The 122,918-nt window shown below is 36.1% G+C and overlaps 6 protein-coding genes across 6 annotated transcripts in view; 5 read left to right on the top strand and 1 right to left on the bottom strand.

The window, feature by feature from the left end:
* The first annotated feature begins 24,911 nt into the window (after positions 1-24,911).
* LOC136814355 (dynein axonemal heavy chain 6-like) lies at positions 24,912-88,636 on the top strand. Its single transcript, XM_067070878.1, has 53 exons — positions 24,912-25,220; positions 25,496-25,579; positions 25,882-26,292; positions 26,571-26,674; positions 26,831-26,893; positions 27,264-27,507; positions 27,791-27,911; positions 28,043-28,390; positions 28,529-28,581; positions 29,998-30,270; positions 30,507-30,626; positions 30,923-31,096; positions 31,319-31,537; positions 31,912-32,198; positions 32,452-32,678; positions 33,456-33,886; positions 34,181-34,302; positions 34,982-35,153; positions 35,707-35,930; positions 36,503-36,931; positions 37,164-37,851; positions 38,578-38,654; positions 38,856-39,015; positions 39,435-39,641; positions 59,857-60,079; positions 60,318-60,442; positions 60,684-60,806; positions 62,396-63,538; positions 63,756-63,973; positions 64,204-64,423; positions 64,705-64,912; positions 65,235-65,329; positions 65,490-65,816; positions 66,335-66,979; positions 67,286-67,481; positions 67,857-68,410; positions 68,614-68,784; positions 69,079-69,360; positions 69,625-70,293; positions 70,452-70,776; positions 73,625-73,882; positions 74,564-74,788; positions 75,026-75,236; positions 75,701-75,803; positions 76,069-76,293; positions 77,142-77,339; positions 77,558-77,751; positions 78,130-78,326; positions 78,508-78,716; positions 80,102-80,264; positions 83,202-83,332; positions 87,672-87,818; positions 88,300-88,636. The coding sequence occupies exons 1-53, from the start codon at positions 24,948-24,950 to the stop codon at positions 88,510-88,512; spliced, it is 13,509 nt and encodes a 4,502-aa protein (XP_066926979.1). The 5' UTR covers positions 24,912-24,947; the 3' UTR covers positions 88,513-88,636.
* LOC136814356 (cytochrome P450 6B7-like) lies at positions 45,970-48,148 on the top strand. Its single transcript, XM_067070879.1, has one exon. It carries the CDS (start codon positions 46,238-46,240, stop codon positions 47,795-47,797), a length of 1,560 nt encoding a protein of 519 aa, XP_066926980.1. The 5' UTR covers positions 45,970-46,237; the 3' UTR covers positions 47,798-48,148.
* On the top strand, positions 53,513-55,273 carry LOC136814357 (cytochrome P450 6B7-like). The gene has a single exon (XM_067070881.1). The coding sequence runs from the start codon at positions 53,530-53,532 to the stop codon at positions 55,087-55,089; it is 1,560 nt and encodes a 519-aa protein (XP_066926982.1). The 5' UTR covers positions 53,513-53,529; the 3' UTR covers positions 55,090-55,273.
* On the bottom strand, positions 70,984-72,405 carry LOC136814358 (ankyrin repeat domain-containing protein 50-like). The gene has a single exon (XM_067070882.1). The coding sequence runs from the start codon at positions 72,168-72,170 to the stop codon at positions 71,046-71,048; it is 1,125 nt and encodes a 374-aa protein (XP_066926983.1). The 5' UTR covers positions 72,171-72,405; the 3' UTR covers positions 70,984-71,045.
* A 12,210-nt stretch (positions 88,637-100,846) lies between the features above and the next one.
* On the top strand, positions 100,847-103,712 carry LOC136814354 (uncharacterized). The gene is made up of 4 exons (XM_067070877.1): positions 100,847-100,989; positions 102,113-102,384; positions 102,566-102,784; positions 103,056-103,712. Exons 1-4 carry the CDS (start codon positions 100,962-100,964, stop codon positions 103,302-103,304), a joined length of 768 nt encoding a protein of 255 aa, XP_066926978.1. The 5' UTR covers positions 100,847-100,961; the 3' UTR covers positions 103,305-103,712.
* A 17,391-nt stretch (positions 103,713-121,103) lies between these two features.
* LOC136814431 (uncharacterized) overlaps positions 121,104-122,918 on the top strand; it is a 2,982-nt gene continuing 1,167 nt past the window's right edge. Inside the window, exons 1-5 of the mRNA XM_067070978.1 lie at positions 121,104-121,212; positions 121,485-121,711; positions 121,899-122,186; positions 122,470-122,616; positions 122,820-122,918. The exon at positions 122,820-122,918 is cut by the window's right edge and continues 130 nt beyond it. Coding sequence (XP_066927079.1) covers positions 121,146-121,212; positions 121,485-121,711; positions 121,899-122,186; positions 122,470-122,616; positions 122,820-122,918 — 828 coding nt within the window. The 5' untranslated portion in view covers positions 121,104-121,145. The remainder of the gene's footprint in view (positions 121,213-121,484; positions 121,712-121,898; positions 122,187-122,469; positions 122,617-122,819) is intronic.

Below are 122,918 nucleotides of genomic sequence, written 5' to 3'. Positions count from 1 at the left end.
GTGGCTGTGCTAGATTCTACCGCCGCCGACACGGTGATACCTCATTTCGACCGAATTTTGGCAACTCATGGCATTCCAGAGAAGGTCAAGACGGACAATGGTCCGCCTTTTAACTCGCACGACTTTACAAATTACGCAAAGAAGCGAGGTTTTAAACACCAGCCGATTACACCAGAACAACCTTCGTCGAATGGGCTGGCAGAAAACTTCATGAAGATGCTTCAGAAGGTAGCCCACACCGCCTATGTCGAACACAAGGACCCAAAAGAAGCGGTTCACAGATATCTTCTTTCGTACCGGGCGACTCCTCATTCGGCCACTGGAAAGTCACCAGCGGAGATGTTGTTCAATCGACAAATTGCAACCTCTGTTCCAATGATGAAAAAGAAGGAACAAGATCGATCCGTTCTCGAGAAAGATACAAGTTACAAGGCCGCCATGGCCAAATACCATGACCAACGACGACACGCGAAGCCCATTGACATCGACCTAGGGGACAAAGTCCTTCGCCCTCAAAAGAAGTCTACCGTCAAGACTCCTTTCGACCCATCACCATTGACTGTGGTGAAAAAGAAAGGTTTTATGCTCACCGCCGAAACATCGAAAGGCAAATTTGTTACCCGTGCAGCAAACAAGTTCAAGAAAGTCCATGAGCGTGATCCGTTTTTCAGACGCGCACCAACACGAAATTACGTCGACGCCGACTCGGATGATGATTTTCCGTTTCGTCATCGTCGCTATGATAACGATATTAATCCACCATTGCCCGACGACAGCCCCGTCGACGACACATCTTCGGGGAGCGAAAGTGACACGATTCCGTATCGAGAAGGAGAGAGTGAGATGGAAGACGTTGAGGACGTTGACCGTAAAAATTCAGGACTGAAAAGACGACGAAAAGCGCCACGTTATCTTGATGACTACGAGTTATAAAGTAGTCATTAATGTATATAAAATCTATGCCTTGGACTGAGAACCGCCAATAGCGAAGGCACTGTACATATGTAAATACCCGAAGGAAAGGAGAGGTGTAGTGACCTACCTTGATAGGTTTATGTTGAGCGAGGCAAAAGCCTCTTAGTTGCAAGCTTGGCAGAGAGTGCAGACGTCTTTCATGAAGAAGAAGAAATAGTTGTAAGAACTGAACTTTACCTTGTCAATTATTTGTGTCACTCCCTGTTTGTTGACCCCCAAGCACTTCGACTAAGTGGGTACTACACTATGGAGAAAATGAGCAAGCAGTACATATAATCGAAACCCCAACAACAACCAGGAGGTTGACCATCAGGAGATTTCTTTTGATAGTTGCTCACTTAGCTTTGTTTTGGTTTTGGTCTTGGCTTTGTTGAACACTTTACTGACAGCTCGATGTTTAATAGCAAATAGGATACACGAAGGGTACAAACACATCAAAGGTCATGCTTCAAGGATGAGGTTGCAGAAGACATTATTTATGTGCTGGCTTGAAAATTAATGCCAATAATGGATGTTTTTATAGAACTGAATTCTGAAGTTCATAAAAAAATTACATATACAAACAATATGAGGGTCCTCAAGATTATTGCAGTCAATCGGTCAATCACGGTATGAATTCTCCACCCCTAGTTTTGAATTCAGGATGTGTATTATATTATTTTCATTTGCGTAGTCGTAAAACTTTGCATACAATTCAATCCCACTGTGGACTGAGACAGCGAGATTGAGCCTTTGGACACTGATCAAATTACAACATGGGATTTACAGTTAAATGACATTTTTTTGTATGGAACTCTTGGAATTCAAGATTGCAAAATAAATTTAAAAACCGGTTAGTGTAAAACACAGGTCACAGGTCACGGGTCACGGGTCACGGGTCACAGGTCACGGGTCACAGGTCATACAAATTACAGACCGGAAAACTGTAACGCACTCGTAACATACAACCCATAACATACAACTCATAACAAAAGTTCCTGAAAATATTATATGAAATGGAAATGTAATATCGAAATATGGTATTTAGAGGACTTAAACGACAAAATTGACAACAAATGACACTTAAATTATGTAAATAATGTTGTTATCTCAAAGTATGAGGTTTTGTACACCAATTAACAATAAAATATTGATCATGCGTAATAGGATGCCGACGCTGCACATATAGATTGACAGGTTTTGAAAACAATAAATACTCCAAGAGAGCTGTTTTAGAGAGATGAAAATAGTAACGTCATTTTATCAAAAATACGAAGCAGGGGATAAAAATATTAAAACATTTATAAGATATAATCCTATTGACGCTATTTTCATCAATTCTTGTCATCATACCCAGGGTGATGCAGGAGATAAAATGAGATATGACATTAGTGATTGTGAAATAGCTATTTTCCTGTTAGGGGCTGTTTAAGGCAAAGGTGAGATCGATATTCGAATATTTCTTTATTCTTTGTATATAACATTCTTAACATGCGTATAACATTGAAAAGATAACTTTTTTGTATGTGTGATATAAATGTAATTAATGTAATGTATTTAATTAATGTCTATTGGTGCTCCATATCCAAAGGAAATTACGGATGAAAGTATGATTCATCATCGAAGCTTGTTGGCTATCCAAAACTTGAGACGTCGTAAAATGGACATTACTATATCTGAACTTTCAGCTGAACGCAACATCACCAGACTTGAAATCTTAAACAATCAAACTTTTAAAACTTTATCTACGAGACTCAAGGACAAAATATCGTTTTTGAGAAACAAACATTTACCGAAACCTAACCGTAGCCAGAACGTGAATCGAACGAAAGAAAGAAATCGTAAATCAAGAGAACGTTTTAAAATGAGGAAATTTAAAAAGTATTTTGTGAATGATGGACTGAATTCTGTCATAAACCTTTCGAGCACAGACATAACGTATCATCAAAAGGTTTTGTTATCCTTAGGATCAGGTTTTATTCCTTCATCAACTAATAACATCAAAGAGGAGGAAATCCTTATCTTAGAAGGTTTTCGTGCTATGGATCGAATAGGCGACCTTGACGAGAGATTGACAGAAACGCAGGATGAAAGTAACAACAACGATACCAATACAGTGAATGAGCAAGAAATAAATGATACACATGATAATTTTACCAGGGATAAACGTATACCACGTAATTTGAAGTATTCACAACCTCGAGAGAGAGACCTGCATAACGGTGTCACAAAGCAGCTTCATAAAGAACTTGATGAACTGAATCAAAAATGTATAAATCTTGCTCGTTCAAAAAAGAAAGCAAGAAATGATAATCTACCGAAAGTGCTCCGCAACGCACTCTCAGAACTGAAATTATTAGTCAAACAAAAGACTATTGATATCAGAAAGGTTGATAAAGGAAATCTGATACTCATCATTGATTTTGAGCAGCGTAAGATAATTGAAGAAACGAACATAACAAAAATAGCAGAATTATGCCCCAACCAATCATCCAACTGGGAAGAAAATAGAAGATTTGTTGACCAAAAAATGACAGAACTTTATAAAGTTGATTTTATTACGAGAAATGAATTAACAGCAGTAACCGGTATCCTTCCTGGGGGTGCCAAGGGCAATTTGAAAAAAGGATGGTACTAGAAAAGATACTCGTGCAATTGATTCCAATGAATGTTTTGTTCAACAGCCTACACCATATATCTACCCCCTACTTAAAGCTCATAAGTTAGATATCGAAGAATTGCGGAACATCAAACCGAATGAAGTTAGCCTCAGAATTCCTGCCCGTCTTGTCGTAGGTATGTCATCATGTCAGATGTCTCGTGCCCAATCCTGGCTAGAGGCATTTCTCACACCTCTATCGAAAGTGTATGGTAAATTTGAATACACAAAAGACTCGACCACTATCTTGATTGACTTTGATGAATTGAACAACGTTGCTAGAAATGAGTCATGGGATTTTACAGATTTGATTTTGTTTGGAATTGACGTCCAAGCATTGTACCCCTCAGTAAAATTTGAATATCTGAGAATCGCCTTAATGGACTGTTTTGATAAATGTACGACTTGGTCCTTTGAAATTAAATCAAGCTTATTAGATTTGATCATTTACACCCTTGAAAATCAACAAATCATTTGGGACAATAAATTTTACATTTTGAATAAAGGTATCCCTACCGGTGGTAAGCATTGTGTCCCACTGGCAAATATCTTTCTGAGCTATATCATGAGAGACTTACTGAATTCCAACCCAGACTTTAAGCAACGTTTGATCAAAATTTGAAATTGTGGAAAAGATTCATTGATGACTGTGGAGGAGTTTTTCTTGGGAAAGAAGATTTTCGTGAATTCTTTGAACTCTTGAATAGACAATTCAACAATTTGCTCTTTTTCTTACCCATGAAATATCTTCAAAATCTATCCACCTACTCGACATTGAATTTTCATCGAAAACGGCCAGTTCCATACCGTGAATTTCGCAAACAAACGCATCCAACTCCTTTGTTAAGTTCGGATCAGCGCACCCTAGCCACTGCTTTAAAGGTATTGTAAAAAGTCAGCTACTCAGACTCCGCCGCCTATGCTCTAGAGACTGTGATTTCCTTCAAGCCGTTGAAAAATTGAGAGAAAGATGTATCAATTCTGGATATTGTCCGCAAATGGTGGATAACATCTTACAACAAGCTCATACCCTCCAGAGAAACCTTAACCCTACTGGACGTTCAGAAACCGAAGTTAATGCTGTTAGATGGGTCATTCTCTCAGGTACATTATATGAAAAAACAGTTGAACGCTTTGCTAGTCGTATCAACAAACCCTCAGTCATCATCAAAATTAAACTTGATATTGTAAAATGTAACGGTTCTTCAATCGGTAGTCTCTTGTTTCAAAACCATATCAAAAGTAACTTTCCACAAGCTTGTTCTCGGCGTTGTGTTTTTTGCTCCAACGATATTCGTAACGAAAATAGTCATATTGAATCACCAACCAATGGTCGTAGTTATCCTGTTGACAGTTCCTTATCGTGTTCAAACTGTGGTATCTATTGTATTTCGTGCTCGTGCTTATCACTCTATGTTGGTAAAACTACCACAAAATTTGGTCAAAGGTTTAAGGAACATTTCCAAAAATCACGAACCTCGGCAGTTTTGGAACACTCGAAAACTTGTAGTGTTGGTAAAGAGAAAACTGACTTCTCAGTTCAGTACCTTGAAAACATGTACTCTGTACTCTTTGTCTGAAAGGGAGTACTTATGGAATGAACGTTTAAGAGGTGTCCTGAATATCCAGAAAACGTTGAAAAGTTAATCGGCAAGTACAAAACGCCTACTACCTACTACTTAATACTTACTACCTACTACTTACTACTTACTACCTACTCAGTTTGTATACTTTACAGACCAGAACTCTCCTTCGCTTGCTCGAAATCTCTATTCTAAAAAAATTGGTTTTGTAATATCTGAATGCTAACACACAAGTCTTTGCTTTATATTTACTTGAAAAAAGTGTTATCTAAAAAAATATTTAGCATATTTACGTAGTGAGTAAATATTCTCTTCGCCTCATATAAGTATACTGAAGTATAAAACAAAAGGCCATTATCTTGATTTTTTCTTTTTCCTAAACCTACTCTCTTGTGTTATGACTCTTATTATAAGAACTTTCCTTTTTTCCTAAACATACTCCCTCTTATGACACTCATTATAAGACGATAAGAATACACGTAAATGTCTAAAAAAGGCTCTGTAATATAAATAGGGGGTCAATCTATCTCTACCCTATTGTATGATCTGCATCATATCAAATGGTGCCAAAATATTTCTTGGAATTGGTTTGCGAAGCTTTGTCAATATTTTTATCAAAAATTTAATTTCGTCAATACTTTGACATGGTGAAATTGACACCTAAAACAGCTCTTTGTAGTATTTTCCTACTGAAAATTTCTACCTTGCGATAGAGTCTGCTAAATCGCGTGCCACGCGTGCCAGCGTGCCATCGGTTTTTAAGCGTGCCAGCGTGCCATGCGTGCCATGCGTGCCTTCGTGCCAACTGTCTTGGCGTGCCAGCGTGCCAGCGTGCCAACTGTCTTGGCGTGCCAACGTGCTAGCGTGCCAACGTGTCTTGGCGTGCCAACGTGCCAGCGTGCCTACGTGCCATCCAAATTTCGGCGTGCCATCCAAATTGTGGCGTGCCATCCAAATTTCGGCGTGCCATCCAAATTTTGGCGTGCCAACCAAGTTTTGGCGTGCCATCCAAGTTTTGGCGTGCCATCCAAATTTCGGCGTGCCATCCAAATTTTGGCGTGCCAACCAAGTTTTGGCGTGCCATCCAAGTTTTGGCGTGCCATCCAAATTTCGGCGTGCCATCCAAATTTTGGCGTGCCAACCAAGTTTTGGCGTGCCATCCAAGTTTTGGCGTGCCATCCAAGTTTTGGCGTGCCATCCAAGTTTTGGCGTGCCATGCATATTTTGGCGTGCCAACCAAATTTTGGCGTGCCATCCAAGTTTTGGCGTGCCAACCAAATTCCGGCGTGCCATCCAAGTTTTGGCGTGACAACCAAATTTTGCGTACTTTTTTAAATTTCCAGAGTCTTTATTTTCCATGAAACATTAATTGTTAGGCGATATTTTGAAATATACACTAACTACGGTCTCTTACACGGGTTAAAGTACGGCAAGTGAGGGGAGTAAGAAAAAGAAAAAGTCAAGAATAATGATGACTTCTGAAAATTACTTTAGCCCTTGGACAACCATTTAACTAAGCTCCTTATTTTTGGCTGCAGCTCCTGACCACTTGATTTAAAAAGGCAAAAACGGTAACCGTAAACTCATGAGCTTTTTGGCTATTTTGAAGTTTTAGGTTTTCATAAAAAAAAATTCCAGAAAAGCGTAGACAGGGGTGAGAGAGTATGAGAGTAGATTTTAACGACAAAGCACTTACCTATTCGTGGCATAAAAACATCATTACTATGTCGTTAAATCTACTTTCAGATACCTAATAGCCTGGGCGCTATAATTAATTTTTCGAAAATTTTATTACATCCAGGATATTTTTATTCCACCCCCCCCCCCCTCGCATATTAAGTTTTAACATCTTTTCCAACCCCCGGTAGGTACCTGAAAGTAAGCCAATGTTGCTTCATGCATCCTTGTTTACTCTAACTGTACAAGACTCCAAACTGCTCAAAACGACTGAAAATGACATAACATCTGGAGGTAGTTTAACGTTGTTTGGATCATTTAAGATAAACGCTTTTTTATATAAGAATATCTTCTATAAGAATATCAGGGTGAAACTCAAAAGTCCAAAACTCTCAATATGATTATTTCTCATGTTTGTAAAATAGCCAAGTCCAAAAAAGTAAGAACATGTTAAGAATAATTCACCCTCAATTTTCTTAAGAATACTTGACCGTCATCCAAAGTACAGTACACGTTTTTGGACCTACCCCGGTGGGGTAGAGGTCCTTTAAATTAACCGATGTCCGTCCGTTCGTTCGTTCGTCTGTTCGTTCGTCCGTCTGTTACCAGCTTTTCTCAGGATTGGCTCATTAGTTTTTTTTGATTTTTGGCACAATGATGCAAAATGGTAATGCCCAAAATGTGACGGAGCCTGATTTTCGAAAAAAAATTATTTCCGGCCGAAAATGCCGGAAATATGCCGGAAAAACCGGTTTTTTGACATTTTCTCGAGATTTTGTTATTAGTTTTTTCTGATTTTTTGCTTAAAGATGCCTAATAACAATGCCCAAAATATGGCCGAGTCCGATTTTTGAGAAAAAATTTTTTCCGGCCGAATATGCCGGAAAAACTGTTTTTTCGGCATTTTATCATTAGCTTTTGCTGATTTTTTGCTCAAAGATGCGTATTAACAATGCCCAAATCATTGCCGAGTCCGACTTTTGAGAAAAAGATTTTTCCGGCCGAAAATGCCGGAAATATGCCGGAAATCGCCGTTTTTGCAGATTTGAATTGGGCTTTTTCCATACATTTCTTTGTTTTTTCACTTAAAAAAATTATTGATAATTCAATGCCATCATCAAGCATGATTCAATTGTCAATAAAACTTTTACAATTTTACAACCGGAACTTTCTATTTCTTTTTTCCCTAAACCCCTCCCCCCCATCAACAATCAATGATGACATTTAATGCATTTTCGCTAAGCGCTATATTTTCGCTAAGAGCTATATTTTCTTAATGATTGTTTTTCTCCTTATTGCTATCTAAGTTTCATCATCAGGTAGGTCCATTCAGCATGTTGCTTGTTTTATTTATAAGCACAACGCGTATAAGCATAACAAAGCTGGGATTCTGGCTCGAATACAATGGATTTATTGTTTTAGAACAATAGAAATTTAAGCATATTAAGCATATGTCCAGCCTCAGCTTAAATTACCATATGCTCAAGAAAAAAAGCATAACGCTAAGTATCTAAACATATATTATATATAAAGCTGAAAATGAGATTTTGCTTTGTCAAGAAAATGACAGGTAGACTACTGCCTTTTGCGTGGAAGAATCACGTGTATCTTCTTTAAAACTTTTAAAGTTATGTAATGCTGTTCACATAAAAATGAAAATAATAAAATAATAATAAAAGTACTACTATTTTCATATCTCTAAAACAGCTCTCTTGGAGCATTTAATGTTTTCATTGCATGACAATCTATATCCCTTTGCACCGCCAGCATCATATTGAGCATGAGAAAACATCTTGTTGTAAATTGGTGTATACACCTCATATTTTGTGATAACGCCATTATTTACATAATTTAAGTGTCATTACATAAAATAACCTTGAAAATGCTTTCCCACTAATTTTGAGGGAGTCCATATTGGGGTCCACAATGGGGTCCATATTGGGGGGGGTCCAAGTTGTGTCATCGTCTCCCCCAAGCTTTACCGAAATTTCGGTAAAAATTCGGACGAGCACGCCAAAATTTGGATGGCACGCCAAAATTCGGATGGCACGCCAAAATTCGGATGGCACGCCGAAATTCGGATGGCACGCCAAAATTTGGATGGCACGCCAAAATTCGGATGGCACGCCAAAATTCGGATGGCACGCCAAAATTAGGATAGCACGCCGAAGTTTTAATGGCACGCCAAATTTGGATGGCACGCCGAAATTCGGATGGCACGCCAAAATTCGGATGGCACGCCAAAATTTGGATGGCACGCCAAAATTCGGATGGCACGCCGAAATTAGGATGGCACGCCAAAATTAGGATGGCACGCCGAAGTTTTAATGGCACGCCAAATTTGGATGGCACGCTGGCACGTTGGCACGCAATGACACGTTGGCACGCTGGCACGTTGGCACACCATGGCACGTTGGCACGCTGGCACGTTGGCACGCCAAGGCACGTTGGCACGCAGGCACGCATGGCACGTAGGCACGCTGGCACGCATAGCACGCTAGCACGCGTGGCACGCGATTTAGCAGACTCCTTGCGATACTGAAAGCATCTTATTGAGCGAGGGGTAAATCACTGAAAAAAATCACGTACACCTTTTTGAAAAATCAAAAAGAAATCAAAAAGAAATCAAAAATCAAAAAGAAATCAAAAAGAAATCAAAAATCAAAAAGAAATCAGAAATCAAAAAGAAATCACAAAGAAATCAAAAATCAAAAAGAAATCAAAAATCAAAAAGAAATCAAAAAAAAATCAAAAATCAAAAAGAAATCAAAAAGAAATCAAAAATCAAAAAGAAATCAAAATCTCGTACACCTAATTTTTAGTGATTTACCCCTCGTTATTGAGCACAATAAGAATTTTTGCTACATAAAATGAAGTCTACAAAGGTCATATTTTATGACCCTGTCAATAGTTTGGTTCAAAAGGGTCATTTTGTCAATAAATGTCAAAGACATGTCAAAGGATTTTCAGCAAGTACCCAGTGAAACATAGGGCTCTACTTACATGGTTTTTTTTATAAGCATAACGCTATATTTTTCAAGTAGTCAATCTCTTTCTATTCAAAAAGGTTTGCAAGTGGTCAAGTAAAAAAAGACATTTCACGGCTAGCCACATTCCACTGCTCAAAAATTTAAATGCTTTTTGAATCGAATATTAACAAAATTTTAACAAAGATTTTATTAAAAAATTTGGTTGGGTGAATCAAAAGCATAATAATTCTTAAGCATATAAAAAGCATATTCTATGTCTGGATGCTTTGAAAGCTTAAGCATACTCGAGCCTGACCAAGGGGCATACACTTGCTTATAAAAAAAAACATGTACTTAAAGTATTTTAACTTTTTAGATTGATCGATTCTTATAAATAAAACTGACCTACTACGAAGAAGTGCGTCTGTAAACTTTATAGAAAAAGCGCGAGAAAAAGTCATAAACAAAATAAAAGAGAGAAAATTTTTTGAAGTCTTCAAAGTACGATAAAAGAAGAAGTTTTAACTTTTTTGCCACCAAAGTTTCAGATTTTGCTAATTTTAACATGCTGAATATTTTAAAGGTAATTTCGAGCCGTTTTGAGCTATTTTACAGTAGGTAGTAAGTAGTAGGTAGTAAGTATTAAGTAGTAGGTAGTAGGCGTTTTGTACTTGCCGAAAAGTTAATTTGATAGTTTGATTATTTTGATTTTGTCCTTATACTTCGTCTCATTTTATCATTTTACTTGCACTTTTAATAACCTAATTTTTATTTATTTTTAGAACACTAAATAATTACTGATGATGATATTAATATATCGAAACATGTTTAAAAATAAAAATTAACATTACTCCTGTCAAGTTCGTTCGACTATGTCTTGCTATTGACTTATAAATGTAATTAATATATAATACAAGTATTACAGGTCCGTGTTATACACGGCATAAAACGCGAAATCACGTGGTAAACACGTGGGTAGATTTTTAGCTTCAAAATAGTTCTAGATCAATAAAATACCTTTGAAATTATATCATTGACATTAACAACTGTTTTTCAAACATTTTCTTTGTGTTTTACAGTAATCAAAGCTGACCTGTCAACACTGACCTGTGACCTGTGACCCGTGACCTGTGACCTGTGACCTGCGTTTTACACTAACCGTTTAAAAACAGACAAAATATTTTTTTGTATCAACAAGAATTTCTATTTGGTGGGATTGTTTGTAATATATTTGTAGGTATATATGTAATATCTTTAAAATGTAATTCATGGAAAATATTTTATGACTTCAAATATTAAAAAAAACAACTTTGAAAGACAGAAAGAAGATCTTTCTCACTCTATACTGCCCTCTTTACGCACTTTTCTTGTTATACAAAGTACAGTAATAGATAAAACTCTCAATTTTTTTTGCTCTTTTGCTGTTTGCTTTTAATTAAATATTTATATGGTTTCTCTTTTATTTGGTCTTGTTATTATTATACAGAGAAAAGAACGATTTTGTTTAAATTACTGTACTGAAAATTAATGGTTTTTATGAGAGAAAGCAAAGGACACACTTTTCATACTAATTCCGACTAAAATTTTAATGTAAAGCTGATAAAAAGGTTTAGTTTTTGCATGGTACCCTCAAAATCCTAGATCCGCCCCTGATTCCTCAGCTCCTTCTTTGCTAAATCTGTTTATTTTTCTTATAGTGCTCAGATTTGCTCAGATCCATAAGCCGCCTAACTGAAAACGAAAGTGAAATCTACCATTTTGAAAAATTTATCCCTACACGCCAATTAGACCGCGTCCGTGGAATGTGGCTAATGCAATAAACAAAAAAGTTACATGTAATAATTGGGGACTCGGGGACTCACAAGCAGTACTGCTCCCAAGCTCACAAGCTACCTGATCACACCATCACTATATCTTACTATACTAAATGAGTTTATGAAAAATGTCTGTAACGCTAGCCCAGTAACATATGTTAAGGTTTCTAAAATTTGAACGCCGCGGCTGGAAAACCTATCCACCTTCGATACAAAAAGTCTCGCGCTAAGTTTGACAAGCGTAGAAAACTCGGATTAGAGAAGACTCTACACTGCTATTTGTAAACGAAAAAAGTTCTGACGTCAATTTCATGAAAAAGTACTGCGACGTCACAAAGTTTCAAATAAAAAGGTGTGGCATTTTTGTTGCACGATTTCGAATTATTTTATATCAACACACGCAACAAAATCCAACATTGTTGTTTGATGATTAAACTTCGTCTAACATTATTTAAAAAGGTTTCAATGTTGGTTGCATTGCATATGCGCCGGTCTTAAGCTGTCCGCATGTGAAGCTAACAAACGGGAAAACCTTCAGTGCTCAATCGCAAAGTGCGAGCCTCTCCTTCACAACTAAGGCTTTTTCTTTCCTAGAAGCAACCCTCTCACCACCTCAGACACCTTTGGGCGTCGGCAACGACGGGTACCCTCGATAATCTTGACAGGGTCACTATGGCATTTTGTATTCGGCATTTTAAGCCAAAACGATGTCAGGAATTAACCCACATACCCACATTATAGTATCTTAAAGACTTTTGGTGTGCAAGCAAAACCGTTAACCGGCGTTTGCGACGACGGGAACCGTCTAGTAAATACTATATAAATTTCAATCATGAAGAATGTCACATACATAGAAATAGGGTTGCAAAAAGAAGGTGAAAAAATTGGACCAGCAGTACTGGATTTTGCAAAATTTTTAACCATTTTAAAAACAACCGAAATCAAGTACCATCTAAAATTTAGTACCCGCGAAAATGCTTGCTAACCGTAACATGATAAATGAAACATAGTTTTACAATATGACTTATCGTTAAAATAAAATACGACAGGTTATAAATGATATGACATAACCAATGAGGCACGATACCCTACATTAGAGTATTAGGACCGTCCTTATATTTTCCCTCGGAAAACACCAGATATTTATATTTCTCCTCTAGATCGTTTTTTTTCGATCTAGTAGATTAAATGAAGATCAGTGGGAAAAATGTTCCTTAAAATATAGGGTATCATGCCGTACTGATAACGGTGCTTCGGCAAAAAGACAAAGTCAGAGATACCTTATCGGCCAAAACTAAGTCGGCCCTAAGTGACTAAATTTTGGCTTGGTGACTAAAATTCCTAAAATTAGGGCCGACTAAAAATTTGGGCCGACTAAAATTTGGGCCGACTAAAAATTTGGGCCAAATTAAAACTTTTATAATTAAGCTTTCCTTAATCCACTTTTCATATCGGTATTACCTTGGAGCAAATTTAGAAATGGCTCACATTTTTAGTCGGTCTTAATTATTAGTCGGCCCTTAGTGACTAAATTTTGACGAAGTGACTAAAATTAGGGCCAACTAATAATTAAGGCCGATACTAAAATTAAGTTATTATTAAATTATCATAAATTATTTTTTTTTCCCCGATGAACTTAAATAAAGCACAATCCGCGTGCAGTCACAGATCATATCGAAATCGGCATCGGCATCGGCCACAAACTGAATTTTAGTTATGTCGCAGTTGGACTTTTTGCGATGCATCTACCACAACGAACCTAATGAATAAGCCTGTTTAGTGTTAGACGAAAACCGCTTATTTCTAATTCTAATTTTACTCGCACGGAGGCAGTCCTTATCTGTACACAGGCCCAGTAAACAAAGGAAAATTTTGGGAATTTTACGACCCTTAGCGGGACAAATTTGGCCAATTTTGACCAAATTTCTATCTTTCAGGGAGTAAAAAGTTGAAATTTTCCTATTTTTCCGACCCTTAAGTGCGGGACTGAAATTTGATTTTCTGATTTTTCCGATTCCTTGAATGAAGAAACGCGCGGTGTGTTGTGCTGCGATTTCTCCTTCTCTAATGTAAACAAATCTCAAAATGGTACCATTTCTGCGATTGAAGAACGGAAAAGGATAATTACAAGGTCTCAAAAGAAGGTTGTCTATTGCTCATTCCGACATCGACTTATAACCTGACTGAAATTCGAGCCGTTACTAGCAACCCTGCGGGGCCCAAGGCGCCGAGTATGCACCCGGCACAGTGACAAGCCGTTACTAGCAACCCTGACCCTACCTAACTGTTAGTTAATCAATTCCAAACAACAAAACCCCTGGAAAATTTAAAATGTCGGAATGAGCAATAGACAACCTTCTTTTGAGACCTTGTAATTATCCTCTCCCTTGAAGAACATGGCAGCAAGAAAAGTAACATGTGCAAAGAACTGTTAAACTTGGTAAGGTTTTCATACATATGCTCCACATTGATTACAATGGTTGTTACGTGTGGAAGATGTGTTGACATAATATCTGAATATAAGGGATATGGAGTAATCAGTTCATTGGGTTTACATAGTTTGCAGAGGGGTATGAACCCCCCTAGGTTTATTTCATCCCCCCCTATATACCCATCCCCCCTTTTGTAATGAAATCTTATCCCCCCCTTTTTTTTTACAGAAAATCCGTTTCAAAGGAAACTCGCTTTCCCACCTACCAGCAAAATTATCAACAAGAAAGAGTATGAAGTATTATAGTCACAAGCCAACAATGACAGAATATAACTAGCGTTTTTCATTAATCTTGATCATTTTAAAATCTAATCTAAAATGTGTGTGTTCTGTTGAAACCCCCCCTTTTTTATTTGATCCCCCCCCTACATTCCCATCCCCCCTAGTTTTTTCGGCAGATCTCGGTACCCCCCCTACAAAGGCCCTCCAGAAAGTTGGCATCCCCCCTATTAAAAAGGGGGGGGTGCAAACTATGGGTTAGTCACACTAGGAATCAAGCTTTCAGAAAAAACAACATCAGTGTCATCTACAGGATGTATTTGAAACAACAAGGATGAGAGTTACCTGAATCAAGTTCAAGTTCCCAAGACAATTAAAACTTATAAACTTTATTTAAAATGAGACAAAATGACCGATTGCAAACGTGCAGTAGAGTCCCCTGCCCAGTTGGCGACCGGTATAGTTGGCGACCGAATGTCTTTGAACCCAGAAAAATCATACAATAACAAACCTCTGGAGAATTTCTTTTGGTAGTTATCTGCCTTGACCTATTTCCCGTACTGTGTAAAAAAAATTCTAGAAAAGAACGAGTAGATTCCGAAAGATCCAACTTTGCACGGAAGCACACGAAAAAACCGGATTTTTCGAAGAAAATAAAAAATGGCTACCTGTGGACAAAAAAGCTTCGTAAGAAAAAACGCTTCAACTATGCCACTCCAAAAAATACTTGTCCAAAACGATGAGTATGTTAGAAAGCATATAAAAATTTCCTTCGTCTGAAATATTGATAAAAAAGTTGATGCAATCAGTTTCGAAATTAGACGCCCAGTCTGCGACCGACAAAATCGAAAGTAAGAAAAAGAAGACTCTACATTGCGATCAAAACATTCCAGACGCAGAGAAGAAAAAGAAGACTTTACATTGCAATCAAAACATTCAAGGGACATGCCCGTGGTCTTTAACTTGACAGCTCCAATGCGAGGTTTCTGGCTCCGGATTGAAATAACAAAGGAAACCGGTATACTGAATCTCCGGGTAGACATAAAAAATTCTCGCATTTTTATCAAATGAAGACTCTCCATAGACCGCCACTTTCAAAACAAAACAAAAACAAACTTTAGAAAAAAATGGCGACTTGAAGAAAAATTCTAAAAAAACATGCTGAAGGGAAATGTAAGTGAGCTATTTTAAAACAAAAGAACTAATGCAAATAAATTTAATACGGGAAAGCTTATGAGTTTTTTTATCATCCTGATCAATTAATATGACCTTACCTGCAAGTAGAGCACTGATTTTCTCTTTTTAGCGATCGGTCGCAGACTGGTACGTCGGTCGGGAACTGGGCACTAGTACCGCTCGCTTCGAAAGTTTTTTATTCTAAGAAGATCGCCTCAAATAAAAAATCAAAACAAACACGAAGAGCATGTTAAAAGTTGTCTAACCGTTGGTCGAAAAGGATTTTTAAAAAAGTAAAAAGTTAGTGAAAAATTTGAATCAAAAAATTTTGGTCGCCAACTGGGCAGGGTACTCTAACCAGAATATCAACAAACCAAATTTTGTCATTCAATTCCCGAGACAGCGCTTTGATTTTTAAGGCCTTATAAACGCTAAAGTAAAAAAAATTCCGCACATGTAAATGGGTCAGTGTTTGAGGTCCGGCTGGGTCCGGCAAAATTTCCGGGAAGTAGCCTATCCGGCGGTGCGCGGATCTAGGTGGGTTCCGTCTCCCCCGTAGATCTTTTTCTTGGGAAGTTGATCTTAAAATTAGTTCTCAAGGTTGGCTTGGCTCAAATTTTTTCATCTATGGCTCAAATTTTAGGCAATTTATCATAGTTTTTTGAATGTTAATTTCATTAAAAAGCGCCTGGTTATTTTTTCATAAATCCCTTTAGAAGTTTTGCGACGCATTTTTTTGCTTGCGAGTCAAGTAAACGATATAGCACTTTCGCAGCATCAATCTTTGATACGCATTTTGGCGAGACGCTAGTGTGACTAACTGTACAAAAGTGTTGTCTTTTTGATTTCCCAAACATTCGTCAATTGAGCATTCTTCCACAATAATTTATATAATTTCTTTTGATCAGTCAGGTTCTTCATATACGCGTGTTTGAAAAAAAAAAGTTAAACAATTGTGCGCTTCATTTTTTACGCAATTTTTTGTGCGGAGTGGTTATGGTTACGGCAGTCGGAACTCAAATCCGAAATGATACGGTTCCGGCAGTCGGAACTCAAATCCGAAATGATATGGTTCCGGCAGCAGTCGGAACTCAAATCCAAAATGATACGGTTCCGGCCAGTCGGAACAGGATTAATTGCACTCTAGATAATCTTGACGAGGGACGAAAAAATGTAATAAGCTAGTGAAAATAAGAAATTTGATTGGTTGAGATTCACTATAGCCTGTTACATTTTGTCCGTCGTTGTGACTATACCAATTAACTTAACCTCACTAATAACAACTTCTGTCAGATTCATCGTGACCACGCATGAAACAGCCTGTGCGCTCTCTGTTCCCAGCGTGTACCTCAAGTTTATCATTTCGTAGTTTACGTCAATGAATTTTGAAATTAGCTGTAGATATCGGGTCTGTGTACAGACAAATAACTGACAAGTCACGCCGAATGGCTGACTGCCGGAACCAAAATCATTAATTTTCAAAGTTCCAGCAGCCAGGACCGCGCATGAATGAAACAGCTTGCGTGCACGGCTGACTGACTGCCGGAACCAAATCTTTCAAGGTTAAAGTTCCGGCAGTTGGAACTTTGACTATGGTAAAGTTCTGGCACTTCACTTATGCACTACTGCCAGGGAACTGAATAATCTCAAGTCGAAGTTCCAGCAACTGAATCAGGGAAAGATTCGATAGTGTAAGTGCGCATGTGCAATGCTGACTGCCGGAACTGTATCATTTCGAATATAAGTTCTGACTGCCGGAACCGTAACCACTCCGTTTTTTGTGTCATAACAAACTTTCTTGGTCGTTCGTGGTGTAATGATTATTGTATTGTCAAATTTGGTTTTCCATTGTTCTTACTGTCAATTCAGGATTGATGGTGATTTCACCTAAGAATAAAAAAGAAAGAATTTCATCAGTTTTATGCATAATAGTCATCTGGGGTAATTACGGGCAGTTAGTTAATAAAGTACTTCGATTTTCGAAGCGTCTTTATGTCACACAGAACAAAAGAAAATAGCAAAAGAACAAAGGAAATACCAATAGCTACCATTTCGCAACCATGGGGAATCGCGATTTTACGGATATGGGAATCCTCATATCGAATTAAGCATCTTCTGAAAATTTCATTCTTCCCCATGAATGCAAAAATGAAAAACGAAGAAACTTTCGTTTTCTAATTGTCTTTTTAATCTGCCATAAAGTGTTATAAAATTCCTTATTGAATGATACGTTCTCCCTACTAAGAGGTTTAAAAAATGATGTAGAAACTAGAAACTTTGAAAATCGATTACAAAACCTACATCACAACCACGGAGTGCTGACTTTTAGTTTTAATGACTTGTTCTCACTTGTCAGTCCGTCACAAAGAGCGATATTTCGATCGCAGGGAAGCGCTTCAAAACACTAGCTTTTTTCAAGTTTTGTCTCGTTTACCCAAACGCTTCAATCTCGCGTAGGCTTAGGGGTCAAGACTAGAACCCCCAATACGAGACATTTCCAAACCAACAATTCCAACCAACAAAAGTCCAGCCCTAGCATATATTACCTCCGCTCTCTGTCTAAGGTTTAGATAAGCTATGATAGCATCACTTAATAAGAAATTTTTTAATTTTTTGTTTCTTTTTTTGCCACAAGTGATTATTCAAGGCTGAGATATAGAAGAATGGGTATAGGCGTTTGCGCCTGCATTTGCTGACTGACTTTTTCAGTTTGACTTTCACTTTCAGCCAGCAAGTGAGCGAGTGATTCTTTGTAAGAGAATCGTCAAATAACTTCTTTAAGAATCATTGAACTTCTCGTTTTGTACTTTAAAGGCAGAATAATAATTGATTTCCGGGTCAAAATGTTTGGCACTTGATCCAATCGTTTGCTTATCTTTCTTGCGTGGTCGTTATTTGAATTTCAGTATTCAATGCTTATAAAATACGGTTGTTATAAGAGTATTTAAACTCCTCACTAGGAGGGAACAGATCATAGATTCGAATTGAACGCGTAATTACTAATAGCAATTAACATTACATAACGCGTCAATATCTCTTCACTCTAATGAAAATGTGATACAAAATTAAAGTGATGAGAGAATCACAAAAAAAAATCAAGAATTGAAAAAATTGGACATCCATTGGAATCAAACTCGGAGCCCCATGCATATGAGACAGACGATCTAGCCGCTTGAGCTAACCACGCTTTGAAAGTAGTGAGAGAAAGCGTGAACTGATAAGAAAGAAAAAGGAAAGAAAGAAACGAGAAGAAAATTAATTCCCGCTTTGATGTTATTATCGAAACAATAGGATCAGTCATGTCGAAATTCCTTTCCACACGTCAGCAATCTACTTTTTATAAATACAAAAACTAGATTGTAAGGAAGATTCTAAAAAAAAATAGCTGTTTTCTTAGACGACTACGTTTTATGTAATATTAATTAATTTTTTTACTTTTTCGCGAATTGCAAAATGAATTTTTGATTTTTGAATTAAGGAAATATAATGTAATATATTATATTTGATTGTCAATGCCAAGAGATATTTCTTTACTTTACGAGTAATCTGCTATGTTGCTTTGCCGCTTATCCCCGGATTGTTTTGATTTAGTGTCAGGAAGAGCTGCAATCACTTTGATTATATTTTGACTGAATTCTGAGATCAAGATACTATGGTTTGAAATCACAATACTCTCATTATCAAAAAAGGCACCTTAATCTCTAAAAAGTGTGTCCCATATTTATATACACTGAAAGTTTTAGCGGTTCATTTTATTACCTTTAAAGGTTTATTTTAGCGATACCGCAAAACGACCCTTTAAAGGTACAAATTAAAAAAAAACCTTCAAGGTATTTTTTCATTGATACCCTACAGGTACTTTTAGGTACCTTTTGAGGTATGAAAAAATACTTCCATCCAAAATAATTCTTTTGTCCCCGAAAAGGTATTTTTAAGTCACAAAAAAGGTAGTTTTCAAACGATACCGCAAAACGACCCTTTTAGGGTAAAATTAGTCTGATATACCATTAATGTGCTTTAAAAACACCACCAAAAGGATTCAAAAGTGCCGAAAAAGCGGTTTTAGTTTTTACCCACGGGGTTGTTTTTCATCACTTACATTGATGGTGTGAAGAAGGTATTTTTCTTTTACCTCCTAGGTATTTTGAATTTCCTATCATTTCTTCACTAGAATAGGCGAATACTAATTGAACGAATAACTCATAAAGTTAATACGGGAGATCAAAGCTCCTATCTTTATTTTTGTAGATTGAATTAAATGAAATTTACAATATTGATAAATATAGAAGAAAGCCAAATGATTCAATAAATAGAATGATGTATCATAAATTAAATAAAAGTTACAATTGACAAAAACTAGTAGGCCTATTCTATATCACCTTATAATCATACACTATTTCCTACTATTCAGTAAGATTATTCAATCTTTCTAATTTATTCACTGCCGTCATTTTTTCTGTATAAGACAGCAATTTCATAGGGCAACGCCGTTAGAGGATCTCCTGACTTTCCAATGGTGATGCCATTCAGGTGAATGAAGAAATCTTGATCCTCAAAAGTGTCAGGGTTAGCATGGCCGATTCAAGGAGTGAGCGCGTTCTCGATTCCATAGTAATTTTTGGTATCTTCTCGAAATAGTACCGGTAGATGAATATCTGGGGGTGTTTTTTTTATTTTTTGAAAATTTTGATTTTTGGGGCCTAGGGGCGAGTTTTTCGTCAAAACGAGGCTAAAACTTTGGGGCAGCCTGGAGACTTCAAAAATGGTCGGATTTGGCTGAAATTTGGCACACTTGTTCCTTGGGTGAATATCTGGAAACATTTTTTCATTTTTTGAAAATTTTGATTTTTGGGGCCTGGGGACGAGTTTTTCGCCAAAACGGGGCCAAAACTTTGGGGCAGCCTGGAGACTTCAAAAATTGTTCGATTTGGCTGAAATTTTGCACACTTGTTCCTTGGGTGATTATCTGAGGACGTGTTTCTTTTATTTTTCAAAAATTTTGATTTTTGGGGCCCGGGGACGAGATTTCGCCAAAACGAGGCTAAAACTTTAGGGCAGCCTGGAGACTTCAAAAATTGTTCGATTTGGCTGAAATATTGCACACTTGTTCCTTGGGTGAATATCTGGGGTTCTACAATTGGGCCTATGAATAGTTTGAAGGCACTGAAGTTGAGCCCAGTGCGTTGCGCACGTTCGACTATTCTTACTTTCAATGATATTTCAATGATTCTATACGCATGTTGCAAAGTAACATATTAGATGCCCGGGGCACTGACCTCGACGGTCGACGGGGACGTGCCGCTGTAGTTTGAGAAGTTGACCCTGTCAGATATGAATTTTTGATAAAATTGGGACCCTATCAGAATGAAAAATTGAAATTTTTCTTATTTCCAGTTAATTTGGGACCCTGTAAGATATCTTAAGAGTCTTAAAAAGGGACTCTGACCAATGACACGTCCCCAATTTTGCCTAATTGACCCACTCCCCTGATTCAATTAGCCGAATTATGCTTACCTGTTCACCATTTGCAAGGTTTGGGTATATTTCAATCAGAATTTTGACGGATATGTGATCCTTGATCAGTTTTGCTCGTCGATCGTGCAGGATAAGCCCCAAACGAGTCGTTCTTTTTGCTTAGAGTAATAGGTTTGTGATTTGAGAGTTGCAATATGCTTTTGAACCGAATGTTGATCTTCTCCAGGAATATTTGGGAGAAAGTTGACCAATCCCAAAAGTTTTTTGGATTTCTTCAACATCGCAAAATAATAGTTAATAAAGAATCTAGCGAGCGACTAAAATTCAGACTTTAACTAATTTGCGACTGAGAGCTTCGACCTGTCAGATTGACAGACAAAGCGCAAATGAGCGGCACAATCAAAAAGTTTATTTTTGAAAGAGGCAGGAGTTTGGGTTTCTCTCAGACTTTAAGGAGAATTTACTCTTTGTAGTGCTGGAACTATACCGCGAAATATGATTGTTGTCATTTTCTCACAACGTCCCGTCGTTCTCTCCATCCCAGGACTCTTTGGGATGATACCTCAAAGAGCATCGATTTTATCAGAAAGGGTACGAATTTGTATCTCTAAGGTATCAAAGGTAGCGAAGCTCCATAGACACGATTAGGCAAGAATCATAGACGCGATTAAAAATGCCTCTAAAGGTAATTTTTTGCCGCCTGTTTTCCCACAAGAAAATATTCAAAAATACCTCGAAGGGTACGAATTTGTATCTCTAAGGATTCAAAGGTAGCGAAGCTGCATAGACACGATTAGGCAAGAATCATAGACGCGATTAAAAATGCCTCTAAAGGTATTTTTTTGCCGCCTGTTTTCCCGCAAGAAAACATTCAAAAATACCTCAAAGGGTACGAATTTGTATCTCTAGGTTATCAAAAGTAGCGAAACTCCATAGACACGATTAGGCAAGAATCATAGACGCGATTAAAAATACCTCTAAAGGTATTTTTTGTCGCCTTTTCCCCGAGGCTTCAAAGGTAGCATAACTCCAACCCATGATAACATCTATGGAACAACCTTAGGCTAAAGGATAGCTTTTATTAAAAGTGAAATTAATTGAGCTTTAAAGGGTTTCAAGCGGAAATACGGTTAGAATAATAACTTTCAGAGTCTTGGATTATAACAGTTCCCTAACACAGAGCATAAAATGTTCAATTAAAGACCTTTCATCATGACCTGTCTTGCGTGCTCGTTCATGCCAAGCTAGACTCCTCAAGGTCTTGCCTTTCAATCTTAAGTTTTTTCAAACGACATCCCAAGGTCTTTCTACTGAGTGAATGAGAATCTTGACACTTGACACACTTTATACCTTCAAATGAATAAATTTTATCATACTTTATTGTTTATGAGATACCTAAGAGGTACATAATGATCCCTTTAGCGTTGAGGGGATCTTCAGAATTCTTTCGAAGAATTCTTTTTTTCCTGCCCCTACGGTTACTATATTATACCTTGTTAACTTTCGAATTTTTGGAAATCCCGAAAATCACTCAAAAGGTACAAAATAATTCCTACGGGGTGTTTTAAAATTACCTTAACGGTGTTTTTTAAAATCGTACCACAGAAGGTATCATTTTAATCCTTAAAGGAATATATCTATTCCCGAAAAGGGACAAATTTGTTATCTAAAGGTAAACGTGATTATTAGAACCTCTAAAGGTACTAAAATGAACCGCTAAAACTTTCAGTGTACCTCGTAGTTTAATCTTAATCTTGGGGTGATTATGGGACACTAAAGTTTGAGTTTGAAGTGTTTATTTTTTATAAGAAAACTACAAACTTGATTTTCTAGTTTAGTGGAATCATAACTACACTCTAAGTCTTTCAAAACCTGCAAAGGTTTGCATCTAAATATTCTTCAGTTGGTCTAGATTGCTCTATACAAATATTACTGATTTAAGTGTCCCATTATTACCCCCAAATGGGAAAAAAGCTGGGGTAAAAATAGGACACTGTCACTAATTTTGTTGAAAGTCCTTTAAATGATAGCACTTGGATTTGAAGTCATCAAGTGGATGCAAAACCTCAAATATATATCATGACCTTTTGGAAAGATATCTGGATTTTTCAATAACATTTTATACCTGTCCCATATTTACCCCAAGGGTGTCCCGTAATTACCCCAAAATGCGGGGTATTTACAGGACACCTTTAAAATAAATTTTAGGAACATCTACTAAATTTCAAAGAAAAGTAATAAGTCTTGTGTAAAGGTCATAAAATAAAATATCAAAAGATCGAATCTCTAGGATTAATACTTCCAGAGTAATGCCCAAATAAATCAAAATTGTCCCGTAATTACCCCGAATTACTACATATTGATTTGCAAGATATTGTAATGGTCGCACGAGCAGGCTTTTCGTAGACTAGTCGGAATACCTCTGGTAATTATTAACTTAGATCCAGACGTTATATCGATAATTACTATAGGTTGGTCTAATGTTGACATCCCTTTTCTAATTTCAACACCCTTTCTTTATAGAGCTCTAAAGCGGCATCAAGACAAGATTCTTGTTACATGTTTTTTTTAAGGAAACACGTTTACAAGGAACTTGAGACTGAAAATGGTCCAAAAAGTAAGGAATTGATAAGGAACTATTCAGGCTCAGAAAAGAAATCAAGTTAAGGAACAGTAAGAGTTAAACTTGAACTTGCACACATTTACAATGACCTAAACAAAAGCATGATATATTGCTGAAACGACTTTCAATGTGTCAAAAGAGAAAATATACAGAAGCTACCGGGTGTCCCAGAAAGAAGTTCCGCTCTTTGAAGTCAATTTTCTCGAGTGCTATGAACTTTTAGATAATGAATCTTTTCGCATCGGAAAGAGGAAGGATAAACTTAAATTTTGAGGGGTCATTTATTAAATTAAGTCAACTTGATCAAAAGTTATGGCCTAAATGCTAAAACATCACTTTTCAAAAAAGTCAAAAAAAGACGAAAAAAGAGGAGATCAAATCATCATAAAGAAAGCACTTCTTTTGCCAATTTATTTACGCTCAAAGTTTTTTGCATGCAGTTCTTTAAGGTGTCTTTATTTTATTGTTAATTCCTTTTCTTTTCTTTGTCTAATTTAATGACCTCCCATGGGCATAATCAAGGGGCACGATGCTTTTTTGAGCTCCAAACGTTCATTAAAATCTTACCAAGAGTTTCCAAAGCTTTTTGTGTCTTTGTCTTACAATGAATTTAATCCCCTCTTTTTTCGTCTTTTTTCGACTTTTTTGAAAAGTGATATTTTAGCATTTAGGCCATAACTTTTGATCAAATTGACTTAATTTAAGTCTTAACTTAAGTTTATCCTTCCTCTTTCCAATGCAAAAAGATTCATTATCTAAAAGTTCATAGAACTCGAGAAAATTCAATTCAAAGAGCGGAACTTTTTTCTGGGACACCCGGTATAACTTATACAGAAGTTATAATACATACTTAACAAATCCTAACTTAGTAGCTGAGTAAAAGGTACTGGATAAGGAACTTTGTGGCTGAAACTCTCTGGAAAAATAAGGGACTCCAGGTTTGGAGGGATGTTAAGGTTCCTTATAAAAAATGGTTTGAATATTTATTTCCTATTTTCCTCAGATGGTTACTAAATTTCTAAGCACCTTCAGAGGTTTACTGTGTGCACGTAAGAAAATTATGACCATCTGTTATATCAGGAAAATCAAATTTTAGGGAGGTTATTTGTCTCTGGTTGAGTATGACTATTCAGTTTGAAGTTTATTATTACTATAAGCGTTATTTTAAACCCTTCCTATTAAGAGGGAATAAGTTTGCCTCAAACTCTGAAATTTGGTTTGTCTAGCATTTCATGTTTTAATTTCTCTTTCTTATTATGAATTTCAGAAACTTAGGAAATTATGTACAGAGAAATGAAAAAATAAAGATGGAGGATGATGAAGACTTTATTGCTCCACAAAATTCAACAGTTGAAGGTTTTAGGATTCCACGCCAATCAATAGATCCACTACGGATACGCAATAGTGCACCACCAACTGTTACCACAACACCTCATAACTCTTTTTTACATTTGGAGAAGAAGAAAGATGAGGAAGAAAAGACACCAGATAGTCCATTTATATCGCCTCGAGAGGTTAAAGATGGAATTAGTTTCCATAACAGTCTTCAAGATCGGTTATACCAATATCCAAGCCGAAAGGTGATTCTTGATGCTCAAGATTGTTTTTTTGCTACTTTTTCACTCATTCTCAATTTCCTTTTAAGCAAGAATCTGTGTTTGTCATTAAAAAGTTTGAAACAGCCTATGTAGACTTTTAAAACTCCTTATATACTTCCATATTCTAAAACTGAAAATTTTCACTTTTGTTACAGTTGGGTCTTCAAACAAATAGATCAATACTAAAATTGGGTCAGTGCTAGTATGATAACACAGGCTCAATTTTAAGACAACGTTTAAATTTGTTCATTTTTCAGGCTACTCCAATTGGCTTCAAGAAAATCAATACATTTATTTCTAAGAGAAATATTAACACACCAGCTCAAAACCAGTTAGTACCTGTAAGTACCAGTTCAATGTATTGTTATACTTTTTTGTATTTATAGTCTACTTACTATAGTGATCTAACTTAATCGATTGCATTAAATCAATGTATTTTAAGTTTAGGCTGGGAGGATAAAGAAAAAGCAACAAAACAACCCAATCGTTTCACTTTTTTAAATAAAATTTTGGTTAAGTGGAAGATGATGATGATGAAGATGATACCACTATATAATAATGCTCACAAAAGTTTGACCAGGTTGTCATTGAACTGGCATTTAAAAATTGAATTTTGATCTTGATATATTTTAATAATTTTTAGAATCCCTCTAATCGGACTGTCAAGAAAGAAGTTTCTGTAGAGAATGTAGAAAATTACAAGAAACCGTCAAAAAATGTTAAGCAAGATGAAAGCCACAATCACTTAGCTGTTATGACTGATGAAGATTATGAATATGATTCACCAATGTTTCCTATCATTTATAAACTATTCAAAAGGCTTGGTTGGCCTTGTGATGGCATCCTGGAAGGGAAGGTTCCAAAACCAAACGATAAATCGATAGATACACAAATCAGGCATCTTGAAGATGATGGGAAGTTTGTGTATTGTGTAATGAGACATCCTGACCTACTGAATCCTTTACATGACCCCTATGATATCATACCGGCAACTGCTAAGGATATTATTGGCAGTGATTGCTACTTTACTATCTCTGCATCGCACTTTAGTAAGGTAATTATGGTTTTTATATATAAATCAAATGCTAGTTTGATTTGATGATGTAAGGTAAGTGCCAATGGAAGAAGCTATTTGCTACAATCTCGTTTTGAATATTTTGAGAAAGACCTACATAGTTACTATTCCTCACCTCAAAAATCTGTCCAGAGACAAATGGACATCTTGGTGGTTTGAAAGCAATCTTTTTTTTAGTTTTTTGTTGTTGAAAAGAAGACCTTCCAGTGCTTCAATACTTCATTGAAATGTTTATAAGTATATTTGAACTTATTCAGGTATCCAGCAAAGAAGGAACAAGAGTGACACCTATCTTGGAGTGGATGGCCACACGGACACTTTATTACAAAATCAACAGAATCCCTGTTTTCAAACAATTCAGGTTCATCAAATAATTTTTTTAATTTTTATAACAGTTATGTTTGGGATTGGGATTCAAAATTTGCACACGTTTGTGTTGTTAGTAGTTACTATAAAAGTTTACTTTACGCTGCTATGATAATTTGTTTTGACTTAAAAACTCATTTCTTATCTATAGATTGTGGAAAGCTTTCAGACTGTGGAGGATGATATTGAAAATTGATAAAAACTTAAATAATGGGTAAAATTTTTGTTTGCTCCAATTGTCAGTGTAGCAAGTAGTATCCCTTTTTTATTTGCGGAAGACCTGGAAGGTTGCTTCTTCCAAATTCTAGTTACTTACCTCATATATATCAGATTACCCAATCTGAACCAACTCGTTCTTACCTCGTATAGATCAGATTACCCAATCTGAGCCAACTCGTTTGCTGTTTTAGCAGTGACTGCTCTACCAACTAGGCTACCCCGTTAGATTCAAAAACAATTTGATGATAATAATTTTGCTAAAAGTAAAAAAATATTGAATAGAAGCAAACTGTAACACTGTTGTGTTGAAATATATAAAAATTGTTTGTTTTTAATTTTTAATTTGTTGTTTTTCATTTTTTTAGTGGACAGGTTAAAGACCAGTTGATAATATCACAGCAACCGTTCATTGGTGCACTAGTGGACATCCAGACGCAATGTCAATTTTTATGTCAAGACAAAGACAATGGGATACTGGATATCAATTTGTCACGTGTTTATAACCTAGATGAGTTCTGTGAACTCCAACAGCAACAGTGTTTGAAGTGTCATCAAAAGCTTACAAGCTTTAGATCTTCAATATCTGTCATGTTGCTAGATATTTTAAAGGTAATACAGACTTTAAACTACGCACCTTTTATTATGACTATTTTCCTGTGTGCCTGGCTATAGGGCCAAGTTAAAACAAAATCAAGGACAGTCGAAATTGAGAAAGAAATTGCTTATAAATTTTCTGTGTTAAAGCTTTAGCACTCAGCAATGTAAGTGCAGCTAAGATTTACGGGTAAAGAAATCCTACAATTTTGGTAGTTTTTCCTCTTATTCCAACTTCATCTTTGAAGTTCCTGTAAAAGTTTTTTTCGCTTGTTTGTATTTCGTGCATTCTTTTTAGTCATGTTACGATGAAGAGTTGAAGAAAGTCGAACAGCATATCATAGATTTGAAAAATCAACAAAAAGTCAAGAAAAAACCAAAAATTGAAAATCGAAAAAATAGTTTCAAATACATTCAGGGTAGGTTTGTCTTTCTTAGAAGATTCTTGATACCAAATGTAAATTACAAGAAACTAAGAAGTTTCCAATGCTAGTGTTCTTATAATGTTCGTTAAAATGTTACGAGGCACGTAAATTTTTTCTTTTTTCAGAGAAATACAAACTTAACAGAACCAATGAGAAATCCAATCTGAGAAAACCTCAACCAAAAGAGGAAGAAGAAGATGAACGTAAAGAAGCAAACTCATTCAAATTCACCAGAAGGACACTCCTCAAAATCATTTTCAAGAAATTATACCGTTTCATACGTCTAGTAGATTTTATAGTAATGGATCACATCAGAAGGATGACTTTGCGAACCATGCAACATTTGCAGCAATATGTTTTAGCCTCTTTCAACAAGGATCGTCATCCTTTTCAAAAAGAAGTTTTTGACATTAACGGGAATACTGGAAATATCTGTCATCCTTTGTTTAGGATTGTCCTAACATTATGTAAAGGTAATAAATCATGCTCAATGATGAGTATTGCAATTCTCTGCTATAATTAAGTCGATGGATTTCTTTATTTCCATTGTGTCAATCCTAGCATTAATAATGCCTCCTTCTTTATTCCCGAAAATTTTTTAAACCTTTCAGGTAATGGAACCGATTCTGCAAAGACCTCAAACAAATTGAGCCCTCCTTTTGAGGTGAGTGTTTCATTTGATCTAGAACCATTTTTTAGAATATTGCTGCTATTATTCTTTTTTAAGAGCAAAGTTCAGGTATTTTAATCTTTGTACCTTTTTCTTTTTAAACATTAAACCTCAATTGCTTTAGATTCACTGGCTTTAGGCTAGAAATTGCTTCTTTGCTTCAATTTTTACTGTTTTTGAGCCTTGTTTCTCTTATGAAATTAAAATCAAAAGAAAGACTGCGGACCGAAACAGTAGAAATTATACAAGAAAGTCGTGGGAATTTACTACGTGCAATGCCGGACAAAAGGTTGTAGACAAATGAAATTTCAGTGAAAAATGATGAGAAATAGAGCAAAATGACCCTTCAATGTGTCTGAAAGGGGATGGAAGTTAAGAAAAACACTTTTGAAGTCATTGCATTGCTTTTGAATTGCTTTTGAGGAAACCACAAGCAAAAAACCAGCGTTTTGATACTGGTGTAAGCCAGTTAATCAAGCCCTTGTGGCTTGCCCTTGCGGTTAGACTGCAGTGGGTGACTTTCAAAGGCTTTGAATAGGTTTGGATAGGTTTGGAAAGCACCCAGAGCCTCTTGGGAACTTGTTTTTGATCGATATTGAAGTATTTTGCAAATATTGCAGAAGTCTACAAACCTTTTGTCCAGCATTGTCTGAGAATTCTGAGACTTAGTCTATTTTCCAGCTCAAATTTTTGGGAATATCAATGGTAGTTTCAGATTGAAATTGTCTCTATTGTAGTTGAGGATCATTCCTGAGTCTCAAAATTTATTTTTGCTGATTCAGCATTTTCTATTGCTCCACATTTGAGTCTATTTGAGGGGGGGGTGTCAATACTTATTAAAATGGCTGATTTTTTGATTTTTTTGGTATAATTCCTGCTGTGATGGTCGAAATAATTAGAAATTTCTTCTGGTTGTTCGATTTGAGATACTTTGATGGAAAATTGCCACTTCAGAGAAGACCCCTGTTCAATTTTTTCTTAAAAATTCAGACAATGCCGGACAAAAGGTTGTAGACAAATGAAATTTCAGTGAAAAATGATGAGAAATAGAGCAAAATGACCCTTCAATGTGTCTGAAAGGGGATGGAAGTTAAGAAAAACACTTTTGAAGTCATTGCATTGCTTTTGAATTGCTTTTGAGGAAACCACAAGCAAAAAACCAGCGTTTTGATACTGGTGTAAGCCAGTTAATCAAGCCCTTGTGGCTTGCCCTTGCGGTTAGACTGCAGTGGGTGACTTTCAAAGACTTTGAACAGCTTTGGATAGGTTTGGATAGGTTTGGAAAGCACCCAGAGCCTCTTGGGAACTTGTTTTTGATCGATATTGAAGTATTTTGCAAATATTGCAGAAGTCTACAAACCTTTTGTCCAGCATTGTGGGAGTCTCACGTGTTTAGCTCTTTTCCTACAGGACATTCAAGTAAAGATGGAAAATCTCTTTGAAATGTGTGAATCTACCATCAATATCTTTCCGAGTTTGCACCAGGAACCACTCATTAAGAATTTCCTGAATGATATTGAAATGGATTTGAATTCAAATATTATTCGTGATGAGTTTGGTGACGTCACTGATTGGCCGAGGAAGCAGATTCTTTTTGGCAATGATGAAATGTACCAGGGTTGTTTGGTGGACATCAATGAAAAAATTGACCAAAGCTCCAACATGGTGAACAATTATATCAAAGTGAGTCTATATCTTAATTTATAACATCAGAACTTAGTGTATAGTATAATGAAAACACTATTTTTCAATCTATTTGAAATTTTTATAATTTTTGTTAGCTCTTATAACCCACTGAAAATGTATGTAAAAGCTTGACCAAGCTCACTTCAGTTTAATCTGTGGTATAAAGACATAGATTTAAAATTTAAGAACGTATAACGTTGTTCAAGTTGAATAATTTTAATTTTCTTTTTCAGCAATTTGAGATATTTCATATGATGATTTCAACGGCCAATTTCGAAGAATTGGAAAGGTCTTTGCAAAAAGAGTGGTCTGTCGATCAATTTGATGCCGTTCTTCAACAATTCACTATACAGGTAAGTTTGCCACACCCTAGTTAGTAGGGAAATTGTTGGTTAATCGGGGGAACAAGATTCACGCAATCAAGAAGGGTACTTTTTCACGTATGCAACGAAAAAAGCCCATTCACGCATTTACGCAAGCCATCACCACTAGGGGTTTTATAAAATGTTGACACTACTTGGGGAATCCAAGCTTATTAAAACATACACTGTGAAGGGATTTGAGTGGAATAATAAGGCCCCTAACGTTACGCTTCTTATCTTCATGTAATGGTTAGATGAGCAAAATCTTTGACTGTCCATCTTTATAGGTCAATGCAATGGAGAGTATGCCGTTGTCCAATAGACGTGGTTTATTCACAGTTGAAAGTTTTCAATACAAAGAACATTGTTTACCTTACCCGAAAAGCATTTTGCAGCTGGTCAACAAACATTTGGCGTCTATTGCGAACGAGAAGAATGAAGCCTTCTTAAAGATTATCAGGGTATCAAAGTATTTTTTCTACTTTCGCTTAGAACTATTTGATTTGACTGTCTATAATTTCATCTTCAAGGGTCCAAATATTTTCTTCGAAAGACACAAATTCCAAGTATAAGTGTGGTTGTATATGGTATTATTCAATATAATTTTGCGAACAAGAATTCTAGAGAAAAACATTACAATATATTGAAAATTCTCTACGATCCTTTTTCTTTTCTTTATACAGAATGGAGAACGAAATCTCAACTCTAATATCAACACAGTGGAAGAATTCGTCGATCATTTAACCTTCTTATCACGACTCTCAGATGATATTCCCAAACTTGAAATTAAATACACGGAGATTATCAAACTTTTCAATGCAGCCTTCCATTATAAAGCTATATTAACGGAAGAGGAAAAAGCGCTTTACAAAACGTTGGGCCCTTGTTTCCACCAATTAAAGGTAAAAGATGAATTATATAGAAATGCATTATTATTATTGTTTTCATGTGGTTTTTGTGACAAGTTTTTACCTGAAACATGTGGCTTTGATTTTAAAGTTTTGATCAACTCCTCATCTTTCATCCAAATAGCTCTAACACTTTTTCTTGACTGGTTTTTGTAAAACTGCAAAAAAAAAACCAGGCAAACTCTTGTGCCAATGTACATATACAGTAAAATGCAACGACATTTCAATCTTTCAAAATCTATGAACTAGTAACAGATTTCGATCAAATGTTTGCTTGTGTTTGCTTAGATTTTTTTTCTCTAAATTTTGTGTCGGTCTACAAATTCGGTGTTTGTAAGGGGCCTTTCAACGAACTCTTTTCATTACAGTCGTTGGTGATGTATTGTGAAGCGAAGAAAGATTCCAAGATCCAATCATTCTCTGAAGAGCTAGACACAATAATCGAAGGCTTCAGTCGAAAACTTCACCAATTGGCCAATCAAATACGTAATCCTTCTCTCCTTGAGTATGATCCATCCTATGACGTCATGGAAACTATTGTCTTCTTAAAGGAAGATCTTCAACAGTTGTCAGATAAAGCTAAGAGTTTTGCTAATTACGAAGAATCTTTTTCATCTGCGTTGTCAGCATCCAAGAACAAACTATTAGAACCTATGTAAGTTTTATAAATTATTAGACTAACTTCATCGTGTTCAGATCCTAAGTGCCGCAAAGTTGATTTTAAAAAATGATGTCGGATGCTTTTTTTTAACTTATTTTTGATTTGAACAAGATTTTTCATATGTATAATAACAACTACGTTGGGGTCAACACTTTTCTCGAATGGTCTAGAAGGCTTTGTTTTTATGGGAATCTTTCTACCCTTAGTGCAGGTTTTTGTGTAGTAAACTTTCCCCGTATCTTTTCAGTCATTCAATCTTCAACCCTAAACCAGTTTCGAAAGTTGTCGATCTACAAAACGATCTGAGTATTGTGGAAAAGGACTTGATGTTACGCCAGTTACTATGGCAATCTTTAAACGAATGGGACCAATTACATCAGAAATGGATCGAAACAGCTTTCAATTTCCTGGATGTTAATTTGTTACAGAAAGAAGTCACTCGGTTCGTTCAAACCATCTACCTCATGGAGAAAGGTACTAATATTCTCAATAAGATTCTTTGCTGTCCCTTAAAAATTAATTGTTGAGCTTTCGAATAATCTTTTCACTATCGGTTGGATAATAAAACCAACAACGACTTTTCAAAGTGAAACCGATTAGCTGTAAAGGAGGTATAAATCATGTTATTTCAGATTAAGCTATCACGTAATGGTATCTGACTGACCAAGGAAGTTCTATAAAAATATTTTTATAGGACTTCCATTTTTATAGGACTTCCTTGGACTGAGGCTGGACTTAAAAAATTGTTAATTTGCCGTCACCCGACCGACCCTACCTCGAAACCTGCCGACCCAAAAAAATTTATTGCCATTTTAAAGAAGAAATTTTTTTCTTCAAAAATTTCAAACAATCAAATCAAAACTCGTATCTTGTCTGTCTCAAGCATAAAAATTGTGAATTCCCTGCTAGCGCTCTTCTGTTTTCCATTCAAAATTACCTAAATGTAAACAAACTGTTAATCCTTCCATGGACGGAAATTTCATAAATCGTCAAAATAAAAAGAATTTCCGACCGACCGACCCACCTCCAAAATCTAGGGTCGGGTGACGGCAAACCAACAATTTTTTAAGTCCAGCCTGAGTCACCTGCTCCTTTTCTGTTCCTTTTTCATTTTTTTTTAAATATATATATGATAAATAGTTACTTACCCAAAAAGTGAAATATGCTCTTCTTGAGGAGAATACCACGTAAATCTCGTGCTCCAAGCCACGATAAACTTCCAATATGCTCTTCTTCTTCCCTGTTTTTTAGGACTGCCACCGAACCAACTTGTGCCGAGCCTGAAAACGAAAGTTCACTTGTTCAAGTATGCAATGCCGGTTGTAATCAGTTTGAGAAATCCTGCTTTGAAAAGTCGTCATTGGGATGAGATCACGTGCCTGATCGGTGTCGTCATCAAAGGTGACAAATATTTGACGCTCGGTCGCTTGTTGGATCTCCAAATGTTCGCATACAAAGATCGCATTTCTGAAATCTCTTCACAAGCAAGCAACGAACAAACGCTTGAACAAATGCTACAAAAAGTGATCGATTTTTGGAAAAAAACTGATTTAGAGTTGTTGGCTCATTCGAGTCGTGATGTGGCCATAATATCTGGTATTGATGAGATCATATCAATGTTGGATGATAGTATGGTGACTATTTCGAACATCAGAGGTTCAAGATTCCATCTTTTTCTACAGGTACGTGCGATGATTCAAAAACGTTTTCAAATTCATCCTTGATCTAGGTCATTTTGAGGTCACGATGAATGGCGGTTGCAATGAATCATGGGTAGTGATGGATGAGTCTTCTCACACCCAATAACGGATTTCTTTTGGTAAAACTCAGAAATGCGGAATTCAAACGGAAAAAGACCTAAGGGGACTAATATCCATTGAGTAAAGAACAGGAATATTTCTTATGTCAAAGAATGACTCTAGTTAACAATATTTTAACCATTAGGAAAGAAATATCTTTTCATTTTTTTGTCTTAGGCACAAGTGAACGAATGGGAACGCAAACTGAATTTATTTTCGCGTACTTTTGAAGAATGGGTGTCTGTGCAAAGGAATTGGTTGTATCTAGAAACTGTTTTCTCAGCACAGGACATTCAAAGGTAACTTTTGCATTTCCATTACGTATTTTCCGTCATTAAGGTAGCAGACGTTCGGTTTGCGTAAGGGGTCGCCTCTATGGATTCGAACGTTTGTTACCTCTCTTGTACCCTATACTAGACATCAGCCGCGTTTTCTCTATGCGACTTTTCCAAATGTTTTGAGCCCTGGTTTTCGGGCGCTTAACATTCGATTTTTTTATATCACTTTAAACTTTTGAAGCTCCTACAGTAGCAAAAAGAACTTGAAAGGCTTCTATTTTTCGAAAATCATCAAAGTGAAACTCACTAAGAAACGGAATGAGAAATCCCGGGTTTTAGCTCTAGTTTAGACGGCCCATTTTTCGCCCTGCCTATTCTAATTGTGAATTAAAGTTGGCAATGCAATGACTTCTTGGCTTCTTGCAATCTTTTCCAAGCAAATGTTTTAACTGCCGACTTTGTGCCGACTTTGTGCCTACTCTAACAATTAGAATAGGCAGGGCAGAAAGTCGGCCGTCTAAACTAGAGCTTAGTGAGGTACCTCTACGGTACGCTACCTCTTTTGCGTTATTAGCCTAGCAGAATATCCACAACGGCTTTTATTTTATGCATACTGTTGAAATGTGTAAAAGCTTTATACGATGTTAAAAAACGGTTTCATCTCTATTCACATAAAAATTTAAACATAATTTTCAATTAGACAATTACCACAAGAAGCCAAACTGTTCGCACAAGTTGATAAGAACTGGCGTGACATTATGCGGCGAACCATCGATAAACCAAACGCTCTACAAGCTGCAACTTCGTCAGGTTTATTGGAGGTTCTTCAAGGATGCAGCTCAACGCTGGAGAAAATTCACCATTCACTCGAGGTAAGTAAGTAAGTCTGCGACCGCAGTCGGAGGCGACCCGAACGCTCCTTTTTCGATAGCTATCTACCCGAAGGCAAAGGAGGGTGCCACTCTTTCTCCCTGGGTTGTTCCACTTACCCTTGATCCTTCTCTTTATCTCTGAGCATTAAGCAGAGAGGCATCAGGTACCATTTTGAGAATCTTTGGTATGATCCGGCTGGGGATTGAACCCACAACTTTGTGAACGGTAGACGGATGCTCTACCACTACACCACGGTTCGCTTACTCGAAGTAAATTGTGAACCAAAAGAAAAAAATCTTGTCGATGAAAATAACATATAGGAGTCAACATCTGCGTCATCAAAAAGTATTTAACACTTAACAATATTTAACTCTTTAAGTCAATTTTCAAGGAGATTTAGATTCTCATCGAATAAGAGAGCTTATCAAATAGTAGAGCGTCGTTCACGAGAGTTTCTTGTTGACGTCGACTTTCAATATCCTCGAACAATGGAGTATATCGATTTCTAAACCAAAACCTCTCTTAAAACTTTCAAATATCTTTCCAACGCAGGATTATCTGGAAACGAAACGCTTGGTGTTTTCGCGCTTCTATTTTTTGAGTAATGACGAACTTTTGGACATTCTTGCCAACAGTAAGAACGTTAAACAAGTGCAAGTCTACCTTCCCAAATGTTTCTTCAATGTAAATCGGTTGAAGTTTGGTATGACGCAAAGAGCACCTGTTCCCATCTGTGGTATGATATCAGAAGAAGGCGAATACATGGAACTGACCAAGTATGTATCTTGAACACTTTAAAAGTTTTGTTTTTACATAAGTGTTCCCGTTTCATATCAGGCACATATTTCATATCGGGGCAGTGTCTGTCTATTGTTATACTATGCCGATATAAGCAGGAAAATGTTTTTCTTTTCCTCTTTCTGACCAATCTTGCTCCACATCCGTATCAATCCAATGTGAAAAAGCTTGTGAATTAAAAGTGATGAGTAAGCAAACGATATCACACTTATTTAAAAACAAAACCTTTAAACACAACTACATATTTTCTTTTTTATAAGCAACTTCAATTTTCAGGTCATGTCTGGGGTTGCTTACTATTCTTGCTCATTTTCTCGACTTTTGGATCTTTTTTGTAGAATCTATCAAACAGAAAAAATGCATAGAGGCTTTTAGTTGTCAAAAGCGGGACACAGGCGCCATGGAAAGATCCAATTAAAAAGTCTTACATTGAAAGATCTGATTTTCTCTTGGGGGAAAACTACACACACCTTTCTTTTTTCATCTGTTTAAAGTTAGAAGATTTTTAGTCAAATAGTAAAGATTTTGTATCCATTTTATGCATTTACAGGTCATTGAAAGCACGTGGGCAAGTCGAACAATGGTTGACCAACGTTGAATCCGCCATGTTCGATTCTGTTCGAAACCATCTCAAGAAAAGTCTTCCTGAGCTGCACCGAACAGACTTCATGAAATGGATCTATCAGCAACACGGCCAGATTGTGCTGACATCAGCACAAATCACATTTACGAGTGAAGTCGAAACCATTCTACGTCATTCTCCTCAAACCAATAGCAATGACAATCAATCGCTCTCAGATATTGGGCATGGTTTAAAGAGGAAGTTGGACCGCCTTGCTACGGTCGTGTTAACAGAGTCTTCACTGAATAAACGCAACGTCATCATATCTCTGATGATTTTGTTGGTTCACGAAAGAGACACTGTCAAGAACTTGATCGCACAAAACGTCAATGAACACAATGATTTCCAATGGAATAGGTACGCAGTTGTTATTAAATTTCCATCAAATCCTAAATTACAGAAAGAACTTTTCACGCATCATTTGCTCGAGGACCAGAAAATATGATCTGATTCTCTTGATTATAGTTTTTTTTACACAGTGAAAAGACTTTTAATTTTCCTAGTGCCATCTGCCAATACTCACATTCAAAAGAAAGTAGCATCAAGTCTAAATTTCAAATGAAGGTCTTTTTTAATCTTAATTCTTCAGGCAACTACGTTATTATTGGGACGACAAACAAAACAATTGTTTTATCAACCAATCAATCGCTTCTTTTACTTACGGTTACGAATACCTTGGCTGTACTTCAAGACTTGTTATCACGCCTTTAACCGATCGATGTTTCCTCACCTTAACAGGCGCCATGCATTTTCATTTGGGCGGTGCGCCCACAGGTCCTGCGGGTACTGGAAAATCTGAAAGCGTCAAAGATCTAGCTAAGGCGTTGGGAAAACAATGTATAGTTTTCAACTGCTCCGAAGATATGGGCTTCAAAGTTATGGGCCGTTTGTTATCGGGCCTCGCTCAGTCAGGTTCATGGTGTTGTCTCGATGAGTTCAATCGTATCGATCGTGAGGTGTTATCCGTGGTTGCACAACAAATGCATATTTTACGGACCGCCAAATTGAACAAGTCAGTTCGATTCATGTTCGAAGGACGAGATATTAGACTGAACCCCACGTGTGGAGTTTTTATTACGATGAATCCAGGCTACGCCGGTCGTCAAGAGTTACCAGATAATTTGAAATCACTGTTCCGGCCTGTTTCCATGGTGATACCGGATAATACTTTAATTGCGGAGATTTGTCTGTTGTCTAATGGCTTCACTGCAGCCATGAAGTTGTCCAATAAATTGGTCAATATCTACGAATTATGCAAGAGACAACTCTCTAAGCAGGTAATCAATGAACTTCTTGGTCAAATTCCACTTTCGATTTTTAAGTTTTCAGATTGTTATGAAAAGAAGGTCACGTTAAACTTAGTTCAATGGCAAGTACCGTATTACTTCGAATGAACGCCCGGGGCGTTTATTTAATTTCTTCGATTTCAGGAGGGGCGTCTATTCGAGGGGGCGTTTAAAAGAAGGGGGCGTTTATTAAATTATTTGAGTCTAATGTCGAGTATTTAGTGCAAATCTACTCTTTGTTTTAGTTCTATACCAGGATTTCAGTGCAAATTTCTTTGGGTCAGCGACTAAAATTGCATTAAAACTGATCTGGTTGCAAAAAAGACTAAAATCTTCCTTTTCAATCATAATCAAAACTTGTATCAAAGTATCTAAGTCACAAGTTTCTAATAAGAAAGGGGTGTTTATTTGAGGGGGGCGTTTGTTAAATAATTTTCCTTTCAGGAGGGGCGTTTATTCGAGGGGGCTTTTAAAAGAAGGGGGCGTTTATTCGAAGTAATACGGTATATTTGAATCTAAGCGGTCCAAACCGGCTAAAAGGCAACACCTTTGATACAATCCGAAATATCTCTCCCAACCATTTCAAACCGATAGTTTTTAATCCTCTTTCTTGAAAATAATGCTTTTTAAACAAAATTCCTTTCTGTGCCCGCTCCCAACAAAACAATAAATACTGCAGTGTGATAAACAGTGAATTGTGAACTTATATTTTTTCAGGATCATTATGACTTTGGTTTACGAGCCATCAAAGCTGTTCTCATAATGGCCGGTGAAAAGAATCGAAGTCGTAAGACGTATGTATCCATAACTTTTAATGGTTCCGAAATTTTGTATTTGAAATTTGATATTTAGATTTTGGGCCGTTAAAAATTATTCCCGGATGCACGGATTCAACAGATGTAACGCCTCCCCTTCCAACACCTAAGCAATATATTATTTTCCAGAAGTAATCTAGTAGCTACCATTATGTAACTCTAATCTTTGTTGATTTCTAGTGGCAGTCTTTCATCAATTGAAGAGCGTATTTTGAAGCAAGCTATCCAAGATTCCATTCAACCGAAACTGATCACGGATGATCTGAAGATTTTTCAACAATTATTTCATGACGCCTTCCCTACCAACGATGTCAATGAGCAAGAACCATGTCTCATCGAGGTATATAAGAACAAAGTGTATTCTATAAGAGGATTCTAAGACTAATTCAAGGCCTTTTATTCCTCCTACGTCCTAGAGACTCTACAATCAGTTCCAAAATACTTGGCACAAAAGGGAAATTCCCCATGAAATTTTATAACCACAAGAGATTTGTAAAAGCTCCAAATTAGTTTGCAAATGTAGAGTTTTAACTCTGAGTTTTAACGCTAGACTTATTCGATCCGAAATTGACATCCTCGCTCGAACTTCAATTTTCGAAAAATGGTAAAGTAGCCAAAATTGCCAATATGTTATGGCACCCATTGTAGCAGACTCTAAAACATGTAATCTTTAGGAAATTTAAGAACATCCGACTTTTGACGTGTAAGATCTCAAAACGATTCCTTTTTCAAATTCCCGTCATTTTCTTTATACCATAGAAAGCCATTGGTATCGCATTACGTGAGCTTCAACTACAACGCTGGCCGTCACAAATCCAAAAAGCTTTACAATTCCACTCCATCCTCAATGTGAGACATGGTGTAATGTTAGTCGGCCCTACTGCTGGTGGAAAGACCACTGTCCGAAAGCTATTGAGACATGCTTTGTTTATTTCGGACGGCCTCGTTAACAAGGATGACAAAAAGGTAGTTTATTTTTTCTCTCTATATATGATCTTTTTTCTATTGGCATCAATTTGTGCTGATGACAGGGGGGGTGAAGCAGTTAGTACAAGACATCATGCCTACTAACTGCTTTCTCGGAAGAAGTTAGTAACACCACCACCTTGGTACACTTAGTACAGTTAGTACTAACTGAAATTAGCCTTGAAAAAGGCTTTTGACCTTCATAAATTCAATAAAATCAAATCAAATAAAATTTAATATCTTAAAAATGATTCAATTTTCCATAGCTTTCAATAGGGAAAAACAACATTTTAGAAAATCAAATTTCTATTGCAACCAGCAAATTGTTTTTAAGATTTGAAAAAAAAATTTCGAAAATTTGAAAAAAAAATCTACTTCCCCAAAATCTTTTTTGGTAAAATATTGTCTTTTTTTTTAATTTTCTCACAAAATCCTATTTTTTACACAGTTAGTACCAAAATTTGGCAAATTTTTAGCAGGGGACCACCCTTTTTTGCAGTTAGTACATCTGAGTACTAAGTGACTTTATCCAATTCATATGGCACACCACCACGGTACTAACCGGCATGATGTCTTGTAGTAACTGCTTCACCCCCCCCCTGCTGATGACGATGATGCCAAGGGGGGGGGCACTCGATTTTGAAAACAACTGTACGTTCGGCCAAAAATCAGGTCTCTAAAATCGGACCCTTATAGTGCAGGAAAAATTTGGCTGAAATCGACCCTTTTAGTGCAATTTTGCGAAATTTTTTGCCCTTTTCAGGGCAAAATTTTTTGAAATTTCTCAATTGTTTTGAAATTTCTCAAATTTTACCTCAAAATTTGGTATTTTCTCAAATTTTACACCCTTACAGTGCACTTTTTCCCACTTGCTCACAAATCGACTTTTACAGTGTACTTTCAAAAGTCCAAAAAACCTAGCCTTAAGGGCCGCTGGTAGGTCACTTACCTGGAGTGCCCCCCCCCCCCGGGTGATGATGTAGGGAACATGCACTGCACTGCGTGTCTGACGTCTGACTAATTCAGATCTACTGTAATCGAGAATTACAGTAGATCTAGAGAATTTATTTCGGTATCACTTCTTGAAAAAGAATCTGTTTCTACCTACATTTTTAAGATTGGTTACAAGAGTTAAAAGTTTGGTTTAAGTTTTTGCATCATAATAATTCGGTCAACATTTTCTTGATTAAGGATAACCAATTAAAAAAGTCTGCATGCAAATAGAAAACTGATACGGAAATCCATTAAGATGGCTTCAAGCAAAATTGTTCGTTCAAACAAGGAAAGTAATTTGAACCTCTTTCTTTCTGGTTTTTGCATGCATCAGGTAAAAATAATGAAATTCGTACATATGCAAACATTACGTAATGTGTCTGATTTATTTGTTTACATTTGTCAAGATGCTGACACTGGCATATTTCATCCAAGCACTCCTCCGTTGTGTTCTAACAAGTTTATTCTGTATCTTAGAAAATCCTTCTCCGGATTCACTTTCGAGTAGGTATCTTTATTCGAGTGAGAGCCGGTATATCTTTCACTCTATGCATTTTCTCATCAAAGTTCTTCTTCCGTTTCTCTTGAAAGGCTTTCTTCGTATTTTTGTTCGGCTTCAACAGCACCACGTACAATTTGTACGCATAAATCAAAGAAAAATGAAGAAAATTCATAGTGAGTATCGAAGCCCACATGATAACATCTCGTGTTTTCGCGCTTTTTTGTGTGAAGTAAATGGCGGATAACGCTCCCAGTAGTAGTACTGATGTGAAAGATGAATAAATAACATGCGTTGTCTCCTTGAAATGTGATGGTAGATTACGCGCTCGCACTGCTTGAATACCATTGGCTAAAACCAGCACTAAGATGTACACTATTTGTATAATGATATGATTATTGTTTGTACACGATATCTCCCTCGTTTGAGTTGCGAAATTTCGATGAGTTTCTGGTACCGGCCTTCCATTCTGAAAAGTTGAGGCCAGAATAGCTAAATCGATTAATATAGTCATTCCTACGATTAACCATTCTAAGATTGCAATGGCTTTTTGTTTCTTTTTTGAATGAACCATCTTCGAATTAAATATGACGTGTAATTTCTGTGTCTTTGCTAAGTTGACTGAAACTGTGGAAGTAAAACATAGACCCGTCACTATTGGTTTTAAGAAGCATTTCCAAGGTGTAGGCTCCTCAAGAAATAAGATTGGAGTTACAGTTGCTAACAAAAGATGACCGAAAAGTTGGACCACGGTCATGGAACGATTAGCGGCTTTAACGATAGGCGTATCTCGTAGTTTGATGAATACGATACTAGTGAACATAATAAGAAGACCAGTCATTGCCGACAATATCGTTATCACTATCATGACTGGGTCATGGAGTTTCATATAGTCTCGATTATACGGATCAAAACATTTAGTTTTGGCTTCATTTGTCGTAAAAGGATAATTACATGTTTTACATTTGGACATGCCCTCGTCTTCTTTGTACTGTTTTTCTGCGCACGCCCCACAATGCCAACCGTAGCTGTTCTGCCATTTTGCCTCGTGGTATAACCCGTGTCTCAATTCGTAGCCTTTCTGGCATGTCTTTGGTCGTGTCAAATTGCAATAAGGGTTTGACCTCTGTATAGCAACTGAAGGATTGAATTCATTTCTAGTCATATAATCATCTGCTGTATTTTCTTTAAAATTATGTAATCTTTTCCATGTTGCTAATAGGTCATTCATAATTTTATCGCTACTCAAGAAGATGTTTGCCAGTTTTTCACGTTTAACCATCGGCACGTCATTCCAAACTTCCCACGTGATTCCGACGCTTGAATCGTAATTGGGGATGACCATTTTGATAAGGAATAGATATTCTTTTGGCATATACCGCACCAGATAGATAAAAGCAGAATTGGAATCCACAAAATTTTCTTTGAATTGTAGAGTGTTTGTGACAAACTTATCCATCACCAGACCACCAGGGACGTTTTGAAATCGCTCGAAATTGTGAACATTTTTGTAATGGCTGCTTGAATTTGTAAAGTTCCTAGTGAATGGAACAAGAAAGTAGTACTTTTTACGATCTATATTATCTGGGAACATGAAATCGTTAAACAGATCAATTTTGAACAGTCTTTGATGGGAACTTCCGTAGCCGTAAGCAACCAAGATTCTCATATGTGGATCTTCTTCTAGAATCTGTAAAACGTTGTTAACACTAGTTAGATTTTGGTAATCCATGAGGATTTCTTTGAAACATTTGTTACTCTTTTCCTCTTGGTCTAACCGCATTGCCACACAAAATGCTGAATCTGTAGGACGCTCTTTACAAGCCTTCGTAATGAGGTTTTCATCCTCTTGATATTCTTTCGCATACACTATTCCGAAATAAGTCACACCCATATCCATTGCTACCCGGAAGACAGAATCTTTTTGATTCTCTGAAACAAAACTTGATTCATGGCTAAAAAGGTTGTAAGACCTTTCGCGGAGTTGGGAAGGCAACATTGGTTGAAAAGTTACTGCCAGCAGAATAACCTTTTCGTTCACCAAAAGATAACTAGCTAGCCTGGTCAATTCATATGACATATACGTGAACAGTATACTCATCTCGTCTTTACGAAATATCATCTTTGCTTTCTTGTTCAGGCATTGTTCTGTAAAGTTTGATTCTGTGTCTTCAGAATAAGATAATACAATCTCATGTAGATATTCGGGTGAGTTTTGCACGTCAATGAAACAAGTTCTGTTGTGCAGTTTGACATCTTGCGAGAGATTATTTGCATTCTTCCATGCATCCACACAACGAAATTGCTCGTCCGGTGGACAATTAGTCAAAGTCACTAACCCAAGGATTGTGCTATATCTACTGTTACTATGGAGACAATCTGCCGTCGATAGTAAGTAAATACTATGCAGCCATAGAATTGAAACTCTCATCTTGTCCTTCGGTCTACTTTCAGTTCACTGTAATACATTTCCTGTCAATCGGGAAAGGATGCGACATTATATCGAGTTTCTAGATTCGTAGACCCGTGCTTCTTTTCTCTATAAGTCATTAGACAATACGTGATTCCCAGTGTAAAACTTCCCCCTTTTTCCTTTTGTAAAGAAATCCAAAAAATTACGTAAAGTTGGAAATTTCCTACTATATTCAATGTGATCTTTTTGAAGTGTTATTAGCAGTTCAGAAAGACAGAGTTTCATAGTTAATCAAGCTCAATTTAGAGTAAAACCAGTTCTTTTATTTTTGTTCAACCTCGGCGGGGAAGCTTCAAGTTACAAAATTTGTATTTCCTTTTCTCGAAATAGTTTTAACAGTTTATTAACTATTTTTTCAAAAATATGAAATAAGTAATAAGAGAGGAAAGTTTGAAATATTCTCTTTTCTTGAGAACTTTGTATTTTCTTCCGGTTTACTAGTCTAGCATGCCAAATGACTAATTTAGACATAAAAGGAAATAAGCAAAAAAAGGACAAATTGTAATATACACAAACTGATATTACCCCGTAACAATAATCATATTATCATATAACACCAATGTTATTGTATTACATAGATTACAAACGACTCCGGTCTACTGGTTTACCAGTTAATTATTCATCAGTGAAGGTTGCCAAATTTCCCCGATTTATTTAGTGACATTTTTCATTTAAAGATTCTGCCCACTAAACTTATAAACCCCGGGAGCATTTTTTCAATTTCGATCGTGGTCAGCCTAAGTCTTAGACAATGTTATCGTCCGTTACAGTGTGATAGTAAAAGTGGAAAATATGGTGGTATGGCGTTACGATGATATATGAAAAAAAATCGGCGAGAGAGTTTCGAAGATTGGAAACTCTACCGGCTGTAAACTCTTTTTGGCAAAAAGCCCATTTGCGAATTTTCTTCGGCTTTGGGCTTATTACTTAGATAGTGGTTTGTCTTAGACTATAGCATACAGGGCCCGCGCCACGATTTTGAAAGTGAGGGGGCCAACAAATATATAGTGACTAAGGAGGCGCAACCATGGTTTGCGCTGAGGGGCCGGAAATTTTTTCGATTTTGACCTGTCTTATTTGGCTAAAACAGCTTCCTTTTTGTTCTGATTTTCTGAAAGAAAACTGTTAAGTTTGTTTGTTTTAAAACAAAATAGTATAATTAGACTTATTTAAGTGTCCATCTGTCCCCTTTTAGAAAGGTTTTAACGTTTTTATTGGCACGCGCACAGAAAAGAAAAAAATAATTAGGTGAGGAGAAATTTTTTATTTTCCTTTGCAAAAAAGTGGGGGGGGGGCGCGGGCCCTGGCATAGTCTACCTAAACCTAAATCTTCAGATTTCTTCTCTTACTCGGTAGTGTACAGTCATGCTCTTGATGCACTGACGTGTCTAATAAAAAAGGGTGTTTGAAATTTTTTACTCAATCTTTTTGCTTGGCTATTGGTTTTTTGATATTTTTGTTGCTTTTTGGCTTGGTTTATTCATTTCTTCTTCTGGTTTAATTGTTAAATTATGAGTCAAAAGACATGATAGAAAAGAGGATAGAGGAAATACTGGACAACAGACTTGAAAACTTGGCCTTGATGTTGGTGAGATCAAAGGCATTTTAATAAGATTAATGAAAACATTCTTTATCAAGCTAAGACGATTGCCTCATTTGAAAAAGAGTCTGCGAATCACGAGCAGAGAATTTCATTTCTTGAACAAAATTTACTTATCCTTCAGGACAAGAATGCTGTTTTGAGTAGCACAGTAGACCTTTTGACTAAAAAATCTTAAGTTTAGGGGGTGACGAAATCGTCTTCTCCAAAAGAGCAGTTAGAGTGCTTAAGAATTTGGCTGACGTCAGCGGCGCTACACCACCAATCTTTAACGGAAAGGAAGTCTATAGCTCCCAAAGTGTGTACCAAGTGTTCTATGAACTCTGATCATTTTGCAAATCATCTTCAACTATCCATAAATTTCAAGGTCATGGCACTTGTCAATCTTGAGATTTTAGGGGGGGGACTCGAAGCCTGCCAAGATGCTTCCCCTAATAAAAAAAAAGAAGATGGGTTAAGGTATGTTAAGAAATGAAAATATTGAATTTCAAAACAATTAATTAAAGCTCTGGATTGTATCATTGTCTAATGACAGTTTTTCAAGGAAGCTTTTATCAGCTCTCTCTGTTTCATTAAAAGTGCTTCCTTCATCAACAGTAAAGCATGTATGTGTCACTCATCTTGATATTTTTATCACTAACGATTTTCTGCGGTTTTCCAAAAAAGAGAATAAATCACCCGGAAGAATAAAGTCTTCTCTCTGCTAGTTGATGCTTTCATCCATAGCACGTCTAAAAATGGAAACAAAAAAGAGTAGATTTTACGAAAAGTAAATTTACTAACAAGCTCTATGAAGGAAATAATCAATTTTATGGAACAGTCAACAAAAACCTTCTTCTAAAAAAGGTTAAAATAAATACGATGGAGAGTCTTTCATGTTTTGAAATTTGATGATTTCATCAAATCTTGAAACTTTATAAACAGATGCATGAGAAAACTTGCATTTTAATAACAGTCTTTACAATTTAAAGTTTACAGAACTTTTGCCAACAGTAAAAAGAGCTACACAACAAGCAAGAAGATTTAGCGTAATGTGGTGGCAGATATTGTTAACTGCGTTTATCGTGGCTTTTACAGCCTTTTATTTCTATGTCAGACATAGGATGACATTTTGGCAGCGTCGAGGTGTTCCTGTCGATCCTGGAACCTTTCCATTTGGAAGTCAACATTTGTGGGATTTCTTCAAGCAGAAAATCGCTTTCATCCAAATGACGGACCATGCTTACAAGAATTACCCAGATGCCCCTGTTGTTGGGACGTATGAATTATTTGGTCGTCCAAGCATCGTGATTCGAGACTTGGATATTGCTAAGAAAGTTTTGGTGAAAGATTTCGACCAATTCATGGAAAGAAAGCCGGCCTCTTCTAACGCTTACAATCCTCACACAAAGAACAACCGATATTTACCAGTAATGCTAACTGAACTGCGTGGCCAGCAATGGAAGAGTGTTCGAGCTTCACTGACACCTGTTTTTACCAGTGGGAAACTAAAAGCCATGGTTCCGCTCATACACGAAATTGCCGATCACTGCGATGTCTTTTTGGAGAAAAATGTGGGGAAAGAAATTGAAGCCAAAGAATTATTGAGAAACTATGCATTAGATGTGATTGTAAGCACAGGTTTTGGTTATGAGAGCGATAGCGTCAATGACACTGACAGCATCTTCAAGACGAACGCAGACTTGATGGTTGGCAAAACAATGAGTATCAAATTATTTTTGACTTTCCTAATGTTTTTGTTTTTCCCAAGTTTATTGAGGAAACTGGATTGGCCGCTTCTTGACAAGAAAGGAGAGGGTTTTTTTGTTGCAGCTGTTAGGAAGGCGATCAAAGAACGCCAGGAGAGTGGGGAGAGACGCAATGACTTTATTGATACTTGTCTCGATATCCTTCAGAAAGAAAATGAAGAAATCAAGACAAATGAAAAGTCAGAAGAAACGAAACGACAAAAAGACGAAATCGAGAGAATCGTCATCGCGAATTCCCTGATCATGTTAATCGCTGGTTTTGATACTGTTTCAAGTACTTCCTCCATGATGATGTATTTCTTGGCTAAAAACCAGGATTGCCAAGAGAAACTTTACCAAGAGATCAAAGAAAGTATCGAGTCGACAGGCTCTGATCAATTCAACTACGCTGCTATCATGAATATGCCGTATATGGAGAAATTCTTCCAAGAGAGTCTTAGAATGTATCCTTTGACCCACTTGGAACGTGCTTCGGTTAACGATTACAAAATTCCAGGAACTGAAATGGTCATCCCGAAAGATATCGTTGTCCGTTTTCCCGTCACTGGTATTGTAAAAGATGAGAAATATTTCTCCAACCCGAAGGTTTTTGACCCTGAAAATTTCAGCGCCGAAAAGAAAGCCGGCAGACACCCGTTCGCGTCCGGTGGTTTCGGACACGGTCCGAGAAATTGTATTGCGCAACGCTTTGCCACCATGGAAGTGAAAATTGTGGTGGCCCGCATGTTGAGTAAATATAAAATCATCCCGTGTTCGAAAACTGTGGATGAATTGATTCCAGACCCCAAATCGCGCTCCCAACTGCCCAAAGGCGATGTTTGGTTTAGTGTCGAAAAACGTTGAGGTGTTTTCAATCCAATCTTAAGTTACATCAAGTTTACATAAATTTTGATAATACAAAAAAAAGACTAAACCGTAGCTTTTACAAGGCACAGTATGACAATATTTTAAAAATCAATTACACTTTCGCTAGCAGATGTCAGAAGAACATAATATCAGCATATGACTTAAACAAATTATTATCTTCTTCTCAGGGTTTCTTCTTGTTTTGTTATTAACGCTAGGTTTCATTTATATTATATAAGCTCGAATATCTTGTTTGAATTTTGCAAATTAGTTTTATAGCATTTTTAAAGGCTTGTATATTAAATCTAAATTCATAAATTTACTTTAATTTTTTTTACCTTTAATTAATTCTATTAATCGAATCCATTCAAATAGACCTTGAATTTAAAATCACGAACTTGTTGGGTTACCAGAGAGGGAACTTTGGAATAATGTTTTTAGAATGTGCTTAAGTGCATTTAATTCATTTTTATTCTAATCAATGGGTTATTTTTAAGTACCTTTTAACCCCTTCCATGCTAAACTCGTATATATTCGTCAATGGATTTAAAGGAGGGGAAGCTCTCCCGTAGCCAACGTTTTCATTTTGAAATCATTTGAACTCGTATTTAAACTCGTACAAAGAATATAAAAATGGCCTTGTTTTCTTTAAAGAAAAGCTTTTCTAAGACTTTAGCCCTCTACCGAATCAGATTGAAGTTTTGTCGTCTGCACCCTTTCTTTATTCCGTCAATTCAGTCAGATCAGCGCAGTCGCTTTAATACCCCTGACCTTTTGCTCATATATATTTTTTTCTGGGAACTTGGGCCAAAAGATTGATTTTCGTTATTCTGATATTCGTAACTCTGTTTGATATCTATTCGTGGCTTTCCAGGTGGAGGGGTATACCGAGAAGAATCTATCTAGGCTATCTAATCTATTTTTTTAATTCCCCTCCCCTTTCAATCTTTCAAGGTTATACGTACTTTGAAAATTTTTCCTTTCTTTCAATGTATATCCGGACATAAAGTTCTATCTTTTCGAAGCAGTTTCTTCATCTCGAACTAGCACACCGTTAGGATGTACAGATGATGAAAGAAGACGTGGGTCGCTTAAAATGCAAGAAATGAAATATAATCGTCAGATCCTATAACGATGAATACCTATTTTTACATTCCGTACAAATAACGGAGAATAATAAAAAAAAAGCGAAGCGCTGCCATTTTTTATCTGTAAATACAAATCCGTCCAGTTGAGAGAAAATTACAACATTTTCGTATTGCCAGTTACAGGGCTTCGGCAGGAAAAACTTTTCAAAAATGGGAAGAAAAGACGAGAAACATTGTAAAAAGAATGAAACGTAATGCAGAAATGATTGTTCACGGGTTTTTTTGGCATCTTCTCGAGATTTTATCATTAGTTTTTTCTGATTTTCTGCGTATTAACAATGCCCAAAACATGGCCGAGTTCGATTTTTGATGGATTTTCATTGGATTTTTTCCTTATAATTGGTTGTTTTTTCATTCAAAAACATTATTAATAGCCCACCATCAAGCATAATTCAATTTTCAATAACGAATAATAATTTTCGAAAAACGATTGGATTTTAAATCACTGTTCAAGACTCAATCGTCATCATGGTACGAAACCAGCTTGAGAATCCCTCAAAGCTCTTAATCACGGACTCTCAAAACCAAAACATTCAGTTTCTCGACAAATGAAAAAACCAAATGGTACCTTATGTTCCACTCCTCAAGAAAATGCAACTGTCTTTTACGAACATTTCAACAATCTCTACAATAGAGAAGAAAACTTTAATGTATCCGTTCTCGACCCCATCCCTCATCACGACATCGTTCAAGGATGCGACCATGATCCAACTGAGGATGAAATCAGAAAAGCTATACAAAAATTAAAGAACACTTCTCCACGAGACTCTGGTATACAACCACAAATATGGAAATGTTTGATTGATCATCTAGGAACCAGTCAAGCTCTTACCAACATCATACTTTCAATTTGGCAAACTGAAAATATACCTAATGACTGGAATGTAGGACGTTTGACGATTCTACCAAAGAAAGGCGATCTTGGTTTACCAAAGAATTATCGTAGGATCATGTTACTTGAGACTGCTTACAAGATAATTGCAATCATTTTACATTTTCGCCTATTACCAATCGAAGAAAATCTTGACCACGAACCGCAATGTGGGTTTAGACCTGATCGAGGCTGCATTGATGCCATTTTTACAGTTAAAACAGCCCTTCACAAACGACGAGAACACGGAAAAGAATCCTGGGTATTTTTTCTTGACCTAGTCAAGGCTTTCGATCGCACCCAGGCAGTTACCATGGCTTATCTTAGAGAAATTTGGAGTTCCACCTAAATTAACCAGTCTTCTTAAATCCTTACATGAAAACTTCACCTTTAAATTCACCGTAGACGAAGTCACGCATATAATGTCATGTACCATTGGCGTGAAGCAAGGGGATATTCTCGGCCCCATACTGTTTACGTTTTTTCTTGCAGCTGTAATGATCACCTGGAGAGCAACCATCAGCTTACCATTGTGCATTTTTAGATCAAAACAGCATCGTTTTGCAGAAAGATGCGTATTCGCAACGCTCAAAACATGGCCCAGTTCGATTTTTGAGAATTTTTTTTTCCGGTTGAAAATGCCGGAAATCGCCGTGTTTACAGATTTTCATTGGATTTTTTCCTTATATTTCTATGTTTTTTACATAGTCGAACGTGCGCAACGCACTGGGCTCAACTTCAGTGCCTTCAAACTATTCATAGGCCCAATTGTAGAGCCCCAGATATTCACCCAAGGAACAAGTGTGCAAAATTTCAGCCAAATCGAACAATTTTTGAAGTCTACAGGCTGCCCCAAAGTTTTAGCCTCGTTTTGGCGAAAAACTTGTCCCCAGGCCCCAAAAATCAAAATTTTCAAAAAATGAAAAAAATACCCCAGATATTCACCTAAGGAACAAGTGTGCCAAATTTAGTGACTTAGGATCATCGATGAGCATCTTGAAAACAGCAACTTTAGCAAAGCCACATGCCAAAGGATCAAGCAGGGAAGATTCCATCGTTCTGATAAAAGTAAAAATACATAATACAACAATAAGATGCCACTTCCCACACTGAGATTCTGATTATTTTTCTGGAATCTTTCTACTAGTTTTCTGGGAAAAAATTGTGTTTACTTAGGGGCACCATCCAAACTCAAACAGCTCCTTCCATCCCTTCCATAACGTTGCATGGCAATTAAACTTAATTTCAAGATAATTAACTCTACGCTTCATTGTTTCATCAGTCATCTTAATTTTTCCTATGGCTCATATTGTGTATCGTTGTGGTTCTAAATTCAACCTTCCCCTAACCCCCTTCGATTAACGTTATCGTGGCATTAAAACTTTAATTACGTTTATTCAACCCTCTGTCAGCTTTGTTGCTGTAAATATTCAAACACTGTTTTCTCCGCCATCTTTATTTTCCGTAGTTCATTTTTAAAAAAAGAAGCTTATTTCTGAACTTTTTCACAGAAATCTCTCTGTAATATATATCACTGCAAAACAAACCGGCCGTCTGCAAAAACTCAAGAGTCGTGCAGCCCGTCAAGATAAGAGAACCAGAGACTTAAACATTGGTCGTTTGTTTTGGTTTTCAAAAAAGCTGAAGCGAACAAAAAGCAGAAATGACAAAGTAACATTTGGAACGGAAAGAACTTCTCTATAATTATTATTTCTAGTGAAAATTTCTTGGAAACGAGTAAACCTCCATCATAACTGCCATCACCCCCACCCCTCTGAGCGCCCAATATCAACGTTTTTGTTTGTGGAAAATATGAGTTTGGATGGATCCCCTTAGTGATTACAGTGAGATCGGCTAACTTGCATCAGTGGAGGCTAACATGCATAGCCCTCATCTGAATGACCTGTCATTTGATGGCTATGCATGTTTCCCTCCACTGATGCAATGCAAGTTACCCGAGGCGAGGCCGACTTCACGGTTTTAGTCAAGCTCTGAAAATTAAGAAAAAAGAAAGGGTATCCCAAAATGATTATTGGTCAACCTAGTCAGTCGAGTTCCAAGGCTTAAACCATTACTTGGTTATGCTTTGGTTGACCCTGGTCTAGTATCATTTTGGGTTGGGATTAGGATGCATTTTTTTGTGTTTATATTATAGTTCAACATCATTTCTCATTTAATTTGCAAGAATCCTAAGCACATATTACCTAGTTAATCAAATCTCTTATACATCAAAAAGGGCAAACAGCTGAAATAACTGCAGTCAAAAGATAACAGGTGAGTTTATTTAGGCAAACAAAACAAAAGTACAGTAGCGAGTAGGGATACCCCAGAGCCAGAAAAGAATATAAAGTAAATCGATTTTTACTTACCACGTCAATAGAAGACTTCAAACCCAATATGATTATAGAATATATTTTGATGTATCCATGTACACAATTTGTAGAAGGTAAAAACAATGTAAAAAATTATAGAAGTTAGTTGATCTGCAAGCCTGTAAAGAGACACTCTTTCTACAGCTCTGAAAAATCTTGACTGTACTACCGCCGCTTCAAAAAAATACTTTTTGGAATGGCGGGAAAACGAATACCGTGATCTGATTGGTCCACGGGATTTTACCGAACCGAATTTCGGGTGCGTAAATCTATTTGTCCTTTTGGAAATCTGTTTAAAATATACAGGGGGTAACACTTTGTAAAAAATCACAAAAACTACGAGGCCTAGAAATTTTTGGTTTGTGTTTTTGAAAAGAGGGATAAATTTTGGTTAAGAAAGTCACCCTGCACTAAATTCATTGTCCTTTGGCTTTATTAACTATGTATTCAAATTAAAAAAAAACACAGATAAATAAAAAATTCTGTCAGAAAATTTTGATTTTTAACCCCCCGTCTTAAATTGAGAATTTGTGCTGAGTGGGAATCCGATAGAGGGACTATCCGGCAATACTCTCCACCCGGAGTGATTAATTCTCATTGCGTTTTCTGCATGCAAGCAGAAAAACTGCTTTAAGGAAACACAAAGCACAAAAAATTTTACTTTTTAAAAAATTGAACAAAATAAGAACTTATTTGTCTCAAATTAAGGTTTATGATCGGTATTTCATATCAAAAAAGGGATCCAGAGATTGCTAGAAGGTATGTAATACTCCATTAACGACGAACAAGGACAGATACTGATTTTCCGTGAAAACGCAACGCAACTTAACAGACCATCCTTTTTGCCGTTGAGCATGCTTCCCCTAATAAAAAAAGGGAGATGGGTTAAGGTATGTTAAGAAATGATAATATCGAGTTTCAAAACAGTTAATTAAAGCTCTGGATTGTATCATTGTTTAATGACAGTTTTTCAAGGAAGCTTTTATCAGCTCTCTCTCTGTTTCATTAAAAGTGCTTCCTTCATCAACAGTAAAGCATGTATTATGTCACTCATCTTGATATTTTTATCATTAACGATTTTCTGCGGTTTTTGCTAACAAGCTCTCTGAAGGAAATCATCAATTTTATGGAACAGTCAACAAAAACCTTCTTCTAAAAAAGGAGAGTGTTTCATGTTTTGAAATTTGATGATTTCATCAAACCTTGAAACTTTTATATAAACAGGATGCACGAGAAAACTTGCATTTCAATAACAGTTTTTACAATCTAAATTTTAAGTTTACAGAGCTTTCGCCAACAGTAAAAAGAGCTACAGAACAAGCAAGAAGATTTAGCGTAATGTGGTGGCAGATATTGTTAGCTGCGTTTATCGTGGCTTTTACAGCCTTTTATTTCTTTGTCAGACATAGAATGACATTTTGGCAGCGTCGAGGTATTCCTGTTGATCCTGGAACCTTTCCATTTGGAAGTCAACATGTGTGGGATTTCTTCAAGCAGAAAATCGCTTTCATCCAAATGACGGACCATGCTTACAAGAATTACCCAGATGCCCCTGTTGTTGGGACGTATGAATTATTTGGTCGCCCAAGCATCGTGATTCGAGACTTGGATATTGCTAAGAAAGTTTTGGTGAAAGATTTTGACCAATTTATGGAAAGAAAGCCGGCATCTTCTAACGCTTATAATCCTCACACAAAGAACAACCGATATCTACCAGTAATGCTAACTGAACTGCGTGGCCAGCAATGGAAGAGTGTTCGAGCTTCACTGACACCTGTTTTTACCAGTGGGAAACTAAAAGCCATGGTTCCGCTCATACACAAAATTGCCGATCACTGCGATATCTTTCTAGAGAAAAATGTTGGTAAAGAAATCGAAGCCAAAGAATTATTGCGAAACTATGCATTAGATGTGATTGTAAGCACAGGTTTTGGTTATGAGAGCGATAGCGTCAATGAGACTAACAGCATCTTCAAGACGAACGCAGACTTGATGGTTGGCAAAACAATGAGTATCAAGATATTTTTGACTTTCCTAATGTTTTTGTTTTTCCCAAGTTTATTGAGGAAACTGGATTGGCCGCTTCTTGACAAGAAAGGAGAGGGTTTTTTTGTTGCAGCTGTTAGGAAGGCGATCAAAGAACGCCAGGAGAGTGGGGAGAGACGCAATGACTTTATTGATACTTGTCTCGATATCCTTCAGAAGGAAAATGAAGAAATCAAGACAAATGAAAAGTCAGAAGAAACGAAACGACAAAAAGACGAAATCGAGAGAATTGTCATCGCGAACTCCCTGATCATGTTAATCGCTGGTGTTGATACTGTTTCAAGTACTTCCTCCATGATGATGTATTTCTTGGCTAAAAACCAGGATTGCCAAGAGAAACTTTACCAAGAGATCAAAGAAAGTATCGAGTCAACATGCTCTGATCAATTCGATTACGCTGCTATCATGAATATGCCGTATATGGAGAAATTCTTCCAAGAGAGTCTTAGAATGTATCCTGTGACCCACTTGGAACGTGGTTCAGTTAACGATTACAAAATTCCAGGCACTGAAATGGTCATCCCGAAAGATATCGTTGTCCGTTTTCCCGTCACTGGTATTGTAAAAGATGAGAAATATTTCTCCAACCCGAATGTTTTTGACCCTGAGAATTTCAGTGCCGAAAAGAAAGCTGACAGACACCCGTTCGCGTCCGGTGGATTCGGACACGGTCCGAGAAATTGTATTGCGCAACGTTTTGCCACCATGGAAGTGAAAATTGTGGTGGCCCGCATGTTGAGTAAATATAAAGTCATCCCGTGTTCGAAAACTGTGGATGAATTGATTCCAGACCCCAAATCGCGCTCCCAATTTCCCAAAGGCGATGTTTGGTTTAGTGTCGAAAAACGTTGAGGTGTTTTCAATCCAATCTTAGGTTACATCAAGGTTACATAAATTTTGATAATACAAAAAAAGACTAAACCGTAGTTTTTTACAAGGCATACTGTGACAATATTTTAAAATTCAATTACACTTTCGCCAGCAGATGTCAGAAGACAAGCATAATATCAGCATATGACTTTAACAAATTATCTTGTTCTCACAAACAAATCAAAAACTCACAAACTTGTTGGGTTACCAGAGAGGAAACTTTTGATTAATGTTTTTAGAATGTGCTTAACTGCATTTAATTCATTTTTATTCTAATTAATGGGTTATTTTTAAGTACCTTTTAACCCCTTCCATGCTAAACTCGTATATATTCGTCAATGGATTTAAAGGAGGGGAAGCTCTCCTGTAGCCAACGTTTTCATTTTGTAATCATTTCAAATCGTATTTAAACTCGTACCAAGAACTTAAAAATGACCTTGTTTTCTTTAAAGAAAAATTTGTCTAGGATTTGACCTTACTTCATCTACCGAATCCAATAGAAGTTTTACCCTTTAATCCGTCAATTCAGTCAGATCAGCGCAGTTGATTTTACACTCCTGACCTTCTACTCATACTTTTTTTCCTGGAAATTTGGGACAAAAGATTGATTTTTGTTATTCTGAGCTGTCAGTTGAAATAAATTTCAAACAAAGTTCAATGCAACACGATTCTCTCTTAGAACTTTGTGAAGGCTTTATCTCCCGGGGGGGGGGGGGCACTGGGTTTGTGGACTGACGGTATGTGCGGGCCAAAAATTGGCTTTTAAAATTGCACCCTTACAGTGCAGCAAAAATCAGTGAAAATCATACCCTTAGAGTGCATTTTCCCCCTTATTTTCGATCCCTTTCGTGCAAAAAATGGTCAAAATTCTAGCAATTTTGGTCAAAATATCTAGATTTTTCAAGAATTTTCTGAAATTTCTACCCTTACAGTGCATCTCTAGTTTTTCCGACCCTTACAGTGCATTTGAGGTGCCTTGAAAAAGACACCCTTAGTGCCCGCACATACCCGTCGGTCCTTTTGCCCAGCTGCCCCCCCCCGGGCTTTATCTCAGTTCAATCACGCTCAATTAAAAGTACAATTGTGAAAAATTAATCAGGATTCTTTTGATAAAGCATACCTATAATTCTATTTGATATCTATTCGTGGCTTTTCAGGGGGTCTCCCGAGAAGAATCTATCTAGGCGTTTGGTAAGAATCGGTATTCTAAAGAGCTCAGATGACGAAGCATCGTCTACTGGTACTTTTTCTCCATAAGTTGATAACCAGAAAGATTTTTTCAATCTTCTCCTCATAGAGTGCTCGATAAGTTAATAGAGCATTCCTACCTATAATAAAGAGTGAGTTTGATAATAATAAAAAGTTTATAATAAACTCTGAGTTTGAAACATATAGTAGAGGGCATTTTGTAAAATCGCTCGACTGTTTTGTTAGAAGCACTTGTTATACATTTTTGGAAAGCTAAGGGGTAGGGGAATCGAAATTACTATGTTTCCAATTTTTTTTTCGGACACTTTGGTGTGATTTTCGGACAAATATGACGGTCTCAGGCAAAAATCATAGGGTTAAAAATTAATGAAAATTTTAGCTCGAGAAAACGGAGACCTGTTGTATATTTTTGGAAAGCTCTAAAAAAATTAGGATTAGAGATATATTGCAAGTATAGGTGATTTCAGTACCTAACTCGAGATATTGAGCTTCTAAAAGCGCAAAAACTGGACAAAACAGCTGTTTCTGGCTGAAAAACACGGTTTTCAAGGGTTAATATCTCGAGTTAGGTACAGAAATCACCTATACTTGCAATGTATCTCTAATCTTAATTTTTTGAGAGCTTTCCAAAAAAATATACAACAGGTCTCCGTTTTCTCGAGCTAAAATTTTCGTTAATTTTTAACCCTATGATTTTTGCCTGAGACCGTCATATTTGTCCGAAAATCACACCAAAGTGTCCGAAAAAAAATTGGAAACATAGTAAATTTGATTCCCCTACCCCTTAGCTTTCCAAAAATGTATAACAAGTGCTTCTAACAAAACAGTCAAGCGATTCTAGAAAATCGAACAAAATTCCCCCTACTAATAGATATTGTGTCAAGTCTTTATCATAACTTTCAAGGTTTGAAAATTTTTCCTTTCTTCAATGTATATCCGTTAATTAACATAAACGTCCGTCTTTTCGAAGCAGTTTCGCCATCTCAAACTAGCACAACGTTAGGATGTACAGATGATGAAGACCTGGATCGCTTAAAATGCAAGAAATGAAAAATAATCGTCAGATCCGTAACGATAAAATCCTATTTTTGCATTCCGTACAAATAACGGAGAATCTAAAAAAAAGTGTAGTGATGCCATTACTTTACCTGTAAATAGAATTCCGTCCTGTTGAGTGGAAATTACAACATTTTCGTATTGCCAGTTACAGAGTTTTTGGCAGGAACACTTTCAAAATAGAGAAGAAAAGACGAGAAACATGGTAAAAAGAGAGAAACATAATGCAGAAATGATTGTTCACGGGTTTCAGATTATTAAGTATCGGGTAAGGGAGGCAAAGGAAAGGGCCAAATATGATGAAAAACGGCTCCAAGAAATAGATACAGTAAAACCTCTAATTAACGGTCACTCTAAAAGGCGGACATCTCTGATTAGCGGACAATTTCATTTTCCCCGGCTTAGCGGACACTGACCCCTTTCCTCGATGGTGTCCGCTAATCAGAGGTGTCACTGTAAATGCAAAGGATTGGTGAGATGCAAATGGAAGAGCAATGAAATTTAATTTGAAAATACTCTTGTGCATGCAAGGAAGCCATAGGCGTTTCAATAAAAACATTCCGGAAATATACAACGATGCGAATCTTCCAATTATTATGGAAGTCAATTGGTTGCCCTAATTAATTTGATATAAATACACCTTCCTACAAAGTCGGATTAAGTCTGAACATAAATTAGAGATCACTTTAAAGAATAAAATGATAAGCTACTCACAAAGAAAAATGTAAATGTAGGAAATATTATTTCTTCCACCATTTCAGCCTACCAGAGACAATCGCATGCCAATTACTAATACCAATTACTAATACCAGCTAACGAAATTGAAATGCAGCAAAACTAGGAAAAGATTTTATAATAGATAAAAAATGTTTGAACCGCTTAACCCTTTAAGTGTCACGGTCTTTTTTTTAAGAAAATTGCTAGTTCAAACATTAAAGGCTTTTATATCTGGATCTAGAAGGAGTTAGAAACTCGTTCATAGCTCGTTGGATAGCTTAGAGTCTCCTCTTTTTAGAGCCGCCCGATTTAGGAAGGGCGGGCTGGGCAGCTAAGGGGGGGGGGGGGGGGGGGGTAGGTTAGGGGAATTAAAGCAGGACCTGCGTGGACGTGACTGAATGATAGAAAGGTGCTCAGTGGTAAAACTTCAAATCAATTCGCTAAATGACAGAATGGCCAAAGTTGGAGGTTGGAGGTTCTTTGATCACTCGTTCACCAACGGTTAAAATCTCAAAAAAGTTGATTTTTGAATTTTCGCATTTTTTTGACTTTTTGGCTTAAAATCTCGCTGGAAAGACTCACTTGACATGGGCACGGAAAGAATTAAGAACTCTATGTGCGCATGCGTACCAAATCCATATTCATTTTCATCTCTATATACTAAAACAATTTCATATTTTGTGTCTGTCAAGCTACTGTGCGAGAGAGGGGAGCTGGTGTTATATAAAATTAAACCAGTGGACGCCTACCAGATGCGCTTTCGGCAGAAACACATAGCATATATGGCGCGTTAGTATGGCGGGGAACCTTGCAGATGGCTGGGTGTGTCAGATGGGTTGGGTATAGTCGGAAAATGTTAGTTAAAAAGTTCAACAATAAACTTCCAATAAAAAATTAGATCGTGGATCATGGATCGTTACCGAGTTCATAATCTGACTAAGAGTATGTAGCGTAGAAGATTTCGCTCTTTTAGTCTTTTAACTGATATCTCTCCTTCCCTAAGACTAAAGTCTCCAGTGGAACCTATTAGCGGACAACATCGAAGAAATAGGGCTATTATCCGCTAATTGGAGGTGTTCGCCTTTTAGAAACTTTTCAATTATGTGCCCTAATTTTGGTATAAGGTGCTATTAAGGGGATAAGTATGTAAAATTTTGGTCCGATGTGCTTTTCTAGAGACACTAGGTCATGGAAGAACAAAAAATGATTATTCAAATGCAACAACTTAGTTTTTATGAATCATAGTACTCTTGAGGTCCCTGTAATTTATCATTTTTATGACGTAAGCAAGTTCATCGACTGGATAAAACGAACGCTCCAAACGTCTAAGCAATTTGTTCAGTGAAACTTTGAAATGTTTAAGAGATAATAGTTTGGATAAATCAATCCTGTCTAATTTGTCTGTGACCAGTTTAACCGTCGATGTCCGCTAACTAGAGAGGAAAAAGTAGGGTTTTGGTCATTTCGTCCAAAAAACTTTGTCCGCTAATTGGAGAGTCCGCTAATTGAATGTCCACGTTTTTTAAACTTTTTTATGAGGATTTCACTAGAAAATGGCCGGGAAAAATAGAATTGTCCGCTAATCAGAGGTGTCTGCCTTTTAGAGTGTCCGTTAATTGGAGGTTTTGCTGTAAAAGAAAAATTGATTACATCTTTCAACCCATCATGTCACAGCGCCAGAGTAAGCGATGCAACCTTTTTGAAATACACTCACTCATTTCACAGAATGTTTAACTTAAGCGTTTTCAATTATTTTTTTTAATTTAGGAAAAATCAAAATCTGATGTGGTGTCTATGGTAACAATCAATCCTAAAGCATTGACTCTTGGTGAATTGTACGGACAGTTTGATGCCAATACTGCTGAATGGACAGACGGTATCCTCTCTTATGCCATCAGAAATTACGCGCTCCAAAACACTGAAAAACCCTCAGACAAAGAAGAGCATCATGGGAAAGAGAAAAGTAAAGAAGATTTACTTCCCACTGAAGGTTTGAGTTTGATTCTTTCAGTTTTTCTCGTTTACTCGTGCGTTTGTTTTTTGCTCGTTCACTTCTTCAATCGTTCGCTTGCTTGCTTCTCCAAATACTAAAATTGGGAGAAAGTATCTTATTATGTGAAGATGTCACAATTTTTAACATCGTTTTACCTATGAATCTTGAAAAATTTGATGTTTAAATCTTCTGCTACAATTTTGTTAATCGTTCACTCATTCTTTTATTTTTCTAGATGAGTTAAAGGCAATGCAAGGCGATAAACAGTTTGGTAAAAGTCTTCACCAATGGATTGTTTTTGATGGACCAGTTGATACTCTGTGGGTGGAAAATCTCAATACCGTACTCGATGATACTAAGGTAAGCTTCACATCAAGAGAACAAAATAGCTTCTTAAATTTGCCATAGTCAGCGTTGTGTATCCTGACAAAGGTCACTGGTTTAAAATCCAAGAGTTTCCGTTAATAAAAAAACATAGTAAAAATAGTAACAAACGGCTCAACAAAAAGAATGCGATATAAAAATTCCTTTCGATATTTGTACGAATTGATATCGCTCTCTTATAAGAACCTCTGTCTAAATCTCCGAAATTTTCTTTCAGTTACTTTGTCTATCAAATGGTGAACGTATATCGATGTTACCGAGTATGAAAGTGATCTTTGAAGTTGATTCACTGGTGCACGCATCTCCGGCTACCATCAGTCGTTGTGGTATGGTCTTCATGGTGAGTTGCCTATTCATGATATTCATGACGTAATGTTTTCTACGGAAAGACCCCGATTTTTGCCAGTAGTGGCAAATTTTATACAACTTTTGTCTTGTTTAAATTTGCCACTACTGGCTAAAACCGGGAGGTGACCGGGAGGCGTGTAGGTAACATGTCATGAATATTATGAATTGGTGGAGACACTTTGTTCACTAATTTTTCAAATTCTCTGATGAATCGCCTTTTTAACCTTTCCATTGTCCCAAATGTTAAGTCTTCTACTTGAATATTGGTACACATGCGTGTTGTCCATATTCTGTTAGCTGAACGTTTTTTGGACCTACCCCGGTGGGGGTAGAGGTCCTATAAATTAACCGATGTCCGTTCGTTCGTCCGTTCGTTACCAGCTTTTTTCAGGATCGGCTATTTAGTTTTTTCTGATTTTTGGCACAATGATGCAAAATGGCAATGCCCAAAATGTGACGGAGCCCGATTTTGGAAAAAAAAATTTTTCCGGCCGAAAATGCCGGAAATATGCCGGAAAAACTGGTTTTTTGACATTTTCTCGAGATTTTATCATTAGTTTTTTCTGATTTTTTGCTCAAAGATGCGTATTAACAATGCCCAAAACATGGCCGAGTCCAATTTTTAAAAAAAAAAATTTCCTGCCGGAAATATGCCGGAAATCGCCGTTTTTCTGGATTTTCATTGGACTTTTTCCACATAATTGGTTGTTTTTTCATTTCATTTCAGTGATTTTTGAAGCCGGAACTTTCTAAAAATCGCCGGAACAGCCGATTTTCGCCGGAAAAGCGGTATTTCTTGAATTTCTTGAGCTGTACTTTATATTTTTTCATGAAATTTTGCACACTAATGCAAAATGTCAATACCTAAATTGTGACGGAGCCCGATTTTCGAAAAGAATTTATTTCCGGCCGAAAATGCCGGAAATATGCCGGGAAACTGTTTTTTTGGCATTTTCTCGAGATTTTATCATTAGTTTTTTCTGATTTTTTGCTCAAAGATGCGTATTAACAATGCCCAAAACATGGCTGAGTCCGATTTTTGAGAAAAAATTTTTTCCGGCGGAAAGTGCCTGAAATATGCTTTTTCTCGAATTTTGATTTTTAGTTTTTTCTGATTTTTTGCAGAAAGATGCGTATTCGCAATGCTCAAAAAATGGCCGAGTTCGATTTTCCGGTTGAAAATGCCGGAAATCGCCGTTTTTGCAGATTTTCATTGGATTTTTTCCTTATATTTCTATGTTTTTCAAACAAAAACATTATTGATAACAATGCTCACCATCAAGTATGATTCAATTGTCAATAAAACTGATTTTTGCGACCAGAAATTCCTATTTATTTTTTCCCTACAACCCTTCCCTCTCCTTCCATCAACAATCAATGATGAATTTATTGTGTTGTGTATTTTCGCTAAACGCTATACTTTCTGAATGATTTTTTTCATTTTTCTTTTCGCATTGCTATCTAGCTTTCATCATCAGGTAGGTCCATTCAGCATGTTGCTTGTTGTTTATAAAATCAAGTCAGTTTTCGAATGATTTTGTCCCGGATAACGGAAAAGAAGAGTAAATTTCCACCTTTTAGGATCCACAAGATTTGGGATGGCAGCCTTCCGTCAAATCATGGCTAAACAAACTACGGGTCATTAAAATCCCTGAAGAGCAACGTGATTATTTATGGAGTTTGTTTGAAATAAGTATCGAACCTGGTCTGCAGTTTTTACGCGATAACGCACAACACCGGTTCACAGATGTGCCTGATTTGAGTGTCGTTCAAATGTTATGTAACCTTTTAGATGCATTTCTTCATTACATTTACAAAGAAGGTGGGTTGGTGGAAAGTGAGGAAAGCGAAGAAGGGGAAGACTCGCACGAGGAAACAGGAGATAATATGTTGATCGATTTCTCAACTCTAATGTTCAATTACGGTGGCATGGGTGGATCATCCAGCAAAAACAAAAAAACTAAAAAACGTCTTTACATCCAACAGGATCCAGCGAACATCGAACCTTTTCTTTGTAAATTGTTCATTTTCTCGTACACGTGGTCTTTCGGTGGTCATTTTAATTGCCTTGACGAGGAAGCAGAAGAAATCGATAAATATTGTCATATCCCGTCATTCGAAGGCCTAGAGAACAACACCATACGGCAAGACTTTGATCAGTTTGCTCGCGATATATTTGACAAGAACACTGACGTCGTGATGCCAGCTGGTGCAAATCTTTTGTATTCCTATTATGTGGATTTTGAGAAGGGTTCTTTCATGTTATGGGATCATCTTGTCCTTAATGCAACACTCACGAGCGAGGCTGATGCACAGACTAAAACCACTAGCCTCATTCCTACACCCAGTACACTTTGTTATACTTTTCTCATTTCTCTACTCTCGCTACATGGTGTTCCATTGCTTTTGGCTGGTCATGCTGGGTATGGAAAGACAACAATTATCAAAGAAACTCTTTCGAAGCTCAATCAACCAGGAGGTAGCGATCCAGCCAGGAACAGTATCTTAGGGGCCGTTCTGCATCAACGAAGCATTAGAAAGGCCAACGATGCCAACTTTCTATTTCAAGAAATGTCTCTCAAAAACAAAGAGCCGGATGAAAGAGTGTTGACTTCTACGCTGACTTTTTCTGCGTTGACCTCACCTGATCGACCAAAGAATGCGTTGTTGTCAAAATTGAGTAAGCGAGGCCGAGATGCGTATGGTACAAGACATGGCGAAAAGGTAACAGCTCTCTCATCAACAGATTGATAGACTTCTCTCCAGTAGTTTAATACATCTTGTTATATGTTTGTCTCTAGTCTTTATGATGCTTGCTTTCACTGAGATTGCTTTTCTTCAGAACATCGTTTCTCAGGAATATTATGTTTTTTGCGGTCTGAACACTCTCAGAATGAGGGAATCCAACTTGACATTATAATAATTGTTTTTTAATTTGCAGGTGATTTTATTCATTGATGACATGACGATGCCAAAAGCGGACGAGTTTGGCGCACAGCCACCGCTAGAAATCCTCCGTGATCAACTTGTGTATAGCGGCTTCTTTCACACAAAGGAATTGCACTGGAAAAACATTTTTAATACCACTCTTGTGGCTGCCTGTGGAGGTGGACAGAAGGATGTTTTGGTCAAAAATAAAAGACTTCTTCAAAAATTCAGGTGAATCTTTTTCATTGAAACAAACTAGTCTGAGAAGTTGTTTTTTTGTTACGTATCAAACGAATGTGTCCCTTTACACCTTAATTAACTTTAAACTTTCACAAAATGCCTTGGTAGATTTTCAATAATAAAAAAGTTCGTTAGCATTTCGAAGTCATAAAAAATGCCGCACGGCATTGAGCACGAAAGATTTCAATGTAACAACATTTTGTCTATATATTTAATCTTAGCACTTTGTGTCTCCCACATCCCTCAGCTCAGGCTTTGCACCACGTTTATTATACTCGAATGACACGTGTTATCGATCCAATCGATTTTACACCCGAAGTCATCACACTTCGATCGGGTATCATTTCTACGCTGCTGGGAATTTTCAATCAACTTACGTTAAAATTGCGGACGATTCCGGCTAAGAGTCATTACATGTTCAACATCCGAGATATAACAAAGGTATCAATCAAGATCCTTTTCCATTTAGTGTTTTATGACTCCATAAGACTCTATCTTTGACTGGTTTACAGAATAAATTTCTTAAACTCTATACAGAAAAGTAAATTCCTGAAAGGCTAAAATTGGGTGGTCTCTAAATCAAATATCTCTCTCCACACTGGTGCTAAAATATTACTTCCTAAAATAGGTTTGGTGATATACATAATTTCTTAAAAATCTTTTTAGTTGTCATTTATAAGTGAGGTTTGGTACCGACTCACGTTAAGTTTGTATGTCCACAGGTTGTGACAGGAGTATTGCATGCAAGTTCGACTGTCATTCGCACCAAGGATCAGTTCATCGAGCTTCTTATTCACGAAACGTCTCGAATCTTTCTTGATCGATTGATCAATGAAGAAGACGAGAACATCTTCAATTTAGTGTTGTTAGATCAAATTCATGATTTCTTGAAAACCAAATGGAACAAAGACCGGCTATTGACAAACAAAGGTATTCCTGCTCATTCCTCTATTCTAATTAAAATCTTGATAGTTTTCCTCTGCGTTTACTTCCAATCGACAGGTAAGTTAGATAATCTACTATTGGAGGTCTCTTTCAGGTAAAGTTATAATGTAAACCACAAATTTCAATGTTACGAGGTTGATCATAATCTCAAACCTTTTTAGAATAAACTGAATTTGCCTTTGTCAAAGTTCTTTCCTGTCTACTATTCCCCCTCTCTGTTTTGGAAAACAATACGAAGCTAATCTCAAAATGAGCCGTTTAAGCAAGCCACTGTTTTGTGATCCATTCTTTTGTTTCGATCGTTCAGGCACCTTCGGTGACTTTGTGGAGATCAACGTGATTCAAGAGAAAAGAGTTTATCAATGCATCCGTGACCAAAGAAAACTTGTCTCCATTATTGAGGTCAGTTATCAACGGTTTCTGCTAAGTGTACCTTATCATAGCTATATTTAGCTATAATTTACTGTTAAGAACAAAGAATTCCATCGGAAACTAAATGGAATTACCAAACTTAAAATCTTTTAGATTTAAATTCTTCCAAGCCTTAATTTTCATTTTTCAGGATTATTACGACCGAGCACGCGTTGCGGGTCGTGACATACCCATGAATCTTGTTCTCTTTCCTCAATACTGTCAACATATTGTGGCGGCCGCCCGCGTTCTCCGACAGACTGGTGGGCATCTTTTAATGATTGGTATTGGAGGAACGGGCAAAAAATCGGTTATCCAGCTAGCAAGTTACATGCAGTTCTGTGAGTTTTATCAACCAACTGTCTCGAAGAATTATTGTATCAATGATTTCAAGGAAGACATAAAGAAAGTGCTTCTGAAAGCGGGTGTCGAAGGGATCAAAATAACTTTCTTCTTGAACGATCGAAACATTGTACAGGTGAGTTTGATACCCTTACATTGCATTTTTCTCAAATTTTTAACTATTTTAGAGCAAAAAATCAGGATTTTCGGGCAATTTTCCCTGGATTTGCTGAAATTTCCACCCTAAGAGTGTATTTATCAAAAAGTTAACCCTTAAAGTGCATTTCTGCTATCTTGAAAAACATACTCTTATCACCGACATACCCGTAGTTTGCCTGGCTGGCCCCTTCCAAATTTTCCTATCGATTGTGCTTTTGTCATGCTAGGATGGGCAGACGAGTCGATTTCACATCGCATAACATCACATCTTACCTATATACAGTTGAGTACCCATAACTCAAACATGCACGGGAACACAAGCTTGTTCTAAATTTCGAGTTATTAAGATTGGTTTATGAGGGTTTGTTAACTGAAGGGACCAGAAAATTTATTTCAGTTAAGGAGACATTGGAGTTAAAGAGGTTTAAATTATTGAGACATGTCTTTGTTGAATACCTAATTACTCAATGTGCTCAATTTAACTTTCTCCCATAGGAATCATTCATGGAGTATGTGTGCAGTTTGATGAGTGGTTCCGGATTCTCAAACTTCTTCGACAGCGAAGGTAAAGAAAACATTTCCGTCAAACTCAGAAGTGATCAAAACATTCGCCAATCATCTGATGATTCCATGGAGAGCCTGTTCGAGTTGTTCAAGCAACGCGTTAAGCAGAATTTACACGTCGTCTTCTCTACGAGCCCCTTCACAGAGCACTTTCAAGAACGTTGTCGTGTATATCCAGCTATAATCAATTATTCGACTGTCGACTGGTATAACAAGTGGCCTGCTGAAGCTTTGAGTATTGTCGCGGAGAAATTCATCCTGGATAAAAGTCTGCAAGAAGCGATCAATATTCCTCGTGCATTCTTAGATATCCTGGTATTCACACATTCCACCGCCAATGATATGTGTAAACGCTTTCTGAATGAGCTAGGGCGTCATTTCCATGTCACGCCCAAATCATTTTTGGATTTCATTTTACTTTTCAAGAAGATTTTTCTTCAACGGAAAGCAAAGAAAGAATTCAAGTTAGAAAGATTAAGGAGTGGTTTGCTGAAGTTGGAATACACCAATGAGAACGTGCTGAAAATGCAAGATGAACTTATTTCACTGGGTCCCATTCTCGAACAGAAAACCAAGGTAATCCATTTAACCGTTTATCCAAGCCTATGGTGCATTTAAAGATTGAAGTCTATTTTTTAGTGGATAGTACTTCCTGTTTACAAATTTAGTTTATTGACCCTTACCTTGGCCTTTAGAAGAACAAATATAATCCCGGTCACCTTCACTGGTCACTTGGTGCTTAGACCAGTATGTAATTAAAAATAAAACTTTGTTGAGTGATAAATTTGAGATTTTTTTACCTTTTTTACCTTTTTGGCCTGTTTTGTCCGCGCAAAAGCAACCATACTCATAGACTGCCATCTTTAATATGATACTTTCCAGGCAACGGAAGACTTGATGGTGGAAATTGAAGAAGATCGTACAAAAGTGGACAGAGTACGAGCTGTGGTTAAGAAAGAGCAAGAAGTCACCGATTTCGAAACACGCAAAGTGGAATCTGTTGCTTACGAAGCACAGAAAGATTTAGACGCTGCACTACCTCAACTTGAAGCTGCCACCGCCGCGCTAGATACCTTAAGTACGATTTCTTTTCAGTGCTCAGGTTTTTGTAGTCTGAATCGCAGAACACTACAAAGCCACGGGTAGAATATAAGGCGAACGTATCCATTAGTAGATGCAACTCTATTATCTATTACGATATTTCGCTCATAATCACAGTCAAATAACTCTCATTAATTCGAATTAAAACTAAACTGAAAAACTGAAATCATGCCCTCCTTAAGTAGCTTGTAAAGTCTTGAAAAAGTCTTTCATCAATTACAAATTGACTTCCTTCTTTAGTTTGAAGATTGTGAGTCAAATGAAATTAAGACAACATGTCATGGCTCAGTGATGCCTAAAATAATAAACAATCTCGGACCAAGCCTTGATATCGATGTCGCTTACTTTTCAGATAAATATGACATTGGAGAGATCCGGTCTTACGCCAAGCCTCCGGTCATGGTGATGACGGTCCTTTCCGCAGTTTGTATAATCCTGAGTGAAAAACCGGACTGGCCAACAGCAAAATTATTGCTTGCTGATCCCGGTTTCTTGAAGAAATTAATCAACTTTGACTACAACAACGTAGACGATAAAATCTACACCCGCATCAAAAGATATACTAAGAAATCCGATTTTAACCCGATCGCAGTTGGGAAAATCTCGGTCGCGTGTAAAAGTTTGTGTACTTGGGTCCTGGCCCTTGAGCATTACACAGCAGTCAGCCGAATGGTGCGTCCCAAACAAGAGAAATGCCGCGAAGCTCAACAAGCACTGCAAAGAGCTTTGAAGAATCTAGCCAGTAAAGAGGCTTCTTTGCAAAAAGTTGAAGAGCAATTACAAGGGCTTGAGAGGCGGTATCGAGAGAGCGTTCAACAGTTAGAAGATGTTAAAAACAGTAAAGCACTCACCATCAAACGCTTACAAACTGCTGATTTGCTTATCAACGCACTCACTAGCGAAAAGGTAAATTTTGTTTTCGTTTCCTTTGATCCCTCTCTAACCTATACAACCCATACTAAACATCTATCTTTAACACAAGAGCTCTTTTTGAAGACCTGTTAAATGTTTAGTTTTTTATTGACGTTCCTTTGGGATCTTTCTTCAGATAACATTCGTGACCTTGGATTAATTTATATCTTATTCATTTATTTACTTTTCCATCATAGGATCGTTGGGCGGAATCAATCGGTACATTAGACGATGACACCAGTTACCTGATAACAGATGCTTTCCTTACGGCAGCAGGAACAGCTTATATCGGTGCTTTCCCTCCAGATTACCGCGCCAACTTCTTTAAAATAATTGAAGCGAAGATCAAGGACAGCGAAAATATCAAAGTAACCCTTCTCTTAGACCATGTTTGCACGTGACGGTTCGGTTTCGCTCCGAATGAAATGAAGCTATTCTATTGGTTACTCTATTCTTGAATGTTTAATTCTTTCATTTCTATGAAAAGACAACAGATTTTTCAAGCAATAACTTTTTGTTCTAACTTTTCGACATTTGTATACAAAATATTATCTACACAGTACAGGCTCTGACAATCCCAATCCTCATTGGTCAATATATGTTATACTTCTAAAGTTTTGTCTGCGTGAATTTTCACTAAACGCCTGAAACATTTTCTTCAGATTCGCGATGGATTCCAACTCTCAACATCAGTGACAAGTCAAATCCAAATTCAAGACTGGTTGAACTTTGGTCTGCCTCACGACACACATTCTATCGAGAACGCATTGTTCATACAAACCACACAACACTGGCCTTTCATTATCGACCCTCAACGGCAAGCTCTTTATTGGATCAAATCCATGGAGCGAGAAAATGTGCTGAAGATTGTTGACGCTTCTGCGAAGAACCTCATGCAAGTCATGGAAAGCTCCATAAGACTTGGTGCTTCTGTAATTATGCAGGTAAGCTGTGGAGCTTAATAAGTTTTCGATTTATTCACCTTAGTGTGGAAGCTTTCCTTGTTGAAGATTTTTTGTGGGTAAATTTTGTCACTGTTATTCATCACATAACCGTTTTTTATCGCACACTGAAAAGAATTATGTCGAAACTTTATTACAAAATTTCCTTCTGAATTTTCGTTTCCAAAATTCTCTCTCAAGGTGGGGGTAAAAACACAGGACAAATTTAACAAAATTCCTCTAAAATTCTTCACCATTTTTTTGCAGAATGCAAGTGCTTCATTGGACCCTTCGCTCGACCCAATCCTAAAGAAAAGTATCGTCAAACGTGGCAATCAATCCATTTTAACTCTCGGTGACTCAGAAATTGAATACAATCCGCAATTCCGCTTGTACATTCTCACAAATGAAAACAATCCGAAAGCTTTACCAGAGCTTTGCATCAAGGTGATGGTGGTCAATTTCATAGTCACTCCAAACGGGATCACAGATCAAATCCTCTCCAAGATTGTACAACAAGAAAATCCTGAACTGGAAAATAAACGCAACGAACTACTACGCAATTTAGTTCAAGAGAAACTTTATTTGCGACAACTAGAAGATATAGCTCTAAACCTCCTCCACAAGTCTGAAGGAAACTTACTTGATAATGAAGAGTTGATTCAAACACTGGACAATAGTAAGACAAAAGCATCTGAGATTAAAAAACGTGTCGCTATTGCAGAAAAGACTGAGTCAGAACTTGGTCAAAAGCGGAAAGTGTATTTACCGCTCGCTGTGCGAGGTTCTTTGTTATATTTCATTGCAGCAGATCTGGCCTCCATCGACTCGATGTACCAGTTCTCGTTGGCATGGTTCATGGAAATGTTTCGTAAATGTCTCGCTACACCTGCTGCTGCTGCGGTGGAAGAAGGAAGGCGACCTTCTAGTGCGAGAGTAAGATTCTCTTCTATTTTGCTAAATAAAAGTGGTCAAGCTTCTTCTTGAATTAATTTACCTATCAACTCGCGACGCATCCTTAGTTTTCAACCACTCTTCCAAAAAATCATAATCTACTTCTTACGATTGTCAAAGTAAAAATTTTCATTGTTTAGAAACGTTTACACGAAGCAAAAGAGTTTGCGTTGCTGAGTTCAATCGAACGTCGAAGGCGCACTTTACTATACGCCGTGGGTATGAATGACAACAAACAATTTATAAAGACCATGACTCAAGTCATTACTGAAACATTCTACCGCCTCGTTACTTTCGCCCTTAGCGCCGGCCATCAATTGTTATTTTCCTTTTACTTGGCGTGCAAAATCTCGATGTCGACGAATGGAGGGCGTGAGGGCGTGTTGACAATGGAAGATTATAACGCCCTTTTAAAACAACAAAATCAAACAAAGAACGAAGACATTTTCGACAAACAAATTAAAGGTATGAATTTCGTCCTGTCACTAATCTTTCCACCATATCCCGCCTTAGTTGACACGGAGATTGATCTTCGAACTTGAAGTGTACTTGGGCCCTTTATTAATTGACCTGTTAAAAATATCTCAAAAAAGTTAATGAATTCTAAAGCTACCATTTTTAAGATAATCAAAAATTCTTTTTATAAAATGCACTGTAAGATTTACAAAACTTTTTATAATACTCTGTCAACTCCAATAAGTTAACAGTTATTATTTTTTCATAATAATATTAATTTAAAATTCTTTATGAGTTATCAAATCCGACTTGATTTCTCGTCTCGATAGAACCGGTTTATACATCGGATTACTGGGGAAACAAGGTGCTGAAATCTTTCTCGATCGACCGCTGTTTGGAACAACGAGACTAGCACCAGTCCTCCTAGCCCTTCCCTGCCTCGATTGGTCAGACAGTCGGAGATTTTGTAAAAACTGTTCCATCGTGTCGTTCTCATCTTTATCTCGACACCGCACACTTCGAAAACTTTGGATTGAGGCAAGCGAGTCTAAAGATTCTAAATCGTCTCGATCATTAAGAGGCAATGGCTTAGCACTTGCTTTGTATGATGGACTCAATTGTTCGGAATATAGGTCGAATAGATGATGCAAGTTTTGTTTTGTTTGATCATAAGTTGAAGTGGTGGAAATGGTTGACAGGCCACTGTCTGAAATCTTGTTTTGTTTTCGGTTGAAGGCGGGAATACTTGATTTGACGCGTCGAAGTGTACATGTAATGTTTTTGTTTTCTCTTGTACCACGTGATGCTGTACTCGCTCTCTGATTGGTCGGTGTTGTCAAGTATGGAATTTGTGCACTGAAGCCATTTTCCTTCAAAAGGTCGATTATTTGTCTATTATTCTCCAACAATGCAATATCCATCACATTTTCGCCATATTTATTCTCCAAAACGAGGCTGAGACTAAACCGTTTCCATGGCGATAATAAAATTTTGACAATTTTATAATTCCCGTTTCGAACGGCGTGCATAAGGGACGTCATGCCGTCTGAATCCCGCGAATCGAAACATAAATCGTGGACACGTTCACGCAATATTAAATGAACGGCCATCACGTTATTCGTTTTACACGCATGCGTAAGTGCGCTCCGTTTCTCGCGATCCTTCAAATTAACATCTGGTTGCGCGTCAAGTATCAACTGCAAAATAATCCGTTGTATTTTCAACGACGTATATTTCGTTTCGGTGGCAATGATCAACGCCGTCTTTCGTTGGTCATCCTGCGTATTGACGTTTTCGCCACGTCTTTTGAGAAGATAACGTAACTGGCACACGTTCCCATCTCTCACAGCGTCATGTATCAATCTCCGCCTTTTCTTTAACAAGGAAGGCTCTTCACCCCTCATCTCCGCCTTTTGTGCCCAAAAAAAAATCTCGATTCTCACAGTTCAAAACAGCGTGTAACAAACCTCAATACATATGTATCGCCCCTCTCTATACTAAATTCACTCAACTCCAATTTCATGAAAAATTGTAACACATCTTTCAATACTTATTTCCACTTCACTTAAGTAAACAAAATGGTTACATAGATTACTCAATAGATTACAAGGTCTCAAACTTCATCGACTTGTGTCGTCGAGCTTCAAATTACTTTGCTCTCAGGTCACTATATCTTTCCTTATATCATCAAGATTTCATTTCTCTCTACATTATATTGTTTTCTCGCGTCGAATAACCACCACTGAATATCTTCACTCAATTTTTTACACAAAGAATATTTAATTTTGGATATTTCTTCTGTACTTTGACTGATAAAATGTTAAAAGCCTCACATTAAATATCTCTCTTGCTTTTTGTTCTGTTATTGTATAAGCGCCTATTTTAGCTCCCCTTTACTTTTGCTAAAGTAACCGTTGTTATTTTTCGATTTACATCTTTTAAAGCTCCCTTTACACAATGCACAGTATAACCTCATTAGACACCGTTCACTAAAAGCTCGTGAAAAAAACTTGAGAACTGCAATAAGTGCTTTTAACAATCTATCGCCGTATGTCTGTGTATAACGACATACGCTATTTTTTGTAAGCACAACGTTTATAAGTATACTTAGGCTCAAACTCGGTAAAAAGTAAGCACAATGCTAAGCATACCTCCATCTGAAATGCAAAAAAAAATTGTGCAGCTTTTCTAAAACGCTGACCTTTTTAGGGTTACTTTTAAAGCTGTTTTATTAGCTTTCTTAGACCAAAGATTTTCGCCTGTAGCGCAAAATTACAAAAACACTGTAATTTTTTGAGCCGAATCAATGTTCCCACTTAAAAAATCGAAATTTCCATGAACCCAAAGAACATCAACAAAATGAAGTCCAAGCATATAAACTAAGGCTGAGAATGAGATTCTGCTAAGCATACTGAGCCTCGACCCGATTTTCCCGTATGCTTATAAAAAAAGCGATTTAATACTGAATTCTCATTTGCGCGGTTTTTGTTATTGATTGTTTTGATGAAAGGGTGGAGAAACTGAAAAATAATTGAAGTGATTTAATAACCTACAGAGACCTTCTGCTGCTTCTTTCATTTAAAGCCAAATTGACGATATTTGAATTAAGGTCCGATTCGCAGTATTATTAAATAACACAAATCCATTGTAGAAGCCGGGAGAAGGGCAATAGCCCTGTTGTACCTTTTTGCAAAGACAAATTGTTCACTTTTACCTTTGCAGGATTTTCAGGGTCCGGGTAAAATTATACAAAACACCCTCTCATCCATTTGAGACCAATGCGTGGTCCGGTTGCATACCACTTTATATTCTCTATATTTGTTTGTTAAAATTTTCTGTTTTCTTCAATTTCTTTTAGTTATGACACAATACTCTCTCAACAATTTGGCCTCCACCCTGAAACGCTCAACGAAGGAGGGAGAAAGTGAAGAAAGTTCTTCCCCGTTTGATGATTTTCTCACTTCATCCCAATGGGAGAGAATTGAACAATTATCAGATTCGTTCACCATTTTCACTGGCCTTATGAACCACGTGAAAGTGAATGGGAACTTTTGGAGAGATTTCATGGTGAGTGAGGCACCGTATCATTATTTGGACAACAATAAAGAACACAAAGGTAGGCCAACTATATAATATTTCAATTTCTCAACCTGTGAGCCCAAATGTTAAAACTTTGGTTCGTATTTTTTAGACCCTTTAAGAAACTCAATCGCTGATTTGTAGTTTTTCGTACAGCTTTGAGAGACTTTCGAGGTTGTAAAAAAGGGGCCATCATGTACCTGAATTTTTTCTGGTCAAGAAAACTAAGACTTTTGGTGTTTCTACTTTAATGAAAGACAAAATACCTTAAGTGGATAGATTTTGGCGGGGATTAACTTTGGCGAATTTAATTAAATCCTCACTAAAATTTCCAAATTCGGCAATTCGCCAAATTAGATCCCCGCCAAATTTAACAAAAAGAGAATTATGTGAAAAATCACAACTTTTTAATATATTTTTGAGTAATTTTCACCCATTTCAGTGTGACATAATTTCCAATTCGCCAAATTAAATCCTCGCCAAATTTGATCTATTGCCAAATTAAATCCCCGCCAAAAATTGCATTTTGTCCAATCGCCAAATTAAATCCACGCCAAAAGTTATCCACTTAAGATAATCATCAGGTCGGGTTTGAGTGGAAGCTGGCTGGATTTGTGCAAGAAAACCCCCGGAACACAACAAAAATCTTAGATTTGTTTTTGTTGATCATTTGGTGATGGTAGAGATATAAAGCCAAAGTCATTCATTTTATTTTCAGGCTTGATTGATGCAGAGAACACTTATTTCAAAGTTTCCAATCTCACCAATTTCCATTACCTCTTTCTCATCAAAAAGTTGAAGCCTGATTATTTCACCGAGGCGGTTTCTAATTACGTGGCGTCAACGATTGGGCGGGAATTCGTAACACCCTCGGTGTTCGATTTGAAGGATTTGTACGCCGAGTCAGATTGTAGAACACCTGTCATGTTTATTCTTGCACCAGGTATGAAGTATACAAATTACCTAAAAGCAATATATTGCTGACATGCTAAAGTTTTTCCATATACATTTTTAATGATTTCAACGACAGACTTTTTTTGTAAAAAGTTATTGAAAAAGGGATAAAAGTGTTAAACTAAAGGAACACACACAATTCAATTTAATGATAATGTCCTTCTTAGTTGCTTTGACTCACTTTCGGTCTCGAATTTATTACCCACAATACTTCTGACCTCTCCAGGCGCCGACCCTTCATCTCATCTACTTCGTTTCGTCAAAGAAGTCCGAGGGAGCGCCCTTCATCTCGATATGATCTCATTAGGGCGTTCCCAAGGCGGAAAAGCAGCAAACGCCATTCGAAAGGCGTATAAACACAAAGGAAGTTGGGTCTTCTTGCAGAATTGTCATCTAGCTTTATCGTTTATGCCGCAACTTGAGCAAATTGTCAGAGAGTAAGTTGCTATGTTATTATGACTCGTTACCTATGACTAATTTGTATCTCAATCTTTTGTTGGTAGCCTGAAATCTGACCATGATATTTAAAGCGACTGTTGACTCCACAGACCTCTGTGATTAACTCTCCATTTTCTGATAAGTTTCACACGAAACATGTTATCATTGGTGATTAACGTGTTGTCAAGAATGATAAACTCAGAAAACTTTTAGCCAAGGGTCCCAACAAAAAAGAACCTCGAATTATAAATTTTGATCTTATAGGAAACATGGTTTCCCTAGTAACGCACGCTGTAATTTGTTCTACTAGTGCATCGAAATTATTCGAGACTTGAGAGAACTGGAAGCCTGCCTTATTATTTTTCAAGGCTTGGTATCGCAAATTTGCTTTGCTTGCCGAATCTGTAGATTTTTACTTCTTGTTATTGACTTCGTTAACCAGGTCTTTTCCCTCTTTTTATAGACTTGCTGATCCAGAGATAGCTGTGAATTCACATTTTCGGTTATGGTTGAGTTCGAAACCAGATCCCTTGCTACCTACACATATATTGCTCTCCTCGTTCATGGTAAAACCTTGTCCCCGTGATAAATCATAAATTTTCCTCAACAATTTTCAAAAAGATTTCACCGATTTTTCTTTACTAAGAGTTGCGTACAGTACGGTAATTAAAGTGCTGATAGTTTAAGGGCTCAAATTTAGAGCACTGGCATTAACACTCAGACTCCCTTTTAAGAAGAGCACTGTCCACTCTGGCTTATTTCTGAAGTATTTTTTATCAAACCATGTTAGCAATAGCACTCCAGTGAAATCGTTTTTCTTTCATCTCACAGGCTAAAGTGGAAACACCGCCAGACGTGAAAAACAATTTACAAACATCTTTTGCACTCAATGGTGGTGTCATAGACGAACATTTGTTCGATGACGGTACAATACACCCACATTGGAAACAGTTGGTGTACAGCGCATGTTTCTTTCATGCAGTGGTTCAAGGGAGAAGAAAGTTCGGTGCTTATGGATGGAATACGGCTTATGATTTCATAACTCCAGATTTAGAGGTTTGTTAATCACAGATCATCTACCTTATTGGTATATATTTTCGTGTGTTACAAATTTTCGCGGGTACTTAATTTCGCGAGTTTTTTGGTCAATTTTCGCGAAATTTAATACTGTTTAAATTTTTCAAAATTACAAAATCGCGAAATTAAATACACGCGAAAAAAAATGTTCTTAGTATTTTGTTATAATAGTATTTTTACATCAAAAACGTTGTGTTTCAAGCAAAATCAGTCTTTTTCTTGCTTTATATGCCCACTTTCTGAAAATATCTAGTTTATTTCGCGATTCGCGAAAATTTGTAACACGCGAAAATATATACCAATAAGGTATCCTGCTCATGTCACGCTCTACTCTATAGGGATGCAGAGAATGTGACGATCTGACCTGGTTGTTCAGCCAAAAAAAAAATCAAAACTGCGTTGCTTTTTGCTTTAAAACGAAAGCGAAAGCGAAAGCGACTTGGTTTTAATATTATGAGTTGTGCAATTGTATCCAATTGTAAAGATTTTTCATCTCAAATTTGGATGACCAAGATCAAAGCGGTGCGCTGAGCAGGGCAGATTCTTTTACGGAGTTGTTGCTGGTCTTATAGTGAATACGTGTCATGCGAAAAGTATCAGAATCTGCTCGGAGATTAGAGGTTTTTACCATTAAATTTAGAAAGTTTTCACTAAAAGTTAACCAACCCTTTTAGTGAAAACCCTTCAAAATTTACAAAACTTGAGAAGAAAGAAAGATTAATAAAGAAAAAAAGAAAAATTCTTGCTTATATTTAGATTCCCTTAGAGGTCTACATTTTCTACAGTCTACAGTATTTTCATTCGACTTTATTGTTGATGTTCCATAGATGGCAGTAAGCACGATCCAAGAGATGCTTTACCAACAACCGGACGTCAAATTCAAAGCCTTGGAAACGTTGGCCGGTGAAATAATTTACGGTGGTCGTGTCTTAGATCCGTGGGACAAACGATGTTTGAACACTCTCTTCAAAGCTTTCTTCTGCAAAGGACTGTCTACTGAGGGATTCTCATATCTCCAGTCGAAGGTAGGTCAGAGTTATAGTTTCGTTCTGATTTGAGAAACCTGCACGTTGAAGCCTTGTGCCGAGTAGGTTAGGCAACGTGTAGATTGATTACAGGAAATAAGCTTGAATTTAAGTATTCTAGATACTAGATATCTTTTTCAAGCTCTAGAGACAGAATCTTAAAAAGTAACTTCAGTTCAATAATATGAATAAACTTTGAATCAACTTGCTTTTCGTAGAACTACAAACCACCTTCAAGCGCTGATAACTTTATGGATTGTGTGACCATGATTGATCAGTTACCAGCCGTGGACGAACCTCAAATTTTTGGTATGAACGAAAATGTGGTCTTCGCTTTCAAAGAACGTGAGGGCGTGGAACTGTTGGAACAATTATCAGCCATGCAAAGCAAAAAGAAATTCGTCCGTGCAAGGTAAATACAGTTCACGCTCTCCAATTTGATTTTCAAGGGAAAATGGATTTTCATCGAGTAGTAGAGAGTCATTTATAACATTTTTTTGTTGACGGTGAATTTGGATATTTTTGAAGAGTATCAAATTATAGTAGAACGTCGCATTATAGAGCCTTAATGTAGATCGAAACGACAGGCCCGACGTATACAGATCAACATCAATTTATCGGGAGATTTGGGAAATCTTGCACAAAACCGGGGAGAAATCCGCTAATATACAATTATTCACGTGACTTTCATCGAATGGACCTTTTTCTCTCTCAGGAATATGTTTAATGAAAGAGGACCAATCTTTGCTAAAACCTCCAATCACTATAAGTTCTTCTTCTTTCTCTTTAGTTCATCTTCTGGTTCGAACGACGAATTGATTCTCAAGCGCGTGGAAGAGATTCTCAACATGTTACCAAACGTCATCCCAATATCTACTTTCATACCACACAGAAGTCGACAAGAAAATCGGACGCCCAAATTCAACAAATCTAATTCTAATCAAGATTTGAAGAAAAATTCTTCTGCTCTATCGCTTCCTGATTTAGGTTTGCCCTTCAATTGATTCCTACTACATTTTCTAACAAAAATCTAATGCGAATCTAATAGCTAAATTTGGGTTATTTTAAAATAAACCTGCTAAAAACGTTTTGAAGGGTTACACAATTCAAAAAAGCCATCCGGAATCTCTAGGCGAAAATAGTATGAATTCCTTCCTTCGTTTTCCAGCTTCTCCACCATCGTTACCAACCAGCATGTCACCCTCCGTCTCAGTGGTTCTACAACAAGAACAAAAACGCTTCAATAATTTGCTCTCCATTATTTCGACTTCTCTTACTTCGCTCCATGATGCCATGAAAGGAAATGTACTCTTCAATGAAACCCTAGAAGAAATGGCAAAGTGTATTTTACAGAACAAAATCCCGTTACAATGGCTGGTACGTTGTGCTTTTGCAGATTCTTTTTCTAATTTGCCTCGATTGTCCTTCTCGAAAATATCGTTGTTGTGTTTAAAGGCACTTCAATACGTTCACTGCCAAGCTCTTTTCATAAATCGAAAAATTTGGCTCCCGTGATGCTTTTTTAATAATATTAGTCAGGTTCAACTTTAACACTATTTTTTTTTCAAGAAAGAAGCTATTGACTTTTTCATTGTTTTTTGGATCGTTAAAAGAACATTTACATGGGGATAGATAAAGAGATTTCATTGTTAAATTTCAGAGATTTGGCAAGCTCAAAAACAAAAGAAAAAACGACAATGGAATAAAATATTTTTACCTCAAGTTTCAGAAATCACGACAGATTCTTCGGTATTTCGGAAATTGAAACCCTCGTTAGCCCGCTTTCCCCATTTGCCTGTTTCAAACATACCAAAACACTTCTTCATTCCAAATTTGAACTTCTTTAATCGGATTTTCGCGAGATTCAATTTCTTGCTTTTCACGGATTTTTGCCTTGAAGCTCAATTTTGAAAACTGAGGGGGAAAACTGAGGGGGTTACTTTGAAACAGACGCCAACGAACAGATAAGATAGGGGGTCTAAAAATGGGTGAAAATGGCCGTACTTTTCAAATGCCCCAAACTCCGAATTCTCTATTAAGGATTTTCAATTTTAGCGGGAAATACTGAAACTACGACTGAATGATATTTTGCGAATAAGCTTAGTGTAGCATTTCTAAGCTTAGTGTCATCCAATTAAAGTTACAGTTAAGGATAGAAACTGATTGGATGATCAATAGAGTCAGCTAATTAAAAACCCTTCCTTGGCCAGTTGGCCAACTGAGATACTGTGACGTCATAATTGAAAGTAATTAACTCATTAATCTTATGTTGACCTAGGCATTTTTTTTAACTTGCCCTTAAAGTAAATTTTAAATCTCGCCTAGATTCTAGGAAATTAAATTGCAAAGTATTTTATGAAGATAAAGGAAAGATATCTTTTCAAATATTTAATTGTTTAATCTCTGTTGAAAATGTCAAGAATTTGAGTAATTATTTGAGCCTCAGAACCCCCACCAGAAAACCGAAACGCTTTTCGTTTCACCATCAAACGAAACGCTGAATTTAAAGATGTAATGATTAAAAATCAAATTTTAAGGTCTAATACTAACGGGAAAGCAAACTTTACGCTAACGAATATCGATTACATATGACTGTTTAGGTAATAAGATTTTAAAATGACAATTGAAATTTGAATCCAAATAGATCCAATCCAGGATCGAGAAAAAAAACGAGAAATCTTTTTACCAGACTCAATAGTATCTGTATAAAAAATCCTGCGTAATTTGCATATCTTCGTTTTTCTTCCATGTCATAATTTCAGGCACATTGCTATTGCACCAATAAATCACTATCGTCATGGGTGACCGACCTTCGGATTCGTGTTCAGTTCATATCAAGATGGCTGGAATGTGTCACCATTAATGACGTCACTTATTCTACTCCACCACGAAGTATTTGGTTGCCAGCTCTCTTTTATCCTCAAGGTACGTTCGTTCGTTCGCCTTTGTAGATTGATGATGATCTCTTCAGCTACTTTAAGTCAATTTCGCATTGCTTAATTCTCTGGGCCGTTTTCCCAAAAACATAAAACCACTATACAAATTAAAGATATCAGGTGAAAAGAGATTCGTCAACTTTATCCATGCAAAAATTTTAGACTTTTCTATTCACGAAAAAGTACACGCTAAAATCAGCCCACTTATGATATTCGAATCTTTTAATTCGGTATACACGCTTTTTTTTATAAGAATGGTGTAAATCCATTTCATCATGGATATTCTTAACTTTTTTGGGAAAATCATCCTAAAATATTCTTACAGCATTCTTACAGCATTCTTAGGTTAGGATCCTAATTCAGACTAGATTTAACATTTAGTACATACGTCTCAAGCATAAAATGGCATTTTTGTGAAGAAGTGATACTCGGGGGGAATTCTTTCACTAATTCACGCAAGTGAAAAAGCCCATTCACGCATTCACGCAAACCGCTGGGGGGACCCCTAATATGAACGGTTGAATATTTCATAGTTGACTAAAAACACCAAAACACATCCTTAGGTGGTATTTGTCGACTTGAAAATGTTCCTCATTTTTGAGTGTTGATTGTTAGACTTTTCATCATCTTCAAAAAAACGTCATAGAAAGGATCATAACATTAAGTCATTAATATATACCTTATCGGGGAAAACTTCGTCGGGGAAAAATATTCGTCACTTGCTAAAATTTTCGTCACTTTTCCCCGACGAAAATTTTCCCTGGGGTATTTTTCAAACAAGAATTTTCTCTATTTTTTCTTCGGTCTAGTCAAAAAGTTTAATTTCAAAATAGGGTTTTTCGTCGGGGAAAATTTTCGTCAGGGAAAATTATTCGTCGGGGAAAAATATTCGTCACTTGGCCAAAATTTCGTCACTTTTCCCCGACGAAGTTTTCCCCGATAAGGTAATTGAAATTTGACGGATCTGGTTGGAATTTGACCAAACTTGTGACTAAGAAGACATTAGGGAAACACATCAGGAGTAATTGTAAACAGAATATCTCAGATGTCATCTCAAAATTTCCCATTTTTGTCGATGTATTATTTCCATCTCATTTTAACAGAGACCAGTCTACGTCATATTTTCCTTTGTTTTGTGCGTTGCAAAACTCCTACTAAAAGCCCGGAGCTGTGTATTATGTAATTAACGGGTAGATTACCTAAAAAAATTGTTCTTTTGCGTAGGTTTTCGAAATTGCATAAATCCTTTATTAAAGTCCTTTGATCAATGCCGAATCCCATTTTGATTTATAATTTACCGACTATTAGATTGCCCTTTTCCCCCGCTTCACTACTAGTACTAGATGCATCAGTCGTCTTGATAGCGGCGCAAATCTTTAACTTGTTCGCTGCCAACTGAGGAATCAAAGTTCTTCAAAGGGCCATAACCTTTGATACAGAGATTTTGCTTGGTTTTTATTGTCGCATTCTTGAAATTCTGTGTCGATTGGGTATACAATTTGAAGGTATTCGAAGCAGAACCCAGGCCACAGGAGCCTTGGAAAGTCAAATTTTCGATAAAATTCTAAGAGGTCTTGAATTTTCGATTTCTGGAAAAGACTTGGCAGTGAACGTATAAAACGTATCAATATAAAGCTTCGCATCAAGATCAAAATTTAATGGGACAGAGTCATTGTTTTTGAACCCCCGAAGGAGCTAGAGAAGAATCTTTGTAGGGAAGCCTTAAGTTTGCCCTGCGTTTACAAATTTTGTTTGAAAAACACGTGTTCTCGATGAGAAATAAGTGCCTTCATTTTCCATACAGGAGCTTCGGATCTAGCCCCTTCGGGGCTTTAAAATCAATGGACAGAGTCTAGTTAGCCCCTTAAAACTTCATCGTGATGATGTGTGTATACAAGCTTAACTTTTCCTTGATCTATTGCACGCTTACCCAGTCTCTTGATCAAAATTACAAGAATTTTGGTCAGCCTATACGTCAGGATATAATTAAAGCCCATTAAACTAATGATAAACTGTAATGGAAAATGACTAGTTCCGACTTGTCGTAGTTGAAACTTTTCCGTTTCCAACGTCACGAAGCTTTATTGCGACGTCACTTTCTGACATCGAATTATAGTATTACGAAAGGAAACTTTCGATTACAAGGACAGACAAAAAAAGCATTAAGAGTGTGACTGTGATTGCATTGTACCCTTATTGGAATATTGACTCATAGCATGCTTCTCAAATGACAAAATAACATTTGACGTTTCAAACAGCTTCCTTCCTTGCTTTCTTGGCGATTAAAATTAGCCTTCGCCACCTTGAATATGGATTGGTAGCTATGGCAGTGTGGCTGTAATTGTTATTCGTGTGATGGAACAAGCTTAACTTAAGACCAAACAGTATTTCATTTCTGGACATGTCACATACAAAAAGCCTGCCTTCAAATTACCACATTATTGACATACGTAATAATCAGCCAATTTCCCCTTGCAAACCCACGTTATAGAAAAGTACATATATATTTAACTACCTCCTCTTAGAACGTGGCTGTTAATCTCCTCTTGTCGATAAGCGTGTCATAATCGCGTGGAACTCGAAATAGATACCTGAAAATTATTTGGTTGGCGAAAGGGATTTGCTGATCTCCCACTACATACTCGTTTTGTAAAACACTCTAAAATAATAATATGGCGGAGGCAAATTTAGTGGAATAATGTTTGCGAGATTTCCTAGTAGGCTTTTCGGTCGGAAGATAGCATGTGCTTATAACAATTTTAAGGCTTCTCCAGCAAAATTAATCATGACATCACGAAAGCAAGAGAACACCCCCGAAACTCACTAACATGCCTGTACACCCTTTTTGTGCTAGTCAAAAACCTTAGTAATAAATGTTAAATTGATATTGAAACCTATCTGAAAAATGCCAATCTTTTTTTCTTAGGTATCTTAACGGCAGTTTTGCAATCGCACGCAAGGGATCACGGGATAGCAACTGATGCATTAACATTCAAACATTACGTCACTGCTAACGTCATACAAGCAACCGAGTCATCAATATTGAATATTTTCCAGGTAAAATAACATGTTTTTGTGAATTGTTCCTTTCGTTCGATAGTTTTAGGTATGACATCGCCACAAATCCAACATTGTGCGTTTTAAAGTCCCTAAGAACGCTTTGATGCTCTCGTTACTTAACAATGGTAAGTCAAACCTCAAAAACTGGTAATCACTCCCTGATGACTGTCCTTCTGAAATATACCAGGCCTGTGATCGTGATAAGACAAAGACCATTGCCCCCGTCACCGGGGGGGGCATGGCCCCCCCAATATTTTGCAAAGTATTTTTTTTTTACTTTGAAAAATCTTATATATACCGTTTAGAGGGGTGAAATAAGGGCAAAAAGTCGAAAATTTTCTTCGTCGCCCAACCATGGTGGGCGACATATTTTTTGGCCCCCTCAATTCGATGCACACGCCGGGGGCCATGAAGACCCAAGGTTATTGGTGATTTCACGGGGAAAAATACATAACGTTTCACGATTGTGAAATCCCGTTATATTACGAAGCGATTAGAAAGAGACATCTCTCATCATGAAAGAAAGGGGTTGAGTAATTCGGGAGTGAGGCATTTGATTTAACATTTAGTTGACCTATCTCTGTCCGTGTCATTCACTGAGGTGTCATGCTGGTCTCATCAAGTTTTTTTTTCGCTTACAGCTCCCTTTACATAATGTTTTCTAAATTAAGGTTATGTTAATAAATGTAATTTTTCTTTTTTTGATTGTCTCTGATTCCTTTTTCCACGAATCTTTTGAGCTGGAGAGAGGGGATTGCACTGGCAAACGTCATAGCCTGTCATTCATTTAGTATTTCTCTGACGAAATCAAACAAACAGAAATGTGAACATCATTTTTGACCGTTTCTCTTTTTAATCTCTGTTTATGTTATTTTTATCTGAATTCCTGAAACTGTGGTTGATACCCAATTATCTTTCTCACAAATCAATAAGACCTTAACTACCCTATCATTATCTCCATAAGGTACACTAAAGACATACTTCCGGAAATGGACTATTTCAAACCTCCTCTCCAACATGTGCTTTACTTGAGGCTGAGGTTAAAACTTTTTTTTATCTTCAGTCTATAATTTGATCTAGAGGGTCTTTTTAAACGACAAGGTTTGTCTCTTTTAGAGATGTAGGGATGTGGTTTAAGGTCTCTGTTTTTTCTTTTACCGAGTCTTCTAATACTCTCGGGTACCTAATAGCCGCCCCCCCCCCGCTAATTAATTTTTCGAAAATTTTCCACCCAGGACATTCTTATTCCAACCCCCCCCCCCCCGCTTATTAATTTTTTGGGAAAATGTTTTTGAAAGTTCCCTTTTTTGTCTTAATTCTGCTGTATTAGCCTCCTTTTCAAACATTTTCCACCCAGGACATTTTTATTCCAACCCCCCCGCTTATTAAATTTTGAGATTTTTTCCAACCCCCCTGCTTATTCCACCCCCCCCCCCCGGCTATTAGGTACCCGAGAGTAAACATCCAGTAAGTGCCACTTTATCATTATCAACAACTCGTAAAAAACTGCTCGGAAAACTTTTAAGCTTTGTCTAGGAGAGGACAAGATTAAACAGATTGTATGTGTAGTTTTGATAAAGGATAACATTACAATAATGATAAGATTACAGTGATACTTTTAGCGATTAAGATTGGGTTTGCATTGGCTTTCAATTTAATACACCAACATACCGTTCAAGTATCTTTCTGTATCTTAGTCTTTATCAGAGTGGGAAATTTCTACGCATGTCTGAGTTGATAGAGGTGTGCCTACGTGTATTCGACTGTACTTGACTTTTTGACGAGTTGGTATCTGTGATTCTATTTTGTCATTTTAAGCGTGGTATTTTTTGGCATGGGATTCTTTTTTGCGGAAATGAATCATTTGATGATCGGGTGGGTTTGCGGCTGATTTTTATTTGGTAAAGGGGTGACGCAAATGCGCTGTGCCGAATTAGTTGAATTATTCATTATCAATTTTTTACTCGAGTGAACCTACTATGGAAACCTCAATTACATTTACTGTAACGAGAGTGCTCGTTAATTGACCAATGAAGACATTAATAATCACCACGCATCTAAATGCTTAAAGCCTTTCAGCAAGTTCATAGATGTTTGAAATTAAAAGGAGTGGGGCTCTATAACAGTATAACACTGCATGTTTCCTCGAAGTTGTGGGCACAGACACTCTCTATAAAGTAAAATAACAGTTTTCTTTTGAAAAGTAAAAGTAGGTCATACTGAAAAAAGACGAAGCTAAAGTTGAAGCTAAATAATAAAGTTTGATATCAAAAGGATACCCACGCCTGATTTAGCTGCCTTTCCACCCCCATGTTTGCGAGGTCAATACATCACTAAGTGTGAATTATTGTTCGGAGGTGCATTTTCAATACTTCGAGGGAAAATTTGAACGGACAGGAACTGCGATCAGGAAAAATTTGACCCCGGTAGTAAAAACAGGTGTTTGATGCTAATTACCAATAAAATGTAAATTGGCCAATGTCCAACAGTTTATAATAAAAATCCTTTTGTCTTTACCGATCCTACTTTCCGTTTAAGATAACTAGAGTCGGGTTTCGTATGTACGTCAGGTACACCCGGAGGGAAGACATTATATTGATGATAGTCGAATCTCAGCCAAACCAATGTTTTCCTTCAAGGAAGCATTTACTTGATAGTTAGAAAATGTGTCAACCGGTTTTGACAGGATATTTTGAAATCAAATGTTTCGTTCGTTGTATTTGAGCGTTCGGAAACTAAAACAGCAATGTTTATGTATTCTACTTAAAAAAATTCCCTCGTTATTAAAGTTTAATACCAAATCTCAGATCTGTTAACTTGGGAATTCGATAGAAGGATGTTAAAGCGCTGTCGAAGATGTTGTTTCGCGAAAAATTCTGATTTAAAGCCTTTTTATAGCTTTTGCTGCATCCTGCTAAACGAGCTGCTAAAGGTGTCATGGATTCCAAGAGTTCGCAACAGCTATAAGGGACAAGATGATTTTGTCCCGAAAAATGCATGATGATATTTTCTATCCAAGTTATATTTTGTCGTGTCAAAACGTAAGGGAACGAGCCCATGATTATTTCTTAAATAGGAAATGAGAGTTCTCTGCCCAAGGTGTAATAAGGTGTATTCTTGCTCTCCAATCATTGGATGAAGTCAAAAATGACCATTTTCGAAATATATGAATTAAAATATTTTGCACATGGATCACTACCATGTTGTGCCTGAGCTTGTCGTTGAAGGGAAGCTTCTTTTATGCAAATAGTTGTGGTTTACCAAGGATGTGGTGAGAGAGTGATTGAGTGAGCTTGCCCATAATCCTGATGGAATAATGGATGAGAGTTCTGTCGTGACCCTATCAAACGGTTAGCTTTTTTACTGCTGTCAAAAATTCTTCTTCATCTGCTATACTGAACAAATTCGAAGAAATTTAATTGGCCTAATGTCAGAAGCAGCCGAAGGGGTTTTTAACAAATATGTGTTCTTATTTGCTAGGAGACCACATGCTGCGACTTTCAATTTTTTCATACAAATGATGTGTTTTGATTTCTAGGAAAACCTAACTCGAGATATTGAGCTTCCGAAAGCGCAAAAACTGGACAAAACAGCTGTTTCTGGCCTGTTCTGGCTGAAAAACACTGTTTTTAAGGGTTAATATCTCGAGTTAGGTACAGAAATCACCTATACTCGCAATATATCTCTAATCTTAATTATTTGAGAGCTTTCCAAAAATATACAACAGGTCTACGTTTTCTCAAGCTAAAATTTTCATTAATTTTTCACCCTATGATTTTTGCCTGAGACCGTCGTATTTGTCCGAAAATCACACCAAAGTGTCCGAAAAAAAATTGGCACCCAAGTTATTTTGATTCCCCTACCCCTTAGCTTTCCAAAAATGTATAACAAGTGCTTTGACTAAAAAAATCGAGCGACCGCAAAAAAACGAACAAATTTCCCCCTACTACTAGACAAGGGACTACGCTACGGTGTCTACGCTGGTGATTTATAATGAAACATATCAAGTAAATATAGGTATACAGTTGGATAATATACCTTTATCAGAACACGTGCTGATAGGAGACGAAGCAAAGGCATTGGGAGACGTTCCAACAGTCATAGAAATATGAAAATAGCGAATAATGGGGAGCTCAAAACTAAGACCCTGTGGTATTATAAATTACTTAGCAAGTCTTGACTGAAAAGATCTAAGAGACCTTAGGAAAGATTCTCTTTTGTATTTCCGTAGTTTGAAGAAGGATTATCTCCCAATTGGGGTATTTTGCTCAATTGATGAAGTTGATTAATATGTTTATGTCATTTTATTCACATTTCCTTTCTTTTTAATACACAGGCGAGCAATCATTTGGAATCGGGAATTTCTGTTTTCGGACTTTTCCTGGACGGTGCAAAATGGGATAACAAGAACCGTTTTATAACAAAATGTACCGCAGGCACGAAACCTCAAAGTCTACCAGAAATTCATTTCATACCATGCGCGGTAAGTGAAACTATTATATTGCGGTTTTTTCCAAATAGGACGAACACTGATTTTCACTTTTCTAGTGTCAATCAATCATTTGTTATGAAGTCATTTGACCTGTATTCTACATTAAAGTAGGGCGTGTTTTTTCAATGCTGGTTGATTTCATAATGAATACACTTTTTTTCTATAAGAACAAACTATATAAGAACATTTTAAGGCTTTGCGGACTCTAAAATACCAAATTTCTTAGGAAAATGGGCAAAAATGGCGATGAAACTCAAAAAGTTAAGAACATTCCAAAGCTTCAAAAATTTTGGATGTTCTTATAAAAAAAACTTGTACCATAACAAGGAATCATGCGGTTTCGATTGTATTTTGTTTACAAGTTTTATTTTCCCAATGCTTAATGTTTTGCTTACTGTTTCTTACTTGCACGCTCCTTAATGACTTCTCATTACAATTTGTTATGGTATATTATTTGTCTCGCTTATGACAGGGCGAAAATGCGTCGACTCCATACAATGCTGAAGAAGATGAACCAACCAATCAGTATCTGTGCCCTTTGTATCAAACATCTAAACGTTACGATTCATTGGTTTGTAATTTCACAAATTTTGTAACCTCGTTGGTCTTACCGAGCGATCCTGATCACCATCCTGATGCATTGATTTTGAACGGCGTTGCAGCACTGTGTCAGATTGATGAGTAAAAACACCTTCATATTACTTAATTACATCAATAAACACTTTTTAGTTAATTAATTTTGATTTCCGTACACAAGTATCGAAGCTAATGTGTTTTTTTTGTTACTGACAAAGTAATTCTGCAATAGCAAAAAATGAAAAACTGGATGATTACATTATCAGTAATATTCTCCTCCTGCAACACTTCGCGTTGAAATAAAAGAAGTAAAAATTTTAAATGCACTCCTTCTAACATACCCTTTCACCGGTAAAATTGGCCAAAATATCGTTCCCAGTGGAAAATTATACTCCTATTTTGTCCGCGCTAAAAATAATCAAATAAAGAATTCCTCGCTTCAAAATATTGTGCAGTTTGTCCACTCCTACCGAATGTTTTGACTTGAATATGAAATATTGGGAATATGAAACCCAATCGAGTTTTAACCCAGTATTCACCCCCCCCCCTCCCGAAGAAATCATACTGGGAGAGAGAGTGGTCAAGATTTAAGAAACTGGAACAGTTACTGCTTCTAAATAAAATAAAATCTTAACTCAATGAGTTTTTGACAAAAATTATTTTTATGGTTTATATGTTAAATACGTAAGATTGTTGATATATTTTGGTAATAAGGTTTGCTACAAGAAGTTTTAATATTTTATCGAATTGTAAATATGCGTGAAAAATTGTACATATTTTGAAATATTTTTAAACTGATGAAAGATACATTTTACGAGGATTGACATTCAAATTGATTTAAGCAGTGTATAGTTTACAGCTTTCGCTTACGTGATGTCATTATTACACTGCCCCATTCGAATGTATCGGTTAATTATAGTTCAACTTGGATTTACTTAAAACTGCAATGTATAAAAATGACAAACAATTGACTATTTCAATTTCCCCTTAATTTGAAAGCTCGTAATATTAAATAAATTATGTGTCAAAGTGATCGTATAATTTATGCGACAAGATAGATGATAATCTATGATCAGTTTCTCATAAAAAACGCTTTAATTGACAAATCTATACCGGGATATTAATATCTTTGCTCTTATACAATAAATAGGCGCACACTAATTAGACAATTAGACAAGAACATATTCTCTAGAATATCTTGAAGCCAAGGCTTCACAGGGAAACTAAGAATCAAATGTTGATTGCCGAAACATTTGATAGAATTAATTAAACAACGCCCTTACCTTTCTAAAGGTAATAACTATCGCTGATGGATGTGCTTATAAATAAAATGTCTTGTTATAAGTATGCCTGATAATACCGTTATGTTTTGAGATGTAATTTAAACCACTAATCTTTTGAGAGTCTTGTTACATTGACGTCATAATAAATCGAAACAAAAGAGCAAGGCATGGGCCAAAAATGACTCGAAGCTTATTCATGTAGTCACCCGTTGTTTGTTAATATTTATTAAATGAAGCAGATTTTTTTTAAACATACTGTTGGTTTTACCCTATGGAAATTTGCGAAATCCTCTCGTTTCTCACGTGTTTCGTACACTATCTGAAACGTTCGAGTCATTTTTGTCTCGGGAAACTTTGTAAAATCGGTAGAATTGCTGAGGTATTTTACACGGGGGAATTCTTATATTGAATTGTTTCTGCCCGAATTTTCGCTCTTGTTACTTTTTAAGTTTAGGCATTTGAAAGCACAAGTAACGTTTCCTTTGATACATAAATTTGTATTTTCAATTTGTGGGACAAGCTGGAGTTTTTACAAGCTCTTATGTGATTTGGTTGGTCGTTAAGATGTAATGAATACAATTTTATTACTTTTTCTAAAGAACGCGTCATCTCTATTACTTCAAATGACCAATTAGTGAAGTATCTTATAAAAACTCCAGCTCATCTAGCCTGGGTATCCAGACTCAAAATTTCAGAAAAAAACACTCTTACCTCAACATACAAAGTTTCTAAAATTTTAGAGTCTGGTGCAACTAAAAAAGTCTGATACAGTTTTGAATGACACAGTCTGTGAGTAAACCCTTGTTGACAGAATCTCAAAACTTTGGAAACCCAGGCAGACACACATAATTAACTTACCATAAAACCTCTTTTACAAACTCAATAAACTTTCAAAACTACTTTAAACTACATCAAAGCATCAGCCACATTTATAAAGGCTCCTTTCCAGCGGCCATTTTGTTTAGAAATGAACTTGTGTTTTCTTTTTCATTTGTTTATCTTTTTTTGCAAGGTCAGCTTTTTCCATAAATTATGCGCGCGCATCGAAAAATATCAAAAACCCCGCGAAAATTCTGCTCAGTGACTGGGCGCGTACTGACCAATTAGAGACACTCGCATATGTAGGGACAGATATCCCTGCAGACGAGTTACTTCAACCAGACCGTAAACCTGAGACAAAATATTAAAAAACTAGACGGTGAAATAGTTTACGGTCTGGATATCCAGGCTACAGCTCATCCCCAATTTGTAAAACTATTTGCTTGTCTTTGTACTAGTAATTAGTAATTAATGAATGATCTTCTTTCGTTTAGATATGCAGAAGCAGATTAGCTTTTCCACCCTGTTTTTTTTTTAGGAAAGCTATGCGTCGTTCTGTAAATTACACTTCTTTTCAAACAGCTCAGTAATAAATCAGTTTAGTCATTTAGCTTTGAGTGAAATCAGACCATTTCCTTTTACGCTTCCTACTTCCTAAAAACTGAGTAATTTCTTTTTGTATGTAGAGAAATAGGCTATTAACAAGGCTTGCAAAAGGCACCTTCAAATCTTGCATCATATCTCGTCAGTTTCTAGTGTGAACTACTATTAGTCTACTGGTCAAAAGTTTTCCCAATCCAGCAAAACAAGTTTAGATAAATATACAGAACTGAAAAAAATACACGGAAAGAAAATCCAACTGTTAGTGAAACACCCACTCCAGAAACAGTAGTGGTGTAAAACACCCATAAGTCGTAAATTCACCCTTCAGAGAACGAAGTGCCTAAGAAATTCCCACTACAAAAGCGAGGTGGAAAGTACCTACAAGCGAAATTTCCACATCAAATCAGTTGGAAAAATAACATACCGGGCTCGAATCCCGGCTCAATCCTTGCCAAAACTGCTGGCCGTGGACCCAGTGAAAACAATCAAAAGTCCTATATCACTGGGCTATCCATGTTAAATATTACGAACATCTACCGATTAAAAAATCAGCGCCAGATGTAAAATGTCAACTTTGGAAGTTTTGGAAGAAGTGATGGAAGTATTCACAAATGAAATTCAATGATTTAAAATTACAACCATGGAAAGTCCAACTTCAGAAACAGAGGTGGAAAATATCTATCTATATAATCTATCTAGGGTTCCAATTTTACCTGACAGGGTCCACTTTTCAAACTTTAGCGGCACGTTCCCGTCGGCCGTCAAGGTGGTAAAAAATACCCATGCCGTATTTACAAAACCAGTGAAATTGCTGATTCAGAGCAGGGTCTGTTTGGAGCCAGCGCTGAAGAAAACCCAGAAGCGAAATTCATACTTCCGAAATAGTGCTGGAAAATGAGATTCTGATTTATGGAACAACAAAATATACTGAATAAAGAATTACCTCCACCCCTAATTTATCAATAATTTGTCGAGATATCGTGAAGGTAGGGTCATTTCAAGAATAGTCTGCATATTTCTGCTTGTCGAAAACTCTTCTAGGCATTTTATAAGTTTTTGCGTGGTGGATGAGACTTTTTGTGGTCAAATCTACACAGGCTTCAATTTTCACCTGTTTCGTTTTTCGTAGCCATGACAACTATGAAACACATAACAACAAATGCATCAAAACTTTTGCATTAAGAAATCAGTGGAATGTATGTCGATAATCATTTAACGACCACAAATCTCTGATTTATATCACTATAACTGGAAGACTTTTGAATCAACCAAAAATGTGAAATATTCTTGAAACCCCTCCACCCTAATTTCTTAGTTAGAAGTAGTCGGGTAAAAACCTTTGAGAAAAATCAACCACACAATAGGAAATTCTAGAAAGTTCGTACGACATTTTAGCTTACAGCTGTTATTTTGCACTTCATTGTCTGAGTCTCCAAGGTAAACCACGAAACTAATCATACGTGACCGTTTCCAGCGGATAAATTGCTATTTGCTGGGAATCTCGACCGACCAGCGATATGCGTCTCATATATTATTCTCCTGTCACGCCTCATAATCGCTTACACTTTCAGTTGCCCAAGGGATAAAAAATCCTTTTATATCAAGGAAGCTCGATCTCGGGGTAAAAAATTGAGAAATGAAATTATCTACTCACTGAAATGTATTTAAGGGATAGACGTTGGAGGGATAGTAAATGCAAGAAAATATGTACTTTAGGCGTGCAAACTTTCGCGAGCAGAAACTTTTGCGAGGTCGACAAATCACGAAATTTCAAAACCACAGAGATATGATGCAAGACATTACTTTCGCGAATTTGACTGAAAAATCTTTTTTGCGAGCATAAACTTTTGCAAATCAAGATGTAGAAATGAAAATTTTCACATGAAAAAAAGGCTTTAGGGGGAAAAATATTTCTTCGCTTGGCTTGAAACTTTTGTCTTTTGACTTATTAGGCTTTAACAGGCTAAAAAGTGCCATAAATCTTACATTTTATTCAAAGTTTTTCAGATTTGCTATTTTGTGGAGAATTTTTCGTAAGCATAAACTTTCGCGAATGACTCTTCAAGAGTTTTGAAAGACATTTACTTTCGCTGCTCGTAGAAGTTTGCACGTCTAAAGTATGCGCGGAGTTTGAAGCTTTCAGGGAGGCTCATGGAAAGAAATTGCAGCAAATTTAGGACAAACATTCACCACTAGAGCCCGCCTCCTAAACTCTACATCTCTTTTTAGTGACTTTGTATAGACGATAGGATCGTTTATGACTAGGTACAATATGGACAGGGACAATTCCACTCACCAAAATTTGTGCATGATTTGAATCATTTTTTTGAAATCCGCTGAAATTCCGTATTGCTTAATTGCGAACTGAAATAGACAATTACATATTCGAAACATTATGATATGATGACATTTTCGAGATAATCGTTGGATGTTTGTTCATAGAGTAAAATTACGCGATATTTTGCAAAGAATATCATTTTTCAGTATTTTGCCAATCAGGCATGTTATAAAAGTCACAATTAACTCATTTCATGATTTGCAAGTTTTAGGAAAGTCCATAGGGCTATGTCATTGAAGATTTGTCAACATTTCCACGGATGACTGATTGGACGCGGCAAAACAAACAAAGAAAGACAACCAACTAAGGGAAATAACCTTTATGAAAAGGGATCAAAGGTCAAGAATTATTCATTTGCTTTATCATTAAAATGCATCAGTTTTCGTTTATTATGTGTTTAAGTACAGTAGAACCTCCAATTAGCGGACACTCTAAAAGGCAGACACCTCTGATTAGCGGGCAGAACATTTTTCTCCGGCCGTTTCCTAGTCAAATCCTTATAAAAAAGTCTCCAAATGGCGGACACCCAATTAGCGGACACCTCCATTTAGCGGACAAATTTTTTTGCTATAAACACCCTTTCAAATAAACTCTCTTAGTTTTGGATATCCTCTTAGATAGCAACCGTGATGTCATCGCACGGGGTGATCGTCAACGTGCTTAACTAAAGTCCCACTTTAGTGAGATAAATTTTCGCGGGGATTAAATTTCGCAGATTTCGTGGATTGGGGTGTCATCCGCGAAATTAAGTCTCAATAGAAATTCGGAAAGGTTTTATCGGCGCAATTGTTTTAAACAAAGCTGAAAGAATGTCAAATGACTACATGTTTTTTTTTATATAAGCATACAAAAGTCGGAAAACAGGCTCAGAGATGCTTAGGTCGAAAGCTTAATAAGGCTGAAAAATGCTTGCGGGGATGCTTAAATCTAAAGCATAAATTTAGGGAAATACTGAAAATTCGTAAAATTCCAGATAAAAAAAGCAAAAATCAGGAAAAAAACATTTTTCGTAGGCTCAAATAATGCTTGCCATATATGCTTAATTTTTCCCCATATCTGAACCTAGATATGCTTATAAGTGCAATGCTTATATAAAAAAAACATGTACTAAAAATGTTAACTGGTATCAAAGAAGCGCTAATAACATACAGTGGATGATCCTATTGGAGCCCACAAACTGCGCATGCGTTCTTTTAAACCGTAAGTGGTTAAATAGCGTATAGAACTAAGAGGGATGAATCGCAAATATGTCGTTCTTTATTTTCGTTTTTTTGTTTTTTGTCGTAACTTGTCGTTTTTTGTCGTTTTTATTCGTTTCTCGTTTTTTCTTCGTTCTTTCATAGTGTCTTTATGGTGGTTTTCTTTTGGCACTTACTCTCAGGTACCTGATAGCCGGGGGGTTTGGAATAAGCAGGGGGGTTGGAAAAAATCTCAAAAGTTAATAAGCGGGGGGGGTTGGAATAGAAATGTCCTGGGTGGAAAACTTTTGAAAAGGAGGCTAATACAGCAGAATTAGGACAAAAGAGGGAACTTTCAAAAACATTTTCCCAAAAATTAATAAGCGGGGGGTTCGAATAAGAATGTCCTGGGTGGAAAATTTTCGAAAAATTAATTAGCGAGGGGGACGGCTATTAGGTACCCGAGAGTACACTCCCTCATAACAAAGACTTATAACCAAAACAAGACGTCTAAGCGCATAATTATGCAAAATTATCTCATTGTTCGAACAATAAAAATAAATTTCCTTTGATCCGCACGTTAGTTGCCGACAAGATTTAAAAAAATGGCCGCCAAAACTCGAAGGCCACCAAATTTGGAACTACTTGTCCATGTAATTTTGCTAATTATGGTCTAATTATCATGAAATATGTCAACAAATTGGATTGGTTTGATTTTAGAATAATTATTCTTTGCATTTCTGCTCTTTGAACCTTGAACTTTGGCCAGAAGGAAGGAATTTCGCAAAAACAAAATGGCTGACTGGTTTCTGTGTATTTGCTATAATGACCCAAAGAATGGCTTTGAAATACTATGTTAGAGAATTTTTTGATGATTAAAAATAATTTTCTAGCATTGTAATATGACCAAACTTTAAGTCCATACCATTCTTTTTTGTGGCCTGGCTCTTTTCAGACTGGCCTGGCTCAATGTTTTTGTGCTATTTTTTGTGAACTGTCAGACTGTGTTTTGTTGGAAATTAAGGTTTTCAGTTAGTTTACCTGGCTTTATGTTTGTTCAGATGAAAAGTATTCGGTTTAATATCGCTCATTTGATTTCGATATAACTTTTTTCAATTTATTTAGGTGTAAAATATATATAATATAAAAAAACATCAAAATAATCAACCATAAATTCTGTATATATCCTGCTCCTTGAAAAGGCATTTCAAAAACAGATGGGCGACTTCAAATCAAGGATATCTTCAACAAACAAGATGTATTGTGATTAGAATTGAAATATATACATCTAACACCCAATGCTGAAAAATATTTTGTCGCAATGATGGTTTTTTGAATCATAACTTTAATTTTCTGGCTATTTTATTATAACACCGAATCAATTTGTCACTGGATGGATTCTTTGGATATCTTGATATATGTGGCTTGGCTGGTAGACTTGGTAGATTAGAATTATCAACAGCGATGATGAAAAGATTGCTACTAACACTAACAATATTTGGAATATCTTAAATTTTGGATAATGTATTGTTCACACTGTCACTAGAGACTAGCTCACAGCAGGCTACAAACTGAAATTGTGAGGGTTATTGCATCAGTATATATATGAAAATATTTGGTACCCCAACCGTGAAATTGTGATGTATGTCATTTGTAGAAAGTGGACTAAAATATACAATTGATTATGCCTGGGTCATTGACTAAATAAGCGCCATCTGCCATCTCATGGACAGAATCTGAGATTTACAAAAATAACGTACATTCAATTGGCTAAAAATGGAAAGAGTATTGAAAGCTTGGATATTACTTTTAAAACAGTGTGCCAGATTTTTAATTTGGCAAGACTGGTTTCTGGCAAATGAAAAAAGTATTGCTTGTACAGTAGATAATCTTGAACAAATTTATATAGATGAATTCTTTGGCTAGGTAATTTTAACAAATTATAGAAAGCAAACAGAAGCAAACTATATAAATTAATCAGTCAGTCATCATAATGAAATTAATTTTGAGAGGTAATTTTGGAGGTAGTTCTTAATATTGTGAAATGCTCTGACTGTTAATACCAAAATTATTTGTTTGTGTAACTATTTTAATGTAGCGTAAGGGACTTATTGTCTATACTTTGTCATCTAAGTATCATTTTCAATCGTCAATTAATCCTCAGAAAAAATTAAATCAGGTCATCTATTTTCAAAAGAATTGCCTATTTTTGTCTATTATTGTATTGTGTATTTGAAAATTGTTTTTTGTTTGTTTCTCAGTATTACCAAACAATAAATTAATGATTTTGTATTTTTTGATTAGATTGTGTTATGCCAGTTAACTAGGGTCCTGGTTAAAGATATGTTACATGCATGAGTTACTTTGTTCATTTGTGTCCAGACATTTTTTTTACAAATCTCGAGACTGATAGTTGTTAACAAAAATTACAAGTATTTTTGTGATTTTGGTCTTGATTGGAAATGGTTGACAAATTCTGAAAATTTTCAAATACCTTGAGGGAACCTTTTCTGGTGGGAACTAATTTTGGCAGGCAGCAAATATCCTAATTTTTTTTAATTTTGGTCGGAACTTATTTTGGCGAATAGTGAATTTTTTTAATTTTGGCGAATGACAGCGTAAATCTCTTCTATTTTGCCTTATTTTGAGCAATTTTGATGAATTTCAGGGTTATTTAGGCAAGGAAACAAAAAAATTGATTTTGGCGGGAACTTATTTTGGCGAGTGAGCAAAATATTTAATTTTGGCAGGAACAAACTTTGGCGAATTTCGCCTAAATTCCCAAAATTAGTTCCCTTAAAGGTACTTATTTTCTAAATAGGAAGTGATGAGTCAAAACAATCCCATCATTTTTCATTAAATTTTTCACATTTTTATGGTACTGTAATTTTTATCAAAAGGTGTCATAAAAAAGTGAAATGATCAAACAGGCATTAAAAATAACAGGAGACTTGTTAAAATTTTATGTCAGAATCTCCTCAAAAGTTTGGATCAAAATATTGAAAATTGAGTGAAAAAAAATTCTTTAATTTTTCAATTCAATTATCAGTCTTTGACCCAAACATTGATTCTATCTTTTCAAAACAATATGATTAACAAAACATTTTAGAATAAAAAAAACATATACACTGGGCAGTATCTTTGTTTAAAAGAAAAATTTAAAACTTTTAATAAAACAAGGTTCATAAAAGGCTCTAACTACTCTTGGGTACCTTAATAAATGGGGGTTTGGAATAAGCCAGATAGAAGAATTTTTTTATTAGCGGGGGAGGGGAAGCTTATTAGGTACCCAAAAGTACAGTTTTATATCGTAGATATAGTTTTAGTAAAATAGAGTTTAAAAAATGTTTGTATGTCATTCAAGTCCATCGTAAAATATCACGATTCCCTCTAGTTGAGTGTCTAGTACCATGATTATTATTTCTTCGTTTCTTCATTCCAATATCGATATTAACACATATAGGTATATTAAAATAGTCAATCAACATCTTGTATATATGTACTATGTCATTCAAAATACCAAATATATTCTCAAGTTTCCAATCAATTTAATTGAATGTCAAGAGTATGAATTCAATAAGATTGGGTTAATCATTCCACCATTTATGAAATCAGCCTTTTTATGCAAGTTTTGCAAACACCAAAGTTAAGTAGAAAAGTGATCAGCCATAATAAATGATAAACATTTACATTCACATTAACTCATCTGTCTTTTGGTACTGTAGGCCAGGTCGTCCTCAAAAGTTTAAAAGTGTCCTAAAGTCTTTGAAGCTCATCATTTGATCATCTTTGGGTACATCTTTCTGGTTTCCAATAGTTGTTGACGATCAACTGTTAGATATGAATATAGAAGGCAGTTTTGATGTTGATATATCAGGCTGTCGGGTTTCCTTTAGCACTTGAGGAGAGGAGCCCATATCATAAAAGTTCAATTTGTATCTTTCTGTTACGAAGATGATTTGATTGCCAGTAAAACATTTTCACATTCATTTAGATTAGAACGAAGTCAGAGTTTCTAATTTTCTAATCAAAGTTTTTCTGCTTCAGCCATTTTGAAAATTTTGACGAAAATTCTGAGAAATTAGTAATATTGATTATTTTTGCTGACTCGGCAAAACAATTGTTTTTATTGCTGACGCGGCAAAATTGATTGTTTTCGTTCACTAATTATGCGGAAACCCTGTAGATATAGTTTATTGTATTAGAAGAACAATAACACGCTATCTGATGAGATCTAACTAAGGTGAAACAATGGTTAGACGTCTTGTTTTGGTTATAAGTCTTTGCTCATAACGCGTATTTTAATAATAACCAGTATGCATAATTTGGCAGTAAAAAGACACAAAACCATAAAAATTTCTCCCGATAATGTGATCCGCGAATTTAGCCCCTGCGAGATCTAAAAATTTTGCGGGATAAGCTCAACCGAAAAATTTAATCCCCGCGAAAATTTATCCCATCAATGCATCCTCGTAAGAAGTGTTGTTTATAGCAGTTCAAGGAAGCGAGCAATTGCATGTCAGAACGACATTTTCTAACTGTTTAATCTCATTGATAAATATTAATAAAGATGCCAATCAAAACAATCTGTAGAAACAAACAAACGATAAAGTGGAAGTATACGTTGATCAAATTACTCAGCGATCATCTATGCTTGAATGTCACCTCAAAAATATGCATACATCCTTCTTTAATTAGCATTTGCAAAAATGATAAAACTTCCTGAACTAAATGTCACTAATCCTTTCCAAAATTATACTAAATATAATCGAGAACCAGATGCAAACAAAAGATCTTCCTAGAAGATATCAGCCTTGAGCGTGAGTTGGAGTAGCCTAAAGTGACAAAGAATTTGCAAATGATATAATCTATGGATAGATAATTCTTTTGCAATCATTTTGGTCGCTTTAGGCTTTATAAAAAAGAAAAGGAGGTCAACAAGACTTGCATTGCACTTGCTAATCTCCTTAAATGCTTGTTTACATTACTCATCAGTAAGATCAGACCATTGAAACTTGAGCTAAAAAAATTCATATCCCTGTCCATTTTAATATACTACGTGGGCTGATAGTAATTTTTTGAGCCAACAGGCACTTTGCATTGGAAAACATGCAAAAGACTACCTTGTCTTGTAGGTATCCTCAAAAGAAGCGATGAGTAATTCTGAAAGGGGAAAATTAAAAATTGCACTCTGATGTTCGATACCCAATAGATTTTGCACACCATCTCCGAACCGAACAGGGAAAAGGCATTAGATTTTCGCTACTGTCATCTTTCAAAAATGTTCGCATACTTTCTCATTAAAGAAAATACGTACAGTAAATATCAAATGATATCAAATATCAAACTGGTCCTTGTTCGGTTGTTTTTGGTGCTGGTCGTTATCTTGCATCGAGGGGAAAAACGACAAAAATTGAAAAAAACGACGTTAGGTTTAAGGCTACAGAAGGTAAACGTGGTCTTATAACGATCCCCTTAACCAAAGGAAACCTGACATGAACTTTGATCCTCACATGACAATACAGTCGATATCGGGGACGTTGTAGATCCCCTTGAAAACTGTGGGAATGCCTAGATGTACTTTCAGCGTTCACAGGGAGAAATATAAAAGCTATAGCGAGAAAGAATGAAACACAAACGAAACCTGATGTAATAGCTAGTTTATGCTAACTCACTTTACTCAGAATAAAATGAGAGTTGCGCTCATAGAGAGTTGAAAAGTACCAGCAGCAAAAAAAAAAAAAAAACATAAAAAAGAGATTTCCGAGAAATCGGCCAATTATAATGTTCCCTATAGAAATTAAATATGTTTTGAGCTTAAAAACCATTTAAGGAATCTCTCGGTAGACCCGAGAGAAAGCTATTTCTAATAGAAAGGGAAAGATTGTTCGGAAACGATTAAATATGATAATTTATTCCACTAGAAATGGCAAATTATATCGACATTACGATGACATCACCATTAGCAACGGCATAATTTATCTTATGTGAGAGTTTGGTCGAGTGGGAAAATACCGAAGTAGGTTCACCTAAAATTCTTATATAAAGGTAACGCAATTAGAGAATGTCATTCAGCAAATGTTCCTTCATAGAATAAGGACATCAAGAAGAAATTGATAAATCAAGAAAGTTTACTTAGAATCGAATTCATATAAAGAGAACGCAAAGAGTTTTATATTCGAGGAAATATCAAAGCTGCGAAGAAAAACTTTAAAACGAAGAGTTTAAAGACCGAGAAGAAATCGTCATAAACAAAATCTTACCGAGAATCGAACTCAAACGCTTTAAGATTTTATATTCGAGTAAAATCAACACCACGAAGAAAAACTTGAACGCGATGATGAAATTGAAGATGAAACTTTCTGGTAAGTTAAAAAGCAATACTATTCTGTTATTTAAACATTGGCAAATACTGAGAATTGACTGCAAATTTCGCATGCCCATTTTTACTTTGATCTGAACTCAAGTTATTATGAGACTAGAGGCGTGATCAAGTCGCTTGCCTCGATGACTCCAGAGTTTTAAAGTCAATTAGGACACCCCTGTCTCACAGCCCCGGTGGAACTTTTTTCTTCAGTGAGGATAAAAATCCCTACTAGTATCGAAATCCCAATGGGGATAGAAATTTTATTACTTTTATTGTTCCAAGGTTAAAAAATCCAGTGGGGATGGTTTTGCATGCAATTTTTAGACATTCATTTTCGAGTGGGGATGAAATCAAAGTCAATTTTCCAGTGGGGCTGAAATTCCAGGGTATTTTCCCACCAGGGACCAAAATTTTGCAGAATTTTCCAGTGATGATGGGGTCCCAGTGGGTCTGTGACACAGGGGTGTATTAGGATAATTTGAAGGAGCTAATGGCCAAAATCATATAACGAAGCACTAAAGGAAATCAACTAGTTAAAAACTGTTTTCTTACATGATAGTATCAAAAAATAAAGAGGGGTATTTTCAAATTGAGCATGATTAATAACAAAAGGGTAAAATGAAAATTCATTCCATGGGAAATCACAGCTACAATTCAGAGTTTTTTACTGTAAAAGAGAGAAACAAAAGAATCATTGTTTAAATACGTAACTACAATAAAGAAAACAAATTTCGCTTGTCTCAGCAATTTTCCTATCACTTCATGAGGAGATAAAAGGAGCTTCGAAAGGTTTCGAGCCATTTATAAAAGAATCTGAACACAGTCATTACTATCAATCATCATGCATAATTTATTCGTTAGAGGTAAGACAGCCTCAGAGATTGACTGATTTTTACAAACTTAATGTCTTTTTTAATTAAAATTCATGGAATTGAGTATACAATCAATTGGATAAACTTTTGATGTTTTTTCTCCTTCAGTGAATCACTTCTAGTCGCTTGGGTGTAAGAGTGTGTGTGTGTGTGATTGTTGGCAAAATTTTGTTGGATTCTTTTTCTGAAATTATAGTATGATTTTTATGAAATTCAATCTTTTAATATTTATTTTCTCCTTTTTTTTAGTTATATTATTACTGTTAGTAGTGCAGGCAGCAGCCTTGCCTGTTAGACAAACCAGATCCAACGATGATGGCTTTAACCGGAAAGAGTGTGGTGATGATGATAAATACCATATGAAAAGAATGCGAGAATTCGAACCAAAGTTAAATACAGTACGTAAATCAATTGGTAAAGTCGCACTGGATGCTGCAATCGAAGGTCAATCAAGACTTTGCAATCAATCTGCTTTATGGAAAGTTGAGTTGCCAGTATTCAGAGCCGGCCGAAGTACAGCGGTATGTATATTTCGATTTCATCACACGATCTAAACATTTTATTGAGGGCTTTACTAGGCTTCAGGGTTTTACAAAGGCAATACAAGCCTCCAACTCTCCTATCAATATATAGAAAATCACCAGAAACATTTTATTGTCCTTCGGAGTCAACATTCTTAAACTTCTTTTCTTCATTCTACAGGAATCAGCAATACAATTGAAAATATATTCAGTGATATTGAAAACGTATCAAGATAGTGCCATTGAAACATATCGGCTATCGAAACAAAATTCTCAAACTCAGGAAGCGACAACAATTGATGAATATTACGGAGCCATGTGGAATAAGTTGAATATTGATAATCTGAAAGAGAGAATCGACGTGCGTTTGATTATTCAGTATCTCGATGAAACTTTTCTGGTAAGTTTTATTCTTTCCTTTACAATGTTATTTCTGTCATTTCTTAAAAATGTCCTTTACTAAGAAACATGATCTCCAGGAAGTGGAATTCGATGCGTTGTGTTTGTTCTATTTTGGAATGATTGCTTTAGAAGAAGGTTTATGCTCGTTGAAGGTGTATCGTACAAGAGGAAAACAAACCAGCTAAGATGACTTATTTCAAACTTTGCCAAAACTTTCCAAGTACCTATTTCAAAATTTATAACAAATTAATTTCTTTATTTCGTTACAGAAAATCACCAGTTACTGTGGCCTCCACAGAGATGAAGTCAATGATGACAAGATCAAGGAAGCAACATCCAAAATAGTGAAGGATATAGAGCACGGATTCAAACGCCAACAAAATAAATGTAAACACATGAAGAACCATCTAGTACCTATCCTTAGACGGCAAGCTGAAGACCTGCAACTCCTTTGGGATAATCTGATAGCTGAAGTCAGAAACAGGATTGATTTACATGACAGAGAACACCATAGTTGATTTTTAATAACTTTTACCTAAAATTAACGTTTATTTATTTTTTTCTTTTATATTTAAAATGCATTATTTATTTATTTATTTATTTAGAAACAAAATAGAAATATATTTTTGTACCTTGTGAATACTGTAAATATTTATATTTATCTTAGAAAATAATTTATACCTCGAAGGGTGTACATATATTTTATATAGACTAGAGATTTTTTACTTTTTTTTATTCCTTAAAATTTATTTATTTTATAGTACAATTTATACGAAAAAGTTAAAAATGAATTTTACAAATATTTTACAAATTTAAGAGAATTTAAAAGTATTAAAATCGTGGAAAGATATGAAACTTAGTATTTAAAAGAAAAATTTAAAAGAAAAATTATTTATAAATAGAGAGTTTTTAGTAAAAGAAAATTAACAAAATTAAAAAAATATATTGTAAATAACAAAAGAAAACATTTTCTAATCAATGTTTTACCAATACATTCTAGCCGCCATAAAACATAGGACTCACTGATCTATAACATTTTGACTGGATCGAGCTTTCCATACATAAAAGTTGTGTCTAGTTTTAGAACTGACTAGTCCGCCATCTTATATTCATATATTTTGATCGTTAGCCGCTGAATGTTTTGAAATTCGAACGTTCGAAAGTCTAAGGTAAGTTATAAAATAACATGGCGGGCTAGTTGACTAAATAAACTGGATACACTTCCACGGGAAATCTTTGAGCAGTTAGTCTATCTAGTGTGTAAAAGATAATATGATATCTGCAGTAGGATCTGAAAACTCAAATCGAGTCGTCAGACACATTAGAAGTAGTTCTTTTACTCCTGCATCAAAGTTTTTTTGTGTCAAACAGAAATACTTAAGCTTAGTGTAGATTATCATGTATCTTTTTTGATTATCTATTTTTTGTTAATAGTTGAAGCAAAACGTTTTCTGAGCGTTTTTTTTAATTGCTCAAGCTAATTACTAGTAAAGTAAGTCCATTACAAGCAATGTAATGAAGTGAGGTTTGCCAAGATAATGCCCTCCTATATCATAAATATATGAACTGGGTTTTTTTCTTTCGATGTCATCGTAAAAAAGGGAAGAAAAAGTTGCAACTGCTTTAAACCCTGCTAGATGTTTAAACTTTTAGCATATAGTAAAAGTAAGGGGACAACCAAACTAAGCAAATTGATTTTTACAGTAATGTAACATTTTCTATTGAAGATGAGAGAAGGCTTTGGAAATCACCTAATTGACAAAACAGCGAATTCTTTTCTTAACTTTACTTTCACTTCCTAGTTGTCGACTTTGTCTACTACGAGTGTAATTTACAGATTTATATATAACACTAATTAAAACGGTCTGTACATTACATCCAAATGAAGTCTGTAAAGTCGAAATGATAAAATTGAGGACCAGAATGGGATTTAAATGATAAATTTCTTCAACAAAGCGAACCCGTTTCAAAAGAGATAAAGGATTTTTATCCTTTTATAAGAAAACAAGACTGATTTACAACATTAGACACAGTCCTGTTACTTAAAAAAAAACACCCCTGTATCAGACAACTAGCTGACGTCAATTATGGTACACTATTTCTTTATAAGAACAATTTTCTAAGAACAATGAGGCTCAAAATCTCCAAGATAAGAACAATTTAAGAGCAATGCTAAGCCTGGAATTAATCTAATTTCGTGCAATTTAGGGGTCAAAGTAGTAAGAATCGGGTATAGTGCCTAAAATACCTCAATTACAACCTATAAATAAGAACAGCCGAACCTCAGCAAAATTTTACTGGTTCTTAAAAAAAAGTGTATGATATGAAATCATCATAAGACATATTAGAGTAGCGTAAACTAACAACCCTTCTAATGTTTGATGGCGTCTCCTCGGCATCATAGCGCACCCCTTTCACTTTTACTACCGTAAACCCACGGCCCATCTTCGAAACTAAAATTCTCTACACGACAATCAGAAGAAAGACATTCTCAAGATTAACCTCAGGAAATAAACAATCAAAAAATTCCAAAGTCCAAATGTAGAAGTCCTCTGCTCTTTATACCACCTACATTCGACATTGATATCTGCCAAAAAAAACTTTTCTTCTGAATAATTTGGAAAGATTTGATTTAAGATCAAACTTTGGAGATGGATAAAAAGATGAACTAAACCACAACCAATACATAATAAAATCCTGAAAGAACAGTCAAGGCTAAAAAGAATTGGCTACCGTATTAGTTCGAATAAACGCCCGGGAGTTTATTAAGTTTTTGGGTTTTTAAGAGAGGCGTTCATTCAAGGAGGCGTTTAAAAAAAGGGGGTTTATTGGAAGTTACACGGTATAGTTTGAAAAGCAGCGTATATGAATTGCTTAGTTTTTAAATACGAGGTTGTTATTTGTCTTTTGTAATGTAATAGATGAGACCAAAAATGTCAAAATAAGTGAGCTTTTTGAAAATGGCGACAGTAAGAAAATCCTTTGGGTAAAGATACCTATTTTTTTCAATCTGGTGAAAGGTCTAATAAAAAAAGCTAAAAGTGCTGAAAAATCAGTACAAGCGTGCCTTAACAGATTTTAACGATCTTTTTAAAAATAAACTGGCTTTAGTTAAATTTTGTATGCAAACTGCTATTATTTTACATACTGCTTCGAAGCTCACCACTTAGTGTTTTGAGCACTCTGGTGACAACAGCAGTCTATGCTCGCTTACCCGAGCTGCACTGATGAGTCCTGGGAAGGACGATATACGTGTCTGCGGATAGATGTATCATTTTATATATAAATTTCACATAAAGTAACTTCAGGTTACAATTATTTTGAATGAGTTTTACAGGAAATAAGTCCATAGTCCATAGAAAGATATGTGACGTAGATCAGTGCATGCCAAAATTACTCAATGATTAATCATCTCTTTAATCTTTCAGTGTAAAAAGTCCACATAAATTTCCCCATTAACACACTCTATACTTTTTACTTAAACTTTTAAAATTGCAAAAGTGATGGACCCAAGATTAAAATTTTTTATAGAAGAATGGTGAAAAGTATCGAAAGTAAAGTACCTTTGTGACCTGTTTTAAATCCTTTTTGTACTATCCGTGGCTTATAATAATTCCCTAGATTAATTAATAAACAAGTACTTTTTGCTCGGGGAGGGGGGTACCTGAAAAGTGAAGGGTACAGCTATGTGCCGCCCTTAAGGATGCTAAAAGTCCCTGTAAGGGTAGACTAGAGTCTACTTTTGGCTGAACTTTGCTTTTTGATAATTTTTTATGACGCTTAGTCCAGTGAAGTAGACTAGGAGCATTTGGCGAGGTCGCCATTTTGAAAAAAAATGTTAAAAATCCAAAAAACTACTTGGAGTTGAAAGATATAATCAAAAATGAGAAACAAACGTGATTAACAGATTTGCAATCCCTTATTCTCAAATAAAAACATTCCTTCATACTGTTTTTACCTTCAAAAAATAACTTAATTCTGTAAGCAAAAGCATATTACCATATACTACCGGGCCACTTAATCGCGCTATTCAGTCCAGTAAAAAGCTTTAAGTGGATCCCGGGCTACTGTAAGGGATGAAAAAATCATCAGTCTCAGTGGTTGGAAAGAAAAAGTAAACAAAAACACCTATAACTTAGTTTAGCCAAGATAAATTAACAAAGTCCTGATTCAGGATGGTCTAAACTAAGCTTTACTCCATTTTTTTTCCAATAAAACTATTTTTTTTATAATCCGCCTTGCTAATTCATGAGTAGCCATTACGGAAAAGAGAGTAAGGGAATTTGGCAGGCAACTTAATTATAGTACCAATTACACTGAAGTTATTGAGGAGCACATGTTTAATGTTCGTTTAAGGTATAATTTGTAATAAAAGTTGCACCATTTAATTAATTAGGTTCATCATAGTTACTTTGCAAACAATGGTGAAATTTGTGCTTTAGAAGGTTCTCGATATAACTTTCCAGCCTTTCAGCAGTCCATTGCAAAATCTTCGTGAAATTTACCAATCCCTTATTTTATTAGCAAAGATACTTTACAATATTTCGAAATGTATCCATCTTGTCTAAATCAGGACTATCATCATTAGGATTGCACAATGCTCCAGTTAAATTCTGCAAGAATTAATTATACTAGTTTCTGAAAAGAAATTAGGGTTCCTTTTCAAGCTAATATCTTGATGTTCGTGGTCTTTACGTCTTATCTACGTTATTGAGTGCATTATATGTGAACCCAGCCTGCACACAATGTTGTTTCAACGTTTATCTAACGTTCACAACGTCCATATAACGTTACATGAACGTTGAAACAACGTTGTGTGCCCGCTGGGAAGAGTAGTTGAGGTAGTTGATGATTTCTCAACAAACGCAAGATACTATCATCTTCGCCCAATCATCTAGATATCAGGAGGAATTTTAGTGAAAATTTGGGACAATATTCTAAACTATTGTAGGAAAAAAAATCTCTTTTAATTATAATCAAATTATAATCAAATTTTATTGGGATGTTTAGAAGATCATGCATCATGAACTATCTAAAAAGCTTCCTAGTGTTCGACATCAATTGTTAAACAGGAAACCAAAGGGAAAAAATAGAAGAATGAAGAAAAATTCAACACCCACCTCTTAATTCGCATTTGCGGTCGATTGGAAATTACTTCTAGCAGCAGGTAGGCGTATTTGCTTTTTGACTCTTGCAAAACGATAAAGGGAGTTCCCTGGAAAATGAGCAGAATAAAAAAACAAGGAATGATTGTCTTGTTTGATAATTCATTGATTAATTAGGTAATACAGAGTTCACAAGCACAGTAATATATCCTTTTTTGGATCTTCAAACTTATATTTGCCGTAACAAAGCGTTGGTTGGATCCAATGTACACATAATGACCCACATTGAGCCATGGATACCATTTTTTTTTTCAAGTAAAAATGCATGAAATACGCAGTTTTGAGGAAGAAAAACAATGTCATAAACTTACCATGCTTGACTTTTTAGAAGGCGTATTTATTATTTGTGATTCGGAGCTGCGTAAATCGTAGGTGGACAAACTCACTAAAGAGAACAAATAAACATTATTTGAGTACAATGACTCTCAAAAAATTGTCGAATCGAAAAACGCGAAAGAAAGAAAACGGAAGAATATGAACTTTTGCAAAATCTGTAAACTTATCCTGTATATGAAGATGGATAAATGTTTTCTTTTCAACTTCTCCATAAATTGAACAGATTTCTGTCAAAAATCGAGAAAGACGGGGTTTTGGTAAACTTCCTAGGTTCTTATTGCAAAATTTCCTTGTTAAAAAAGGAAAAATTTACACCGGCGGCGCTATTAGTAAAAAGAGTTTTCTCCGAGAATTGTCCTCACAAAATTTTCTTCTAAATCTTGCCTCCCTAACCAAAAGATTCTACCTACATCCCGGTGTATGTAGCGACAAGACGTGCTTTTTGATATCCCCCTGCAATAGGAATTAGCAAATTAGACTCATTAAAAAGCACTCACTAATTTCTTGACTGGTGATGGGCTGGTGATATATTTTCTCTCTGCAAAATGAATATTCATAAGTACAGAGCCAAAACCATTATCGTTATAAAATAGTTCTTTTTTTTGAAAATTTGACTTTGAAAGAAGAATATTTAGGAGAAAGCTTTCCAAAGCTGTCAGGAAATACATCTTTGATGGTAACATTCGACTTTTTGAACCACTTCCAATAGCCGAGGCAGTTTTGGTAATTGAATATGCAAATTGAAAGGAGAGCCAAACTGATATCACTTATTTTGAATTACTCAGAAATCATTCTAGGTTCCTAACACCCTTGTGTCAAAGACCCGCTGGGGGCCACACTGGAAGATCTGGCAAAAATTTCATTTCCAGTGGGAAAAATATCCTGGGATTTCAGCCCAACTGGTAAATTAACTTTGATTTCACTCCAAAACCATCCCCACTGGATTTTTTAATCTGGAATAATAGAGGTTTTATCTCCGCTGTGGGAAAAAGTTTCACCGGGGATGTGAGACAGGGGTGTTTTCTAGCAGCATATTTAGTGTTAGCTTGGCATTGATTTAACATCCAGCCTATTTCAATTTTATCTAAAAATTGAGATACATTTGAGTAAAAACTCATTATGTACAAATGTGATAACCAGCAAAAATAACTTTTATAACATATCATTTTCCAGCTGCCTATACAGTTAACTCTCGCTGACTCGAACTCGAGCGGGGCGTCTAACTCGAGCGGGGCGTCTAACTTGTTCGAATTGGAGAGAGATTCGAATATTAGAGGTTCGAATTAGCGAGAGTCCACTGTACAGGCCATTTTCACAGTCAAAATGAATCAGGACCACCGCGCTGTGATGACGAGTTTCTGTTGGCCTGAATTTTTTTATGTTTTTGCGTCTAGCCAAGGGGGAGCCATTATGGAGGAGCAATCAGTTCTGATTAACCATGATTCATTTCGACTGTGAAATGGCCTATACAGTTTCAAAAGGCACTTTGAATTTTTTTTTTGCAAATGTAAGCGTCGCTTACGGCAAAAACAACATTATGCCCCAACGATGGAACGATCTTTCTGATCAATAATGAAGGGGTCGTTCCATTAGGAATGAATCTTTGTTAGCATTCAAGATTTCTCAGACGATAAAATTCTGAATTAAAACATAAATCATCAGCACTTATTTTCAGCCATCAATTATTGATAAAAGAATATAGTTTATAACCGCATGAATATCAGATATCATCACGCATGATAGAATATGGTGTGAGAAAGCTCTCGACACACATTCTTTCAATAAGAACAAAGCATATAAGAACACTTAAGGCTTCGGCGGCGAAAACATGAAGAGTAATTAATTAAGTTTAAGTTTAGCAAATTTGGAAGGCTTCGGATGTTCTTACAAAAGAAAACGTGCACCACGATGTAAAGTAACTTTTTGTCAAAAATTAGCATTTTCTATACTTCCCGGGCCGAAAATATCGAGAAAAATGATCAACGGTTAAATTGTACAAGTCATTTTCTTAAGAATAACGATATCATCTAAGCAGGGCGTTTGCTACAGGACGGTCACACCTATATTTCACACTGATGCTCGTTAAAGAATGAAAACAAAGACCTTTAAAGACTCGATAAAGAGTCACTCTTCGTCTGAATTCCATGCATTTCCCTGCACTTCCTGGGTCAAAGTCTCGATAACAAAAAAAGCTTATGGTAATAGTTATTCTGTCTCAAAAAATAGTTGAATTAGTCAGCATATTAACAGCAAAATAAATAAAGGAGGAAATGGTACGTGATGTCTACTCCATAGAATGATCGGTCTTTCAAAACACCAACCGAAAAGATCGTAAACACTACTAAATATAAACGTCCAGGGTGATTTTGCGTGGGTTAGTACCTTTTTTCAAAATCTTGACTTTGATAATCGAAAGTAGTTCATTAATTTGTAATAAAATTGGTAGTTGCTGCTAATTATATTTTGATCTGGTGAGCAGGTGTAAAATGAATCACGTACACTTATTTTCTACACTTAAACCTTAATGTTTTTGCAGCTGCGTGGGCTACGCTAGGCCTACAAATTTTCCTCAGTACTGGACATGAGTGACAAATTTAGGTTAATATCAATTAAATGACCTTATCGGCGGTTCATTTTACGACCTCCGTAATTCAGCACTGGCCCCTTTACACCGACCCTTATTACGCCATAGCTAAGTTTTTTCCATTTTTAACCGGCCTAATTCAATACCTATCCATTACACCGGCCCTTTTTGTGTTAACAACAAAAAATAACGTCAATTAGTGCAGGCGTAAAAGGGCCGTTAAGGTAGCTTAACAGCGAGCCTTTTAGAGGAAAAGGTCAATAGTTATGTGAAATTTTTAATTTACTTAAAAACAAGTTTAGAACAGATGATTCAGATTCTAAAAATGGTTTCAGCGGGAATGTTTATCTTACTAAAGTTAAATTCAATTCAGTTACTTTTAGTTTGGTTTGACGTCTTTATCAACTATTTGGAAGAAAATTTGAAAAAAACTTTTTGAAAAAATAACATAAGAATTTTAAATAAACAAATATCACGAGGCTTGTGGAATATTTCGAAGAAAATGAAATTTTTGCAAGTTAAGCTTCCATCCATGCTTGTTACGTCGCGGAAATTGACGTTTTTTCTTGTGTGAGTTTATTTTGATACGTATTATCCAAACAAAAAATTGAGCAAAGAGTAATTGAAGTCTTCTTGATGACAATGCGATTAACACAAATGTAATTTTCGACCTAGACAAGGTCTAATTTGCTTCCGATACTGTAGCTAGAATTTTGAAGGTTGAACAAAGTGAAACACTTCTACCCAAGTTTTATCTATTCTTAGCAAAGGTGGAAAATAGTGAACTGATTGCAAAAAACGATTTTAGGAGAGATTCTTTCTCAAAATAGTGACCCACCATTGATGGGTTCACTGATTGAGTTATTCCAATAACGCAGCGATTACAACTCTTATATAAGCACATCAAAACAATCATACATTTTGAAACTTTAGATCCAATATATTCCTAAGTAACCATTGAGTCCCGAAAGGCTATTCATGATATGCACCATTGCAATGTCTTCCGTTCCACCCAATAGCTGATTGGTTGAAAGTGACGTATTGACTGCTTTTACGTCACTTCCAACCAATGAGCTATTGGTTCCATGAAGTAATGTCAGAAGACATTGCAGTGGTGCATATCATGAATAGAGTCTAATTTTCAAGCTTTCTAAATCAAGAAAGATTCGTTACGCTAGGCTATAGCCCCCCAACTTTTTTGCAAAAAAAAAGAGTGAGAGAGAGAAAGAGAGGGTGCGAGAAAAAAGACTTGGCTACGTTCAACAATGAAGCCAAAACGGTTTAACAATCTTCCTTTGCTCCATATCCATAAAAATCTAACGGATAAACTTTATTTAGATGAAGTTGGTAGAGAGTTTGTGTCGACTCGAGCGCGTCGTTTTAGTTACTTTTTTAATTTCTTTGATTTTTTCATTCCAATAACTTCATAAAAATTAAATTTAGATCACTTCTAAGCCAATGTAGAGTACCATAATTTCAAAAATTTTCCGGGCCGTCGCCTTAGTCACTATAATCATTTAGCCCCCTCACTTTTAAAACCGATTCGCCGGCCCGTAAATGTGCTTATTACGTTCCCATTTCGTCAATAACGTTGTTTTGATGTTTTTCTTCAAAAGAAATTTCTTGAAAAACAACAACAAAATTCTTTGCCCTAATTTCAGCAAAATATATATCTGCAACTTTCACTTCCTGAGAAAAAATACAAAAAAAAATACAAGGTACGTAAACAAATCATCCCCAATTTCAGAAAATTGCTGCGGTCAAACAATAAATGTTTCTTTAAAAACCTCAGGTAATTGAAATCACTACACGACTATGCTTTGGAAACTTTCTGGTCCATTTTAAGCAAAGCAAATTAAATAAAAGAAACAGTGCACAAATTTATAACCTTATAGTACCTTAAGTACGCTCCAAAAATTTGGTAGTCCACACTTTCAATGTACATATAATTTCAAGTAAAACCTCGGTGGAAAAAGAATTTGTCAAGTGGATAAATATAAGACTGTAAAGTTTTTCATAAAACGGGCAAGAATTTAGGCAAGTGAAGGGATAATTTGCTCGGGGGTTATACATTACGCTTGTTACTTAGGATAGTCTTATCTCAAGTACAAAAATGTTCGTCACTTTCGAAAAAGGAAAGAATCTGAAGCATTCTATTATAATTAATGACGTTAATTCAATTATCCAACGGGCGCTAATTACTCCTATTTTAAGATGAATGACTCCTACTTAATCAATGTGCCTCAAGTCTGTCTTAATTTCAACGAATGACTCAAAGTCGATTTCCACAAAAATCAATCATCATTTTTGACACGGTCATGATGTATTCCTTGAATTTATTGCAATATTAACCAGTATGAATTAGAACCAATTTAGAAAGAATTGCGAGCTAAAGACAAATATTATATTTCTCAGTAAGCTTTGAAGAAAACCAATCATTTTGAAGGATATTTTGAAAAGAATCAGGGGGGGGTCATGCAGTTGATACCAGACATCATGATGAATAAATGCAAAATTAAAAATTTGAGAGTACACCCACCACCCCTTAGCAGTTAGTACCCAAAAGTACTAAGTGCATTTGACTACTGGTAGGTTGGTACCACCCCTATTTACACGTAGTATCCCGCAATACTAAATGCATTTGGCTATTCACAGGTTGACACCGCCCCCTATACTGCCCTGTTTAGTGGTCTTGAGTGGCTGCCACGCAAGTTAATCACTATTTGAAACCCGTTAGCACTCTAAGCAGTCCCATTAGTTGACACTAACCTTGGTAATTCTTCTCTTTTTGATTTATAATAAATACAAAGCCCAACATTATATGGTACAAAGCTACAAAGCCCAACATGTAAATTAAAAGTCTGCTCGACATATTAGGTCTAAATAAAACCAAAGAAATAAAAAAAACATCATTTTTGCATCATTTGACAAAAGACTGGGTGCAAAGCTTTGAGAAGACGTTGCAATGCTGCGAAACTTAACAAAAACAATAAGCTGCTGACAACCATAACATAACCAAAATCACGATAACGTAATTAAGTAACTATACTGTACACAATTTCAAAAAAAATGAAATGAAATGGGATTAAAGATTCGACCTGATTTGGTAGCCTCTGAAAAGCTTATTGATTTGGACAAGAACAGCTTTTCTAGCAGTTAGTACCCTAATAGTAATATTTGATTGACTTGAAACCACCCCTTTACAGCAGTTAGTACCCACATGTAATAACTGCTGGGTAATTTGTCAAGAACAAATGCAAAAACAGTAATTCCGATATGAAAGAGCGACTGGCCGAAAATGAAGACTATGTGCAGTAATATATACATCAAAACATTAATCGCAGTTTAGAAATTTTCTTTCTACAGGTTATATGACCTTGCGTCATAAAGATTGCAGTTTTCACCAAAAGTTGTTAAACAGAGATAATCTATCGCTAAATGCAGTATAGAAACTGATTTTTAAAATTGATTAGATTGATCTTGCAAGAATCAAAATAAGTTTTATCTAATAAACTAGCCGTCCCGGCGTCGTCCGAGACGACTTCTTACTCCTTTTAATACGCTCGCTTCGCTCGCTTTTCTATTTTTCAGAAACTTGTAGGGATTTGTATACAAATGTACTTATTTTGCGAGAAGAAATGTTCTTAAATTTAGGCCTTTTTCGTAAAAATTGATGTTTAAAATTTTTAAGGGGACACTAAAATTAATGCACATTAAAAAATACTAGCCGTCCCGGCGTCGTCCGAGACGACTTCTTACTCCTTTTAATACGCTCGCTTCGCTCGCTTTTCTATTTTTCAGAAACTTGTAGGGATTTGTATACAAATGTACTTATTTTGCGAGAAGAAATGTTCTTAAATTTAGGCCTTTTTCGTAAAAATTGATGTTTAAAATTTTTAAGGGGACACTAAAATTAATGCACATTAAAAAATATGGTGAAAGTATTTTTAGTTGAATTTTGATTTTTCTTCTCCTTATTAAATTGTATAAATTTGTCATAATTTCTTTTGTTGAAAACCTTCAAACAATAATGTTCTTGACTCGCTAAAAATAATGCTCATGCAAATATTGGTGAAAATTGAGTTAAAAATTTCTCGCGAGAAATCGGTCATACTTTAAACGTGCTTTTTTTTGGGTTTTTGGGAGAGGAAAGACTATTATTTTCCTCACGCAAGGATGAAGATAAAAAACAAATAGAAATTCAAATTCAGTATTAGAGGTACTTGGCAACACCGATCACTCCAAAGACCACAGTGCTTTACGGTGGAATATAAAGAGTGCCTTTTTTCAATACCTCTTAACAGAGTCAACAATTATTTAACAATTAAACTCAATGCGTAAGTAAAAGCGTTTTCATTTTGCTATCTCAATAGAACAAAAAATAGCAAACATTGATTAAAAAATTTCATAATTGAATTGGGAATAAGTCATCAACTTTTCTCATATTGTCAAGTCCATTAAATTGAAATGTTTTTATCAGAGTATCAAATAGAAGGGAAATGTCATCGGAGCTTTATTAATCTCAAGGGTAATCATAAATATGATGTCTTTTTGAAAACTCAAATTTTATCTTCGACGTATTCCCATGTGAATCAAAATTATTTCATAACCGACATAAACTTTTTTTTAAAAAACTATAAATTATGCTGATAGTGCTATTGCACAGTCAGTTGTGTTTCTCCATCAAGGAGAAATGTGCTCTCTTGAATGGAAGTGCACTTGGCGAATAGAATTGAATATACAATCAAAAAGGCGCGAAAAAAATTGCCGTGTATTTAAAAATCGCTAGCGAAAAAGCCTCATGCGAGAATGGGAGAGTTCCGATTTAAGCGTATTATAATATAGATGGTGAAAGTATTTTTAGTTGAATTTTGATTTTTCTTCTCCTTATTAAATTGTATAAATTTGTCATAATTTCTTTTGTTGAAAACCTTCAAACAATAATGTTCTTGACTCGCTAAAAATAATGCTCATGCAAATATTGGTGAAAATTGAGTTAAAAATTTCTCGCGAGAAATCGGTCATACTTTAAACGTGCTTTTTTTTGGGTTTTTGGGAGAGGAAAGACTATTATTTTCCTCACGCAAGGATGAAGATAAAAAACAAATAGAAATTCAAATTCAGTATTAGAGGTACTTGGCAACACCGATCACTCCAAAGACCACAGTGCTTTACGGTGGAATATAAAGAGTGCCTTTTTTCAATACCTCTTAACAGAGCCAACAATTATTTAACAATTAAACTTAATGCGTAAGTAAAAGCGTTTTCATTTTGCTATCTCAATAGAACAAAAAATAGCAAACATTGATTAAAAAATTTCATAATTGAATTGGGAATAAGTCATCAACTTTTCTCATATTGTCAAGTCCATTAAATTGAAATGTTTTTATCAGAGTATCAAATAGAAGGGAAATGTCATCGGAGCTTTATTAATCTCAAGGGTAATCATAAATATGATGTCTTTTTGAAAACTCAAATTTTATCTTCGACGTATTCCCATGTGAATCAAAATTATTTTATAACCGACATAAACTTTTTTTTTAAAAACTATAAATTATGCTGATAGTGCTATTGCACAGTCAGTTGTGTTTCTCCATCAAGGAGAAATGTGCTCTCTTGAATGGAAGTGCACTTGGCGAATAGAATTGAATATACAATCAAAAAGGCGCGAAAAAAATTGCCGTGTATTTAAAAATCGCTAGCGAAAAAGCCTCATGCGAGAATGGGAGAGTTCCGATTTAAGCGTATTATAATATCGACGAATAGGTTTATGGAAGCCTCGTCTGATACTACAAAAATAGGATTATGGGATCATAGCTTCAGCCAGGTTTCTAGGTCCCCCCAACAAAGTAAGGTCCCCCCAATAATTTAGCTCCCCCAAAAAAATTGCCATGTGCTAGGTCCCCTTGAACACTTGAGGAAAAAACAAAAACATTGTTCTCTCGCCCCTGTAGAGAAGTCAATAAAAAATATATGTGAGTACAGTACTGATAAATAGAAACTCAATTTTACTTGTATTATTATTTATGTTTAAAAATCTTTTGCTTTTTATATTTGATTTAATAGTAAGATAAGAGATCTTTTGAAATTAGCTGAACAGCCCCCAGAGTCTCAGTCAGATCATCTAGGTCCCCCCCAACAATCTACGTCCCCCCAAATATTCTGGTAATTTTAGCCCCCAGGCTCTTTAAAGGCCAAAATATTTCTTAGCCCCCCCCCAAAAAATAAGGGGGGGCTGATGCTATGGGGATGCAATAGTTCCTTAATCCTTAAATTGTGATTAACACTTAGGAAGTAAACAGACACTTCCTTGACTGTAAAATAGGATCGAAAATGATAAAATCATATAAAATTCAATAAAAGCTTTCAGTATACAAAAATCATTTAAAGTGAATCAAATGGATAAGAAATTGTTCTCTATCCTTCCTTGTCTGTAGATGCGTGGGTCTCGAAAACTTTCGGAAAACATGAAAAAAAAACAGAAAATTGAAATGGTGTAACAAAGTGTAGTGTTTCCGGATGGAAATATTTCATGCGAAAAAAATCGAAAGAATGTCATTTAGGAGGGCTAAATGTTGGCAAAAGATTGACTCTTGTTTGTCTATGGACGTCAGTGCTTGCTTCATTTGCGTAAAGAGAAACTTCTTTGAACCCCTGAAATGTATTTTTGATGTATTTTTAACGACAGCCCTGTATGAGAACTTCTAATGATTGAAGAATAAGTTAAGTTTCGTTAGATTTAAGAACTAAGAGACTACACCGAGTAATTTTATATGACGCATATAAAGCTCAAACTCCCAAGGTTTGACGTAAATTAGCATTATAAAATTTGATTTCATTACTTTGTTGTTCTTTGTAACTAATTGGGTACTTAAGGTATTCGATAATCAAATTAATAAGTCAATTTGATTATCTTTTACTAATTAGCTTGTAATGTAGCCATTGAATTCCAAAGGGGAACTACCCAAAAATTAATGACACAAGTTGAATAGTTATGTCATTAGTGGATTCAACGTGTTATTATTTGGCACTATCACCAATACAGGATGCATAAGATTTAAGTGATTGGTAGAACACACCTGGTCTCATTTTCTCCACATCATAGCAGAAAATAATTTATTAATCATTCGACTTTGGTTTTTGACAGTAGTACGAACTCTTAAGTTTGTTTGACGTTAGCTAAAAGAAGGCCCTGACCTCGAAAATAATAAAATGTTACTGAAATTTAAGCATCTTTCTTTGTTTATAAAATGCAGCAGAACAAGTGATACTTTTATGGACCTACCTGGTTATGCATTTAACACATTTATAATCGATATCTACGTGACGTGACCATTAAACAATCATTCAGAACACAAATAGTGACGATCTATTAAAATTAGTCGTTTGTTTCTAATAAAAAAAAACGTTTAGAAACCAAAATTTCATACTCTTGAAATATTTTTTCATATTTAAGACTTTATGAGCAAAAAAAACATCTATCTCATCAAAAAATTGAGTAATTTGGCTAAGAACGTTGATGCATGCTTATTAATAGTGATTCTTATAGATAAAGATGCGTTTTTTGAGCCGAAAAATTATTCTTTTACAAAAATCTGCTTGAGCCATCTTTTACCTACTTTCATGCAAAAAATTAGAAAAAAACAATGATCCAATATTTCACAAAGTCCAAAAAAACCCTTTTTTTAGCCGTTTTTTGGCCCAAATTTGCCCTAAAACATCTTTTTTCAAAAATCGGGCTCCGTCACATTCGAAGGTTTATTGTTATGCATCTTTGTGCAAAATATCATAAAGAATGAACAAGCCAATCTCGAGAAAAGCTAATACCTAAGTAATTGATAATGTGCTTATAAAAAAATATCGAATTTGGCCAGTTTTTCTATAACAACACGCCAAGCAACCAAAATTTCCCGTCTAAACACACATATTCTTCAAAAGTAAGCCCCCATGAGCAAAAAAAAAACATCTTTCTCATAAAAAATTGGAGTGATTTTACTAAGAACATTGATGTATGCTTATTAATAGTGATTCTTATAGATAAACATGCGTTTTTTGAGCCAATAAAATTTTTTTGCAAAAATCTGCTTGAGCCATCTTTTACCTATGATGGTACCCTACTGTCATGCAAAAAATCAGAAAAAATTAATGATCCAAATTTTCACAAAGTCCAAAAAACCCATTTTTTAGCCGTTTTTTGGCCCAAATTTGCCCAAAAACTTTTTTTTCTCGAAAATCGGGCTCCGTCACATTTTCGCCACCACCATTTTGCACCTTTGTACCAAAAATCAAAAGATTCCTATGATTCAATCCTGAGAAAAGTTGGTAATAGACGACGGACGGACGGACGAACAAACACATAGGTTAATTTATAGGACCTCCACCGGGGTAGGTCCAAAAAAACAGTGACTATTCGGAAATTCGGCCATTTTAAATTAGACGGGGCGTTTATTTATGATGGCCTCCATTTTCATATTTCAGTACAAATCCCTGCAAACAAGATTTTGAAAATGTTTTCAAAAGTAAATTTAGACTGTTCCATGAGATAACAGACCGTGAAAATTAGATAACAAAGATTCCGTCAATTAGACCCCCTCAAATGGAATGACCCCTTGTGATCTCATAAAGTACCAAGTAAGATCAGATGAATATTCTCGAACAAGGTTCAAAAGAAGGGCCTTGAAACGTACTGAGTGAAAATGGCATGGTTTAAAACACCACTGTCTCACAGCCCTGGTGGAACTTTTTTCTTCAGTGGGGATAAAAATCCCAATTGATATCACAATGGGGATAAGAATTTTATTGTTCCGAGGTTAAAAAGCCGAGTGGGATGATTTTGGAGTGCAGTTTTCAGACATTCATTTTCGAGTGGGGATGAAATCAAAGTCAATGGGGCTGAAATTAAAGGCTGAAATTAATTTTCCCACCGGTCAGCACAATTTCGGCATTAAGCCTATTTTTTTTTCTGCCAGTTCAAGGATCCATAAGGAAAATCTGTGCCATATTTCAGTTTTATGAGATTGTATTCACGCTCAAAATAAAACTGAAAAATACCAAAGGAACTTAAAGAGATGACAAACATCTTCCTCTCACTTGGAATCGATTGATGTGACAATGAAGAAAAGTATTATATGGGAAGGTTCTTAGGTAAAATCGGATGTAGGGATGGTTTCTTTCATGATCTTTGAGAGAGTCATTTTTTGATCGCTCCGGTACGTCTCTGAAACTGTTAAAGCAAAAGAAAAAATAAGAAAGGTCCACAGTCGGAGGTGATTCGAAAGGCACTTCTCTCGATAGCTATCTACCCAAAGGTAGGGGAGGGTGCCACTTTTTTCCGTAAAGAGAAAGAATTCTGTTCCAGTACGAAGAGGACTATGTTTTGGACTATTAAGGGATAAGGCGAACTTTTTCCACAAAGCTTAGTTCATCGTTGTTGACGTAAACCTATCATTTCAAAAGTAGCGCTACGTTCAAACACAATTTTATTTTAAGAAGTTTGGAAAAGATAAATAAACTAACCAACGATTTGTTAGTGCCTAAATTATTTCCAAGATTAACTATCTATCAAATCATTAGCAAGAGAAACGTGTATAGGGATAAAAGATTTGCGACATGATACAAAATCTTGTAACTACAGCTCTCCTGGCATATGTATCACTTTCATAGTAGGGAAAGGTATATTTATACCATTAGTATCAAAGACCTCCGAAACTTAACAGATATTCAGTTATCCTCCAAAATTACTACATACAATTTCTCTCCTGATTTATTAAAAGTTGAACAAGAAAGGGAGTGACCAAATCTGACATAACTTTAATTTGTGACCCCCTCAGAAAGAACTTTTAATAAATTTGCTCTGTGAGATTTGAACTTTTGCACAGAACACATTTTTTCCCGGCGTTCCAGAAAACAATAGTATGATAATTATTCGCCAAAAACAACATTATACATTTCATTAAATCAATTTCGTTTTCAATCAGTGTCCAGTTACAAGTTAAGAACAACCTGTCCAAAAAGCTTCAGTGATGGAGTTCAAAAAGTTCTAGAAATCACACCATATATGGTAACGACTAAAGTCCATCACAGGAGATTTTCAAACCTCGGGTACCACCAAAGAAGAGAAATCGACGACAAATAATCCTCGACAAATAAGGTGAAAATTGCGTGCAAAAATTGATCAATAGGATCCAAAGATATTCTAGACCAACCAATTTGGTATAAATAGGGCAAGCTTTTCTAACTTCAAATCATCTTATTCATTCACTACCAAGCATCAGATGAATACACCAGCCTACTTCGGAAAGATGAAGTTTGGGGTGTTATTACTCCTTGTTGCCTGTGTTGGTAAGTTGACCATTTCAGTTTTACTTTTTTTTCACTCGACATAAATTGTCTTACTTTTATAGTCTTAGTTAAGATTTGTCGTTCAAAACTACGCTCCAGTCAAAGTTTTTTTTAATTCTGATTTAAGATATATTCGGTGACTTCTTCAAGCTTAGTGATTTTCAAATAATCCACTGACAACCTTTATCTGTAAACATTGCAATAGGCTCTCTGAACTGCAATTGAAGTTAATATTGTGCTTCCATGTCTATAACTCATTTTCTATATTACAGCTGCTGAAAATTCAAGCCGTCTTCAACCTTTACCGGTCGACGAACCAAATCTTGCTCAACCATTCAAAGATAGAGTTCAATACACGTACGATTATGAAAGTATCATCCGTCTCCCCAACCCCGTCATCCCTGAACAAACTGTCGCCCTCAAATTCACCTGCAAAGTCAATGTTCGATTCGAAACGAAAAGACAATTGGCCATCATTGGCAAACTTGCAAGAATGACAGTAAGTCAGAAATAATTCACCCTCTACTAAATTCACAAATTAAAAATTTTGAGAAATTAAACCGAGCATAAATCTGAATAACTATAATATTTATTACGTCACGTTTGCACAACTTAAATGCATTAGTCCTTATAACTATACAGAAATGTGAGCACAGATTAAATGAGGTATATTTTTCGTTTCTTAGCTCAAAGAGCCAACTTTCACAGTTGTTGAACAAAACCCAACCGAAATTCCATTGACCGTCGAACAAGTTCTCAATCTTGGTGAACAAACCCTCAAACAATTCACCACTAACGTTGAACGTGGCCTCGTTTTCATGCAAAAAGACGGCAAAATTGTCCGTCTTCGATTGAACGTTCGTGAACCATTATTTGTGCAAAACTTGAAACGTGGTATTGTCCAATTGTTTTTCGTGGATTTCCTCGGAACCAACAAGATCACAGGTGACAACACCATCTTCACCAAAACTGAAGTAAGTACTTGAAAAACTGAAATGTTTTTCCGTAAAATAATAACAAGAGACAGGCAAATGTTTTCCATGGTCCTCATCAAAACTTCACGGCTATATTTGAAAGACTAGATTGACTTACCAGGCCATCCCGTAATTATTAGTTACCGGTTTGAAAAGAGCGCTTTGTTTAGTAAAATTTAATCCTCAAGAATGCTCAGTGAGACTTTCGCAATATTTTAAAAAAAGAACCAATGTATGATAACGTTTACTAAATCTTATGGATTTAAATCCCCTACTTCTTTAGCACACCATCTTTGGTCACGCCGACTGTTTGTACACCATGACAGGAAACGAAAAAAAACCAGAGCTGATGGAGATCACCAAGACCATCGATGTCGAACAAACCAGAACCCCGTTGAACCTCACCCTCACCAACATCCTCCGAAAAGAGGTAACGTCGAACCAAAGAAAATTGGAAATTTTGACCAAATTATATTGAGGAGTATCTTATTTCATACTTATATGTTTGAAAATGTCAGTCAATTCCCTTCTCTTTTCTCAAATTCAAGGCTTCGCGAAATTACAGAAACATGATTTTTGAAAAGCTCACAGAATCTCTGCTGCAATTTATCTTTTGTTCTTTTCACTTCACAGGGAACATGGAAAAGCGAGACACCCGTCAAAACCATGGTCAACCAAAACATCCGCATCTTAAAAACCGCTTCCAACTGGAAACTTATTTCAGTTCATGCT

Source organism: Clytia hemisphaerica, unplaced genomic scaffold, assembly GCF_902728285.1.
Source record: "Clytia hemisphaerica strain Z4C2 unplaced genomic scaffold, Clytia hemisphaerica genome assembly, whole genome shotgun sequence".
NCBI classification, from domain to species: Eukaryota; Metazoa; Cnidaria; class Hydrozoa; order Leptothecata; family Clytiidae; genus Clytia; species Clytia hemisphaerica.
The sequence above is the reverse complement of the archived record's forward strand: the minus strand, read 5'-3'. Positions and strand labels throughout refer to the sequence as shown.

Excerpts from the sequence above, each read along its gene's own strand:
- LOC136814357 (XM_067070881.1), top strand. The coding sequence starts at position 53,530 with ATGTGGTGGCAGATATTGTTAGCTGCGTTTATCGTGGCTTTTACAGCC.
- LOC136814354 (XM_067070877.1), top strand. The coding sequence starts at position 100,962 with ATGATGAAATTGAAGATGAAACTTTCTG. Across the intron at positions 100,990-102,112 it reads ATTGAAGATGAAACTTTCTG|TTATATTATTACTGTTAGTA; the intron begins GTAAGTTAAAAA and ends CCTTTTTTTTAG. Across the intron at positions 102,385-102,565 it reads GAGCCGGCCGAAGTACAGCG|GAATCAGCAATACAATTGAA; the intron begins GTATGTATATTT and ends TTCATTCTACAG.
- LOC136814356 (XM_067070879.1), top strand. The coding sequence starts at position 46,238 with ATGTGGTGGCAGATATTGTTAACTGCGTTTATCGTGGCTTTTACAGCC.
- LOC136814355 (XM_067070878.1), top strand. The coding sequence starts at position 24,948 with ATGGAGGATGATGAAGACTTTATTGCTCCACAAAATTCAACAGTTGAA. Across the intron at positions 36,932-37,163 it reads AATGATTTCCAATGGAATAG|GCAACTACGTTATTATTGGG; the intron begins GTACGCAGTTGT and ends TTAATTCTTCAG. Across the intron at positions 64,913-65,234 it reads CCGGCTATTGACAAACAAAG|GCACCTTCGGTGACTTTGTG; the intron begins GTATTCCTGCTC and ends TCGATCGTTCAG.
- LOC136814358 (XM_067070882.1), bottom strand. The coding sequence starts at position 72,170 with ATGAGGGGTGAAGAGCCTTCCTTGTTAAAGAAAAGGCGGAGATTGATA.